Source organism: Amblyomma americanum, chromosome 1 (assembly GCF_052857255.1).
Source record: "Amblyomma americanum isolate KBUSLIRL-KWMA chromosome 1, ASM5285725v1, whole genome shotgun sequence".
Taxonomy (NCBI): domain Eukaryota; kingdom Metazoa; phylum Arthropoda; class Arachnida; order Ixodida; family Ixodidae; genus Amblyomma; species Amblyomma americanum.
Window position 1 is genome coordinate 458,721,855 of NC_135497.1, and position 144,179 is coordinate 458,866,033.

The 144,179-nt window shown below is 49.8% G+C and overlaps 1 protein-coding gene and 2 pseudogenes across 1 annotated transcript; 1 reads left to right on the forward strand and 2 right to left on the reverse strand.

Annotated features, from left to right (window-relative positions):
* Positions 1-53,875: 53,875 nt before the first annotated feature.
* LOC144125955 (uncharacterized) lies at positions 53,876-70,744 on the reverse strand (annotated as a pseudogene).
* Positions 70,745-95,262: 24,518 nt separating this feature from the next.
* LOC144125962 (uncharacterized) lies at positions 95,263-100,869 on the forward strand. Its single transcript, XM_077659809.1, has 3 exons — positions 95,263-95,294; positions 97,945-99,182; positions 100,862-100,869. Exons 1-3 carry the CDS (start codon positions 95,263-95,265, stop codon positions 100,867-100,869), a joined length of 1,278 nt encoding a protein of 425 aa, XP_077515935.1.
* A 9,989-nt stretch (positions 100,870-110,858) lies between these two features.
* Positions 110,859-111,978, reverse strand: LOC144125968 (uncharacterized; annotated as a pseudogene).
* Between the last annotated feature and the right edge of the window lie 32,201 nt (positions 111,979-144,179).

Genomic DNA, 144,179 nt, shown 5'->3' on the forward strand with positions numbered 1-144,179 from the left:
TGGGCACCTCCAGGCCTCCCACCACCACTTTAATTTCTACGCCTCTCTTGTTCCTGCTGTCGCTATTGTAAACGAAGAGCTCCGACTTCTGCGGTGAGCACGCCAGGCCTCTTTCGGCCGCGTACTTCACCACTACGTCTGCTGCCCTTTGCAGACTCCACTCAATTTCCGCGTCGCTTCCGTTATTCATCCACATGTTTATGTCGTCCGCGTACATGCTGAATTTTAGATCAGGGATCTTGTTCAGCATGGCCGGGAGACCTCTCATTGCTATGTTGAATAAGAAGCGGGACAGTACGGCGCCTTGCGGGGTACCTTTGCTGCCCAGCCTTATGCTGGGGGACTCTGCGTCGTGGAATTTAATCACCGCCTTCCTCCCTTGGAGAAAGTCCTTGATGTACTCGTATGTTCTCTTGCCCACGTTTACCTCCTCCAGACCTCTGAGCACCGCCTCGTGTCGGACGTTGTCGAAGGCCTTCGTGAGGTCAAGACCTAGGATCACCTTGGCATCTAATCCTTTCCTGTCTACAATGTCATGTTTGAGTCTGAGCATTACATCCTGCGTGCTGAGCTTAGGTCTAAAGCCCACCATCTCGTGCGGCCATAGGTTTCCATCTTCCATGTATCTCGTTAACCTCGTTTGCACTACGTGCTCCATGAGTTTCCCCACGCACGACGTTAGCGAGATCGGTCTTAGGGTTTCCAATTTTGGTTCTTTTCCCGGCTTGGGGATGAGAACAACCTCTGCCTTCTTCCATTCCTCTGGCAATTTACCTTCCGTCCATACTTTGTTCATGTACCGCGCAATTGCATCTATCGAGTCGTCGTCTAGATTCCTGAGCATGACATTGGATATTTTATCCGGGCCTGGGGCCGAGCGAGTTTTTAGCTCAGCGATAGCTGCTCTGATCTCCGCTACCATAATGTCCGCGTCTAGATCTTCATTTTCCGCTCCTCCATATTCTGCCTGTCGTACTTCTGTCGCGTCCCCTATGTAAATGTCCCTGAGCCTGTCCATCAGCTGTTTGTCCGTCCCCTGGAAAGCGTGTCTCGCTTTCACTTGGTTAGCGCTCGCTGCCTGTTTAGATTTTCCCGGGTCGAGGAGATGCCTCAATATATTCCTCGTCTTTGCTAGGCTCATGCCCCTTTCCATTTCGTCGCACCTGCCGTACCAATTTTGCTGGTTTAGTTTAATAGCATACGTTTCCATTTCCTTGGTGTGTCTGGCTAACGAACGCCTTAAATTTCTGTTCCATTTTTGAGACTTAAGTCTCTTCTCAAGCCTTTCCTTCTCCTTCCACATGCTCATTAGCTTGCTATCCATTATCTCCGGTGCATCCTCCCCTTCGGCTACTGCTTCCGCGTCCCTGGCATCTTCCCTCAGCTGTTTTGTCCAGTCTCCTATGTCTCCAATTTCCTTAGCTTTGTGGCTTCTGCGAATCTCCCGGAATTTGTCCCACTCCACTATTTTCGCCTGTTTGAGTTTCCGTAGCTTGACTCCTTCTCCCAGCTTCGTAGCTACGATGAAGTGGTCACTACCCAGATTTTCTCTGGTGTTTGCCCATTCTACCCTGCCTGCATTTTTACTGAAGGTGAGGTCCGGCGCGGTGTCTCTACTTACACTGCTACCTACTCTAGTGGGCGCACATGGGTCGGTATGCAAGGTAAGTCCGAGATTTTGGGACTCCTCAAGGAGATGTCTGCCCTTCGGATCTTGCCTCGCGTACCCCCATTCCTGGTGTGCCGCGTTAAAATCCCCCACGATCACCAACGGGCTCTGGCTGGCCAGTTTGATGGCTTTTCTAAACATCGTTCCGAATTTCATTTTCTTCTGCTTCGGGTTGCTATAGATGTTAAGCAGAAATATGCTTTTTGCTCTCTTGCGTCCCGTAATCATTTCTAGCATTACCGCTTCTATGTCCCCCGTTCTCACTTCGTGCTCTAGGGTTGCTATATTCCTTTTCACCAGCGTGGCCACTCTGCATTTTTCACCCCTATCGCTATAGAAACTTTGGTATCCGGCCAGTTTTACCTGATTTCCCCCAGTTTCCTGCAGCGCTATAGCAATTGGTTTGTCTTCTACATGTTGCACGTGCTGCTGTAATAGCGCTCGCTTCCGTCGGTACCCTCGGCAATTCCATTGCCAAATGGTGGCGTTCTCTTTCTTACTTTGATTCCTGTCCATTGTTGGCAAAAACTACACTCTCAATATTCGCCATCCTCTCAGTGAGGCCGTTTAATGCCGCTAGGATCTTGTCCATTGAACCCTTAATGTCCCATAGAGCATTTAACCTACATTCACTTCCTACATCTGCGTTTCCAGCGTATCTATTTTCCTTCCAAATTTACTAGTTAGCTTCCTCTCCAGCGTCACAAGGGGGTCGGTCTCGGCAGCCTTTCGCTTTATCGAAGTGGGTCTAACCACCTCCGTATCCATTTTCTCGTCTTCTTCTTCTATCTCCGGTTTCGCATCCGGCAATTTTTGCGCTGCCGCTTGCGTGGGAGGCGCCACCGACGTCGGCTTATTGTTTACTAATTCTGCTATCATTTTCCTCAGCTCCGCAATTTCCGTTCCTCGCCTCTTTAATTCTGCCTCTTGTTTCCCTATCTTCGCTTTCAACTCTGCATTTTCCTTCCTCAGCGCTACTGTTTCTGGGTTAACCTGGGTGATGGCAGGCTCGGGAACTCCTTCTTGACCGTGAGTCTCGCCCCGGACTCGGATCTCGAGGGCGTCCCGGATCTGGACCTTCCCTTGGGCCCGTCCTTGGCCTGCGCTGCTCCGTCTTTCCCATCTTCTCGTCTAGTTGCGTCTTTCGTCGCCACGAACGGCTTCCTATACATCTTCCTACACTTGCTGTCGCCCAGCATGTGGGCTCCCCCGCACAGCTGGCATACGGGGATGCACGTGTGTCCCTGCTCCGGATTCTTCTTGCCGCAGCCTCGGCACTTCAGTTTTTTCGGGTCTGGGCATACATCAGCTCTTTGTCCTAGTAGGCCGCATGTCACGCAAACTTCTAGCTTCTTCTTGTACAACCAGCATTTCTTGAAAGATCCCAGACACTTCACCCGCCAAGGCACCTCGCTTCCCTCGAAGAGAATCAGCAGGAAGCCGCAGTCCCCGAGTCTCCGTACGCCCAATATCGGCGGGTTCGCGTCACAGTCCGATGTTTCCCTGATTAGCTCCATACTCATGCTCATAGGAATTCCGTGTATGACTCCCTTGCCCGCGCCGTCCGGCATCGGTGCATGGTTGTTTACTTCCACCGTCTTCCCTCTGATTGTCAGTTTCTTGGCGTCTTGGTACTTCACAGCCCTGTCCTCGCTTGCTGGCGCAGCGAAGATGGTTTGTTGTGTCATGTTTATCCAGACCACGTCTTCCTTCATAAGCACCTTCGGATCCACCCCTGCTTCTTGCGCTAGTGCGTTCGCAACGTCAAATTCTTGCACGTTCCCCCACGTCGGCGTTATGCCGCCGCTCCGTCTGAGGAGCAGCTTTATATCGCCTTTTGGGAGGTCTATTATTTTCATTTCCACCGCTTTCTCCGCCAGCTTCTTCCCTAGTTTGGGCTTGAATTTTCCTAGGCTAGGTTGCTGCTGCGCATTTCTGTTGCCGCCATCTTCATCCGGCATATACCTTTTGCCTTCTCGTTTAAACCAGCCGGTTTGAAAACCTGACTTTTCCGCTTCATCTTCTGGCGCCGTCACCTCGACGCAATCCTCCTCTCGTTCCTTCTCATCAATTGCCACCTCGGCCAGCTCCGGTATCTTGCGTGCGTCGGGGAGTCCCCGACCACGGTGCGATGGTTGGTCGAACGCTAGGCTTAGCGCTCGGCTCCTACGAGGCCGCACAGAAATGGCGATAAAAGCATGAAAACGGGCCTACCATCAAAAACTTGTATCCCTTCGAAGCTCCGTTGCTCCGGCAAACGGCTCTTGAAGTCTCAGAGTCCTCCGCCTTCAATATCTTCCGTTGTCGATCAAGTTCGCGGGAGCTCATGCGGAGCACAAACCACCCGCGTTCAAAGTCCCCGTCGCTCTCCCGCGGCTCGCCGCCGCCGCCATTTGGTATGACGTCACACCGCGTTCCTCGTCGTAGCGCTCGCCTGCGCTCGCTTCGCCAGCTGCGTCGCATGCCTGATAACATGTCCGAGGATTGAAAAGGAGAGCTCACGTGCGCCGCAACCACAGTTGTGTCGTCTTTAATGCGACAACATAGCTAGACAACCAGACTAACCTGGACTTGCAATCAAGATTAACCAAGGCTAACCATGCTATGCCTTAGCTTTCGCTACGTATATCCTGGAATAGCCGAGCTAAGCAACTGCAAATTTTTTCCCTCCCTCTCGCTCCCTAATCACTACTGCGCATGCGCCACTAGTAGCACCGAGCCACATGTGTTCCGGCGCTGCGCAGCGCCGCGCCTTTCCTCAAAATCTAACATTCAATTTTCAATTTTCTCTTTCCTCTTTCTCTCCCTCTTTTATCCCTTTCTTTAAGGCATGGTTCGGGTGTCCACCGAGATATGTGAGATGGTTACTGTGCAATTTCCTTTCCTCAAAAACCAAGCAAAACAAGTGAGCGCATAGAGTTCCATAGAGTTCAATGGCGTTGACAACTTTGCTAAGACCGTTCATTTTCACGAAAAGAAAGGAGCACAGCCGGCTCCGGTGGGCCTCGATAAGCTCACCTATCGTGTTGTGTAGGTGTAGCTGGAGTTTTTTGGCTGAGGTATTTAGGGGTAAGTGTAGTGCTGTCTTAAATGCTGTTCGGATCATGGCATCCAGGGTGGAGATTTCTCTGCCCTGGAGTTTCAGGTAGGGTAGTGTGAAGAGAAATCGGCTGAGGACAAAGGCATGAAGACATGCTCCATCATGCCCTGGTAGTATCTAGAAACTCGGCGGATTAGGGGGGACAACGACTCCGCCGTCTGCTTGATTTTGTGGATGGTGAGTGTTTTTCCCGTTGTTCTGGATATGGAGGCCCAGTACCCGGAGAGTGTGTACCTCCGGGATGTACCGGTTTTCCATTGTCACGGTTATGGGGGCTATGGGGCAGTTTCGGGTTGTGGGGCGGAGTATGAGGAGCTCCGTCTTCTCCGGATACCATGACAGTCCGATACTCTATGCATGTGTTTGGGTGAGGGTAGCTGCCGACTGCAGAGTAATCTCTATGTCTCCATCACTGCCATGGGTGGTCTATAGAGTGATATCAGCATAAAGTGTATGCCGAAGGTGAGGGATGGTTTGTAGTTTGCGGGCAATGGGATGAGAGTGACATTGAAGAGAAAAGGGTAGAGGACAGATCCCCGGGGGTGCCAACCCCACAAAGGGTGTATGGGCTGGATGTGTGGAGACCTAAGTGAATTTCGGCCCTGCGGTTAGTAAGGAATACTTGAATACAGGTGTACATACGTTGACCTATGTTCAAGGGAGAGAGCGCCGCCATGATCGCTTGACGCCTAGGCGATTAAAGGCCTTGTATAGATCTAAGGGGAGGACAGCTTTTGTGTGGCCTGTTATGAGGCGGTCGAAAATATCCTATGTGAGCTGAAGCATGGCGTCCTGTGCATACAGGTGTGGACGGAAGACCACCATGCTTTGCGGGTAGAGGTCTTGCTCCACCATGTGTTCGGTGAGTTGGCCGAGTGCGACTTGCTCCAATAGCTTGCCCAGGCATGACTTTAGTGAGATGGGACGAAGCTTTACAGGTGTAAGGGGTTTATGGGGCTTGGGTATGAATAAGATTTTGGTGTGACGCCAGGATTGCGGAAGGGTGCCCTCCTGCCAGCAAGTGTTGGGGAGGAGGAGTTGATGGAGTTGGAGGAGTTAGAAGTGTGGGGGGAGGAGTTGGATGGGTGAGCGCTTGCGCCGGAAGCGGCGGCAGTTCCATCGCAGAATTGATAAGGAATTAGGTGGTCGCCCCGCCATACTGTAGCTTGGGGAGCCTAGAGGCCCGCATGGACGCTAAACTCGCCGAAATAGACGCGCGTCTAGAGGAAAAATACAATCACCTCATCGACCACCTGTCCCAAAGCTTCGAGCAACAATTTGAAGCGGCATTTGAGCGCATGGTGCACACCATTGAGATGAGCCTTGCACGGTACGAAACCCGCCTCCAAACACTAGAGCAGGCCCTTCCTTCGCTCCACATACCTAATCCCCCATCAATCCCGCCCACCCACCCCAAAGAACGCCCTACCCAACTCACCTACCCTCACCCCACCCAAGCACCGAGGATCTTTTGCAGCGTTCATTTCGCGCGCGTGACAAGCAGCCGCTGGCGACTGCAACGCCAAATGGCCCAATGAAGTGCTAAATTATAAACTTGGAAATAAATAAAGCAACATATAAAAACCATAAACAAACTTCATCTGGTATTTTCATGCCAAAATAAGCCCTCACAACTTGCATAAAGTTCATTTTTGCTTGATATGGTTAAGACTGTTGACATATACATTAGACTCTATCGCCACCGTGCGCAGCGAAATTTGAAAAGAAAATTGGTTGTTGGGGAAAGGAAATGGCGTAGTATCTGTCTCTCATCTCGGCAGACACCTGAACCGCTTCGTAAAGGAAGGGATAAAGGAGGGACTTTGCGAAGAAAGGAAGGAAGAAGTGCCGTAGTGGAGGGCTCCGGAATAAATCCGACCACCTGGGGATCTTTAACGTGCAGTGAAATCGCACAGCACACGGGCGCCTGAGCGTTTCGCCTCCATCGAAACGCAGCCGCCGCAGTTGGATTCGAACCCAGGTACTCCGGATCAGTAGCCGAGTGCGCTAACCACTGAGCCACCGCGGCGGGTGCGCAGCGACCGCAAGCACCAAGCTGCGGAGTGCAGGACAGGAGGATGATTGTGTGCGAGCGGGCTGATCATGGGCTAGGCCCCTCCATGACACTCACGGAGACGCGCAATGGAGGTGCTTTTGGTGCAGGCGGCAATGACAGCATACGCTGTTCCGGTCCAACCTGGCGCTGCCGCCGGCAAGCTGAGTCGGAACGAAGAGGCGTTTGCAATATGAAGCAATTTTTATCGCTCGCACAACTATAGCGTCGGCTTTCAGGGCCAGTATGTATTACCTAAATGCAGCCTTAAGAGTGGTGGGTCGCCTGCACTCGATTTGGAGCTTGATAATAGCGTGATTTCGGGATCATTACAAGAAAACGGGCTTTCAGAGTTTTAGTACAATGTATAACGAGTGGATTTTCGAGTGTCAGGATTTCCGCGCCATCTTTCGCCTTTTCTTTGCTACACGAAAATTCAGTTTTATGATGACCTAGGCTCATCGTCATTCCACCGCTTCTCCTAATTGCGCTCGGAAGACAAGAACCAGATAAGAACAGGGTGTTTTATGCACGAACTCCTTTGCCGCGGCAGGGTGAGACCTGCATGCCTGTTTTCATCGGTTCCTCTGAAGACACAGGGTTCCCCAAACAATGCTCACATTCCTCGCGTTGAGCTGGCTTATCCCTCAGATATTGCAGTATATTACACGAAAAAAACGCGAATAACAGAGCACGGAAGGGAGAAAGATGCGACATTTTGCACTGAAATACACAGTGGAGATCAGTGGGTCAAACTTGCAGCACCGCTGACGGCTCGAAAAGCTGGCGTAGTGAAGCTTTTCGCTTCAAAACTAGTTTTCATTTTATATTTTAACTACAACTAACTCAGCGTCCACAAAAGTTGATGTTAGTGGTTATTGATTAATAAAATAACAATGAAAGAAAAATATGTTGCTAGTCGCAGCATCGGCCATCGAAACCTGAGCTGCGACTAGCGAGAATAAAAGGACAGGGAGAGGACAGGGAGAGAGAGGGGGCGCGATAGTAAGAAAATTTAGGGGTAGGAAATAATATACAATCTGTGCAAATACAGAATATGGAAATAAATGAGGAATGCTGCGCACAACAAAGGCGGGACAAAGGCAAGACAAGCGCTGACTAGCAACTAAGTTTATTTAAGAACGAGAAATGTTAATATATAGTAAACGCAAACAATAAAATATAAAAACAGAAAACAACTGCAAAAGGGTAAACAACCTATGACACGTGCAAGTCAAGATATTGAATTTCGTTGGCACCTAAAGTGAGAGAAGGATTGCTGATGCACTTTTCTCCAAGATTATGGATGTGATATGATTCCACAATTTCGCACGTCACCTTGTTCTTATGATAGAACAGCACTGCTGTATTCTTGCACAGCGGTTCGCATTTGCATTTTTTGCACTGAAGAATAAGGAGGATAAACTTTATTGCCGTTGACCAAGGTAGCAGTTGGGGTGGGGTTATAGCGCCATCAGGTGGCCATGAGACCGTGGCGTTCGGCGACTTCCAGAGCTCTTGTCCCAACCCGGACCTGTGTATCCGAGTCGGAACTTAGCATTGCGGCCTCCCACTGGTCTGTATTCGAGAGCTGCAAACCTCGCAGAGGCGAGAAACTTTGTCCCAGGAGCGGGGTCATCTTTTTCTGGTTTTCTTTCATGTTCTTTTTCTTGTTTGCACTTGCACCTAGCGCAATGAGCGGCAACATGGCAGAGAGGGTCATTTTTTCTTGCGCATTAAGGCTCCATTAACCTCTTATTCAGGCATCTACCTGTTTTCCCAACATAGGCAGCACCGCACGTGAAGGGTATCTGGTTTACCACATTTTCTTTGCAGTCAACGGAGGGCGACACATGTCGTACCTGCAATCGACCTTCTTTGTTGGTTATGCCTGTGAAACTTGTCCGCATAAAGCACTCAATTGCTAGTCAGCGCTTGTCTTGACTTTGTCCCGCCTTTGTCGCGCTGTTCACCCACCATGAATGCTTACCAACTCGCCCATATCTCAGCTTTACTAAGTGGGATGATGCGCCGCGCATGATAGGAGTACGTGACAGGAGTCGGTGCACTTCCGCAAAACGCATTTGAAAAATTTCTCCTGGAGGATATTTGTGTAGCGACGTCCTTTATGGACTCAGACATACCGCAACTTTATTGAGAGTGCCTTTCAGAGCTCTTTAAGTGAATGACTGGTCGCTCGGGAAGAGCAACCGGGGCCGCTCAAGGCCCACCGCTGAGAGCACCTACGAATGCCGGGCAGTAACGCATCACTCAGTACTGGTATGGGGACTCCCAGGTATCTGTGAATGTTAAGTAGGGAATGACCTTCTGCGTGTATTGAAGCTAACCCGTTACGCTATCGCGTCATACCCTCGAGGCGGTGTTTGTGTCGCCTCCAATTTTTTTTCCACTCCATCCTCCATCCTTGTGCCAGCCGTTCAGATTGAGACTGTCGCGGCGCCTTTCCTCCCCTCTTTATGTTTTGAACGACTCCGGCGATGGCGCGACGTTGGCACACTTGATAACGGAGTTCGACAGCCACCTATTCGCCTAACCGGCTACCACACAAACCAAACCTCCCCTAACGCCTTCCATTACTTCGTTCATCAATAAATTTTTTACTTACCTACCTCTACGCAGCAGAAAGGTGACCAATCTACAAAGGTATAGCGGTTCTGGGGCACGCCCGCCAAACCGCTGACAACACTGACGCTGTCTTCAGCGGAGAGTTGTTATGTCGGTCGCAGGTCTCCAATATTACTTCTCTTATTAAAGGTTGTAGTAATACAGATGTATGAAAAAGGTATCAGATTGGCGCTCTGTATTTTAGGACTGCAGTGCAGTATACCTCAAGTGTAATGCATGTAACAGGCATACTCTGGCTCCTGTAGCACTCCCATATATATGTGGCAGAAACGTGGAAGTTATCGGAAAGGTTTGAAATAAAATCCAGGGCAGTGCAGCGAGCTATGCAAAGGAAGGTGACAGAGGTAACGTTAAGAAAAGGAAGACAGTAGAGGACGTCAGAGAACGTAGACGAGGTAGCGACATCCTACAAGAAATCAAGAATAAATTGTCGTGGGCATATAACAACACAGTGGGGAGATAACTGATGGTCGCATTCCAGTGTAAGACAAACGTGCAGACGGAGGTGGAGGGGCGGATATTATTAAGTTTGTCGGGCACGGTAGCCACCGCTGGCTCAGGATAGTCGGCATCAGTCGGAGAGTCATTTGTTCTGCAGTAGACACATTTGGGGTGGTGAGGAAGACAGCGATGATTTAGATCATTGCACTTGGTCTCAACCTTAGGTCTAGGTCTCGTACATGAAGAGTACGATATCACTAAGCAGTTCTTACCGGTTAGCTGTTCATTTGATCCTTTCTATTGATTAGATCATACCAATGGCCTTTGTTGCACCGATTTGCGCGCTTCAACTTGATAGCCTCAGCTGAAAAGAGTGCCGGTTGTCAAGAGGAGAGCGTAATTGGGGTTCTCGCCTGTAACAAGGACACAGACTCGAAGAAGTTCAGCAGTCGTTTCCTCAGGGGGCCCGTCTCACACTTTAAGCAGACACACGCTTGGCGACGCAGGTAACGAGGTGTCGGATCCTAACCACTCCTTCTATAGTCAGAACCACAGCGTGAATTCTTCGACGATTTCTCTTTGCGTAGCAGCGACGGCGATTTCATTTTTTTTGCCCAAGGGCAACTAAGGCCAAACAGCTGGCGGAGCCACGGGGTTAAAAAGGCCTACTCTATCAAGCGGTATCCGATATCGGGTATGAGGTATGTCATAGCGAGAATGTACAGGGACCTCTTAAGTAAAGTCCAAAGGTTTCGGTTAACTCAACACTTGCTGAAAGCGGTAAGAGTTGTTTTAACATCTGCGCAATCGTTACGGGGAACCAAGATGCCACGCTGTACATAGTTCATAGTGCAGCAAAGAACTGTGACGCTCCGGATGGAGAGGATAAGACCCAGTTTTCTCCTCTAGACTTGAAAGAGGCTGCGTCACGGACGGGAAATTACCCCTTGTGAAAATGTATAGAACCCGTCAACACGTGCGAAGCTGGGTTGGTTCATAATTCGAGAACGTCATAAAAATGCAGCTCGTAAAGAAACAAGTGACCGCCCGGGGTGACGAGAGGTGTCGCCATTTGTGTCCCGTTTCTACACACTGTTTTACAACGCAGGCTGTAATAGCGTTGTACAAGCCATTTAGGGGAATCAATTTAGGGCATACACACAACAGCAGCCGGGTAATGGGTTACGCGTAACACGTTAGTTGAACACTATACGCCATCTTCCTCAAAGTGATACCGATATGTTCTCCGACCCAGGGAGCCAGTTCTGAGCCTTTCCATTCCTGCAAAACAACGGTGTAAATCCTTCGTCGGTTCTGAGAGTAGGAAAGGCACATAACTGGCGGACACCACCGCCACCTCACATCGCGATTGAGGCGTCTTTCCACTGAGCCAGTGATGCGCCTTTCCCCAGTGCCAACGAAAGGCCTAAATTGCAAATAAGACAACACTGGGAACTCGACTGTTTGCTTCGTGCAAGCGGGCCCTGGCGCCTGTGCAGTGCGCCGGGAACGCGTTAAACGCGAGGAACGCGAGGGTCGCGAGTGGAAGAAGGCCAGGTATGCACGTGAGCGTATAGACGTCCAACCAGGCATTCGACTGTGAAGCGTGAAAACGGGCCTTCCAATCCATACCTCTCAATCGCTAAATCCAATCAGCTTTCGGTGATTAATACGTCAAGCCTTTAAGCTTAAAGTTACAGTTAAATTTGAAATTGGTTTTTGAGGAAAAGAAATAGCGCAGTATCTGTTTCACATCTCGGTGGACACCTGAACCACGCCGTGAGGGACGGAATAGAGGAGGAAGTGCGAGAAGAAAGCAAGAGGTGCCGTAGTAGGGGCTACCACCACGGGCTGCGGCACCTGCATATGGCAATATGTTCTGCCCTTCCTTCATGGACACACTGCCGAACTCCTCCTTGGGGATAGAGAGAGAAAGAAACACTTCATTGTAGAAGAGGAATTTGGGGCACACCCTTGAGTTCCCGCACGCCCCACTTCACTGAAGTGTTTATCTCCCTAAGGTCGACAACACTGGCAGCCCGGCCAGTGGCGATGGTCTGCACGGCCAGGTACTCCGAGCGCAGCCGGGTCTCCCAGTCCTCCCAGGTCTTGCGGTCATCTAGGCCATGCGAGAGAGGATGCGCCAGGCAGAGGGAGAGTATGTAGCTTAAGAGGTTCCTCAGTTAGGAAGAAGGAAAGGCTGGGAGGCAATATCCCTAAAGTACGCAAAACTACAGAACTTGGGGATATCGCCTTCCAGCCTTTCTCCCTGCCTAACCGGGGAATCCCGCAAGGGGCGGTCCTATCACCTTTACTTTAACATTGCCCTAGCGCCACTGGCCAAAGCCCTTGCTGCTATCCCAGGCCTCCACACAGCCATATACGCAGATGATATAACCCTCTGGACAACGGGAGGATCCCTTGGAACAGCCTAGGATATCTTGCAATCTGCCATAGACATCACCACCGCCCATTTAGCAAACACAGGCTTCCATCGCTGTCCAACTAAAACGGAACTATTGCAGCTGAAACCCCTCCCCAGTAGCTCCCCCCCATTGAGCTGGACATGTACGGGAATCCAGTGCCCATTGTGTCTCGGGTGATGATTCTCGGCATTCTCATTAACAATACACTCGATGCAACCGCCACCCTTCACATCTTGCAAAGACAGACCAAACAGGTCGCTGCACTAATAAGGCGCGTGACCGCACGCAATCATGGGTTGTCTGAACGCGAGAGCCCCAATGTGAACAATGCAATAATATCCGCATTAGACACCACCTCCCACACCACACGCTCACTCAGCGCCAAACACAACAGGCAGACATCCTAATACGCACGACTGTCACCTCCACCCTACGTCTTCCACGGACGGTTAGCACGAAACGTCTCCTGGCCACTGGTACCAACAATGCCGTGATCGAATTAGTAGAGGCTCAACGCACCAACCAATTAGACCGCCTGAGTCGCACGGAAACAGGACAACGCCTACTGCGGCAGCTCCGTCTCATTCCAGCCATTCTCATGCCAACCAGCCCTACATATTACATAATTTCTCGGTGCCTGAAACAATGTTCTCGGCTAAGGCGATGCTAGCTGTCCAGAAGAACTTTGTTCCGACCCAGGATAAATCGGAGCAAAAAAAAACTCGACCCTGCGTTTAATTGAAGAACCGAACCTTGACCGACTCAGAGCAGGAGTGAAAAGAGCGAAAGGCATTTGTTTAAGTCTTTTTCTCAGTCATTACTCATAAGGCTGACTTGTCATCTCGCGCGATTGTGACGGAGAAGGGTACTTGGCAATGTGAAGTCTCCGGATACCTACCGAAGCATTTGGCTTCGCTGGTTATTACTGACACTTTTAGGGCTCACAGCTCTGAGAGCATCGTAAAATTTCTTCAGCATAATAATCCAGGGCCCTGTAATGTATTTAGTGCAGACGTGGATGATTTCTTTTACTCTCTCCCTCCCAATGAAATGATGAGTGCGGTGGAAAGATGCATCACAGCAGACAACGATGAAGAATCTATAAGGGCTTGTGGCATATCAGTAGCTAGCTTCCATGAATTACTATCATTTTATGTAAAGGCTACATTCATTGAATGGGAAGGTAAGCTTTTCACGCAAAAAGCGGGTGTTTGCATTGGTTCCAGGGTGGCACCGGTGTTAAGTGACATCTTTTTATCTTTCGTAGATCGGAGTATTCAAGCAAACTTGGCCGGGATGGCGTCGCGGATTTTCCGTTACGTTGACATTTTCTTAATCTTTGTTGATAAAACTAATTTTCCTAGACAGTTGAGTGATGTTCTGAAAGCGTTTAAAGAAAATGCTCATGGTCTGCAATTCACCACAGAGGTTACGGCCGATAACAAGCTGCAGTTTTTAGATTTGAGCCTGGAAGTTCATACAAGACATATTTGCTGGGAATACTTGCCAAGGGCCGGCAAGCCGTTGTTGAACTACATGTCACATCATTCTAAAATAGTAAAAACAGGAATTGTTGTCTCGTCGTTGTTTTCTGCTTTGTCCAAATCTTGTGACCATTTGACTGATCAGAGCTTTTACGAACAGGCTAAAAGATTAAGAGAAGCAGGTTACCCGAATGATGCCATCTTGTTGGGCTGCAGCAAGATAGCCAAAAACTCAAGACTTAAGAAAAAGTGGTAGGATCGTGTCCGCGAAGGTCGTGGGTTCACGTCCCGTTTTTGAAAAATATTGCGTATACAAATAAAGAAGTTTATCGGCAAGTACAAGATTATAAGCCCTATTCTGCAAGGGTTTACACAGAATGGATGAACAGGATTCGCCGCTCTTGTGCTAATCCGAACTATAAACAGAACCTTCCACGACAACAAGATTGCTATAGTTGTGTACTCAGACGTAAAAACGGCATTTGATACAGTTAATCATACAATTCTTGTATGTGAACGCTTTAAGTATGAATTTAGAGGGAAAATATCAAAATTTTTCAATAGTTACCTTTCAAACCACATTCAGCATGTGGTGAGGAATGACGTGATCTCTGAGGCACAGGTCGTGTTAACTGGGGGCCCGCAGGGATCAGTTCAAGGATCAATGTTGTTTTTGTTATCCGTGAATGATTTTCCAACCATATTAAAGTATTGACACAGGTGATAGAAGAGGAGGACGAAGGGAACTCAGGCGATAGAAGTAGAGGACGAAGAAAATCTTCTTCCTGCTCGTGCTCGCTCTACCGGCTGTGTAGCTCCTTGGTCCCCGAGTGTTTTTGGTGTACTATTCGTTACAAATCTGGTGGAGGCAGTGCTGGGTACGCTTCCAGACCCGCGCAGCCCACCTGTGATCACGGATCTCACCCCGGTCCACCAGCGCCGCGGCCACCGCCTGCGAGGAGAGTCCCCAGAGTTCGGACCCCTTCCGGCAGCCACCAGGACGACACAGCCTCGGACGTCGGAGGAGCCAGCTGCCATGTCAACTGAGAGTAGGCTCCCAGCTCACATCCTGTGCCAGCAGCCACGAACACCCCCGTCTTTTCATGGCGACGTGTTCGAGGACGCCGAGGACTGGCTCGAGACATTCGAGCGTGTCGCGCGTTACAACGGGTGGAGCAATGAGCGGAAGCTCCACAACGTGTATTTCGCTCTCGAAGAGGCGGCGCGGACATGGTTCGAAAACCATGAGGCTTCGTTTCCATCCTGGGAGGCCTTCTGCCACAACCTGCTCGCCACTTTTCCAAACGCCGACCGTCGGGAGCAAGCTGAAGCTGCGCTACACTCGCGCAACCAGCGCCCGAACGAGAGCGTCCGCATGTTCTTTGAGGACATGACCCGCCTTTTCAAGTGCGCGGACCCCTCTATGTCGGAAGACAAGAAGCTTCGCCATTTAATGCGTGGTGTCAAGCAGGAGCTATTCGCGGGACTCGTGCGCAGCCCACCGCGCACTGTGGCCGAGTTTCTCAGCGAGGCGGCCACCATGGAGAAGACTCTACAGCAACGAGCCCGCCAATACAATCGTGACGTCAACGCCTTCGGGCCAGACACCTGTTCTATGCATCTCGGAAGCGCCCCGGACGACTTACGCGAACTCATCCGTTCCGTCGTCCGGGAGGAACTCCAAGCCCTTCGGACGCCTTGTAACATGCCATCCTTCGCGTCGCTGACTGACGTCGTCCGCGACGAGGTGCGCCTCGCAGCCCAACAAGAAGCATCTGAGGTACCCCTCCAGCTTGACGCAAGACCCACGTACGCGTCTGTACTCCGTCAAGCTCCGACGTCGGGGTACACCATCAATGCCGCGGCTCCATCAGTGCAGCCACCGGGTCCCCCTCGTGACCCCGCTCTGCCAGCTTACGAGCGGACGCGTAAGAGTCAAGTGTGGCGGGCCCCAGACCGTCGGCCCCTCTGTTATCAATGTGGCGAGGCGGGTCACCTTTAGAGGGCGTGCCCGTACCGCCGCGTGGGCCTGCGGGGTTTCGCCCCGGACGACCCCTGCCCTCGCAATGGCGAAAGGCCACTTGAGATAGCCTCTCACACATTGGAGCGGCAGAATCTGGTCACATTCGGTCGCCGCGGGTCTCGATCACCGTCCCCAATGCGCTACCGTTCTCCAAGTCCACGCGGAGCGCAAACCTATTCCGGACGCCGTTCGCCCAGCCCACGCCGGGAAAACTAATGCCGGCGGCCTCCGCCATCATCACGCCGATACGCCGTTTCGCCGGGGGCAGGTAGCGACAGCATCCGACACGCTACCTCCGATTTGTACGTAACAATTGATGGAGTCGACGTCTCCGCCTTACTCGACACCGGTGCCGATTACTCCGTAATGAGCCGTGCCCTCACCCAAGAATAAAAGAAAGTTTTGACGCGATGGTCTGGGCCGAGCATTTGTACTGCTGGGAGTCACCTGATTACCCCTGCTGGCAAGTGTACTGCAAGGGTCGGCATCCGTGGTTTTCTGTACGTCTGTGAATTCGTGGTACTGTCCGAGTGTTTGAGGGACTTGATCCTGGGCCTCGACTTTCTGCAGACGAACGGCGCTGTTATTGATCTGAACGAAGCCCGGATCACGTTCTCGACGAAACAGGCCGTGGCGCATACCGACAGAGATCCGGGAATCAACGCTCTGCGTATAGTCGACGATGACGTGATGGTGCCACCACGGTCTAGCGTCCTGGTTCTCGTGAGACATGACTTGTTCCACGATTACGAGGGTATCGCGGATAGCCACCTCCCGCTGTTGCTCGCGAAGGGAATAGCCGTCGCTCGAGGCCTCGTCCAGTTGCATAACGGTTGTACTAGTGTCCTACTCACGAACTTCGCCAACCAGGTTCAGCACCTCGCCAGGGACACGGCTGTTGCCTTACTTCACGAAGTTACTGTGTTGCCTGAGTTATGCGCCGTCGGGGCCAGCCCTCAAGACGAGGCCGTACCATGCCACGCCCTGCAGACCGTGAAAATCAATCCGAACTTGGCACCTGAGCAGAAGAATCTTCTGTCTGCTCTTCTAGCAGATTTTGCAGATTGCTTCGCCACCAGGTCCAGGGTCGGTCGTACACCTGTCGCCAAGCATCGCATCATCACAGACGAGGCCACGCCGCCTGTATGCCAGCGCCCATACCGTGTTTCTCCGAAGGAACGCGAAGCCATTAAAACGCAAGCCGATGAAATGCTTGCAGACGATGTTATTCAGCCGTCAACAAGCCCATGGGCGTCGCCCGTGGTCCTCGTCAAAAAGAAAGACGGCACCTTGAGATTCTGTGTTCATTACCGGAAACTAAACAACGTGACCAAAAAGGACGTTTATCCGCTTCCCAGGATTGACGATGCCCTCGACCGATTACTTGACGCCAGGTTCTTCTCCTCATTAGATCTCAAAAGCGGATACTGGCAGATAGAGGTGGACCAGAGAGACCGAGAGAAGACGGCTTTCGTGACTCCAGACGGTTTATACGAGTTCAAGGTGCTCCCGTTTGGTCTTTGCTCGGCGCCGGCCACGTTCCAGCGTATGATGGACACCGTTTTATCCGGTCTGAAGTGGCAGTCTTGCTTGGTGTACTTGGACGACGTCGTCATTTTCTCGCCTACCTTCGATCAACACTTGGACCGGCTGCGCATCGTGCTTCGAGGCCTGCAATGCGCGCAACTAACGATCAAGCCCGAGAAATGTCATTTTGGTTTCACGGAACTTCGCTTCCTTGGCCATGTTGTCAGCGCACAAGGCGTTCTCCCGGACCCCGACAAGACTGCTGCCGTCTCCAGTTTTCCGCGCCCAACCGACAAGAAGGCACTTCGGCGTTTTCTGGGCCTCTGTTCTTACTACCGACGCTTTGTGCCCGATTTCTCCAGATTAGCTGACCCGTTGACAGCACTGACTAGAGACGAAATACCCTTTCTGTGGGGAAGCGACCAAGAAGAAGCTTTTCAGGAGCTCCGCAACCGCCTACACAGCCCCCCGATACTCGCCCATTTCGATGAAGACGCCGCCACCGACATACACACCGATGCCAGCAATGTTGGCCTTGGGGCGGTACTTATCCAGTGGCAGGACGGCGTGGAAGGCGTTATCGCTTACGCGAGCCGAACACTTTCTCGATCGGAGGCGAACTATTCGACGACAGAGAAAGAATGCCTTGCGGTGATCTGGGCCATCAGCAAGTTTCGTCCATACCTGTACGGACGACCCTTCCGTGTTGTCAGCGACCATCACTCGTTATGCTGGCTGGCAAACCTTAAAGATCCGTCCGGCCGGTTGGCTAGGTAGAGCCTCCGTTTGCAAGAGTACGACGTGACTGTCGTTTACATGTCGGGCCGGCAGCACCAAGATGCGGATTGCTTATCACGCGCGCCCGTGCACCACGCTCCGCAAGAAATCACCGAAGATCTTCCTTTCATTTGTGCCCTTAGCCCATCCCATGTGGCTCAGCTTCAACGAACGGACCCGGAGCTAGCGCCGCTCATCGAGCACCTGGAAGGTCACAGTGGTCGGGTTCCGCGTGTTTTTCGGCGTGGCCTGCACTCCTTCACCATGCGAAATGGCGTTCTCTACAAGCGCAACTTTGGAAAGTCCACCGAAACATTTTTACTCGTGGTGCCCACGCGGTTACGGCCTGACATCTTGAGCGCTTGTCACGACGAGCCGTCCGCCGGCCACTTGGGAGTCAGTCGCACGCTGTCAAGGATTCGAGAGAAGTACTATTGGCCCAAATTACTTCCATCAGTGCAGACCTACGTGCGAACCTGCCACGACTGCCAACGCCGGAAGTCTCCACCCATGAAACCAGCCGGATTTCTTCAGCGAATAGCGCCACCGAAGATCCCTTTTCAACAAGTTGGAATGGATCTCCTTGGCCCCTTCCCGAAGTCATCCACTGGAAAACGGTGGATCGCTGTTGCAACCGACGACTTGACACGTTATGCTGAGACCACGTCGCTTGCGAGCGGAACTGCTGCCGAAGTAGCCGAGTTTTTTGTCCACAGCATCGTCCTGCGTCATGGCGCCCCTGCGGTCACTATTTCTAACCCAGGCTGTGCTGAAACTGACGCATACCAGCCATAGACGTGCGACGGCGTACCACCCGCAGACCAATGGCTTGGTGGAACGGCTCAACAGAACTCTGGCCGACATGCTTTCCATGTACGTGGATATAGAGCATAAAACCTGGGACCAAATTCTGCCATACGCTACATTCGCTTACAATACGGCACTGCAGGAGACAACGCGGCTCACTCCCTTCGAGCTTGTCTTCGGCCGGCGAGTTACTACTACGCTGGATGCTATGCTGCCTGTTGACCCCCACTGCGAGAGTGTCCCTGACCTCGACATCGCCACTTTTGTGCAGCGTGCGGAAGAAGCGCGGCAACTGGCAAGGCAGCGCATACACCGTCAACAGCAACTAGACGCTGGCCGCTGCAACCAGGGACGGCGCTTCGTTGCCTACGAGCCAGGCGACTATGTGTGGATTTGGACGCCCGTTCGTCACCGCGGGCTGTCTGAAAAATTACTCCGTCGATACTTCGGCCCATACCGTGTCCTCCGCCGCATTAGCGACGTCACCTACGAAGTTCAACCCGCCACCCAAGCCAGCTCATCCCACAGACGCAAGCTTACCGACGTTGTGCACGTCGTTCGTATGAAGCCGTACCACGACCGACCACCCGATTGAACTTGAGGCTGACCGCTGTGCCCTGTTCTATGTTGTGATCCTCGTGCCTCACCCTATCACGCTCGCTTTCTGCTCGTCACTCTAGCGCACGATGGCCGCATCGGGGCGATGCTGCAGGGGAGGGAGCAATGACACAGGTGATAGAAGAGGAGGACGAAGGGAACTCAGGCGATAGAAGCAGAGGACGAAGAAAATCTTCTTCCTGCTCGTGCTCGCTCTAACGGCTGTGTAGCTCCTTGGTCCCCGAGTGTTTTTGGTGTACTATTCGTTACAGTATTCCCAAACAATAATGCACGCCAATGACACTGCTTAGTTTTTTATAGGGGACACAATAAACTAGCTTAACAATAAAATAAACGAAGAATTAGAAATTATTCTTAAATAGTCCAGTAACAATGATCTCGCCGTCAGCATTCAGAAAACTAAATACGCTGTATGTAGTTCAAGGAAAAAAAAGTTAAACTACAAGGATATTGCATTGTATTTAAATAGCGTGCCACTACAAGAAGCAAATAACTCCAAATATTTTTGTATACATTTTGATTATGACTGGAAAAATCAAGTAAACAGGTTTGCACAAAGCCAGCTTATGGATGCCATATTTGATGCAAGCACGAGAATGTTTCAATTTTTGCAATGCTTCGCATACGGTACACTGCTTTTATGCAGAGCCAACTAATCTATTGCATAGAGTCATTGGGTAACACGTATTCAATATATGCCGAACCTGTGATCCGGTTGCCGAAGAGAGCGGTAAAAATTATTACTTATTCAAAATTATCTGAGTCTAGAAAATCACTCTTTAAATCAACCCGTATTCCGCATTTTCACTCAATATACACTTTAAAGGTAGCGCAGACAATTCACCAAATCTTACAAAACAACGACGACCCACTTGCCCATAGCATATTTATATGGCCTAAAAGGGAAACGAGAGCGGCTAGTGCCAAACATTTCAACATACGAGTGTGTCGCAATAGTTACTGGCAAAGATTAATTGAGTTTATTGGATTTTTGGTTTAGAATAGTTTACCTGATGATATTAAAGTGAAAAAAACGCGCAATCTATCAAAATGTTCCTGATGAATATGTGAAATTACGGTGTGTTATTTTTTGAGTGTGTGCGTGTGTGAGGATGTGTGTATTGTGTACGCTTATTTTGTTTATCCCTAAACTCTTGAGAATCTTACTTTTTTTATGAACGCAATGTGTCGTCTTCGCGTGTCGCATTTATAATGTACAGTAGTGTGATGGAACCGTAACTAGCCTTTGGCTACGGGTCCAATATCATTGTGCGTATAGTATCCTTGTACATTCATTTTTTAATGAAAAAATAAAAGGCCGGGCGTTGGAGCTTTGTGAAGGCCTTCAGTTCGAGTCCCGCGAATGTCATTCGCACGTCATGATAGTCAAGGACGTCGGCATAGTTTGCCAGTCCCGGAAACTGATGTCACAGTAGCCATGGACGTCGGCATAGTTAAGCCTACTCCCCATAACACAAAAATAAAAAAGAAACCGAGCTAGATTGGAAACGAAAAGGATTTCGCATTCCCGCTCTTAAGCAGATTTCAATGCAATCCTGTAATTTTTTTCCTTGTGAGTTCCGCGATTGTTGTCCAAGAGCCATTCACGATCAAGATTAGCAGCAGCAGCAGGACAAATGCCTCTCGCATGCATATTCAATTCACGCTGTGCTTTGCCAGCTGCGACAATCTTATCATTGCAAACTTCTTTAACTCATCCACCCACCTAACTTTCTGCCGGCCCCAGCTACACTTTCCTTCTCTTCGTATCAGTCCGTTACCCTTAACGCTTACGCTTAGCGTTACGCTTAGCTTTCTTTCGCATTACACGCCCAGCCAAAACCCATTCCTTCTCACTCCGCCCGCAAGTGGCGCTAGGCCAGTTCCGGCAGCCGCGTTTTATAGCAGAAAGTGATGAAACTGACCTCCTCAAGTTCGTGTTCCCGTCCATGCTTTCGCAGTACGTTAACCTTACTGTTATGACTTGGCCTGCAAGAGACCATGAGACGCCATTCACCGGCGGAGCCACTGGCTACATAAGGAACGGAAGTAATCTGGCGTCGCAATGTAGGACGCCCAAAGGTCTCACATGGTACACGCTTCAGTTGGAACCTGCCGGCGATGCGGGGCGCGTGCCGGGCATTGCTGAACGCTCGCCACGGAGAGGGCACCTTCGTCATCCTCAAGGTGGCTGCCTCGCAAACATGTGGCCACCAATGAGGACAAGAGCGTGACCTTGTATGTGATAGAATTCATTCCTACACGCCTATTGGCCACGTGCCCTGCTGCAGCCTAGGGACACTGGGGAGCCTTACTGGTTCAAAAGGCCTGCACCAGAGGCAGTGTGTGTGGACTCGTGGTGACGCTTGGTGTATAATCCCTTTGAAGACGCATCTCTGAGCTCTCTTGGATCCTCTTGTAAATAAAGAATATAACCGTCTCATTTTTTTGCGTCATTCATAGAAGACCTTGGAGTATGTGTTCTTTCCAGGCAGAGGCCGGGTGTTGGTTTCGACGATCACTGAGACCCACATCAGTACATTCACCTTCGCGTCTTTTGTAGCGGGAGCTGCACTAGGCTACCAGTCGAGCATTTCGCGGTACAGGCGAGACGCCAGTTGTGCGCATGCGCTAACATGGTACATGCGGGAGGGCAGTTGTGCGCATGCGCCGTTACCATGGCAACCGACGAGGAGAAGGGGGTGCGCCGCGCGATTTGTCGTTTCCCTCCCTCCTTTATCCTTTCCTTTATGGCACGGTTCGGGTGTCCACTGAGATATGCGAGAAGGTTACCGTGCTTTGCGCGCTCGCGGTGCTATCTGGCATGACGTCACACCGCGCGGCTCGCCGCCGTTTGGTATGAAGTCACACCGTTTTCATCACCCGAACCGCGCGTCGTCGCATGCGCAGCATTGCGTATAAAAAGCGGAGATGTAATCGGCGGCTGTATCGCAACGCTAAACAAGAGAAAATTAACTCTTCCGATCCCGAGGTTGTCGCCTGGCAGTTGGCTACTTATCAAAAAGAGAATGAGCGTCAGAAGGCAAAGAGAGCAGCGGAGACGCCCGAACAGGCAGAGGAACGCCTTGCAAAGCGTAGACGCCCGACTGCCGAGCGTAATAGACACTGCATAGCCGCTGAGATGGAGCCTGTATGGAAGGCGTCAGTCAACGGCAACCAACCGAAGAGGATGTGAAGGCCCGTCGTGTGACTGATCACGCTATTCGAGTTTCCGAAGGTTCATCTTCGACCTGGACATTTCAAGCGGACATGTATCTGATTGCTAAACATGCAGTGCCAACAACAAGCTCAGCAAGGGAAACGTGCCTTCCGCTACGTATATCCTTGCATAGCGGAGCTAAGCCACTGCCAATTTTTTTTTAAAGCGAAAGTTTTACTGGTCGCGAACTTGCAATTTCGCCTTGGCGGAGCTTCGAGGAGGCGCATGACGTCACAACGCGTACCTCGCCGGGGAGCCGAACCGGTCTTGCCGGGCCGGTGGCGGCTGGCGCACTCGGCGCGAAATAGAGACAAGCTCCAAGTCACCGCCAGTGCGGTCAGAGTGCGCCGATGCCGCCGAACGCGTTGGCGGTCAAGCGCAATGTCTCGCTTTGCCGACTTTAGGTCGCCATGCAGCACGCGCGCGCGCCTTACGCCGGAGTATAAACGCGCTTTAGCAGAGCCTGCGCTTAACTGCTAACCATCGTATTAGGTGGCGGCATCTATGGGAGCCACTGAAACCCCCCGCACACTCACTGAATAAAAAAGAACCTGTCCGTGGCTGGGAATCGAATATAGGGCCTATGGCGTTTGAGGCGAAGACGCTGCCACTCCGCCACGGCAGCTCAAGTTTATCTGTGAATAAAGGCGCATCTAGGGAATGCACTCTTTCGATGCAGATCTCGCCGCGCTTTCGCTACATATATCCTGGCCTAACAGTGCTAGGTCATAATAATAATAATTATTAATTGGTTTTTTTGGGAAAGGAAATGGCGCAGTATCTGTCTCATATATCGTTGGACACCTGAACCGCGCCTTAAGAGAAGGGACAAGGGAGGGAGTGAAAGAAGAAGGGTAGGAGGTGCCGTAGTGGAGGGCTTCGGAATAATTTCGACCACCTGGGGATCTTTAACGTGCACTGACATCGCACAGCACACGGGCGCCTTAGCGTTTTTCCTCCATAAAAGCGCAGCCGCCGCGTTCGGGTTCGAACCCGGGCAGCTAGGCCATAAGCAATTTCCATAAGCATAAGCATGGAAGGTCCAGGGCGCTTTTCCCGCGTCCTGAGATGCACTGGTCGATGCCCCCTTTCTCAGTCTGATAGCCTTCATCTTCGTCTCCACCGACGCTCTCGGCTCGCTGAGGTGAGCGCTCTCAGACGCCTTTGCGCCCTGCCGTGTACGTCGATGAGGCGCGCCGAGGGTACAACCTGAATCACTGCTCCAACATATTACCTCTTTACAGCCCGCCTTACCTACAATATTGTGCGCAGCCGCCGCTGTGGCTGACTGGTTATGGCACTCGGCTGCTGGCCCGAAAGATGCGGGCTCGATCTAGGCCGCGGCGGTCGAATTTCGATAGAGGCGAAATTCTAGAGGCCCTTCTACTGTACGATGTCAGTGCACGTTAAAGAACCCCAGGTGGTCGAAATTCCCCGAGTCTTTCACTACGGCGTCTCTCATAGCCTGAGTCGCTTTAGGACGTTAAACCCCCATAAACCATAAACAATATTGTGCGTCGTTTGGTCGCCTGCATTGCTGCCATTCCGATGGGTTCCCTGACACTCCTCACCTTCTGTAGCACTCTCCGGGCTATGCATACCTGCGGAGCTTTATGTTATACCACACCTCTGCCTCCTATTTTTCCTTAAGGGTGTGGCTGACGGGCACGTCAGCTCCGGCGCCCAACATGCGCCCCCGTCTTTAGATCTAGTTAGGCACCTCGGGTGAGAACTTCCACTATCTATTTCTTCAACTGTGGCTCGGTTTGGGGGCATCAATTCAATTCTTTTGCCCTTAATCTTAATAAGACAACTATAGTGGGACGGTTGACTTATGGAATCACGGAACCATCTAGTGGACATTTAATTACCGCATGTTTTCTTAACCAGCGCGGTAAGATATAGCGGCTTATTTAGCACACCTTACAGCATTATTCACAGCATCCAATAAGAATTATTTTTTTATTTCTTTATTTAAGGTCTTCCAAAGCGTTCCACCAAACTGTTCATTAAAATGAACTTGTTAGCAGCTCAAACCGTTAAACTATGGAGATACCTATGCAATTATGACGTCTAAATGCGAGAGCAAGTATAACTTGGTCACGGTGTCAGTGGACACCTGAATCGCGCTATAAGTATGCAGTGGCGTTCGCCTATAGAACTAGAGACAGTCATGCGCCTTTCCTATTCTGACAACCAGTGGAAGGTTAATACTCCGCACATTTTGATCATTTTGATTTTGATCAGATCGACATGCCCATGCACATGAGATCACACATCACGACTTACCCAGTATCAAAGCGCATGGATGAGGAATACAATAGAGTACGCAGACTAGCCAGAGCTAGACCCCTCTCTAAGCGTTGGGATAGAAGCAAGGACACGACCTACGTCCATGAGGCTGGACCCGTTATCGGGGTCGCGGTAATTGCCGGAGTTTCACCCCGAGGGGATATAATTGCAAGCTGCCTTATCCAAGCGGGGGATACCACATAATCTGAAGAAGCAGCTATCGCACTAGCGATATCAAAGAACAGCGAGGCAACTGTTATGTCCGACTCACAAGCAGCGGCGTGCAATTACCTTAGAGGTCGCGTTCGCGCTCCGTGTTGGGAAATTTTGGAAACGTCTTATCCTTCCAATCCTTTCGAAGTCCAGATTTTCTGGACGCCAGGGCACCTCTCAACGACGGGCGATGAGGCGGCCAACACAGCTGCTCGAGCTCTACTCCTCCGAGCATCCGGCACGCAGCCTCTCTCTGACACAGTTAACAACCCCTCACCGTTACTAAGCTACGCATAAATTACGGAGTATTATAAGATCATAAGAAGGAAATATCGTCTTCCTCGCAAAACTGTTAGCAAATTTGAAGAGCACATAATCAGTCGACTATAAACTAATACTCTGCCCAATCCCTAATTGATGAGTAAATGGTATCCAGACACCTACGATTCGTCCTGCCCTTCGGTGGAGCAGTTGGCACACTCTTTGACAGAGTTTGGGAATGTCAAGAAAACTCAGTCTTGGACAGCAATCCCGATCCGACATATGAGCGCTGGGAGGCAACCCTTTATAGCCACAGTCCCCTCGACCAGAAATCGCCGGTTGAGAGGAGCAGGATCATGATGGCGACCAATGGGTTCCCCTACTGAACCCACCCAGTATTTATGCTCTCAATAAATGTTTTCCTCCTCCGTCTCGTGAGTTAAGGAAATGCGCACACTGTCAGTGGAGTTTTTTTAATTGGTTTTGGGGAAAGGAGATAGCGCAGTACCTGTCTCATATATCGTTGGACACTGAACCGCGCCGGAAGGGAAGAGATAAAGGAGGGAGTGAAAGATGAAAGGAAGAGAGAGGTGCCGTATTGGAGGGCTCCGAAATAATTTCGACCGCCTGGGGATCTTTAACGTGCACTGACATCGCACAGCACACGGGCGACTTAGCGTTTTTTTTTCCTTCAGTGGAGTGCTAAATCGCGATTTTGAGGTACGGGGCTTGCCCGCCGCGGTGGCTCATTGGTTAGGGCGCTCGGCTACTGATCCGGAGTGCCCGTGTTCGAACCAGACCGCGGCGGCTGCGTCTTTATGGAGGCAAAACTCTAAGGCACCTGTGTGCTATGCGAAGTCAGTGCACGTTAAAGATCCCCAGGTGGTCGAAATTATTCCAGAGCCCCCCACAACGGCACCTCTTTCTTCCTTTCTTCTTTCACTACCACATTTATTCCTTCTCTTACGGCGTGTATAAGGTGTCCAACGATATATGAGACAGGTACTGCGCCATTCCTTTCCCCAAAAAACCAACCAATTACGTGGCTTAGGGGACGCTGGCGGATATTGCTTCATGATGCCCTCAAAGGGTCGCCCACGGGTGGTCGAATGTGGCTCTCGGGCCACATTATGTTTATCTGCCGACAACTGCAACCACCGGCCCAAGGGGCCCTCGCGGACTTGGAGGGGTGGGAGGTCGTGGTCTATAGCTCCGATCCGGCGTTGCTCCTGAGGCTGGTGCAATGGACGGAGGATGTCACCGTCAGGCACGGGCTGAAGGCCACCTCCCACGACCAGGAGCCAGCTCATATCTTAAAGTTTGAACTATAAGGGCTCCGCCAGTAATAATGTTTTCAACATCATCATCACCCTCACCCACGTGTTTCCAGTGTAACTGGCTCGCGGGGTGAGTGGAGGCCTCAATCGCGCTCTAAGTAAGCGGTGGCATACACCTACTATGACGCTCTTATGCGCCTTTCCTTTTCTGAAAACGAGTGGAAGGTGTTCTTTTGGCACAAGGGCACCTATGGCCAATGAACGCCATGGCACAATTAAGGTATTTTCGACTTCTCAAGGTGCAGTCAAAGATCGATTTCCTAATCATTTCACCTTTATTAAGCCGAGCACCAGACCAGGCGAAAGCTTGTACCCATTGCGTCACCGGTGGGTACCCGGCGGCACTGGGATCGAACCCCGCACCTCCCGCATGCGAGGCGGATGTTTTACCATTTGGCCACCGCTGCGCTACGATGATGATTATAGGGTTATGTAATGATGATGATGAAAGTAATGATGATGATAGCGAGAGAGAAAAAAATGGCACTGCGTTGTTCAGCTAGGCCAGGATATGCGTAGCGAGAGCTATGTTGTGAGAGCGTTGCTGGGGCGAGATGACTGAAGTGAAGGCTTGAGGAGTTTACTGACAGCTTTTATTGCTGTCGACCCATGAAACCACTTGGCTACAGCGCGACAGCACGGCTCGAAAAAGTTTCCACAAGTTCACGGCATGTCGGACAGGCTGACAGCTGCTCCGTCGACCCACTGGCTAAAAGCGGGAACGGAGGGAACCATGAGGGAGGCGATGCTGGAAAGGTGTCGGCATCTGTCGTGCGGCTGGTGAAATGAAACTGGGCACATCCGGCCCCACTTTTTTGATCAAAGCCCTTTTTGATGAGCGCAAAAGGCAAGGAAACTCTAGGCATGGGTAATAGGCAAGGTGGCAAATGGCAATGGCAACTAGCAACAGGCTTGGCAGATTCACAAAAGCACTACATAAATTAAAGGCAAAGACAGACATGAACAACTCTAAACAAAGCGAAAAAGGAACAAACACAGCACTTTCACAGGTCAATTTCCTACTTCTGGAGATAGGTGGGCCGTGTGCACTGCCTGACGAGACGCTGCAAGTGATTAACCGCTTGCCTGTGGCAATGCTCTTCTGCTGTTCCGTAGCCGAGGTTGCCAACACAGCTTGTCTTGAAGCGGCTTGTCGCTGACCATTGCAGTTTGGCAGCGGCAGTGTTCTACGAGGAGTCTTAACGGGAGTCTTTGTATTTGCGGCTGCTTTGGCTGTCGGCGGCTGCAGCTGAGACTTGAGTCGGTGGATCTCTTGGTCCTTCTTTTTCAGCTGAAAGCTCAGGCGGCGATTCTCCTGGACGAGACGTTCGAGCTGCTTACAACGTTTCGGAAACTCCGCACTGGAACCACTGGGCTGACTGCTGGTCAGTCGGGACTTAGAAGGATGAAGCTTTACTGATGTGGCAATATCTGATGGTTGCCTCTGGGCGGCCTTGATTTTCTTAGTTTTGTCTTCTTTTTCCTTCAGCTGCATTTCAAGTCTGACACACTTTTGCTTCAAGCCACCCTCTCCTCTCTTACGCTCTTCAACGACTACTGCCTTGTCCTTGGCTGCTTTAGTGAACTTGTCACGCTGTCTTGACTTGCGAGTAGTATTCCTCAAGGTGATTTACCTTTGCCTTGAAACACTGGTTTTCCGCACGGAACTGTACGTTCCACCCTCTTCTGCAGAGGTGTCGCTTCTTGGCAGCGTTTCTCTGTGACCATCCGAGCCGACCGTAGGAAACAAAAAATAAACCATAGCGAAATTTATTGCTCGTATGTAAATTAGTATTGGTGGTATAATTTCTCTGTGGATTGTGTCTGCATTTGTACTAGACCAATACAGAAACCGATACACCTTATTGATCGATACATATATGTCTTATTGGATATGGTATTGACTGTATCGGTCTATGATGGGCTGTAACGAAAAGTATTAGACCAATAGAGAATCGAGTACACCTTATCGACTCATACATATTTGCCACATAGACCAATACCCATTTGTCCATGGGACTGACAGACTGATATGCATCATTCAAGGGTCCTACGAGACCAGTCGGTTTGTGGTTCTAGTTGTTTTTCATTGCTTCGTTCTCCAGCTCAGGCTCTGATCTCAAAATCAACACATGCCGATCCCATGGCGCTCATTAAGCATTGCAGTAACGTAAATTATTTGCCACCTTAAGGATAAGGTACGCTGAGGCAAACAGAAAAAATGCCGCCTCACGTCCCAGAGGATCCGGCGCGCAACGCTTTTGAACAAACTATGTTCTAGTTTGTAGAAAGCCGCGGACAACGCGGTGCCCGCAGCGGAGAGACGGTCGCACGGCGCTCACATCGGGTAAGGTTACGAGAGGAATACATTTTTCCCGTCTCTCCCAAACAAGAAATAAAGCAAACAAGAAAGAAAAATGATCAGCTATCGTGGTTTCCCGCATGCCGACACTCCAGTGTAGGACGGTAAGACCGTATGATAACAGTGAGTAAAACTTTTTTCTATTTTGCGTTTTATAGGCAAATATGCAAAAACCCACGCTGAGACCACACTGAGTCTTGTTTTATGTTAATAACAATTTTTTTCCAGTTATTGGCTGAGTTTTATCCACAGTCTAGCGAAACGGTAGCGAAAACGCAGTCGAAGGAGGGCAACATTGGGTAGCTGTTTTGGTATTTTTTAGTTTTCCTGTGCGCACGTCAGTAGCGTAAGTTTGTCGCGGTGTGCGCTGAATATAATAATAATTGGTTTTGGGGGAAAACAAATGACCCCGCCGCGGTGGCTCAGTGGTTGGGGCGCTCGGCTACCGATCCGGAGTTCCTGTGTTCGAACCCTACCGCGGCGGATGCGTTTTTACGGAGGAAAAACGCTAAGGCGCCCGTGTGCTGTGCGCTATGCGATGTCAGTGCACGTAAAAGATCCCTAGGTGGTCGAAATTAATCCGGGGCCCTCCTCTACGGCAACTCTTTCTTTTTTCTTCTTTCACTCCCTCCTTTATCCCTTCCCCTACGGCGCGGTTCAGGTGTCCAATGGTATATGAGACAGATACCGTGCCATTTCCTTTCCCCCAAAACCAATTATTATTATTATTAAAGGTGGATGTGCGTGTGCGTGTGCGTGCGTGCGTGCGTGCGTGCGTGTGTGTGTGTGTGTGTGTGTGTGTGCGTGCGCGCGCGCGCGTGTGTGTGTGTGTGTGTGTGTGTGTGCGTGTGTGTGTGTGTGTGTGTGTGTGTGTGTGTGTGTGTCAAGAAGATTTATAAACAATGCAGTATCGTTTAACACGACAATTACAATAAGTGCTAAGCACAAAATAGACAAAGAACAAGGAAATTTTACAGCTCACTGAATTACCACAGCTCGATGACATTTTACAGCACTGGGTATTCTGAATTTAACTGCTTCTAATCTCCCTCCATTCCGCGCGGTTTGCTGAATGCTCGTTTGATGACGCTTCCACGAGCACAGATGAAAGACCACGAAGACCATGCCTTCAAACTACAGCATTAGAGACTGACAGTTTAATACCCCTGTCACATGGGCACCGCAAAGGCCCTTGAGAATCGGGTCCTAATATCCAAAGGCTTAAGGACTGCAGCTACACGGCACAAATGTTGCGCATTTGCCGCAAAGGGCCTTGGAGGCGAAGGCTCCCGTCCGAGACCTTTGGAGCCCAAAGGCGCGGCCTTCGAGAACCTGCGACGGCAGTGCCATCCACATCAAAAAGTAAAAGAAATGAAAAAAAAATTAGTTGAAGCCAAGAATGTTTGAAAACATCTTTTAAAAATACAAAAGGTTGGTCTAGCTTTGCTTTTTGTACGGTGTTTATATTTTATGCCCAGATGTTACCCCACAAACACAAAACCTCCTCACAATCTCCCAGAAATATCCCATCAGGACATTTGGAATGTCTCCAGGAGGTCCTCATTTTTCCCGAAGGCATCCAAAAAACGTCCCCACAAGTAGCCGTGTCCAAAAAGTTGGGCGTCCCAGGGACGGCCCCAAAAGATTAATTCTAGATTTCTCGGCTCTGGCTCAATAAAATTATTTCTTTTTCATGCACACTTCAGGCATCTAAGCGCACATATGTGCCAAATTTCAGGCACATGCTTACGTTACGTTACGGTGGTGTAATAAATCAGTCCACTCGCGTGAATGCTTGCTGGCTAGGCCATTCAGACTTACGTGTTTACGTGAAATGAGCTTTAACAAGGTGAAATTCTGGGCTGGCTGGTGCGTGATCTTGTGACGGGGGCAGCGCAGCACGAAACAAAAATGAGAGAGGCGGGACACGACGCTGAATAACAACCGTATTTTTAATGCACGTTCGTCGAATATATACGTCTCGCTCGTATAAGAAGGAAAAGAAAAAGAATGAAAAACGCACAAGATGTACACGTGGTGAAATATTAAGACATCGCACGCAGATAATCAATTTCTCTGTCACGAAGCGCTATTGAAGGTACACAGACACATACGTCGCTCTTAGTCGGATGTTGAAGGCTTCTTCAATCTCCCTGATTCGTTGATCAAAATATGACGGTGACCATTGTGTTGATAAGCTGCGGAGCGCATTCATGCTCTCTACAATGTTTTGCTAATTCACTGCTGATGGCGCCCTTTAAGGATCTTTTGTGCTCTCGAAGCCGTTTATTCAAACAGCGCCCTGTTTGACCAATGTAGGTGCGTCCGCATCACAGAGGTATTTCATAAACCCCGCTTTTCACACATTTCGCATGTTTTTTCCGGTGTTTTTTCTTGCATTGATTTTTTCCTTTGCTCGTTGTTGACTTTGGCGCACAGGCTTCTAAACTTGTTGGGTGCTGACATAAGCACTTTTACACCAGCTCTTGCTCCTACCCTTTTGAGCCTGTATTAAATGCCATTAATGCAAGGAATGACCGCGTACGGCTTCCTTTATTCTGATGAGGTTGTGACATATTTTCTGCCTCTAAGTGCTTGCAGAATCCCTTCTGCAACACTAGATAGCAATGTCGTCGGGTAACCTGCTGCTTTAAGCCGACGGTTTTGGGTGTCAAAACTGCCTTGAGCTTCATAATGACAGGATCTCGTCAATGCGGCTCTCACTTCTGCTTTTTTCTACCCCCGCTTGATGATCTTGGAGTGCGCAGGTGTGTAGTGGAGCAGTCCCTTCTAGCTTCGTGGTCCGTACCGCCAGCATATGTGAGCGCCTAGAAAGGCTAGCGTAAAGCAAAGAAGTCGCATAACGTTGTTTTCTGGGAGTTCACTTGTTATTTCTAGTCTTAGTTCTTCTAGTTCTTAGCAAAAGTAGCAATGAGAGCCGCATTGACGAGATCCTCTCATCATGAAGTTCAAGGCAGTTTTGACGTGCAGAACAGTCGGTTGAAAGCAGCAGGTTACCCGACGAGACTGCTATCCAGTGTCGCAGAAGGGGTTCTGCAAGCACTTAGAGGCAGAAAATATTTCACAACCACATCAGAAGAAAGGAAGCCGTACGCGGTCATTCGTTACATTAATGACATTTCCCTCAGTCTCAAAAAGGTAGGTGCAAGAGCTGGTGTAAAAGTGCTCATGTCCGCACCCAACCAGTTAAGACATGAGCGCCAAAGTCAACAGCGAGCACTGTTTGAATGAACGGCTTCGAGAGCACACAAGATCCCTAAACGGCGCCACCAGCAGTGAATTAGCAAAACATTGCAGAGAGCGTGAATGTGACCTGCATCTTAGCAACACAATGGCCATCACGCCATATTTTGATCAATTGACCAGGGAGATTGAAGAAGCCTTCAACAATCGACAAAACATCGACGTATATGCGTCAGCATACTTTCGATAGCGTTTCGTGACAGTGAAATTGATTATCTGCGTGCGTTGTCCTAATCTTTTACCACGTGTACATCTTATGCTTTTGTCATGCTTCTGTTCTTTCCTTATTGCACGAGCAAGATGTATATAATCGATCGAACGTGGATCAAAAATCTGGTTGTTAGTCAGCGTTGATTCCTGCCTCTCTATTCTTTGTTTCGGGCTGCACTGCTCCCGCCACAAGAACATGAAATGTGCCAAAATTTTACACACAAAGGAAATGTGAATTCAAAAAGTCGCCCGATCCCGCCCATATAACAGGAAATAGTAACGCAATACAGATGTAATTTGAGTTTGTTAGATGTGACCTGTGCATTTAATTGAATACAAATAGGACACGCATATGTATGCACCATTTAACACGCAATGTACGGAACACTACGGCGCCAGCATATAATAATGGCCAAATTTTTCTCTAGCTCTGAGAAATCTGAAAAATAAAGCAATAAAAACATAATACAGGCTGAAAGTTGATGCACCTTAAGTAAACATTCTAAAGGGTACAAAAGCATATATGCACACGCAAAAGCAAACGCATGTAAAGGACAACCTGGGTGCCAAAATAAAAGACGATATGGGCGTACGATATAGATACGCGGTTTCAGGTCACGGATATTATGCAGGGTGAAACCTCCCTCTTGCTTTTCCTCTCGCATGAGCCTCGGAGTAAGCTTGAGCGTGTTCTCAAAAGAGTAAAAAAATTAATTCTACGAGGTGAAAATAAAAAACGAGCATAAACCAACATACCTTGACGACGTTGCCAACGGAAACCCGGGGACGAAATAAAATGCTGCAACTATATACATGAATTCAACGCAGCCTTCTCTCCTGCGCTTTCTCATGACACAGCGAACGCTCAAACATACGCCTTACAACCTCGTTACACGCCCGTTTTATTTTCTTGTGACTAAGTGTGGAGATAAGACTGCTTGGAGCCGGATGGAAAGGGGGGACGTCTTGTGGTAGGAGCCCTGGCACGCCGCACCCATGGTATAGCAGACCGCGCGTGCGGCACAATACGGCGTGGGAGGCGAGATGAAGGGGATCAAGGCACAAGTATTCCGGTGGGGGTGGGTTTAAAGTCAGCGACGCGAACACAACTCAAACTATACCGCTGCGATAGGACAGCAATGTAGGTAGAGCAGGTTAATCCATGGGCACTCATAGCAAGAGTCTGGAGGGCTTCCGAAGATGTCTCCCGCCAATGACCGCAGTGGAAGGCCACGCACCCACCAACAACACGCCACAGTCGTCGAATGCGCTGAGGGATGCAGAGTGCGCGCTAGGAGTCGCTCATTGCCTTGAAATCCGCTGAAGCGAACGACGCCTGTAAGAGCGCCATTGTGGTGTAGGGCCGTGAAACTGCGCAAAAGACTTGCGATGCGCCGCTCGCTGCTGCATCAGTTCCAAAAGAAATTATGTGGGCACGCCGAGATGCGTGGGAAAGCTGCCATGAATCCGTAGCTACGAAGTTCACGATAGGCCAGTGATGAGAGCAAGAGCTGCCGCGCGCTGGCGCTTGCGCGCGAGCGGCTAGGGGCTGCGCGAATGCGTGTGCGCAAGATAGCTTCCGTCCAGCGAGGAAGCCGGGCGAGCGCAGCGAGCAAGCCGGACGAGCGATGGGGGGCCATTACTGCGCCTCTGCTCGACAGCGGCGCAACGAGGACTACAGGTAGTTGGAGATGCCTGCAGGAACTGCGGCACCGTGTTGAAGTTGGAAACACTATAGAAGACTGGGACGTTGGTGACCGCTGCTCCTGGCGGTGCGATAAAAAGGCAGACCGCCGTCGCCTGCCTGCCTGCAGCATGGAGCCGACGGCCCACAGAAGAGATGCGGGGTGAAATGCGCTTCCTTCAGCTGTTCGAACAAAACTGCTTGTTCTCTTAAAACGGCGAGTGCAAGAGCAAAACCTTCTCTCCCCGTAGTTTTTTGTGCGAGGGAGAGAGAAAAAGGAGCGAGGAGTCAATTTCCAATTTTTGTTGAAAAGCATTGGTCCCAAAATCGTGCTCCCAGTTATCTTTCTGGGACTAAAATGCTATGATTTGTTTTTGTGTCTGCTTAACACCCTCGAAAAAACGTTTCTAGTACATTAGTGGGCGCACTTCCCTTTTGCTTGTGTTTCTGTGTCCTGCTTCTACATTCTGGAAATGTTCGATAAATGTTTTACTGGGACTGGGACATTCCATCCTTTCTGGGCGCACCTGGGGACGTACGTTGTTTGCTGGGAAGGCAGTAAAGTGTTGCCGCAACACCGAGTGCCCTTGTGGCAAAGGCAATACACAAAAGCTGCTGCTGCTGACGACAGCAGCTGTTCCAGTCCACTCAAGCAAGCAATTAGAATGAAAAAAATTGTCTGATCTCCCCGAATGAACAGAATTTCCCACTTTATTTTGAAACACTCACTTCAGCCGGCTAGTGCACAGCAGCGAGTGCTAAGCCTCGACGACTGTTTCACCTTTGGGCTGCACCGTGTAGCAGATTCGCTGCACATTTAAGCTTTCGCTCCTTTTGTGAAAAAAGTGCCTTTGCTGGAAAAACCTTCGAGGAATGTCGTGTGACAGGGGTATAACACGCGTCAACGCGGGTACGTGACGCCGACGACGACATTACAAGCACAGCTCGAGAGCTCGACAGTTCGTTCAGGCAGGATGTAAAGATTTCTCCCAACTGATTGTTCATCTGAAGGAAGTGCATGAACCGACCGACTTCAAAATGGAGTGGCACTCCCTCTTGATGTGCGCAGCCATACCTTGTTCTGTCTTTTAGAGCGTATATCTCTACTCGCGTTTCGCGTCTCAGCGTTATGCGTTATAACGCAAGCCGTAACCCAGTGGTTGTCATAGTAACCGAGGCGGTTACATAACAGAATAATATAATAACACGCGGCAGCGTGATGCCTGATCACCACAACTCAATAGGGGTGTGCGAATAGTACTTTTTCCAAAGCGCCGCCGCGGTGGCTGAGTGGTTATGGCGCTCGGCTGCTGCCCGAAAGTCGCGGGTTCGATCCCGGCCGCGGCGGTCGAGTTTCGATGGAGGCGAAATTCTACAGGCCCGTGTTATTTGCGATGTCAGTGCACGTTAAAGAACCCCAGGTGGTCGAAATTCCCGGAGCCCTTCACTACGGCGTCTCTCGTAGCCTGAGTCGCTTTGGGACTTAGAACCCCCATAAACCAATTAACCAAGATTTTTCCAAACCGAATAGAATACGAGTAGTGTAGCGTTGCTACCGAATTTAATACGCATAGTTTGGCTGAAAACCAAATCGAATACGAATCGAATAATGGGGAACCAAATCGAATACGAATATTTTGTCGAATATTCGCTACTCGTGCGAATATTCAATGAGCAATAGTGAGGAATTACGACGCGCTGCCTTCGCAGTTATAGCTTGTCTTTTAAAAGAAGCATCACTGATCTCAATCTGGGGGTACGCAACACAAAGTGTATTAACTTTGTCACTGACATGTTATGCGCATAGGAAAAGTGGCTTTTGCTCTTGATAACAGCAGATAATAAACTAGCACTACATCGTAGTGCATGAGATGGGCGAGGTCTTACGTATGAGGCATGGTCTCCGTGGTCAGGCATTAAGGCTGGATTTGCTGAACCTTCCTGGGCCCTGCTGCGTCGTCTAATCTCAGAAGTCATGTATGAGGATTACGAACACCGCCACGCGAATTCACCGCACCGTGGAGCTGAACGCTCCATCCCGAGCATACCGATCGCGGCAGCATGGTAATGCGGCATGTATGGTCCCTGTTTTTGGAAAACTCATGGAATAAAAATACAGCTGGCCTTATTCGAACTTCACGGCAATTATTTGAAATGTATTCGAAAATTTGAGGACGTATTCTGTTAGTTTCGAATAATTTTGAACATACACTGTTTGATTCGTTCGAATAATCAAATACGAGGATATTCGAGTCGGTATTCGAAATTTCCGAATATTCGTACACCCCTCCAACTCAAAACTTAACTATGTCGATCCGGTATATGTACCCCGTTCGTCTTTTTCTTCGTCCTTCGTGCCGTCTTTGTTGCGCTGTGAGCAATATGAATATGCTATGCGTCAGATCGGGCCACTTGGTCTCGACATTCGTGTAAAATTTGCGAGCCAACCACTTGCCGCAGAATGTTCCGGGTGGCGTCATACGATTCAGCGTTTGTACAAAATAAACTGACTAGTTAAGTTAGAGCTTAGCTAGCGGCAGGGATTCGAACCGGCGACCTGGGTACACCTAATTCCACGTCTTTACGAATCTTCATATGACCATTGCGGCTCAACCGTTTGTCGCAGAATATTTGGGGTGGTGGCATACGATGTCGCGCTTCGCGCAGCATAAATTTACCAGTTAAGGCAGGGTATAACTGTCGGCAGGGATTCGAATCGGCGACCTATGTTCGGTGTGTCAAGACACGATATTTTATCGCTGCCTCAGCATCGGATCATTTTTTGCGATGTGTTTCGTGTACTTTCCTAAAATCTTTGTAAATAATTTAGTTAATGTGAACAGAATATATTTTCAGCGTAATAAATACCATGCTTTAAAAAAAACTGGCGATGACATAGTGGTAAGAAGCAGAGGTCAGCGGAACTCATTTTTAGCGCCGCTCACTCAGCTATGAAGATTATTTCTTTAGTGTCTTCCCCCAGTGCGATGCCGGCTTTCCCATGCAGTCAAACTTCAGGCCACTTGAAAATCAAACGGGTCGCTAAAATGCAGAATTTGGGCTGAATAACGGCAATCACTAACTCCTCGAGTCTGGAGTAAATGATTCCTGGTTCTGCCATTGTAGTGCCGTAGCGCTTCCACTCCGTCGAAAAGCAGTTGTCTGTCTGTCAGAAGCCTGCTTCTTCTACGTGGGCTACCTTGGTCACGTGATGTTGTGACATCATCACAAGCTGCCCTCCGGATTGTGAGCAAGATGCCCGCCGTGGCTGTTCAATTGATGATTAGTCGTGAGAGATTCCTCAGGGTCAACATGGGTCTCACAAGCCCCACCAATGGCAGCACCTGCCATCGCACGGCAGTGGCGCGTAGCACCCCAGCTCAGGAGCGGAATCAGCTCTCCCAGAGATCTGTGAATGTAGATAATGCCCAATTCTACCTCAGTACATGTCTAAAATGATGCAATAACACGCAAACTTACATCATATTATATATCAACAAAAGTAAGCCAGTTCAGGTCAAGCAAAAACATAGAAAGTGAACGATAAACCATGAACAAACAGGGCTAATAGTGCTAGCGCACGATAATTCGTGGTTAACCCCAGGCTAAACTGCCCGTGGTTTTTTTGCTTGCACGTCTACGCATTACCCAAACGGTGAGTGTCAATTCCCTACCATGCCTGCAGGAAATTTGCTTCATAAAATCAGGAGCGCGATTATGTGGTCACACGTCTCACGTGGGACAGAAATAAACCAAGAGATGTTCAAGGTATTTGGAGAGCAGTACAACTTTTTCTTTTTTGGTATCTTGTTAATTCAAGACGAAGCGAGCGATTATTGAGATCAAGGTGGTTAAAGGGGCCGCGAAAGACCGCTTGAACGGATGCCGGTTACGCTTCAGATGGGTTCTTTATGTCACACAGATGCTGACTCAAAAAGATTTACGAGAATCGATGCATAGGAACGGGAGTTATTCAATGAAGAAATTTCAAAATACAGGCAAACAAAATGCTGCCCTCAAATCGATTTTCGGCCAGCTTCCCATTCCCATTTCACTCTCCCAATGACGACACTCAGGGCGACCAATCAAAACAGCCTTAGCACGTGGCGGAAGCTTGCACTCCATGGTTGTCTGTTCTCTGTAACTCGTTCATGCCAAGGCTGGCAGCGCCGTTTGCATGGTTGCAACAAGCATGTGAACGCCCAGCTTACCCAGCGATGCTTCACCATCACGTCGACGGCGCAGAAGGAAACACTGATCAGTGACGTTCCCTTACTTATGGATCCGAACTCGAGCGCGAGATACTGGGACGGTGTGACAGCCTGCGCAAGATATTAGACACATTTAGCATAGCGCGTACCCCTACTATTACCGCCAACCATCGCCCGTCGCTCCTAGCGCGCTAGTTGGCCACGGCGAGCAAGGAGCGCGCGCTGTTGACGGGAACGTGGCGCCGTCTGGCGCCACCGCTCGGTGATTATCTACAAAGTGACGATGCGCACTGCCTGCTAAAAGTGAAACGAACGCATCCTTCCTTGGGACCGAAACGAACGCTTATAGTGTGCAATGGCTCGATCGGATCGATTCCGCAAAGCCGCTCTCAGATACATAAAGAGTAGCCATAAGTGTTTATTGCTAGGTCGTAGGATGTTTACAGAGAGGCGCAAAGTCCTTCGATGCAAAAAGTAGCCAGTGCCTCTGGTGGCGTTTTTTTGTATTACTTGATTTACAGCGCTTTTATCTAGGGAAAACAAGCTGGATTTGTTAATATAATATAAAACACAAAAACTTGACAAAACATATCTCTAGCTATTAACCCAATTTGCAGTATATTTACTCTTTGTCCAATCATCAAGCTCGCACAAAGTGATGTCATATCGGCTGCTAAAAACCGCAACTCTATGGTGACACCGTTAGCGCCACGAATTTGTTTTTTCGAGCTAATTAAAATATTAAAAACCACAGTATACATGGTACGGCCGATGCTAATAGCATCACTATAACATTCTATGCAAACAATAGGCAAAACAATGCACTGAAAATGTGTTTCTGGGCCCCTTTAATGTACTGCTATACTTATATGGTAAGGCTACAGTGGTTGGCTTTGCCCATCACATTGCGATACTGCTGTCCTATACCGCAATTCCACCGAAAATAGAAAGAAGATACGACTCTACTGAACTACTCACAATGTGAATGAACAAATTTCACACCAACGCAGCCAACTGGCTTTGATTTTACAGTGTAATTTCGTAGAAGCATTTTTTGCGCTGAAGCCAATTCCTTGAAACCTCATTGAGCTGAAATCGGACTTCGTTCCGGGAAACAAGGCCTAGAACTTGGGTATTAAACAGCCTTACTAGGTATAATTTTTACGTTTTACTCTATACTCTGGTCATCTGACAGACTCGGGGTAGATAATGAAAATGTTGACTTAAGTACCACGGTTCCCATTGGACCGGCAGCCACCCGCACGGCCCGGCCAGTGCCCCCTTGTTAGCGCACTATGAATGGTGTTTCACTTAAGTATTTATTCAGTTTCTAAAAAAGAAAGCTTTTTGAGTTAGAAGAGCGCTTTTTTCGTCATAGCATTCAGAGCGGTGCAGTACATCGCGGCGAGGGAGACGGCGTGTTCGCCTCGTGTACCTCCAGACTGCAGAAACTAAGTCTTCCCCAGTAACCGACACGCTAAGAAATAGCGTTTTAAAACGGGAATTCATAACGGGGCGCACAGAAAAAAAATGAGCCCGGGGGACGGCGCGGGCCGCCACCCTCGCCCTCAGAGAGCGTATCTTGCCCTCCCTCACCCTTAAATCATCATATCTTCCCTCCCTCGCCCTCATCTCACTATGTCTTTCCTCTCTCACGAATTTTCTCCCTCGCCCTCACGAATTTTCATGCGCCCATCCTCCATCACCTCACCGAGTGAAATCCTCATGAGGTTGATGAGGACGTCCTCGTGAGGATGCCTATCTGCATGATTGGAGCTGAGAGCAGAGTGGACGGCGATTTTTCCAGGCTCATTTGCATGCCAGAGCTTTCGAGCAGTTCTCCAAACATACCGTGCCATCACCAAGGGAGACCAGCTGTGCGTTGACCTGGTATTGGAGATGTTTCTTCTTTTTAATGGACCAAAGAATTTATATGCATGCGTCAGTGGCATGTCCCTTCTGTACAGTGGAAAGTACAAATTTTTTGAACAAGTGATGCGGTGTCTTGCCCTTTAAATATTTTTTTTATTTTTCAAACTGCAATGTGCTTTTTTATTTTTCAGGTGCCCTAGGTTTGCAGAGACTGCACCAATGGGTCGGAACTAACAATCTTGCAATCCACCTCTACTTGCAGTCAAAGTTTTGCTTATGTTCCATTATGAGTTGCTGCTCTCATTGTGTATTAAATTGTGTATACATGAAACTGCTGCCTAACCCTCTACTCCTGGAACTTCTGATCTCTGGAGGGACCAGAAAGATTGCTCTCTGTACCCTCCAGAAATCTGCACCAGTAGATACAATGAGACCCATGCACCATTAAAACTACAAAACAGTTAGGGAACCAATAGCCTATAAGATTATTGACAGCTATGGGTGGGTCAGCGTACTGGTCTTATAGGCCTGTTGGTATATACCAAAGACCAATATTCCAGCAAGCCTATATGACCAGTGCACTGACACACCCATAGCTGTCAATAATCTGATAGGCTATTGGTTTACTATGGGTTCTTTTTTTCAAGAGGAGCCATTCGAAGAACTTGCACTTTATGGAGCAGCAGTGGCTAGCTCTTGCCGGGTTTTGCACAAAGGTTTCCGAAGGGGCTCCATCCCTGGAAGAGGCCCGTCCTGGAGAGCTAGTGAAGATGACACTTTAGTGCATTGAGCCAGGAAGGACTGACGAAGAATAACTGATCTTGAGGCACGCGGATAGGTCTACTGTTGCGCCTATATGATAGTACCAGAGGCAGGATGGCGAACTTCAGCTGTATTGGGGCTCGAAACCACTCCTGTGTTGCTGGCTCGAAACCCATCTTCACCCAGTATCACAGGTAACACATTATTGCTGATGACAGCGGCTTCCACAAGAGCTGTGATGGGGTCCACTGTAATCTTCAGGCAGACTGTGCCTTCGTGACACAGATTTGATCCACCACTACTGCTAAGGGCTCGTGTGTGTCCAAGGCATCAGTGGAAGATCTTTGATTGAAGACTTGGTAACTATAGTTATCTTAGACCCTGTACCCAGAAGAGCATCGTAGGAGCCCAAGAGTGCGATGCAAGCTGTGAAGAATGAACATTCCAAAGGGGAGACATAGATGTCTTCGTTACAGCTAGCGTGCAATTCAGGACCTGCTGCATGAAGTGATGTGACAGCTGTGGCTGGCTGTTCTGTCACAGTCTTCTCTTTTACTGGGCTCTTTGATGCTAGGTGGCCTTTTTCACGACAGTTGAAGCAAACAGCTTCACTCAATGCCTGTAGTGTACGAAAGGCAGGAACACCGTAACGCTGCGACAGAGTTTAGTACCGAGCTTCCTTTTCAGTAGGCGACAGATCCGCTATGCAAGTACGATGTGGAGGGCCGGAAACGCGCAACGAAGGCGCACTGCTGGGCTTGGAATAGGACACAGTTGGAGGTGCCACTTCAGATATAAATGGCGCCGAATAGCTTGTCTGGAAGGCGGACTGCCGTTAATGTGACCATGAAGGGTCTGCTCGACACGATGAGCAGGGCTGTTTGCGGTCCCCATTTGTTGCATTGCCCGGTCTAGTTGTGTGCATATGTCAATGAAGTTTGATACTGACGACGGACGTTGCGCTGCTATGCTTGTCGCTGTGCCTGGACACAAAATGCCTTGCAAGAGATGTTCAATTTTTTGGGACTCAGTCAGCGGCACTGGATATTTCTCGATCACGCGAAGCTTTGCGTAGGCGTAGTCGCGGAGAGTCTGAGGGCTGGTCTGCACCAGGGACATAACTTGCTGCTGCCATTGGTGTAGCGTCAGCTCGTCGGCAAATGCGTCAAGCATTACGACATGTATCCGAAGTCGGGAAATGCGTGCCAAGAGTCAGGTGCCAGTTATTTGCAGTGCCTCTCGACTTACTTGCGGCGATGAGGCGGGTTGTTTCTGGCGACCGTGAAGCTAGCTGCTGCGTTCGTTGAATTTCTTAAATCCACATACGGGCATTTTAATAATAATAATAATAATTGGTTTTTTGGGGAAAGGAAATGGCGCAGTATCTGTCTCATATATGTTTGGACACCTGAACCGCACCGTAAGGGAAGGGATAAAGGAGGGAGTGAAAGAAAAAAGGAAGAATAGGTGCCGTAGTGGAGGGCTCCGGAATAATTTCGACCACCTAGGGATCTTTAACGTGCACTGACATCGCACAGCACACGGGCGCCTTTAGCGTATTTCCTCCATAAAAACGCAGCCACCGCGGTCGGGTTGGAACCCGGGAACTCCGGATCAGTAGTCGAACGCCCTAACCACTGAGCCACCGCGGCGGTGGTACGCGCATTTTGCCTGTGGCAGTTCTCGAACAATGACAAGCTAGACGATACGTCAAGCATGGTTGTCACGTGTATCTGCGGCATGTAAGGGACTTTGAACTGCGGTGTCGACGTTGGAGACAATGGCACTCCAAACAGCGTGGGGGAGTACTGTGGCTCCTTTACAGGGCCAAGTTTTGTTACAAAAGGCTGCGGTTGCCGTGGCGGTGAAAAAAGTTCGTGCGCTGGCATGGCTGCGGCGTCGCGAAAGAGCGGCTGCGCGAGAAACAGCAATGGCGCAGGTTGGACGCAGGAGGCCACATCTGGGGCTGCTTGAACCTTCGAAGTAGGAGGCGAGGCACAGAACTGCACTTCAGTCGAAGCGCACATCAAATGTTCAGAAGTCAAACTGTTCGAAGCGACTGGCGCCGTCTGGGTGATTGCATGGGCAACGATGCACGGGCGTCTTCTAGGCACGTTGTGAAGCATTGAATTAATTCGTCCCTTGACCCGGTAGCGTCCATTCCGAGGCGAATGAGCTCTGTCTGAATGAACTCTGAGCTGAAGCACGCGACGGTGGCAGCGTCGACTTCGGCCCAATTGATTCCCGCCATTGCGCTTACTTGGTTGTAATAAATAAGTAGACAAACACAGCGGCTAGACAGGTAGTGACTCCGGAACTATTTTTTTAGTGGGGGACAAGACTTGGGGCTTATTTGATAATTATTTTTAATAGTCATTTACATAATACGTTTTATATTTTTATTATTTTTCAATGTTCAAAGGCTGATCCAAATTGCCACGTTGTGGTGACGACACTCCAGCAGTCAGGAAGACAACCAAAAGGTTTCCAAAAGAAACTGTTTAAGGGGCTGGCTCGCGCCCACTAAGAACTGAATGACTCGGCGGCGGCGATAGCCACAAGCGTGCTCGGCGGTGATCGAACTGAATGCCTGCAGTTATTGGCCACGCTCAATTTAAATCTAGCAAGGAACTTTTGATAAAGAACCAATAGAAACTGCAACAATCTCGAAAAATGTGAAAGCATTTGCACACGGCCACGATCAAGGGAGGAGTAAAGATGTACTGGTCTCTTGCTGTCGTACTTGGTTCTTTATATTCGCACCAGGGGTGCCCACCGCCAGGTGCGGGGCGTTAATTTGGCTGACTGAAGGCTTCTTCGCACCAGGGGTGCTCCGTCAGAGGCCCGTTTCACATGTTGCGACTGGACCGAAAATATCCGGTGTAGTTGGTGAGGCCGCAGTGGGATTTTCGATCAGTGCTTTCACATGCAACACCGACACAACGAATTCGGTCGGAGGAACAGGCAAGGTTGCTTGATGTTTGCATAGCCAACCCATTATTAAACGCGACCGAAATGTCACAATGAATGTGTTGATGATTTTATGACCAGCGTATATTTAGATGCAAGGCATTATTCCGTATGTTTTCATTAGAATAAACAGTTTAGTTTCCACCGCGGTAACAGCTCCAACGTGAACGCACGTCTCATGCCGTCTCGGCGCTCCCCAATGGTCAGTCGCAGAGCGAACACACCGACTGAATACCAACCTAACGGAACTCGATTACAAGCCGTCTGCGACTAGACCGAGGGCTCTCCCCAGTCGCAGACCGACAGAGTTCGCAGTGTCGCAGACGAAAATCGCATGCATGTGAAACGGGCCAGAGACGGTCTTGCGACGAATTAGGATGCAGGTGTTAAGGAAGTAAGATTTGAGGTTTTATGTACAAAAATTTACATTATACAAGTTGATGTACCGGAGACAACTTAAAGCTGCAAAAAGGGTTAAACAAAAAAAGGTGGAACTGGCTAACACTAGGGGAGACCCCTACTCGGTATAGCCGAAGACGCATTACATTTGTCCGTAGCCCAGAACGATTTTCCAAGCTCCGGGGCCCGGTTGTAGAGACCTCAGATCTCAGCCCACATTTTGCTGCACATAATCAAAACATACTAACACATGATTGGTTAACAAACTTCATGGCACGCCTGCCAGTTTCTGCAACGTTCAAAACCCTTTCCCTGAAATACACAACACAAAAAGAACATAAAAATTGCTCTAAAAAATGGCTTTGCAGGAATGGGCCTTCAAAATGATTGGCCCACTAGGTTTACATGCCACGCCCCATACTTCCACAGTATGTCTCAGACTCTCTCCCTTAAAAAGTGAAGCTGACGACCTCGCGACCGCTGCACACCAACTACCTGCCAGCGATCTGCCCCTTGCGCTGGAGGACGTGCGTGCGGCCATTCACGACCATCTCCGAAAGCAGCACCCCGACCTACGCATCGCGGGAGGTGAGCGCATCGACAGTGTCACCGGCTGTCGCGCACTTACACGGTCGCAACGTGCAATGATCCTCCGCGCGCGCATTGGCTGCGTGTGGCCCGGGGAACGACGGGTGCGTCACGGAATCGCGACGAGTGAGGTGTGTGACGGATGCGGTGCAGTGGAAACACTAGAACATCTGCTCCTTCGCTGCTCCGCGTTCGCCGATGCTCGTCGCGATATGCTCGCGGCCTATAGGGCGCAGGGCATACTACCAGACTCCATCAAGACGCTATTGTGGCCGCAGGGCAGTGCGCGCACTCGTGAGCGAACTTTGGTGAGCCTCTGTGCATTCCTCGAACACACGGGCTTGACGTCCCGTCTGTTCTCCGTCAGGTAGTTACACGCAGTGACCGAACGCTCCGCGAGTTCTACCTTGAACGATTAATAACTGGACGCCCCACTCCAGTTGTAACCTACACAGTGCTGTGCGCGTGTGTGATTTAATTCCTCTTAAATGAACTAATCACGCGCACAACCTGGACGCATTACTTATTGTGTAAATAGTTTTACATATTACTTCTCCCCCTGTCCTCTATTCCTCTCCCCTCACCTCTTTCATTTCATTTCTCCATTCTGCCTGCTGTCCTTTATTTCCGCTGCCCCAGCTCAGGTGCTTCAGTATGGATGGCAGATGCCGGGGCTAGCAAAAATCTTTTCCTTCCTTTTTACTATTATTTTTAATAAAACCACTACCACCAGAAACACGAAAATACTTCAAAAACACATTCACGTGTCGTAGGCTCCCTGGGAACCCGTGACCCTGGTGGCTATCAGCGTTAGGGCAATTATCGATTTCACCCGAGCCCGCCCCACCGAGGGTAACAAACTATAGTCGTCTTCGCGACGACTGTTGACAGGCGTCCCCAAAAATCTGCAAAGTGGCGCCAAACCTGTCATTTCTGCCTTCGCGGCGGCATTACTTTTATCCGGCTACGTTTCGTTAAGCCGGCCCGTTTCCCCAGAGCATACAACGTCCTTGCGCGTCGGAGTCGCCGCGGCGCCGGCAAGTCGCGTCCTCACCTGACCGTACGCTATGCATAATTACTCCCTGTCAAGCGGGAGCGTTCAGACCCATCTCGCACGGCGGTTTTGGCCCTTCAAAAAAAAACCTATGCCCTTCAAAAAAACCTATGCCCTTCAAAAAAAAACCTAAAGGTGCACAGCCGGCTCCGGTGAGCCTCGATAAGCTCACCTATCGTGTTGTGTAGGTCTAGCTGGAGTTTTTTGGCTAAGGTATTTAGGGGTAGGTGTAGTGCTGCCTTAAATGCTGTTCGGGTCATGGCATCCAGGGTTGAGATTTCTCTGCCCTGGAGTTTCAGGTAGGGGAATGTGAAGAGAAAGCGGCTGAGGACAAAGGCATGAAGACATGCTCCCTCATGCCCTGGTAGTATCTAGAAACTCGGCGGATTAGGGGGGACATCGACTCCTCCGTCTGCTTGATTTTGTGGATGGTGAGTGTTTTTCTCCTTTGTTCTGGATATGGAGGCCCAGTACCCGAAGAGTGCGTACCTTCGGGATGTACCGGTTTTCCATTGTCACGGATATGGGGGCTATAATAATAATAATATTTGGTTTTGGGGGGAAAGGAAATGGCGCAGTATCTGTCTCATATATCGTTGGACACCTGAACCGCGCCTTAAGGGTAGGGTAAATGAGGAAGTGAAAGAAGAAAGGAAGAGAGATGTGCCGTAGTGGAGGGCTCCGGAATAATTTCGGCCACCTGGGGATCTTTAACGTGCACTGACATCGCACAGCACACGGGCGCCTTAGCGTTTTTCCTCCATAAAAGCGCAGCCGCCGCGGTCGGGCGGGGGGGCTATGGGGCAGTTTCGGGTTGTGGGGCGGAGTATGAGGAGCTCCGTCTTCTCCGGAGACCAAGACAGTCCGATACTCTATGCATGTGTTTGGGTGAGGGTAGCTGCCGACTGCAGAGTAATCTCTATGTCTCCATCACTGCCATGGGTGGTCCATAGAGTGATATCAGCATAGAGTGTATGCCGAAGGTGAGGGATGGTTTGTAGTTTGCGGGCAATGGGATGAGAGTGACATTGAAGAGAAAAGGGGAGAGGACAGATCCCCGGGGGTACGTGCCAACCCAACTAAAGGAGTATGGGTTGGATGCGTGGGGACCTAAGTGAATTTCGGCCCTGCGGTTAGTAATGAATACTTGAATACCGGTGTACATACGTTGACCTATGTTCAAGGGGGAGAGCGCCGCCATGATCGCTTGACGCCTAGGCGATCAAAGACCTTGTATCGATCTAAGGGGAGGACAGCTTTTGTGTGGCCTGGTATGAGGCGGTCGAAAATATCCTATGTGAGCTGAAGCATGGCGTTCTGTGCATAGAGGTGTGGACGGAAGACCACCATGCTTTGCGGGTAGAGGTCTTGCTCCACCATGTGTTCGGTCAGTTGGCCGAGTGCGACTTGCTCCAAAAGCTTGCCCAGGCATGACTTTAGTGAGATGGGACGAAGCTTTACAAGTGTAAGGGGTTTATGAGGCTTGGGTATGAATAAGATTTTGGTGTGACGCCAGGATTGTGGAAGGGTGCCCTCCTGCCAGCAGGTGTTGGGGAGGAGGAGTTGGATGGAGTTGGAGGAGTTAGAAGTGTGGGGGGAGGAGTTGGATGGGTGAGCGCTTGCCCCAGAAGCGGCGGCAGTTGCATCGCAGAATTGATAAGGAATTAGGTGGTCGCCCCGCCATACTGTAGCTTGGGGAGGCTAGAGGCCCGCATGAACGCTTAACTGGCCGGAATAGACGCGCGTGTTGAGGAAAAATACAATCACCTCATCGACCACCTGTCCCAACGCTTCGAGCAACAATTTGAAGCTGCATTTGAGCGCATGGTGCACACCCTTGAGACGAGCCTTGCACGGTACGATACCCGCCTCCAAACACTAGAGCAGGCCCTTCCTTCGCTCCACCTACCTAATCCTCCATCAATCCCGCCCACCCTTCCCAAAGAACGCCCTACCCAACTCACCTACCCTCACCCCACCCAAGCACCGAGGATCGTTCGCAGCGTTCAATTCGCGCGCGTGACAAGCAGCCGCTGGCGACTGCAACGCCAAATGGCCCAATGAAGTGCTAAATTATAAACTTGGAAATAAACAAAGCAACATATAAAAACAATAAACAAACTTCATCTGGTATTTTCATGTCAAAATAAGCCCTTACAACTTGCATAAAGTTCATTTTTGCTTGATATGGTTAAAATTGTTGACATATACAGTAGACTCTATCGCCACCGTGCGCAGCGAAATTGGAAAAGAAAATTGGTTGTTGGGGAAAGGAAATGGCGTAGTATCTGTCTCTCATCTCGGCAGACACCTGAACCGCTTCGTAAAGGAAGGGATAAAGGAGGGACTTTGCGAAGAAAGGAAGGAAGAAGTGCCGTAGTGGAGGGCTCCGGAATAATTCCGACCACCTGGGGATCTTTAACGTGGAGTGAAATCGCACAGCACACGGGCGCCTGAGCGTTTCGCCTCCATCGAAACGCAGCCGCCGCAGTCGGGTTCCAACCCGGGTACTCCGGATCCGTAGCCGAGTGCTCTAACCACTGAGCCACCGCGGCGGGTGCGCAGCGACAGCAAGCAGCAAGCTGCGGAGTGCAGGACAGGAGGAAGATTGCGTGCGAGCGGGCTGGGCATGGGCTAGGCCCCACCATGACACTCACAGAGACGCGCTATGGAGGGGCTTTTGGTGCAGGCGGCAATGACAGCATGCGCTGTTCCGGTCCAACCGGGCGCTGCCGCCGGCAAGCTGAGTCGGAACGAAGAGGCGTTTGCAATATGAAGCAATTTTTATCGCTCGCACAACTATAGCGTCGGCTTTCAGGGCTAGTATGTATTTCCTGAATGCAGCCTTAAGAGTGGTGGGTCGCCCGCACTCGATTTGGAGCTTGATAATAGCGTGATTTCGGGATCATTAGAAGGAAACGGGGTTTCAGAGTTTTATTACAAAGTAAAACGAGTGGATTTTCGAGTGTCAGGATTTCCGCGCCATCTTTCGCCTTTTCTCTGCTACACGAAAATTCAGTTTTAAGATCACCTAGGCTCATCGTCATTCCACCGCTTCTCCTAATTGCGCTCGGAAGACAAGAACCAGATAAGAACAGGGTGTTTTATGCACGAACTCCTTTGCCGCGGCAGGGTGAGACCTGCATGCCTGTTTTCATCGGTTCCTCTGAAGTCACAGGGTTCCCCAAACAATGCTCACATTCCTCGCGTTCAGCTGGCTTATCCCTCAGATATTGCAGTAAATTACACGAAAAAAACGCGAATAACAGAGGACGGAAGGGAGAAAGATGCGACATTTTGCACTGAAATACACAGTGGAGATCAGTGGGTCAAACTTGCAGCACCGCTGACGGCTCGAAAAGCTGGCGTAGTGAAGCTTTTCGCTTCAAAACTAGTTTTCATTTCATATTTTAACTACAACTAACTCAGCGTCCACAAAAGTTGATGTTAGTGGTTATTGATTAATAAAATAACAATGAAAGAAAAATATGTTGCTAATCGCAGCATCGACCATCGAAACCTGAGCTGCGACTAGCGAGAATAAAAGGACAGGGAGAGGACAGGGAGAGAGAAAGAGAGGGGGCGCGATAGTAAGAAAATTTAGGGGTAGGAAATAATATACAATCTGTGCAAATACAGAATATGGAAATAAATGAGGAATGCTGCGCACAACAAAGGCGGGACAAAGGCAAGACAAGCGCTGACTAGCAACTAAGTTTATTTAAGAACGAGAAATGTTAATATATAGTGAACGCAAACAATAAAATATAAAAACAGAAAACTGCAAAAGGGTAAACAACCTATGACACGTGCAAGTCAAGATATTGAATTTCGTTGGCACTTAAAGTGAGAGAAGGATTGCTGATGCACTTTTCTCCAAGATTATGGATGTGATATGATTCCACAATTTCGCGCGTCACCTTGTTCTTATGATAGAACAGCACTGCTGTATTCTTGCACAGCGGTTCGCATTTGCATTTTTTGCACTGAAGAATAAGGAGGATAAACTTTATTGCCGTCGACCAAGGTAGCAGTTGGGGTGGGGTTATAGCGCCATCAGGTGGCCATGAGACCGTGGCGTTCGGCAACTTCCAGAGCTCTTGTCCCAACCCGGACCTGTGTGTCCGAGTCGGAACTTAGCATTGCGGCTTCCCACTGGTCTGTATTCGAGAGCTGCAAACCTCGCAGAGGCGAGAAACTTTGTCCCAGGAGCCGGGTCATCTTTTTCTGGTTTTCTTTCATGTTCTTTTTCTTGTTTGCACTTGCATCTAGCGCAAGGAGCGGCAACATGGCAGAGAGGGTCATTTTTTCTTGCGCATTAAGGCTCCATTAACCTCTTATTCAGGCATCTACCTGTTTTCCCAACATAGGCAGCACTGCACTTGAAGGGTATCTGGTTTACAACATCTTCTTTGCAGTCAACGGAGGGCGACACATGTCGTACCTGCAATCGACCTTCTTTGTTGGTTGTGCCTGTGAAACTTGTCCGCATAAAGCACTCAATTGCTAGTCAGCGCTTGTCTTGACTTTGTCCCGTCTTTGTCGCGCTGTTCACCCACCATGAATGCTTACCAACTCGCCCAAATCTCAGCTTTACTCAGTGGGATGATGCGCCGCGCATGATAGGAGTACGTGACAGGAGTCGGTGCACTTCCGCAAAACGCATTTGAAAAATTCCTCCTGGAGGATATTTGTGAAGCGGCGTCCTTTATCAACTCAGACATACCGCAACTTTATTGAGAGCGCCTTTCAGAGCTCTTTAAGTGAATGACTGGTCGCTCGGGAAGAGCAACCGGGGCCGCTCAAGGCCCACCGCTGAGAGCACCTACGAATGCCGGGCAGTAACGCATCACTCAGTACTGGTATGAGGACTCCCAGGTATCTGTGAATGTTAAGTAGGGAATGACCTTCTGCGTGTATTGAAGCTAACCCGTTACGCTATCGCGTCATACCCTCGAGGCGGTGTTTGTGTCGCCTCCACTTTTTTTTCCACTCCATCCTCCATCCTTGTGCCAGCCGTTCAGATTGAGACTGTCGCGGCGCCTTTCCTCCCCTCTTTTATGTTTTGAACGACCCCGGCGATGGCGCGACGTTGGCACACTTGATAACGGAGTTCGACAGCCACCTTTTCGCCTAACCGGCTACCACACCAACCAAACCTCCCCTAACGCCTTCCATTACTTCGTTCATCAATAAATTTTTTACTTACCCACCTCTACGCAGCAAAAGGTGACCAATCTACAAAGGTATAGCGGTTCTGGGGCACGCCCGCCAAACCGCTGACAACACTGACGCTGTCTTCAGCGGAGAGCTGTTATGTCGGTCGCAGATCTCCAATATTACTTCTATTATTAAAGGTTGTAGTAATACAGATGTATGAAAAAGGTATCAGATTGGCGCTCTGTATTTTAGGACTGCAGTGCAGTATCCCTCAATTGTAATGCACGTAACAGGCATACTCTGGCTCCTGTAGCACTAACATATATATGTGGCAGAAACGTGGAAGTTATCGGAAAGGTTTGAAATAAAATCCAGGGCAGTGCAGCGAGCTATGCAAAGGAAGGTGACAGAGGTAACGTTAAGAGAAAGGAAGACAGTAGAGGACGTCAGAGAACGTAGACGAGGTAGCGACATCCTACAAGAAATCAAGAATAAATTGTCGTGGGCATATAACAACACAGTGGGGAGATAACTGATGGTCGCATTCCAGTGTAAGACAACCGTGCAGACGGAGGTGGAGGGGCGGATATTATTAAGTTTGACGGGCACGGTAGCCGCCGCTAGCTCAGGATAGTCGGCATCAGTCGGAGAGTCATTTGTTCTGCAGTGGACACATTTGGGGTGGTGAGGAAGACAGCGATGATTTAGATCATTGCACTTGGTCTCAACCTTAGGTCTAGGTCTCGTACATGAAGAGTACGATATCACTAAGCAGTTTTTACCGGTTAGCTGTTCATTGGATCCTTTCTATTGATTAGATCATACCAATGGCCTTTGTTGCACCGATTTGCGCGCTTCAACTTGATAGCCTCAGCTGAAAAGAGTGCCGGTTGTCAAGAGGAGAGCGTAATTGGGGTTCTCGCCTGTAACAAGGACAGAGACTCGAAGGAGTTCAGCAGTCGTTTCCTCAGGGGGCCCGTCTCACACTTTAAGCAGACACACGCTTGGCGACGCAGGTAACGAGGTGTCGGATCCTAACCACTCCTTCTATAGTCAGAATCACTACGTGAATTCTTCGACGATTTCTCTTTGCGTAGCAGCGACGGCGATTTCATTTTTTTTTGCCCAAGGACAACTAAGGCCAAACAGCTGGCGGACCCACGGGGTTAAAAAGGCCTACTGTATCAAGCGGCATCCGATATCGGGTATGAGGTATGTCACAGCGAGAATGTACAGGGACCTCTTAAGTAAAGTACAAAGGTTTCGGTTAACTCAACACTTGCTGAAAGCGGTAAGAGTTGTTTTAACATCTGCGCAATCGTTACGGGGAACCAAGATGCCACGCTGTACATAGTTCATAGTGCAGCAAAGAACTGTGACGCTCCGGATGGAGAGGATAAGACCCAGTTTTCTCCTCTAGACTTGAAAGAGGCTGCGTCACGGACGGGAAATTACCCCTTGTGAAAATGTATAGAACCCGTCAACACGTGCGAAGCTGGGTTGGTTCATGATTCGAGAACGTCATGAAAATGCAGCTCGTAAAGAAACAAGTGACCGCCCGGGGTGATGAGAGGTGTCGCCACTGGTGTCCCGTTTCTACACAGTGTTTTACAACGCAGGCTGTAATAGCGTTGTACAAGCCATTTAGGGGAATCAATTTAGGGCGTACACACAACAGCAGCCGGGTAATGGGTTACGCGTAAGACGTTAGTTGAACACTATACGCCATCTTCCTCAAAGTGATACCGATATGTTCTCCGAGCCAGGGAGCCAGTTCTGAGCCTTTCCATTCCTGCAAAACAACGGTGTAAATCCTTCGTCGGTTCTGAGAGTAGGAAAGGCACATAACTGGCGGACACCACCGCCACGTCACATCGCGATTGAGGCGTCTTTCCACTGAGCCAGTGATGCGCCTTTCCCCAGTGCCAACGAAAGGCCTAAATTGCAAATAAGACAACACTGGGAACTCGACTGTTTGCTTCGTGCAAGCGGGCCCTGGCGCCTGTGCAGTGCGCCGGGAACGCGTTAAACGCGAGGGCCGCGAGTGGAAGAAGGCCAGGTATGCACGTGAGCGTATAGACGTCCAACCAGGCATTCGACTGTGAAGCGTGAAAACGGGCCTTCCAATCCATACCTCTCAATCGCTAAATCCAATCAGCTTTCGGTGATTAATACGTCAAGCCTTTAAGCTTAAAGTTACAGTTAAATTTGAAATTGGTTTTTGAGGAAAAGAAATAGCGCAGTATCTGTTTCACATCTCGGTGGACACCTGAACCACGCCGTGAGGAACGGAATAGAGGAGGAAATGCGAGAAGAAAGCAAGAGGTGCCGTAGTAGGGGCTACCACCTCAGGCTGCGGCACCTGCATATGGCAATATGTTCTGCCCTTCCTTCATGGACACACTGCCGAACTCCTCCTTGGGGATAGAGAGAGAAAGAAACACTTCATTGTAGAAGAGGAATTTGGGGCACACCCTTGAGTTCCCGCACGCCCCACTTCACTGAAGTGTTTATCTCCCTAAGGTCGACAACACTGGCAGCCCGGCCAGTGGCGATGGTCTGTACGGCCAGGTACTCCGAGCGCAGCAGGGTCTCCCAGTCCTCCCAGGTCTTGCGGTCATCTAGGCCATGCGGGAGAGGATGCGCCAGGCAGAGGGAGAGTATGTAGCTTAAGAGGTTCCTCAGTTAGGAAGAAGGAAAGGCTGGGAGGCAATATCCCTAAAGTACGCAAAACTACAGAACTTGGGGATATCGCCTTCCAGCCTTTCTCCCTGCCTAAACGGGGAATCCCGCAAGGGGCGGTCCTATCACCTTTACTTTAACATTGCCCTAGCGCCACTGGCCAAAGCCCTTGCTGCTATCCCAGGGCTCCACACAGCCATATACGCAGATGATATAACCCTCTGGACAACGGGAGGATCCCTTGGGACAGCCTAGGATATCTTGCAATCTGCCATAGACATCACCACCGCCCATTTAGCAAACACAGGCTTCCATCGCTGTCCAACGAAAACGGAACTATTGCAGCTGAAACCCCTCCCCAGTAGCTCCCCCCCCCCCATTGAGCAGGACATGTACGGGAATCCAGTGCCCATTGTGTCTCGGGTGATGATTCTCGGCATTCTCATTAACAATACACTCGATGCAACCGCCACCCTTCACATCTTGCAAAGACAGACCAAACAGGTCGCTGCACTAATAAGGCGCGTGGCCGCACGCAATCATCGGTTGTCTGAACGTGAGAGCCCCAATGTGAACAATGCATTAATATCCGCATTAGACACCACCTCCCACACCACATACTCACTCAGCGCCAAACACATCAGGCAGACATCCTAATACGCACGACTGTCACCTCCACCCTACGTCTTCCACGGACGGTTAGCACGAAACGTCTCCTGGCCACTTGTACCCACAATGCCGTGATCGAATTAGTAGAGGCTCAACGCACCAACCAATTAGACCGCCTGAGTCGCACGGAAACAGGACAACGCCTACTGCGGCAGCTCCGTCTCATTCCAGCCATTCTCATGCCAACGAGCCCTACATATTACATGATTTCTCGGTGCCTGAAACAATGTTCTCGGCTAAGGCGATGCTAGCTGTCCAGAAGAACTTTGTTCCGACCCAGGATAAATCGGAGCAAAAAAAAACTCGGCCCTGCGTTTAATTGAAGAACCCAACCTTGACCGACTCAGAGCAGGAGTGAAAAGAGCGAAAGGCATTTGTTTAAGTCTTTTTCTCAGTCAATACTGATAAGGCTGACTTGTCATCTCGCGCGATTGTGACGGAGAAGGGTACTTGGCAATGTGAAGTCTCCGGATACCTACCGAAGCATTTGGCTTCGCTGGTTATTACTGACACTTTTAGGGCTCACAGCTCTGAGAGCATCGTAAAATTTCTTCAGCATGATAATCCAGGGCCCTGTAATGTATTTAGTGTAGACGTGGATGATTTCTTTTACTCTCTCCCTCCCAATGAAATGATGAGTGCGGTGGAAAGATGCATCACAGCAGACAACGATGAAGAATATATAAGGGCTTGTGGCATATCAGTAGCTAGCTTCCATGAATTACTATCATTTTATGTAAAGGCTATATTCATTGAATGGGAAGGTAAGCTTCTCACGCAAAAAGCGGGTGTTTGCATTGGTTCCAGGGTGGCACCGGTGTTAAGTGATATCTTTTTATCTTTCGTAGATCGGAGTATTCAAGCAAACTTGGCCGGGATGGCGTCGCGGATTTTTCGTTACGTTGACATTTTCTTAATCTTTGTTGATAAAACTAATTTTCCTAGACAGTTGAGTGATGTTCTGAAAGCGCTTAAAGAAAATGCTCATGGTCTGCAATTCACCACAGAGGTTACGACCGATAACAAGCTGCAGTTTTTAGATTTAAGCCTGGAAGTTCATACAAGACATATTTGCTGGGAATACTTGCCAAGGGCCGGCAAGCCGTTGTTGAACTACATGTCACATCATTCTAAAATAGTAAAAACAGGAATTGTTGTCTCGTCGTTGTTTTCTGCTTTGTCCAAATCTTGTGACCATTTGACTGATCAGAGCTTCAACGAACAGGCTAAAAGATTAAGAGAAGCAGGTTACCCGAATGATGCCATCTTGTTGGGCTGCAGCAAGATAGCCAAAAACTCAAGACCTAAGAAAAAGTGGTGGGTTCGTGTCCGCGAAGGTCGTGGGTTCACGTCCCGTTTTTGAAAAATATTGCGTATACAAATAAAGAAGTTTATCGGCAAGTACAAGATTATAAGCCCTATTCTGCAAGGGTTTACACAGAATGGATGAACAGGATTCGCCGCTCTTGTGCTAATCCGAACTATAAACAGAACCTTTACGACAAAAAGATTGCTATAGTTGTGTACTTAGACGTAAAAACGGCATTTGATACAGTTAATCATACAATTCTTGTAGGTGAACGCTTTAAGTATGAATTTAGAGGGAAAATATCAAAATTTTTCAATAGTTACCTTTAAACCACATTCAGCATGTGGTGATGAATGACGTGATCTCTGAGGCACAGGTCGTGTTAACTGGGGGCCCAAAGGGGTCAGTTCAAGGATCAATTTTGTTTTTGTTATCCGTGAATGATTTTCCAACCACATTAAAGTATTGACACAGGTGATAGAAGAGAACGACGAAGGGAACTCAGGCGATAGAAGCAGAGGACGAAGAAAATCTTCCTGCTCGTACTCGCTCTTCCGGCTGTGTAGCTCCTTGGTCCCCGAGTGTTTTTGGTGTACTATTCGTTACAAATCTGGTGGAGGCAGTGCTGGGTACGCTTCCAGACCCGCGCAGCCCACCTGTGATCACGGATCTCACCCCGGTCCACCAGCGCTGCGGCCGCCGCCTGCGAGGAGAGTCCCCAGAGTTCGGACCCCTTCCGGCAGCCACCAGGACGACACAGCCTCGGACGTCGGAGGAGCCAGCTGCCATGTCAACTGAGAGTAGGCTTCCAGCTCACATCCTGTGCCAGCAGCCACGAACACCCCCGTCTTTTCATGGCGACGTGTTCGAGGACGCCGAGGACTGGCTCGAGACATTCGAGCGTGTCGCCCGTTACAACGGGTGGAGCGATGAGCGGAAGCTCCACAACGTGTATTTCGCTCTCGAAGAGTCGGCGCGGACATGGTTCGAAAACCATGAGGCTTCGTTTCCATCCTGGGAGGCCTTCTGCCGCAACCTGCTCGCCACTTTTCCAAACGCCGACCGTCGGGAGCAAGCTGAAGCTGCGCTACACTCGCGCAACCAGCGCCCGAACGAGAGTGTCCGCATGTTCTTTGAGGACATGACCCGCCTTTTCAAGCGCGCGGACCCCTTTATGTCGGAAGACAAGAAGATTCGCCATTTAATGCGTGGTGTCAAGCAGGAGCTATTCGCGGGACTCGTGCGCAGCCCACCGCGCACTGTGGCCGAGTTTCTCAGCGAGGCGGCCACCATGGAGAAGACTCTACAGCAACGAGCCCGCCAATACAATCGTGACGTCAACGCCTTCGGGCCAGACACCTGTTCTATGCATCTCGGAAGCGCCCCGGACGACTTACGCGAACTCATCCGTTCCGTCGTCCGGGAGGAACTCCAAGCCCTTCGGACGCCTTCTAACATGCCATCCTTCGCGTCGCTGACTGACGTCATCCGCGACGAGGTGCGCCTCGCAGCCCAACAACAAGCATCTGAGGTACCCCTCCAGCTTGACGCAAGACCCACGTACGCGTCTGTACTCCGTCAAGCTCCGACGTCAGGCTACACCATCAATGCCGCGGCTCCATCAGTGCGGCCACCGGGTCCCCCTCGTGACCCCGCTCTGCCAGCTTACGAGCGGACGCGTAAGAGTCAAGTGTGGCGGGCTCCAGACCGTCGGCCCCTCTGTTATCATTGTGGCGAGGCGGGTCACCTTTATAGGGCGTGCCCGTTCCGCCGCGTGGGCCTGCGGGGTTTCGCCCCGGACGACCCCTGCCCTCGCAATAGCGAAAGGCCACTTGAGATAGCCTCTCACCTATTGGAGCGGCAGAATCTCGTCACAACCGGTCGCCGCGGGTCTCGATCATCCTTCCCCAATGCGCTACCGTTCTCCAAGTCCCCGCGGAGCGCAAAGCTATTCCGGACGCCGTTCGCCCAGCCCACGCCGGGAAAACTAATGCCGGGAGGCTCCGGAGGCAAGGCCGCTCCTGTAGGGAAATGTGAAGATCCTCCGCCACCATCACGCCGATGCGCCATTTCGCCGGGGGAGGTAGCGACAGCATCCGACACGCTACCTCCGATTTGTACGTAACAATTGATGGAGTCGACGTCTCCGCCTTACTCGACACCGGTGCCGATTACTCCGTAATGAGCCGTGCCCTCGCCCAAGAATTAAAGAAAGTTTTGACGCGATGGTCTGGGCCGAGCATTCGTACTGCTGGGAGTCACCTGATTACCCCTGCTGGCAAGTGTACTGCAAGGGTCGGCATCCGTGGTTTTCTGTACGTCTGTGAATTCGTGGTACTGTCCGAGTGTTCGAGGGACTTGATCCTGGGCCTCGACTTTCTGCAGACGAACGGCGCTGTCATTGATCTGAACGAAGGCCGGATCACGTTCTCGACGAAACAGGCCGTGGCGCATACCGACAGAGATCCGGGAATCAACGCTCTGCGTATAGTCGACGATGACGTGATGGTGCCACCACGGTCTAGCGTCCTGGTTCTCGTGAGACATGACTTGTTCCACGATTACGAGGGTATCGCGGATAGCCACCTCCCGCTGTTGCTCGCGAAGGGAATAGCCGTCGCTCGAGGCCTCGTCCAGTTGCATAACGGTTGTACTAGTGTCCTACTCACGAACTTCGCCAACGAGGTTCAGCACCTCGCCAGGGACACGGCTGTTGCCTTACTTCACGAAGTTATTGTGTTTCCTGATTTATGCGCCGTCGGAGCCAGCCCTAAAGACGAGGCCGCACCATGCCACGCCCTGCAGACCGTGAAAATCAACCCGGACTTGGCACCTGAGCAGAAGAATCTTCTGTCTGCTCTTCTAGCAGATTTTGCAGATTGCTTCGCCACCAGCTCCAGGGTCGGTCGTACACCTGACGCCAAGCATCGCATCATCACAGACGAGGCCACGCCGCCTGTATGCCAGCGCCCATACCGCGTTTCTCCTAAGGAACGCGAAGCCTTTAAAACGCAAGTCGATGAAATGCTTGCAGACGATGTTATTCAGCCGTCAACAAGCCCATGGGCGTCGCCCGTGGTCCTCGTCAAAAAGAAAGACGGCACCTTGAGATTCTGTGTTAATTACCGGAAACTAAACAACGTGACCAAAAAGGACGTTTATCCGCTTCCCAGGATTGATGATGCCCTCGACCGATTACGTGACGCCAGGTTCTTCTCCTCATTAGATCTCAAAAGCGGATACTGGCAGATAGAGGTGGACCAGAGAGACCGAGAGAAGACGGCTTTCGTGACTCCGGACGGTTTATACGAGTTCAAGGTGCTAGCGTTTGGTCTTTGCTCGGCGCCGGCCACGTTCCAGCGTATGATGGACACCGTTTTATCCGGTCTGAAGTGGCAGTCTTGCTTGGTGTACTTGGACGACGTCGTCATTTTCTCGCCTACCTTCGGTCAACACTTGGACCGGCTGCGCATCGTGCTTCGAGCCCTGAAATGCGCGCAACTAACGATCAAGCCCGAGAAATGTCATTTTGGTTTCACGGAACTTCGCTTCCTTGGCCATGTTGTCAGCTCACAAGGCGTTCTCCCGGACCCCGACAAGACTGCTGCCGTCTCCAGTTTTCCCCGTCCAACCGACAAGAAGGCACTTCGACGTTTTCTGGGCCTCTGTTCTTACTACCGACGCTTTGTGCCCGATTTCTCCAGAATAGCTGACCCGTTGACAGCACTGACTAGAGACGAAATACCCTTTCTGTGGGGAAGCGACCAAGAAGAAGCTTTTCAGGAGCTCCGCAACCGCCTATACAGCCCCCCGATACTCGACCATTTCGATGAAGACGCCGCCACCGACATACACACCGATGCCAGTAATGTTGGCCTTGGGGCGGTACTTATCCAGTGGCAGGACGGCGTGGAACGCGTTATCGCTTACGCGAGCCGAACACTTTTGCGATCGGAGGCGAACTATTTGACGACAGAGAAAGAATGCCTTGCGGTGATCTGGGCCATCAGCAAGTTTCGTCCATACCTGTACGGACGACCCTTCCGTGTTGTCAGCGACCATCACTCGTTATGCTGGCTGGCAAACCTTAAAGATCCGTCCGGCCGGTTGGCTAGGTAGAGATTCCGTTTGCAAGAGTACGACGTGACTGTCGTTTACAAGTCGGGCCGGCAGCACCAAGATGCGGATTGCTTATCACGAGCGCCCGTGCACCACGCTCCGCAAGAAATCACCGAAGATCTTCCTCTCATTTGTGCCCTTAGCCCATCCCATGTGGCTCAGCTTCAACGAACGGACCCGGAGCTAGCGCCGCTCATCGAGCACCTGGAAGGTCACAGTGGTCGGGTTCCGCGTGTTTTTCGTCGTGGCCTGCAATCCTTCACCATGCGAAATGGCGTTCTCTACAAGCGCAACTTTGGAAAGTCCACCGAAACATTTCTACTCGTGGTGCCCACCCGGTTACGACCTGACATCTTGAGCGCTTGTCACGACGAGCCGTCCGCCGGCCACTTGGGAGTCAGTCGCACGCTGTCAGGGATTCGGGAGAAGTACTATTGGCCGAAATTACTTCCATCAGTGCAGACCTACGTGCGAACCTGCCGCGACTGCCAACGCCGGAAGTCTCCACCCATGAAACCAGCCGGATTTCTTCAGCCAATAGCGCCACCGAAGATCCCTTTTCAACAAGTTGGAATGGATCTCCTTGGCCCCTTCCCGAAGTCATCCACTGGAAAACGGTGGATCGCTGTTGCGACGGACGACTTGACACGTTATGCTGAGACCACGTCGCTTGCGAGCGGAACTGCTGCCGAAGTAGCCGAGTTTTTTGTCCACAGCATCGTCCTGCGCCATGGCGCCCCTGCGGTCATTATTTCTGACCGTGGGGCAGCTTTCACAGCCCGCCTAACCCAGGCTGTGCTGAAACTGACGCATACCAGCCATAGACGTGCGATGGCGTACCACCCGCAGACCAATGGCTTGGTGGAACGGGTCAACAGAACTCTGGCCGACATGCTTTCCATGTACGTGGATATAGAGCATAAAACCTGGGACCAAATTCTGCCATACGCTACATTCGCTTACAATACGGCACTGCAGGAGACAACGCGGCTCACTCCCTTCCAGCTTGTCTTCGGCCGTCGAGTTACTACTACGCTGGATGCTATGCTGCCTGTTGACCCCCACTGCGAGAGTGACCCTGACCTCGACATCGCCACTTTTGTGCAGCGTGCGGAAGAAGCGCGGCAACTGGCAAGGCAGCGCATACACCGTCAACAGCAACTAGACGCTGGCCGCTGCAACCAGGGACGGCGCTTCGTTGCCTACGAGCCAGGCGACTATGTGTGGATTTGGACGCCCGTTCGTCACCGCGGGCTGTCTGAAAAATTACTCCGTCGATACTTCGGCCCATACCGTGTCCTCCGCCGCATTAGCGACGTCACCTACGACGTTCAACCCGCCACCCAAGCCAGCTCATGCCACAGACGCAAGCTTACCGACGTTGTGCACGTCGTTCGTATGAAGCCGTACCACGACCGACCACCCGATTGAACTTGAGGCTGACCGCTGTGCCCTGTTCTATGTTGTGATCCTCGTGCCTCACCCTAGCACGCTCGCTTTCTGCTCGTCACTCTAGCGCACGATGACCGCATCGGGGCGATGCTGCAGGGGAGGGAGCAATGACACAGGTGATAGAAGAGGAGGACGAAGGGAACTCAGGCGATAGAAGCAGAGGACGAAGAAAATCTTCTTCCTGCTCGTGCTCGCTCTACCGGCTGTGTAGCTCCTTGGTCCCCGAGTGTTTTTGGTGTACTATTCGTTACAGTATTCCCAAACAATAATGCACGCCAATGACACTGCTTAGTTTTTATAGGGGACACAATAAACTAGCTTAACAATAAAATAAACGAAGAATTAGAAATTATTCTTAATTAGTCCAGTAACAATGATCTCTCCGTCAGCATTCAGAAAACTAAATACGCTGTATGTAGTTCAAGGAAAAAAAAGTTAAACTACAAGGATGTTGCATTGTATTTAAATAGCGTGCCACTACAAGAAGCAAATAACTCCAAATATCTTTGTATACATTTTGGTTATGACTGGAAAAATCAAGTAAACAGGTTTGCACAAAGTCAGCTTATGGATGCCATATTTGATGCAAGCACGAGAATGTTTCAATTTTTGCAATGCTTCGCATACAGTACACTGCTTTTATGCAGAGCCAACTAATCTATTGCATAGTCATTGGGTAACACGTATCCAATATATGCCGAACCTGTGATCCGGTTGACGAAGAGAGCGGTAAAAATTATTACTTATTCAAAATTATCTGAGTCTAGAAAACCACTCTTTATATCAACCCGTATTCCGCATTTTCACTCAATATACACTTTAAAGGTAGCGCAGACATTTCACCAAATCTTACAAATCAACGACGACCCACTTGCCCATAGCATATTTATATGGCCTAAAAGGGAAACGAGAGCGGCTAGTGCCAACCATTTCAACTTACGAGTGTGTCGCAATAGTTACTGGCAAAGATTAATTGAGTTTATTACTGGATTTTTGGTTTAGAATAGTTTACCTAATGATATTAAAGTGAAAAAAAACGTGCAATCTATCAAAATGTTCCTGATGAATATGTGAAATTACGGTGTGTTATTTTTTGAGTGTGTGCGTGTGTGAGGATGTGTGTATTGTGTACGCTTATTTTGTTTATCCCTAAACTCTTGAGAATCTTACTTTTTTTATGAACGCAATGTGTCGTCTTCGCATGTCGCATTTATAATGTACAGTAGTGTGATGGAACCGTAACTAGCCTTTGGCTACGGGTAGAATATCATTGTGCGTATAGTATCCTTGTACATTCATTTTTTAATGAAAAAATAAAAGGCCGGGCGTTGGAGCTTTGTGAAGGCCTTCAGTTCGAGTCCCGCGAATGTCATTCGCACGTCATGATAGTCAAGGACGCCGGCATAGTTTGCCACTCCCGGAAACTGATGTCACAGTAGCCATGGACGTCGACATAGTTAAGCCTACTCCCCATAACACAAAAATAAAAAAGGAACCGAGCTAGATTGGAAACGAAAAGGATTTCGCATTTCCGCTCTTAAGCAGATTTCAATGCAATCCTGTAATTTTTTTCCTTGTGAGTTCCGCGATTGTTGTCCAAGAGCCATTCACGATCAAGATTAGCAGCAGCAGCAGGACAAATGCCTCTCGCATGCATATTCAATTCACGCTGTGCTTTGCCAGCTGCGACAACCTTATCATTGCAAACTTCTTTAACTCATCCACCCACCTAACTTTCTGCCGGCCCCAGCTACACTTGCCTTCTCTTCGTATCAGTCCGTTACCCTTAACGCTTACGCTTAGCGTTACGCTTAGCTTTCTTTCGCATTACACGCCCAGCCAAAACCCATTCCTTCTCACTCCGCCCGCAAGTGGCGCTAGGCCAGTTCCGGCAGCCGCGTTTTATAGCAGAAAGTGATGAAACTGACCTCCTCAATTTCGTGTTCCCGGCCATGCTTTCGCAGTACGTTAACCTTACTGTTATGACTTGGCCTGCAAGAGACCATGAGACGCCATTCACCGGCGGAGCCACTGGCTACATAAGGAACGGAAGTAATCTGGCGTCGCAATGTAGGACGCAATGCGGGGCGCGTGCCGGGCATTGCTGAACGCTCGCCACGGAGAGGGCACCTTCGTCATCCTCAAGGTGGCTGCCTCGCAACCATGTGGCCACCAATGAGGACAAGAGCGTGACCGTGTATGTGATGGAATTCATCCCTACACGCCTATTGGCCACGTGCCCTGCTGCGGCCTAGGGACACTGGGGAGCATTACTGGTTCAAAAGGCCTGCACCAGAGGCAGTGTGTGTGGACTCGTGGTGACTCGTGGTGTATAATCCCTTTGAAGACGCATCTCTGAGCTCTCTTTGATCCTCTTGTAAATAAAGAATATAACCGTCTCATTTTTTGCGTCATTCATAGAAGACCTCGGAGTATGTATTCTTTCCATGCAGAGGCCGGGTGTTGGCTTCGACGATCACTGAGACCCACATCAGTACATTCACCTTCGCGTCTTTTGTAGCGGGAGCTGCACTAGGCTACCAGTCGAGCATTTCACGGTACAGGCGAGACGCCAGTTGTGCGCATGCGCTACCATGGTACATGCGGGAGGGCAGTTGTGCGCATGCGCCGTTACCATGGCAACCGACGAGAAGGAGGGGGTGCGCCGCGCGATTTGTCGTTTCCCTCCCTCCTTTATCCTTTCCTTTATGGCACGGTTCGGGTGTCCACTGAGATATGCGTGAAGGTTACCGTGCTTTGCGCGCTCGCGGTGCTATCTGGCATGACGTCACACCGCGCGGCTCGCCGCCGTTTGGTATGAAGTCACACCGTTTTCATCACCCGAACCGCGCGTCGTCGCATGCGCAGCATTGCGTATAAAAAGCGGAGATGTAATCGGCGGCTGTATCGCAACGCTTCATATGGATGCACAAAAGGAGAGTCCAGCCGCTGCTAAACGGCGGTATAAACAAGAGAAAACTAACTCTTCCGATCCCGAGGTTGTCGCCTGGCAGTTGGCTACTGATCAAAAAGAGAATGAGCGTCAGAAGGCAAAGAGAGCAGCGGAGACGCCCGAACAGGCAGAGGAACGCCTTGCAAAGCGGAGGCGCCCGACTGCCGAGCGTAATAGACACTGCATAGCCGCTGAGATGGAGCCTGTATGGAAGGCGTCAGTCAACGGCAACCAACCGAAGAGGATGTGAAGGCCCGTCGTGTGACTGATCACGCTATTCGAGTTTCCGAAGGTTCATCTTCGACCTGGACATTTCAAGCGGACATGTATCTGATTGCTAAACATACAGTGCCAACAACAAGCTCAGCAAGGGAAACGTGCCTTCCGCTACGTATATCCTTGCATAGCGCAGCTAAGCCACTGCCAATTTTTTTTTAAAGCGAAAGTTTTACTGTTCGCGAACTTGCAATTTCGCCTTGGCGGAGCTTCGAGGAGGCGCATGACGTCACAACGCGTACCTCGCCGGGGAGCCGAACCGGTCTTGTCGGGCCGGTGGCGGCTGGCGTACTCGGCGCGAAATAGAGACAAGCTCCAAGTCACCGCTAGTGCGGTCAGAGTGCGCCGATGCCGCCGAACGCGTCGGCGGTCAAGCGCAATGTCTCGCTTTGCCGACTTTAGGTCGCCATGCAGCACGCGCGCGCGCCTTACGCCGGAGTATAAACGAGCCTTAGCAGAGCCTGCGCTTAACCGCTAACCATCGTATTAGGTGGCGGCATCTATGGGAGTCACTGAAACCCCCGCACACTCAGTGAATAAAAAAGAACCTGTCCGTGGCTGGGAATCGAATATAGGGCCTATGGCGTTTGAGGCGAAGACGCTGCCACTCCGCCACGGCAGCTCAAGTTTATCTGTGAATAAAGGCGCATCTAGTGAATGCACTCTTTCGATGCAGATCTCGCCGCGCTTTCGCTACATATATCCTGGCCTAATAGTGCTAGGCCATAATAATAATAATTAATAATTGGTTTTTTTTGGGAAAGGAAATGGCGCAGTATCTGTCTCATTTATCGTTGGACACCTGAACCGCGCCTTAAGGGAAGGGACAAGGGAGGGAGTGAAAGAAGAAGGGAAGGAGGTGCCGTAGTGGAGGGCTTCGGAATAATTTCGACCACCTGGGGATCTTTAACGTGCACTGACATCGCACAGCACACGGGCGCCTTAGCGTTTTTCCTCCATAAAAGCGCAGCCGCCGCGGTCGGGTTCGAACCCGGGAAGCTAGGCCATAAGCAATTTCCATAAGCATAAGCATGGAAGCTCCAGGGCGCTTTTCCCGTGTCCTGAAATGCACTGGTCGATGCCCCCTTTCTCAGTCTGATAGCCTTCATCTTCGTCTCCACCGACGCTCTCGGCTCGCTGAGGTGAGCGCTCTCAGACGCCTTTGCGCCCTGCCGTGTACGTCGATGAGGCGCGCCGAGGGTACAACCTGAATCGCTGCTCCAACATATTGCCTCCTTACAGCCCGCCTTACCCACAATATTGTGCGCAGCCGCCGCTGTGGCTGACTGGTTATGGCACTCGGCTGCTGGCCCGAAAGATGCGGGCTCGATCTGGGCCGCAGCGGTCGAATTTCGATAGAGGCGAAATTCTAGAGGCCCTTGTACTGTACGATGTCAGTGCACGTTAAAGAACCCCAGGTGGTCGAAATTCCCCGAGCCTTTCACTACGGCGTCTCTCACAGCCTGAGTCGCTTTAGGACGTTAAACCCCCATAAACCATAAACAATATTGTGCGTCGTTTGGGTCGCCTGCATTGCTGCCATTCCGATGGGTACCCTGGCACTCCTCACCTTCTGTAGCACTCTCCGGGCTATGCATACCTGCGGAGCTTTATGTTATACCACACCTCTGCCTCCTATTTTTCCTTAAGGGTGTGGCTGACGGGCACGTCAGCTCCGGCGCCCAAAATGCGCCCCCGTCTTCAGATCTGGTTAGGCACCTCGGGTGAGAACTTCCACTATCTATTTCTTCAACTGTGGCTCGGTTTGGGGGCATCTATTCAATTCTTTTGCCCTTAATCTTAATAAGACAACTATAGTGGGACGGTTGACTTATGGAATCACGGAACCATCTAGTGGACATTTAATTTCCGCATGTTTTCTTATCCAGCGCGTTAAGATATAGCGGCTTATTTAGCACACCTTACAGCATTATTCACAGCATCCAATCAGAATTTTTTTTATTCCTTTATTTCAGCTCTTCCAAAGCGTTCCAGCAAACTGTTAATTAAAATGAACTTGTTAGCAGCTCAAACCGTTAAACTATGGAGATACCTATGCAATTATGACGTCTAAATGCGAGAGCAAGTATAACTTGGTCACGGTGTCAGTGGACACCTGAATCGCGCTATAAGTATGCAGTGGCGTTCGCCTATAGAACTGGAGACAGTCATGCGCCTTTCCTATTCTGACAACCAGCGGAAGGTTAATACTCCGCACATTTTGATCATTTTGATTTTGATCAGATCGACATGCCCATGCACATGAGATCACACATCACGACTTACGCAGTATCAAAGCGCATGGATGAGGAATACAATAGAGTACGCAGACTAGCCAGAGCTAGACCCCTCTCTAAGCGTTGGGATAGAAGCAAGGACACGACCTACGTCCATGAGGCTGGACCCGTTATCGGGGTCGCGATAATTGCGGGAGTTTCACCCCGAGGGGATATAATTGCAAGCAGCCTTATCCAAGCGGGGGATACCACATAATCTGAAGAAGCAGCTATCGCACTAGCGATATCAAAGAACAGCGAGGCAACTGTTATGTCCGACTCACAAGCAGCGGCGCGAAATTACCTCAGAGGTCGCGTTCGCGCTCCGTGTTGGGAAATTTTGGAAACGTCTTATCCTTCCAATCCTTTCGAAGTCCAGATTTTCTGGACGCCAGGGCACCTCTCAACGACGGGCGATGAGGCGGCCAACACAGCTGCTCGAGCTCTACTCCTCCGAGCATCCGGCACGCAGCCTCTCTCTGACACAGTTAACAACCCCTCACCGTTACTAAGCTACGCATAAATTACGGAGTATTATAAGATCATAAGAAGGAAATATCCTCTTCCTCACAAAACTGTTAGCAAATTTGAAGAGCACATAATCAGTCGACTATAAACTAATACTCTGCCCAATCCCTAATTGATGAGTAAATGGTATCCAGACACCTACGATTCGTCCTGCCCTTCGGTGGAGCAGTTGGCACACTCTTTGACAGAGTTTGGGAATGTCAAGAAAACTCAGTCTTGGACAGCAATCCCGATCCGACATATGAGCGCTGGGAGGCAACCCTTTATAGCCACAGTCCCCTCGACCAGAAATCGCCGGTTGAGAGGAGCCGGATCATGATGGCGACCAATGGGTTCCCCTACTGAACCCACCCAGTATTTATGCTCTCAATAAATGTTTTCCTCCTCCGTCTCGTGAGTTAAGGAAATGCGCACACTGTCAGTGGAGTTTTTTTTTAATTGGTTTTGGGGAAAGGAGATAGCGCAGTACCTGTCTCATATATCGTTGGACACCTGAACCGCGCCGTAAGGGAAGGGATAAAGGAGGGAGTGAAAGATGAAAGGAAGAGAGAGGTGCCGTATTGGAGGGCTCCGGAATAATTTCGACCGCCTGGGGATCTTTAACGTGCACTGACATCGCACAGCACACGGGCGACTTAGCGTTTTTTTTTCCTTCAGTGGGGTGCTAAATCGCGATTTTGAGGTACGGGGCTTGCCCGCCGCGGTGGCTCATTGGTTAGGGCGCTCGGCTACTGATCCGGAGTGCCCGTGTTCGAACCAGACCGCGGCGGCTACGTCTTTATGGAGGCAAAACTCTAAGGCACCTGTGTGCTATGCGAAGTCAGTGCACGTTAAAGATCCCCAGGTGGTAGAAATTATTCCAGAGCCCCCCACAACGGCACCTCTTTCTTCCTTTCTTCTTTCACTACCTCATTTATTCCTTCTCTTACGGCGTGTATAAGGTGTCCAACGATATATGAGACAGGTACTGCGCCATTCCTTTCCGCACAAAACCAACCAATTACGTGGCTTAGGGGACGCTGGCGGATATTGCTTCATGATGCCCTCAAATGACCCTCGTCATTTGAGGGCCGCGCTTCGCCCACGGGTGGTCGAATGTGGCTCTCGGGCCACATTATGTTTATCTGCCGACAACTGCAACCACCGACCCAAGGGGCCCTCGCGGACTTGGAGGGGTGGGAGGTCGTGGTCTATAGCTCCGATCCGGCGTGTCTCCTGAGGCTGGTGCAATGGACGGAGAATGCGACCGTCAGGCACGGGCTGAAGGCCACCTCCCACGACCAGGAGCAAGCTCATATCTTAAAGTTTGAACTATAAGGGCTCCGCCAGTAATAATGTTCTCAACATCGTCATCACCATCACCCACAGGTTTCCAGTGTAACTGGCTCGCGGGGTGAGTGGAGGCCTCAATCGCGCTCTAAGTAAGCGGTGGCATACACCTACTATGACGCTCTTATGCGCCTTTCCTTTTCTGAAAACGAGCGGAAGGTGTTCTTTTGGCACAAGGGCACCTATGGCCAATGAGCGCCATGGCACAATTAAGGTATTTTCGACTTCTCAAGGTGGAGTCAAAGATCGATTTCCTAATCATTTCACCTTTAATAAGCCGAGCACCAGACTAGGGAAAGCTTGTACCCATTGCGTCACCGGTGGGTACCCGGCGGCACTGGGATCGAACCCCGCACGTCCCGCATGCGAGGCGGATGTTTTACCATTTGGCCACCGCTGCGCTACGATGATGATTATAGGGTTATGTAATGATGATGATGAAAGTAATGATGATGATAGCGAGAGAGAAAAAAATGGCACTGCGTTGTTCAGCTAGGCCAGGATATGCGTAGCGAGAGCTATGTTGTGAGAGCGTTGCTGGGGCGAGATGACTGAAGTGAAGGCTTGAGGAGTTTACTGACAGCTTTTATTGCTGTCGACCCATGAAACCACTTGGCTACAGCGCGACAGCACGGCTCGAAAAAGTTTCCACAAGTTCACGGCATGTCGGACAGGCTGACAGCTGCTCCGTCGACCCACTGGCTAAAAGCGGGAACGGAGGGAACCATGAGGGAGGCGATGCTGGAAAGGTGTCGCCATCTGTCGTGCGGCTGGTGAAATGAAACTGGGCACATCCGGCCCCACTTTTTTGATCAAAGCCCTTTTTGATGAGCGCAAAAGGCAAGGAAACTCTAGGCATGGGCAATAGGCAAGGTGGCAAATGGCAATGGCAACTAGCAACAGGCTTGGCAGATTCACAAAAGCACTACATAAATTAAAGGCAAAGACAGACATGAACAACTCTAAACAAAGCGAAAAACGAACAAACACAGCACTTTCACAGGTCAATTTCCTAGTTCTGGAGATAGGTGGGCCGTGTGCACTGCCTGACGAGACGCTGCAAGTGATTAACCGCTTGCCTGTGGCAATGCTCTTCTGCTGTTCCGTAGCCGAGGTTGCCAACACAGCTTGTCTTGTAGCGGCTTGTCGCTGACCATTGCAGTTTGGCAGCGGCAGTGTTCTACGAGGAGTCTTAACGGGAGCCTTTGTATTTGCGGCTGCTTTGGCTGTCGGCGGCTGCAGCTGAGACTTGAGTCGGTGGATCTCTTGGTCCTTCTTTTTCAGCTGAAAGCTCAGGCGGCGATTCTCCTGGACGAGACGTTCGAGCTGCTTACAACGTTTCGGAAACTCCGCACTGGAACCACTGGGCTGACTGCTGGTCAGTCGGGACTTAGAAGGATGAAGCTTTACTGATGTGGCAATATCTGATGGCTGCCTTTGGGCGGCCTTGATTTTCTTAATTTTGTCTTCTTTTTCCTTCAGCTGCATTTCAAGTCTGACACACTTTTGCTTCAAGCCACCCTCTCCTCTCTTACGCTCTTCAACGACTACTGCCTTGTCCTTGGCTGCTTTAGTGAACTTGTCACGCTGTCTTGACTTGCGAGTAGTATTCCTCAAGGTGATTTACCTTTGCCTTGAAACACTGGTTTTCCGCACGGAACTGCACGTTCCACCCTCTTCTGCAGAGCTGTCGCTTCTTGGCAGCGTTTCTCAGTGACCATCCGAGTGACCGTAGGAAACAAAAAATAAACCATAGCGAAATTTATTGGTCGTATGTAAATTAGTATTGGTGGTATAATTTCTCTGTGGATTGTGACTGCATTTGTACTAGACCAATACAGAAACCGATACACCTTATTGATCGATACATATATGTCTTATAGGATATGGTATTGACTGTATCGGTCTATGATGGGCTGTAACGAAAAGTACTAGACCAATAGAGAATCGAGTACACCTTATCGACTCATACATATTTGCCACATAGACCAATACCCATTTGTCCATGGGACTGACAGACTGATATGCATCATTCAAGGGTCCTACGAGACCAGTCGGTTTGTGGTTCTAGTTGTTTTTCATTGCTTCGTTCTCCAGCTCAGGCTCTGATCTCAAAATCAACACATGCCGATCCCATGGCGCTCATTAAGCATTGCAGTAACGTAAATTATTTGCCACCTTAAGGATAAGGTACGCTGAGGCAAACAGAAAAAATGCCGCCTCACGTCCCAGAGGATCCGGCGCGCAACGCTTTTGAACAAACTATGTTCTAGTTTGTAGAAAGCCGCGGACAACGCGGTGCCCGCAGCGGAGAGACGGTCGCAAGGCGCTCACATCGGGTAAGGTTACGAGAGGAATACATTTTTCCCGTCTCTCCCAAACAAGAAATAAAGCAAACAACAAAGAAAAATGATCAGCTATCATGGTTTCCCGCATGCCGACACTCCAGTGTAGGACGGTAGGACCGTATGATAACAGTGAGTAAAACTTTTTTTCTATTTTGCGTTTTATAGGCAAATATGCAAAAACCCACGCTGCGACCACACTGAGTCTTGTTTTATGTTAATAACAATTTTTTCCAGTTATTGGCTGAGTTTTATCCACACTCTAGCGAAACGGTAGCGAAAACGCAGTCGAAGGAGGGCAACATTGGGTAGCTGTTTTGGTATTTTTTAGTTTTCCTGTGCGCACGTCAGTAGCGTAAGTTTGTCGCGGTGTGCGCTGAATATAATAATAATTGGTTTTGGGGGAAAACAAATGACCCCGCCTCGGTGGCTCAGTGGTTGGGGCACTCGGCTTCCGATCCGGAGTTCCTGTGTTAGAACCCGACCGCGGCGGATGCGTTTTTACGGAGGAAAAACGCTAAGGCGCCCGTGTGCTGTGCGCTATGCGATGGCAGTGCACGTAAAAGATCCCTAGATGGTCGAAATTAATCCGGAGCCCTCCTCTATGGCAACTCTTTCTTTTTTCTTCTTTCACTCCCTCCTTTATCCCTTCCCCTACGGCGCGGTTCAGGTGTCCAATGGTATATGAGACAGATACCGTGCCATTTCCTTTCCCCCAAAACCAATTATTATTATTATTAAACGTGAATGTGCGTGTGCGTGTGCGTGCGTGCGTGCGTGCGTGTGTGCGTGTGTGTGTGTGCGTGTGTGTGTGTGTGTGTGTGTGTCAAGAAGATTTATAAACAATGCAGTATCGTTTAACACGACAATTACAATAAGTGCTAAGCACAAAATAGACAAAGAACAAGGAAATTTTACAGCTCACTGAATTACCACAGCTCGATGACATTTTACAGCACTGGGTATTCTGAATTTGACTGCTTCTAATCTCCCGCCATTCCGCGCGGTTTGCTGAATGCTCGTTTGATGACGCTTCCACGAGTACAGATGAAAGACCACGAAGACCATGAATTCAAACTACAGCATTAGAGACTGACAGTTTAATACCCCTGTCACACGGGCACGGCAAAGGCCCTTGAGAATCGGGTCCTAATATCCAAAGGCTTAAGGACTGCAGCTACACGGCACAAATGTTGCGCCTTTGCCGCAAAGGGCCTTGGAGGCGAAGGCTTCCGTCCGAGACCTTTGGAGCCCAAAGGCGCGGCCTTCGAGAACCTGCGACGGCAGTGCCATCCACATCAAAAAGTAAAAGAAATGAAAAAAAAATTAGATGAAGCCAAGAATGTTTGAAAACCTCTTTTAAAAATACAAAAGGTTGGTCTAGCTTTGCTTTTTGTACGGTGTTTATATTTTATGCCCAGATTTTACCCCACAAACACAAAACCTTCTCAAAATCTCCCAGAAATATCCCATCAGGACATTTGGAATGTCTCCAGGAGGTCCTCATTTTTCCCGAAGGCATCCAAAAAACGTCCCCACAAGTAGCCGTGTCCAAAAAGTTGGGCGTCCCAGGGACGGCCCCAAAAGATTAATTCTAGATTTCTCGGCTCTGGCTCAATAAAATTATTTCTTTTTCATGCACACTTCAGGCATCTAAGCGCACATATGTGCCAAATTTCAGGCACATGCTTACGTTACAGGTGGTGTAATACATTAGTCCACTCGCGTGAATGCTTGCTGGCTAGGCCATTCAGACTTACGTGTTTACGTGAAATGAGCTTTAACAAGGTGAAAATCTGTGCTGGCTGGTGCGTGATCTTGTGACGGGGGCAGCGCAGCACGAAACAAAAATGAGAGAGGCGGGACACGACGCTGAATAACAACCATATTTTTAATGCACGTTCGTCGAATATATACGTCTCGCTCGTATAAGAAGGAAAAGAAAAAGAATGAAAACCGCACAAGATGTACACGTGGTGAAATATTAAGACATCGCACGCAGATAATCAATTTCTCTGTCACGAAGCGCTATTGAAGGTATGCAGACACATACTTCGCTCTTAGTCGGATGTTGAAGGCTTCTTCAATCTCCCTGATTCGTTGATTAAAATATGACGGTGACCATTGTGTTGATAAGCTGCGGAGCGCATTCATGCTCTCTACAATCTTTTGCTAATTCACTGCTGATGGCGCCCTTTAAGGATCTTTTGTGCTCTCGAAGCCGTTTATTCAAACAGCGCCCTGTTTGACCAATGTAGGTGCGTCCGCATCACAGAGGTATTTCATAAACCCCGCTTTTCACATATTTCGCATGTTTTTTTCCGGTGTTTTTTCTTGCATTGATTTTTTCCTTTGCTCGTTGTTGACTTTGGCGCACAGGCTTCTAAACTTGTTGGGTGCTGACATAAGCACTTTTACACCAGCTCTTGCTCCTACCCTTTTGAGCCTGTATTAAATGCCATTAATGCAAGGAATGACCGCGTACGGCTTCCTTTATTCTGATGTGGTTGTGACATATTTTCTGCCTCTAAGTGCTTGCAGAATCCCTTCTGCAACACTAGATAGCAGTGTCGTCGGGTAACCTGCTGCTTTAAGCCGACGGTTTTGGGTGTCAAAAGTGCCTTGAACTTCATAATGACAGGATCTCGTCAATGCGGCTCTCACTTCTGCTTTTTTCTACCCCCGCTTGATGATCTTGGAGTGCGCAGGTGTGTAGGGGAGCAGTCCCTTCTAGCTTCGTGGTCCGTACCGCCAGCATATGTGAGCGCCTAGAAAGGCTAGCGTCAAGCAAAGAAGTCGCATAACGTTGTTTTCTGGGAGTTCACTTGTTATTTCTAGTCTTAGTTCTTCTAGTTCTTAGCAAAAGTAGCAATGAGAGCCGCATTGACGAGATCCTCTCATCATGAAGTTCAATGCAGTTTTGACGTCCAGAACAGTCGGTTGAAAGCAGCAGGTTACCCGCCGAGGCTGCTATCCAGTGTCGCAGAAGGGGTTCTGCAAGCACTTAGAGGCAGAAAATATGTCACAACCACATCAGAAGAAAGGAAGCCGTACGCGGTCATTCGTTACATTAATGACATTTCCCTCAGTCTCAAAAAGTTAGGTGCAAGAGCTGGTGTAAAAGTGCTCATGTCCGCACCCAACCAGTTAAGACATGAGCGCCAAAGTCAACAGCGAGCACTGTTTGAATGAACGGCTTCGAGAGCACACAAGATCCCTAAAAGGCGCCACCAGCAGTGAATTAGCAAAACATTGCAGAGAGCGTGAATGTGACCTGCATCTTAGCAACACAATGGTCATCACGCCATATTTTGATAAAGTGACCAGGGAGATTGAAGAAGCCTTCCACAATCGACAAAACATCGACGTATATGCGTCAGCATACTTTCGATAGCGTTTCGTGACAGTGAAATTGATTATCTGCGTGCGTTGTCCTAATCTTTTACCACGTGTACATCTTATGCTTTTGTCATGCTTCTGTTCTTTCCTTATTGCACGAGCAAGATGTTTATAATCGATCGAACGTGGATCAAAAATCTGGTTGTTAGTCAGCGTTGATTCCTGCCTCTCTATTCTTTGTTTCGGGCTGCACTGCTCCCGCCACAAGAACATGAAATGTGCCAAAATTTTACACACAAAGGAAATGTGAATTCAAAAAGTCGCCCGATCCCGCTCATATAACAGGAAATAGTAACGCAATACAGATGTAATTTGAGTTTGTTAGATGTGACCTTTGCATTTAATTGAATACAAATAGGACACGCATATGTATGCACCATTTAACACGCAATGTACGGAACACTACGGCACCAGCATATAATAATGGCCAAATGTTTCTCTAGCTCTGAGAAATTTGAAAAATAAAGCAATAAAAACATAATACAGGCTGAAAGTTGATGCACCTTAAGTAAACATTCTAAAGGGTACAAAAGCATATATGCACACGCAAAAGCAAACGCATGTAAAGAACAACCTGGGTGCCAAAATAAACGACGATATGGGCGTACGATACAGATACGCGGTTTCAGGTCACGGATATTATGCAGGGTGAAACCTTCCTCTGGCTTTTCCTCTCGCATGAGCCTCGGAGTAAGCTTGAGCGTGTTCTCAAAAGAGTAAAAAAATTAATTCTACGAGGTGAAAATAAAAAACGAGCATAAACCAACATACCTTGACGACGTTGCCAACGGAAACCCGGGGACGAAATAAAATGCTGCAACTATTTACATGAATTCAGCGCAGCCTTCTCTCCTGCGCTTTCTCATGACACAGCGAACGCTCAAACATACGCCTTACAACCTCGTTACACGGCCGTTTTATTTTCTTGTGACTAAGTGTGGAGATAAGACTGCTTGGAGCCGGATGGAAAGGGGGGACGTTTTGTGGTAGGAGCCCTGGCACGCCGCATCCATGGTATAGCAGACCGCGCGTGCGGCACAATACGGCGTGGGAGGCGAGATCAAGGGTATCAAGGCAAACGTATTCCGGTGGGGGTGGGTTGAAAGTCAGCGACGCGAACACAACTCAAACTATACCGCTGCGATAGGACGGCAATGTAGGTAGAGCAGGTTAATCCATGGGCACTCATAGCAAGAGTCTGGAGGGCTTCCGAAGATCTCTCCCGCCAATGAACGCAGTGGACGGCCACGCACCCACCTACAACACGCCACAGTCATCGAATGCGCTGAGGGATGCAGAGTGCGCGCTAGGAGTCGCTCATTGGCTTGAAATCCGCTGCCGCGAACGACGCCTGTAAGAGCGCCATTGTGGTGTAGGGCCGTGAAACTGCGCAAAAGACTTGCGATGCGCCGCTCGCTGCTGCATCAGTTCCAAAAGAAATTATGTGGGCACGCCGAGGTGCGTGGGAAAGCTGCCATGAATCCGTAGCTACGAAGTTCACGATAGGCCAGTGATGAGAGCAAGAGCTGCCGCGCGCTGGCGCGTGCGCGCGAGCGGCTAGGGGTTGCGCGAATACGTGTGCGCAAGATAGCTTCCGTCCAGCGAGGAAGCCGGGCGAGCGCAGCGAGCAAGCCGGACGAGCGATGGGGGGCCATTACTGCGCCTCTGCTCGACAGCGGCGCAACGAGGACTACAGGTAGTTGGAGATGCCTGCAGGAACTGCCGCACCGTGTTGAAGTTGGAAACACTATAGAAGACTGGGACGTTGGTGACCGCTGCTCCTGGCGGTGCGATAAAAAGGCAGACCGCCGTCGCCTGCCTGCCTGCAGCATGGAGCCGACGGCCCACAGAAGAGATGCGGGGTGAAATGCGCTTCCTTCAACTGTTCGAACAAAACTGCTTGTTCTCTTAAATCGGCGAGTGCAAGAGCAAAACCTTCTCTCCCCGTAGCTTTTGGTGCGAGGGAGAGAGAAAAAGGAGCGAGGAGTCAATTTGCAATTTTTGTTGAAAAGCATTGGTCCCAAAAACGTGCTCCCAGTTATCTTTCTGGGACTAAAATGCTATGATTTGTTTTTGTGTCTGCTTAACACCCTCGAAAAAACGTTTATAGTACATTAGTGGGCGCACTTCCCTTTTGCTTGTGTTTCTGTGTCCTGCCTCTACATTCTGGAAATGTTCGATAAATGTTTTACTGGGACTGGGACATTCCATCCTTTCTGGGCGCACCTGGGGACGTACGTTGTTTGCTGGGAAGGCAGTAAAGTGTAGCAGCAACACCGAGTGCCCTTGTGGCAAAGGCAATACACATAAGCTGCTGCTGCTGACGACAGCAGCTGTTCCAGTCCTTTCAAGCAAGCAATTAGAATGAAAAAAATTGTCTGATCTCCACGAATGAACAGAATTCCCCACTTTATTTTGAAACACTCACTTCAGCCGGCTAGTGCACAGCAGCGAGTGCTAAGCCTCGACGACTGTTTCACCTTTGGGCTGCACCGTGTAGCAGATTCGCTGCACATTTAAGCTTTCGCTCCTTTTGTGAAAAAAATGCCTTTGCTGGAAAAGCCTTCGAGGAATGTCGTGTGACAGGGGTATAACACGCGTCAACGCGGGTACGTGATGCCGACGACGACATTACAAGCACAGCTCGAGAGCTCGACAGTTCGTTCAGGCAGGATGTAAAGATTTCTCCCAACTGATTGTTCATCTGAAGGAAGTGCATGAACCGACCGACTTCAAAATGGAGTGGCACTCCCTCTTGATGTGCGCAGCCATACCTTGTTCTGTCTTTTAGAGCGTATATCTCTACTCGCGTTTCGCGTCTCAGCGTTATGCGTTATAACGCAAGCCGCAACCCAGTGGTTGTCATAGTAACCGAGGCGGTTACATAACAGAATAATATAATAACACGCGGCAGCGTGATGCCTGATCACCACAACTCAATACGGGTGTGCGAATAGTACTTTTTCCAAAGCGCCGCCGCGGTGGCTGAATGGGTATGGCGCTCGGCTGCTGCCCGAAAGTCGCGGGTTCGATCCCGACCGCGGCGGTCGAGTTTCGATGGAGGCGAAATTCTACAGGCCCGTGTTATGTGCGATGTCAGTGCACGTTAAAGAACCCCAGGTGGTCGAAATTCCCGGAGCCCTTCACTACGGCGTCTCTCGTAGCCTGAGTCGCTTTGGGACTTAGAACCCCCATAAACCAATTAACCAAAATTTTTCCAAACCGAATAGAATACGATTAGTGTAGCGTTGCTACCGAATTTAATACGCATAGTTTGGCTGAAAACCAAATCGAATACGAATCGAATAATTTGGAACCAAATCGAATACGAATATTTTGTCGAATATTCGCTACTCGTGCGAATATTCAATGAGCAATAGTGAGGAATAGCGACGCGCTGCCTTCGCAGTTATAGCTTGTCTTTTAAAAGAAGCATCACTGATCTCAATCTGGGGGTTCGCAACACAAAGTGTATTAACTTTGTCACTGACATGTTATGCGCATAGGAAAAGTGGATTTTGCTCTTGATAACGGAAGATAATAAACTAGCACTACATCGTAGTGCATGAGATGGGCGAGGTCTTACGTATGAGGCATGGCCTCCGTGGTCAGGCATTAAGGCTGGATTTGCTGAACCTTCCTGGGCCCTGCTGCGTCGTCTAATCTCAGAGGTCATGTATGAGGATTACGAACACCGCCACGCGAATTCACCGCACCGTGGAGCTGAACGCTCCATCCCGAGCATACCGATCGCGGCAGCATGGTAATGCGGCATGTATGGTCCCTGTTTTTGGAAAACTCATGGAATAAAAATACAGCTGGCCTTATTCGAACTTCACGGCAAATATTTGAAATGTATTCGAAAATTTGAGAACGTATTCTGTTAGTTTCGAATAATTTTGAACATACACTGTTTGATTCGTTCGAATAATCAAATACGGGGATATTCGAGTCGGTATTCGAAATTTCCGAATATTCGTACACCCCTCCAACTCAAAACTTAACTATGTCGATCCGGTATATGTACCCCGTTCGTCTTTTTCTTCGTCCTTCGTGCCGTCTTTGTTGCGCTGTGAGCAATATGAATATGCTATGCGTCAGATCGGGCCACTTGGTCTCGACATTCGTGTAAAATTTGCGAGCCAACCATTTGCCGCAGAATGTTCCGGGTGGCGTCATACGATTCAGCGTTTGTACAAAATAAACTGACTAGTTAAGTTAGAGCTTAGCTAGCGGCAGGGATTCGAACCGGCGACCTGGGTACACCTAATTCCACGTCTTTAAGAATCTTCATATGACCATTGCGGCTCAACCGTTCGTCGCAGAATGTTTAGGGTGGTGGCATACGATGTCGCGCTTCGCGCAGCATAAATTTACCAGTTAAGGCAGGGTATAACTGTCGGCAGGGATTCGAACCGGCGACCTATGTTCGGTGTGTCAAGACACGATATTTTATCGCTGCCTCAGCATCGGATCATTTTTTGCGATGTGTTTCGTGTACTTTCCTAAAATCTTTGTAAATAATTTAGTTAATGTGAACAGAATATATTTTCAGCGTAATAAATACCATGCTTTAAAAACAACTGGCGATGACATAGTGGTCAGAAGCAGAGGTCAGCGCCACTAATTTTTAGCGCCGCTCACTCAGCTATGAAGTTTATTTCTTTAGTGTCTTCCCCCAGTGCGATGCCGGCTTTCCCATGCAGTCAAACTTCAGGCCACTTGGAAATCAAACGTGTCGCTAAAATGCAGAATTTGGTCTGAATAACGGCAATCACTAACTCCTCGATTCTGGAGTAAATGATTCCTGATTCTGCCATTGTAGTGCCCTAGCGCTTCCACTCCGTCGAAAAGCGGTTGTCTGTCTGTCAGAAGCCTGCTTCTGCTACGTGGGCTACCTTGGTCACGTGATGTTGTGACACCATCACAAGCTGCCCTCCGGATTGTGAGCAAGATGCCCGCCGTGGCTGCTCAATTGATGATTAGTCGTGAGAGATTCCTCAGGGTCAACATGGGTCTCACAAGCCCCACCAATGGCAGCACCTGCCATCGCACGGCAGTGGCGCGTAGCACCCCAGCTCAGGAGCGGAATCAGCTCTCCCAGAGATCTGTGAATGTAGAGAATGCCCAATTCTACCTCAGTACATGTCTAAAATGATGCAATAACACGCAAACTTACATCATATCATATATCAACAAAAGTAAGCCAGTTCAGGTCAAGCAAAAACATAGAAAGTGAACGATAAACCATGAACAAACAGGGCTAATAGTGCTAGCGCACGATAATTCGTGGTTAACCCCAGGCTAATCTGCCCGTGGATTTTTTGCTTGCACGTCTACGCATTACCCAAACGGTGAGTGTAAATTCCCTACCATGCCTGCAGGAAATTTGCTTCATAAAATCAGGAGCGCGATTACGTGGTCACACGTCTCACGTGGGACAGAAATAAACCAAGAGATGTTCAAGGTATTTGGAGAGCAGTACAACTTTTTCTTTTTTGGTATCCCGTTAATTCAAGGCGAAGCGAGCGATTATTGAGATCAAGGTGGTTAAAGGGGCCGCGAAAGACCGCTTGAACGGATGCCGGTTACGCTTCAGATGGATTCTTTATGTCACACAGATGCTGACTCAAAAAGAATTACGAGAATCGATGCATAGGAACGGGAGTTATTCAATGAAGAAATTTCAAAATACAGGCAAACAAAATGCTGCCCTCAAATCGATTTTCGGCCAGCTTGCCATTCCCATTTCACTCTCCAAATGACGACACTCAGGTCGACCAATCAAAACAGCCTATCTTAGCACGTGGCGGAAGCTTGCACTCCATGGTTGTCTGTTCTCTGTAACTCGTTCATGCCAAGGCTGGCGGCGCCGTTTGCATGGTTGCAACAAGCATGTGAACGCCCAGCTTACCCAGCGATGCTTCACCATCACGTCGACGGCGTAGAAGGAAACACTGATCAGTGACGTTCCCTTACTTATGGATCCGAACTCGAGCTCGAGATACTGGGACGGTGTGACAGCCTGCGCAAGATATTAGGCACAATTAGCATAGCGCGTACCGCTACTATTACCGCCAACCATCGCCCGTCGCTCCTAGCGCGCTAGTTGGCCACGGCGAGCAAGGAGCGCGCGCTGTTGACGGGAACGTGGCGCCGTCTGGCGCCACCGCTCGGTGATTATCTACAAAGTGACGATGCGCACTGCCTGCTAAAAGTGAAACGAACGCATCCTTCCTTGGGACCGAAACGAACGCTTATAGTGTGCAATGGCTCGATCGGATCGATTCCGCAAAGCCGCTCTCAGATACATAAAGAGTAGCCATAAGTGTTTATTGCTAGGTCGTAGGATGTTTACAGAGAGGCGCAAAGTCCTTCGATGCAAAAAGTAGCCAGTGCCTCTGGTGGCGTTTTTTTGTATTACTTGATTTACAGCGCTTTTATCTAGGGAAAACAAGCTGGATTTGTTAATATAATATAAAACACAAAAACGTGACAAAACATATCTCTAGCTATTAACCCAATTTGCAGTATATTTACTCTTTGTCCAATCATCAAGCTCGCACAAAGTGATGTCATATCCGCTGCTAAAAACCGCCACTCTATGGTGACACCGTTAGCGCCACGAATTTGTTTTTTCGAGCTAATTAAAATATTAAAAACCACAGTATACATGGTACGGCCGATGCTAATAGCATCACTATAACATTCTATGCAAACAATAGGCAAAACAATGCACTGAAAATGTGTTTCTGGGCCCCTTTAATGTACTGCTATACTTATATGGTAAGGCTACAGTGGTTGTCTTTGCCCATCACATTGCGATACTGCTGTCCTATACCGCAATACCACCGAAAATAGAAAGAAGATACGACTCTACTGAACTACTCACAATGTGAATGAACAAATTTCACACCAACGCAGCCAACTGGCTTTGATTTTACAGTGTAATTTCGTAGAAGCATTTTTTGCGCTGAAGCCAATTCCTTGAAACCTCATTGAGCTGAAATCGGACTTCGTTCCGGGAAACAAGGCTTAGAACTTGGGTATAAAACAGCCTTACTAGGTATAATTTTTACGTTTTACTCTATACTCTGGTCATCTGACAGACTCGGGGTAGATAATGAAAATGTTGACTTAAGTACCGCGGTTCCCATTGGACCGGCAGCCACCCGCACGGCCAGGCCAGTGCCCCCTTGTTAGCGCACTATGAATGGTGTTTCACTTAAGTATTTTTCAGTTTCTAAAAAAGAAAGCTTTTTGAGTTAGAAGAGCGCTTTTTTCGTCATAGCATTCAGAGCGGTGCAGTACATCGCGGCGAGGGAGACGGCGTGTTCGCCTCGTGTACCTCCAGACTGCAAAAACTAAGTCTTCCCCAGTAACCGTCACGCTAAGAAATAGCGTTTTAAAACGGGAATTCATAACGGGCTGCACAGAAAAAAGATGAGCCCGGGGGACGGTGTGGGCCGCCACCCTCGCCCTCAGAGAGCGTATCTTGCCCTCCCTCACCCTTAAATCGTCATATCTTCCCTCCCTCGCCCTCACCTCACTATGTCTTTCCTCTCTCACGAATTTTCTCCCTCGCCCTCACGAATTTTCATGCGCCCATCCTCCATCACCTCACCGAGTGAAATCCTCATGAGGTTGATGAGGACGCCCTCGTGAGGATGCCTATCTGCATGATTGGAGCTGAGAGCAGAGTGGACGGCGATTTTTCCAGGCTCATTTGCATGCCAGAGCTTTCGAGCAGTTCTCCAAACATACCGTGCCATCACCAAGGGAGACCAGCTGTGCGTTGACCTGGTATTGGAGATGTTTCTTCTTTTTAATGGACCAAAGAATTTATATGCATGCGTCAGTGGCATGTCCCTTCTGTACAGTGGAAAGTACAAATTTTTTGAACAAGTGATGCGGTGTCTTGCCCTTTAAATATTTTTTTTATTTTGCAAACTGCAATGTGCTTTTTTATTTTTCAGGTGCCCTAGGTTTGGAGAGACTGCACCAATGGGTCGGAACTAACAATCTTGCAATCCACCTCTACTTGCAGTCAAAGTTTTGCTTATGTTCCATTATGAGTTGCTGCTCTCATTGTGCACTAAATTGTGTATACATGAAACTGCTGCCTAACTCTCTATTCCTGGAACTTCTGATCTATGGACGGACAAGAAAGATTGCTGTCTGTACCCTCCAGAAATCTGCACCAGTAGATACAATGAGACCCATGCACAATTAATACTACAAAACAGTTAGGGAACCAATAGCCTATAAGATTATTGACAGCTATGGGTGGGTCAGCGTACTGGTCTTATAGGCCTGTTGGTATATACCAAAGACCAATATTCCAGCAAGCCTATATGACCAGTGCACTGACACACCCATAGCTGTCAATAATCTGGTAGGCTATTGGTTTCCTATGGGTTATTTTTTTCAAGAGGAGCCATTCGAAGAACTTGCACTTTATAGAGCAGCAGTGGCTAGTTCTTGCCGGGTTTTGCACAAAGGTTTCCGAAGGGGCTCCATCCCTGGAAGAGGCCCGTCCTGGAGAGCCAGTGAAGATGACACTTTAGTGCATTGAGCCAGGAAGGACTGACGAAGAATAACTGATCTTGAGGCACGCGGATAGGCCTACTGTTGCGCCTGTATGATAGTACCAGAGGCAGGATGGCGAACTTCAGCTGTATTGGGGCTCGAAACCTCTCCTGTGTTGCTGGCTCGAAACCCATCTTCACCCAGTATCACAGGTAACACATTATTGCTGATGACAGCGGCTTCCACAAGAGCTGTGATGGGGTCCACTGTAATCTTCAGGCAGACTGTGCCTTCGGGACACAGATTTGATCCACCACTACTGCTAAGGGCTCGTGTGTGTCCAAGGCATCAGTGGAAGATCTTTGATTGAAGACTTGGTAACTATAGTTATCTTAGACCCTGTATCCAGAAGAGCATCGTAGGAGCCCAAGAGTGCGATGCTAGCTGTGAAGAATGAACATTCCAAAGGGGAGACATAGATGTCTTCGTTACAGCTAGCGTGCAATTCAGGACCTGCTGCATGAAGTGATGTGACAGCTGTGGCTGGCTGTTCTGTCACAGTCTTCTCTTTTACTGGGCTCTTTGATGCTAGGTGGCCTTTTTCACGACACTTGAAGCAAATAGCTTCACTCAATGCCTGTAGTGTACGAAAGGCAGGAACACCGTGACGCTGCGACAAAGTTTAATACCGAGCTTCCTTTTCAGAAGGCGACAGATCCGCTATGCAAGTACGATGTGGAGGGCCGGAAACGCGCAACGAAGGCGGACTGCTTGGCTTGGAATAGGACACAGTTGGAGGTGCCACTTCAGATATAAATGGCGCCGAATAGCTTGTCTGGAAGGCGGACTGCCGTTAATGTGACCATGAAGGGTCTGCTCGACACGATGAGCAGGGCTGTTTGCGGTCCCCATATGTTGCATTGCCCGGTCTAGTTGTGTGCATATGTCAATGAAGTTTGATACTGACGACGGATGTTGCGCTGCTATGCTTGTCGCTGTGCCTGGACACAAAATGCCTTGCAAGAGATGTTCAATTTTTTGGGACTCAGTCAGCGGCACTGGACATTTCTCGATCACGCGAAGCTTTGCGTAGGCATAGTCGCGGAGAGTCTGAGGGCTGGTCTGCACCAGGGACATAACTTGCTGCTGCCATTGGTGTAGCGTCAGCTCGTCGGCAAATGCGTCAAGCATTACGACACGTATCCGAAGTCGGGAAATGCGTGCCAAGAGTCAGGTGCCAGTTATTTGCAGTGCCTCTCGACTTACTTGCGGCGATGAGGCGGGTTGTTTCTGGCGACCGTGAAGCTAGCTGCTGCATTCGTTGAATTTCTTAAATCCACATACGGACATTTTAATAATAATAATAATTGGTTTTTTGGGGAAAGGAAATGGCGCAGTATCTGTCTCATATATGTTTGGACACCTGAACCGCGCCGTAAGGGAAGGGATAAAGGAGGGAGTGAAAGAAAAAAAGGAAGAATAGGTGCCGTAGTGGAGGGCTCCGGAATAATTTCGACCACCTAGGGATCTTTAACGTGCACTGACATCGCACAGCACACGGGCGCCTTTAGCGTATTTCCTCCATAAAAACGCAGCCACCGCGGTCGGGTTGGAACCCGGGAACTCCGGATCAGTAGTCGAGCGCCCTAACCACTGCGCCACCGCGGCGGTGGTACGCGCATTTTGCCTGTGGCAGTTCTCGAACAATGACAAGCTAGACGATACGTCAAGCATGGTTGTCACGTGTATCTGCGGCATGTAAGGGACTTTGAACTGCGGTGTCGACGTTGGAGACAATGGCACTCCAAACAGCGTGGGGGAGTACTGTGGCTCCTTTACAAGGCCAAGTGTTGTTACAAAAGGCTGCGGTTGCCGTGGCGGCGAAAAAAGTTCGTGCGCTGGCATGGCTGCGGCGTCGCGAAATAGCGGCTGCGCGAGAAACAGCAATGGCGCAGGTTGGACGCAGGAGGCCACATCTGGGGCTGCTTGAACCTTCGAAGTAGGAGGCGAGGCACAGAACTGCACTTCAGTCGAAGCGCACATCAAATGTTCAGAAGTCAAACTGTTCGAAGCGACTGGCGCCGTCTGGGTGATTGCATGGGCAAGGATGCACGGGCGTCTTCTAGGCACGTTGTGAAGCACTGAATTAATTCGTCTCTTGACCCGGTAGCGTCCATTCCGAGGCGAATGAGCTCTGTCTGAATGAACTCTGAGCTGAAGCACGCGACGGTGGCAGCGTCGACTTCGGCCCAATTGATTCCCGCCATTGCGCTTACTTCGTTGGAGTAAATAAGTAGACAAACACAGCGGCTACACAGGTAGTGACTCCGGAACTATTTTTTTTAGTGGGGGACAAGACCTGGGGCTTATTTGATAATTTTTTTTAATGGTCATTTACATATTACTTTTTATATTTTTATTATTTTTCAATGTTCAAAGGCTGATCCAAATTGCCACGTTGAGGTGACGACACTCCAGCAGTCAGGAAGACAACCAAAAGGTTTCCAAAAGAAACTGTTTAAGGGGCTGGCTCGCGCCCACTAAGAACTGAATGACTCGGCGGCGGCGATAGCCACAAGCGTGCTCGGCGGTGATCGAACTGAATGCCTGCAGTTATTGGCCACGCTCAATTTAAATCTAGCAAGGAACTTTTGATAAAGAACCAATAGAAACTGCAACAATCTCGAAAAATGTGAAAGCATTTGCACACGGCCACGTTCAAGGGAGGAGTAAAGATGTACAGGTCTCTTGCTGACGTACTTGGTTCTTTATCTTCGCACCAGGGGTGCCCACCGCCAGGTACGGGTCGTTAATTTGGCTGACTGAAGGCTTCTTCGCACCAGGGGTGCTCCGTCAGAGGCCCGTTTCACATGTTGCGACTGGACCGAAAATATCCGGTGTAGTTGGTGAGGCCGCAGTGCGATTTTCGATCAGTGGTTTCACATGCAACACCGACACAACGAATTCGGTCGGAGGAACAGGCAAGGTTGCTTGATGTTTGCATAGCCAACCCATTATTAAACACGACCGAAATGTCACAATAAATGTGTTGATGATTTTATGACCAGCGTATATTTAGATGCAAGGCATTATTCCGTATGTTTTCATTAGAATAAACAGTTTAGTTTCAACCGCGGTAACAGCTCCAACGTGAACGCATGTCGCATGCCGTCTCGGTGCTCCCCAATGGTCAGTCGCAGAGCGAACACACCGACTGAATACCAACCTAACGGAACTCGATTACATGCCGTCTGCGACTAGACCGAGGGCTCTCCCCAGTCGCAGACCGACAGAGTTCGCAGTGTCGCAGACGAAAATCGCATGAATGTGAAACGGGCCAGAGGCGGTCTTGCGACGAATTAGGATGCAGGTGTTAAGGGAGTAAGACTTGAGGTTTTATGTACAAAAATTTACATTATACAAGTTGATGTACCGGAGACAACTTAAAGCGGCAAAAAGGATTAAACAAAAAAAGGTGGAACTGGCTAACACTAGGGGAGACCCCTACTCGGCATAGCCGAAGATGCATTACATTTGTCCGTAGCCCAGAATGATTTTCCAAGCTCCGGGGCCCGGTTGTAGAGACCTCAGATCTCAGCCCACATTTTGCACCACCGAATCAAAACATACTAACACATGATTGGTTAACAAACTTCATGGCACGCCTGCCAGTTTCTGCAACGTTCAAAACCCTTTCCCTGAAATACACAACACAAAAAGAACATCAAAATTGCTCTAAAAAATGGCTTTGCAGGAATGGGCCTTCAAAATGATTGGCCCACTAGGTTCACATGCCACGCCCCATACTTCCACAGTATTTCTCAGACTCTCTCCCTTAAAAAGTGAAAGGAGAAACACGAAAATACTTCAAAAACACATTCACGTGTCGTAGGCTCCCTGGGAACCCGTGACCCTGGTGGTTCCCAGCATTAGGGCAATTATCGATTTCACCCGAGCCGCCGCCACCGAGGGTAACAAACTATAGTCGTCTTCGCGACGACTGTTGACAGGCGTCCCCAAAAATCTGCAAAGTGGCGCCAAACCTGTCATTGCTGCCTTCGCGGCGGCATTACTTTTATCCGGCTACGTTTCGTTAAGCCGGCCCGTTCCCCCAGAGCATACAACGTCCTTGCGCGTCGGAGTCGCCGCGGCGCCGGCAAGTCGCGTCCTCACCTGACCGTACGCTATGCATAATTACTCCCTGTCAAGCGCGAGCGTTCGGACCCATCTCGCACGGCGGTTTTAGCCCTTCAAAAAAAAACCTATGCCCTTCAAAAAAACCTATGCCCTTCAAAAAAAAAACCTAAAGGAGCACAGCCGGCTCCGGTGAGCCTCGATAAGCTCACCTATCGTGTTGTGTAGGTCTAGCTGGAGTTTTTTGGCTAAGGTATTTAGGGGTAGGTGTAGTGCTGCCTTAAATGCTGTTCGGATCATGGCATCCAGGGTTGAGATTTCTCTGCCCTGGAGTTTCAGGTAGGGGAATGTGAAGAGAAAGCGGCTGAGGACAAAGGCATGAAGACATGCTCCCTCATGCCCTGGTAGTGTCTAGAAACTCGGCGGATTAGGGGGGACATCGACTCCTCCGTCTGCTTGATTTTGTGGATGGTGAGTGTTTTTCTCCTTTGTTCTGGATATGGAGGTCCAGTACCCGAAGAGTGTGTAGCTTCAGGAGGTACCGGTTTGCCATTGTCACGGTTATGGGGGCTATAATAATAATAATAATTGGTTTTGGGGGGAAAGGAAATGGCGCAGTATCTGTCTCATATATCGTTGGACACCTGAACCGCGCCTTAAGGGTAGGGTAAAAGAGGAAGTGAAAGAAGAAAGGAAGAGAGATGTGCCGTAGTGGAGGGCTCCGGAATAATTTCGGCCACCTGGGGATCTTTAACGTGCACTGACATCGCACAGCACACGAGCGCCTTAGCGTTTTTCCTCCATAAAAACGCAGCCGCCGCGGTCGTGCGGGGGGCTATGGGGCAGTTTCGGGTTGTGGGGCGGAGTATGAGGAGCTCCGTCTTCTCCGGAGACCAAGACAGTCCGATACTCTATGCATTTGTTTGGGTGAGGGTAGCTGCCGACTGCAGAGTAATCTCTATGTCTCCATCACTGCCATGGGTGGTCCATAGAGTGATATCAGCATAGAGTGTATGCCGAAGGTGAGGGATGGTTTGTAGTTTGCGGGCAATGGGATGAGAGTGACATTGAAGAGAAAAGGGGAGAGGACAGATCCCCGGGGGTACGTGCCAACCCAACTAAAGGAGTATGGGTTGGATGCGTGGGGACCTAAGTGAATTTCGGCCCTGCGGTTAGTAATGAATACTTGAATTCCGGTGTACATACGTTGACCTATGTTCAAGGGGGAGAGCGCCGCCATGATCGCTTGACGCCTAGGCGATCAAAGACCTTGTATCGATCTAAGGGGAGGACAGCTTTTGTGTGGCCTGGTATGAGGCGGTCGAAAATATCCTATGTGAGCTGAAGCATGGCGTTCTGTGCATAGAGGTGTGGACGGAAGACCACCATGCTTTGCGGGTAGAGGTCTTGCTCCACCATGTGTTCGGTGAGTTGGCCGAGTGCGACTTGCTCCAAAAGCTTGCCCAGGCATGACTTTAGTGACATGGGACGAAGCTTTACAGGTGTAAGGGGTTTATGAGGCTTGGGTATGAATAAGATTTTGGTGTGACGCCAGGATTGTGGAAGGGTGCCCTCCTGCCAGCAGGTGTTGGGGAGGAGGAGTTGGATGGAGTTGGAGGAGTTAGAAGTGTGGGGGGAGGAGTTGGATGGGTGAGCGCTTGCCCCAGAAGCGGCGGCAGTTGCATCGCAGAATTGATAAGGAATTAGGTGGTCGCCCCGCCATACTGTAGCTTGGGGAGGCTAGAGGCCCGCATGAACGCTTAACTGGCCGAAATAGACGCGCGTCTAGAGGAAAAATACAATCACCTCATCGACCACCTGTCCCAACGCTTCGAGCAACAATTTGAAGCGGCATTTGAGCGCATGGTGCACACCCTTGAGACGAGCCTTGCACGGTACGATACCCGCCTCCAAACACTAGAGCAGGCCCTTCCTTCGCTCCACCTACCTAATCCCCCATCAATCCCGCCCACCCACCCCAAAGAACGCCCTACCCAACTCACCTACCCTCACCCCACCCAAGCACCGAGGATCGTTCGCAGCGTTCATTTCGCGCGCGTGACAAGCAGCCACTGGCGACTGCAACGCCAAATGGCCCAATGAAGTGCTAAATTATAAACTTGGAAATAAACAAAGCAACATAAAAAAACAATAAACAAACTTCATCTGGTATTTTCATGTAAAAATAAGCCCTTACAACTTGCATAAAGTTCATTTTTGCTTGATATGGTTAAAATTGTTGACATATACAGTAGACTCTATCGCCACCGTGCGCAGCGAAATTGGAAAAGAAAATTGGTTGTTGGGGAAAGGAAATGGCGTAGTATCTGTCTCTCATCTCGGTGACACCTGAACCGCTTCGTAAAGGAAGGGATAAAGGAGGGACATTGCGAAGAAAGGAAGGAAGAAGTGCCGTAGTGGAGGGCTCCGGAATAATTCCGACCACCTGGGGATCTTTAACGTGCAGTGAAATCGCACAGCACACGGGCGCCTGAGCGTTTCGCCTCCATCGAAACGCAGCCGCCGCAGTCGGGTTCCAACCCGGGTACTCCGGATCCGTAGCCGAGTGCTCTAACCACTGAGCCACCGCGGCGGGTGCACAGCGACAGCAAGCAGCAAGCTGAGGAGTGCAGGACAGGAGGAAGATTGCGTGCGAGCGGGCTGGGCATGGGCTAGGCCCCTCCATGACACTCACAGAGACGCGCTATGGAGGGGCTTTTGGTGCAGGCGGCAATGACAGCATACGCTGTTCCGGTCCAACCGGGCGCTGCCGCCGGCAAGCTGAGTCGGAACAAAGAGGCGTTTGCAATATGAAGCAATTTTTATCGCTCGCACAACTATGGCGTCGATTTCAGGGTTAGTATGTATTTCCTGAATGCAGCCTTAAGAGTGGTGGGTCGCCCGCACTCGATTTGGAGCTTGATAATAGCGTGATTTCGGGATCATTAGAAGGGAACGGGCTTTCAGAGTTTTAGTACAAAGTAAAACGAGTGGATTTTCGAGAGTCAGGATTTCCGCGCCATCTTTCGCCTTTTATTTGCTACACGAAAATTCAGTTTTAAATTCAGGCTCATCGTCATTCCACCGCTTCTCCTAATTGCGCTCGGAAGACAAGAACCAGATAAGAACAGGGTGTTTTATGCACGAACTCCTTTGCCGCGGCAGGGTGAGACCTGCATGCCTGTTTTCATCGGTTCCTCTGAAGTCACAGGGTTCCCCAAACAATGCTCACATTCCTCGCGTTGAGCTGGCTTATCCCTCAGATATTGCAGTAAATTACACGAAAAAAACGCGAATAACAGAGGACGGAAGGGAGAAAGATGCGACATTTTGCACTGAAATACACAGTGGAGATCAGTGGGTCAAACTTGCAGCACCGCTGACGGCTCGAAAAGCTGGCGTAGTGAAGCTTTTCGCTTCAAAACTAGTTTTCATTTCATATTTTAACTACAACTAACTCAGCGTCCACAAAAGTTGATGTTAGTGGTTATTGATTAATAAAATAACAATGAAAGAAAAATATGTTGCTAGTCGCAGCATCGGCCATCGAAACCTGAGCTGCGACTAGCGAGAATAAAAGGACAGGGAGAGGACAGGGAGAGAGAAAGAGAGGGGGCGCGATAGTAAGAAAATTTAGGGGTAGGAAATAATATACAATCTGTGCAAATACAGAATAAGGAAATAAATGAGGAATGCTGCGCACAACAAAGGCGGGACAAAGGCAAGACAAGCGCTGACTAGCAACTAAGTTTATTTAAGGACGAGAAATGTTAATATATAGTGAACGCAAACAATAAAATATAAAAACAGAAAACAACTGCAAAAGGGTAAACAACCTATGACACGTGCAAGTCAAGATATTGAATTTCGTTGGCACTTAAAGTGAGAGAAGGCTTGCTGATGTACTTTTCTCCAAGATTATGGATGTGATATGATTCCACAATTTCGCGCGTCACCTTGTTCTTATGATAGAACAGCACTGCTGTATTCTTGCACAGCGGTTCGCATTTGCATTTTTTGCACTGAAGAATAAGGAGGATAAACTTTATTGCCGTCGACCAAGGTAGCAGTTGGGGTGGGGTTATAGCGCCATCAGGTGGCCATGAGACCGTGGCGTTCGGCGACTTCCAGAGCTCTTGTCCCAACCCGGACCTGTGTGTCCGAGTCGGAACTTAGCATTGCGGCCTCCCACTGGTCTGTATTCGAGAGCTGCAAACCTCGCAGAGGCGAGAAACTTTGTCCCAGGTGCCGGGTCATCTTTTTCTGGTTTTCTTTCATGTTCTTTTTCTTGTTTGCACTTGCACCTAGCGCAATGAGCGGCAACATGGCAGAGAGGGTCATTTTGTCTTGCGCATTAAGGCTCCATTAACCTCTTATTCAGGCATCTACCTGTTTTCCTAACATAGGCAGCACCGCACTTGAAGGGTATCTGGTTTACAACATTTTCTTTGCAGTCAACGGAGGGCGACTCATGTCGTACCTGCAATCGATCTTCTTTGTTGGTTGTGCCTGTGAAACTTGTCCGCATAAAGCACTCAATTGCTAATCAGCGCTTGTCCTGACTTTGTCCCGCCTTTGTCGCGCTGTTCACCCACCATGAATGCTTACCAACTCGCCCAAATCTCAGCTTTACTCAGTGGGATGATGCGCCGCGTATGATAGGAGTACGTGACAGGAGTCGGTGCACTTCCGCAAAACGCATTTGAAAAATTTCTCCTGGAGGATATTTGTGAAGCGGCGTCCTTTATCGACTCAGACATACCGCAACTTTATTGAGAGCGCCTTTCAGAGCTCTTTAAGTGAATGACTGGTCGCTCGGGAAGAGCAACCGGGGCCGCTGAAGGCCCACCGCTGAGAGCACCTACGAATGCCGGGCAGTAACGCATCACTCAGGACTGATATGAGGACTCCCAGGTATCTGTGAATGTTAAGTAGGGAATGACCTTCTGCGTGTATTGAAGCTAACCCGTTACGCTATCGCGTCATACCCTCGAGGCTGTGTTTGTGTCGCCTCCAATTTTTTTCCACTCCATCCTCCATCCTTGTGCCAGCCGTTCAGATTGAGACTGTCGCGGCGCCTTTCCTCCCCTCTTTATATTTTGAACGACCCTGGCGATGGCGCGACGTTGGCACACTTGATAACGGAGTTCGACAGCCACCTTTTCGCCTAACCGGCTACCACACCAACCAAACCTCCCCTAACGCCTTCCACTACTTCGTTCATCAAAAAATTTTTTACTTACCTACCTCTACGCAGCAGAAAGGTGACCAATCTACAAAGGTATAGCGGTTCTGGGGCACGCCCGCCAAACCGCTGACAACACTGACGCTGTCTTCAGCGGAGAGTTGTTATGTCGGTCGCAGGTCTCCAACATTACTTCTATTATTAAAGGTTGTAGTAATACAGATGTATGAAAAAGGTATCAGATTGGCGCTCTGTATTTTAGGACTGCAGTGCAGTATCCCTCAAGTGTAATGCATGTAACAGGCATACTCTGGCTCCTGTAGCACTCCCATATATATGTGGCAGAAACGTGGAAGTTATCGGAAAGGTTTGAAATAAAATCCAGGGCAGTGCAGCGAGCTATGCAAAGGAAGGTGACAGAGGTAACGTTAAGAAAAAGGAAGACAGTAGAGGACGTCAGAGAACGTAGACGAGGTAGCGACATCCTACAAGAAATCAAGAATAAATTGTCGTGGGCATATAACAACATAGTGGTGAGATAACTGATGGTCGCATTCCAGTGTAAGACAAACGTGCAGACGGAGGTGGAGGGGCGGATATTATTAAGTTTGACGGGCACGGTAGCCGCCGCTAGCTCAGGATTGTCGGCATCAGTCGGAGAGTCATTTGTTCTGCAGTGGACACATTTGGGGTGGTGAGGAAGACAGCGATGATTTAGATCATTGCACTTGGTCTCAACCTTAGGTCTAGGTCTCGTACATGAAGAGTACGATATCACTAAGCAGTTTTTACCGGTTAGATGTTCATTTGATCCTTTCTATTGATTAGATCATACCAATGGCCTTTGTTGCACCGATTTGCGCGCTTCAACTTGATAGCCTCAGCTGAAAAGAGTTCCGGTTGTCAAGAGGAGAGCGTAATTGGGGTTCTCGCCTGTAACAAGGACAGAGACTCGAAGGAGTTCAGCAGTCGTTTCCTCAGGGGGCCCGTCTCACACTTTAAGCAGACACACGCTTGGCGACGCAGGTAACGAGGTGTCGGATCCTAACCACTCCTTCTATAGTCAGAATCACTGCGTGAATTCTTCGACGATTTCTCTTTGCGCACCAGCGACGGCGATTTCATTTTTTTTGCCCAAGGGCAACTAAGGCCAAACAGCTGGCGGAGCCACGGGGTTAAAAAGGCCTACTCTATCAAGCGGCATCCGATATCGGGTATGAGGTATGTCACAGCGAGAATGTACAGGGACCTCTTAAGTAAAGTACAAAGGTTTCGGTTAACTCAACACTTGCTGAAAGCGGTAAGAGTTGTTTTAACATCTGCGCAATCGTTACGGGGAACCAAGATGCCACGCTGTACATAGTTCATAGTGCAGCAAAGAACTGTGACGCTCCGGATGGAGAGGATAAGACCCAGTTTTCTCCTCTAGACTTGAAAGAGGCTGCGTCACTGACGGGAAATTACCCCTTGTGAAAATGTATAGAACCCGTCAACACGTGCGAAGCTGGGTTGGTTCATGATTCGAGAACGTCATGAAAATGCAGCTCGTAAAGAAACAAGTGACCGCCCGGGGTGACGAGAGGTGTCGCCACTTGTGTCCCGTTTCTACACAGTGTTTTACAACGCAGGCTGTAATAGCGTTGTACAAGCCATTTAGGGGAATCAATTTAGGGCGTACACACAACAGCAGCCGGGTAATGGGTTACGCGTAACACGTTAGTTGAACACTATACGCCATCTTCCTCAAAGTGATACCGATATGTTCTCCGACCCAGGGAGCCAGTTCTGAGCCTTTCCATTCCTGCAAAACAACGGTGTAAATCCTTCGTCGGTTCTGAGAGTAGGAAAGGCACACAACTGGCGGACACCACCGCCACGTCACATCGCGATTGAGGCGTCTTTTCACTGAGCCAGTGATGCGCCTTTCCCCAGTGCCAACGAAAGGCCTAAATTGCATATAAGACAACACTGGGAACTCGACTGTTTGCTTCGTGCAAGCGGGCCCTGGCGCCTGTGCAGTGGGCCGGGAACGCGTTAAACGCGAGGAACGCGAGGGCCGCGAGTGGAAGAAGGCCAGGTATGCACGTGAGCGTATAGACGTCTAACCAGGCATTCGACTGTGAAGCGTGAAAACGGGCCTTCCAATCCATACCTCTCAATCGCTAAATCCAATCAGCTTTCGGTGATTAATACATCAAGCCTTTAAGCTTAAAGTTACAGTTAAATTTGAAATTAGTTTTTTGAGGAAAAGAAATAGCGCAGTATCTGTTTCACATCTCGGTGGACACCTGAACCACGCCGTGAGGGACGGAATAGAGGAGGAAGTGCGAGAAGAAAGCAAGAGGTGCCGTAGTAGGGGCTACCACCACGGGCTGCGGCACCTGCATATGGCAATATGTTCTGCCCTTCCTTCATGGACACACTGCCGAACTCCTCCTTGGGGATAGAGAGAGAAAGAAACACTTCATTGTAGATGAGGAATTTGGGGCACGCCCTTGAGTTCCCGCACGCCCCACTTCACTGAAGTGTTTATCTCCCTAAGGTCGACAACACTGGCAGCCCGGCCAGTGGCGATGGTCTGCACGGCCAGGTACTCCGAGCGCAGCAGGGTCTCCCAGTCCTCCCAGGTCTTGCGGTCATCTAGGCCATGCGGGAGAGGATGCACCAGGCAGAGGGAGAGTATGTAGCTTAGGAGGTTCCTCAGTTAGGAAGAAGGAAAGGCTGGGATGCAATATCCCTAAAGTACGCAAAACTACAGAACTTGGGGATATCGCCTTCCAGCCTTTCTCCCTGCCTAAACGGGGAATCCCGCAAGGGGCGGTCCTATCACCTTTACTTTAACATTGCCCTAGCGCCACTGGCCAAAGCCCTTGCTGCTATCCCAGTGCTCCACACAGCCATATACGCAGATGATATAACCCTCTGGACAACGGGAGGATCCCTTGGAACAGCCTAGGATATCTTGCAATCTGCCATAGACATCACCACCGCCCATTTAGCAAACACAGGCTTCCATCGCTGTCCAACTAAAACGGAACTATTGCAGCTGAAACCCCTCCCCAGTAGCTCCCCCCCCATTGAGCTGGACATGTACGGGAATCCAGTGGCCATTGTGTCTCGGGTGATGATTCTCGGCATTCTCATTAACAATACACTCGATGCAACCGCCACCCTTCACATCTTGCAAAGACAGACCAAGCAGGTCGCTGCACTAATAAGGCGCGTGGCCGCACGCAATCATGGGTTGTCTGAACGCGAGAGCCCCAATGTGAACAATGCATTATTATCCGCATTAGACACCACCTCCCACACCACATACTCACTCAGTGCCAAACACATCAGGCAGACATCCTAATACGCACGACTGTCACCTCCACCCTAGTCTTCCACGGACGGTTAGCACGAAACGTCTCCTGGCCACTGGTACCCAAAATGCCGTGATCGAATTAGTAGAAGCTCAACGCACCAACCAATTAGACCGCCTGAGTCGCACGGAAACAGGACAACGCCTACTGCAGCAGCTCCGTCTCATTCCAGCCATTCTCCTGCCAACGAGCCCTACATATTACATGATTTCTCGGTGCCTGAAATAATGTTCTAGGCTAAGGCGATGCTAGCTGTCCAGAAGAACTTTGTTCCGACACAGGATAAATCGGAGCGAAAAAAAACTCGGCCCTGCGTTTAATTGAAGAACCGAACCTTGACCGACTCAGAGCAGGAGTGAAAAGAGCGAAAGGCATTTGTTTAAGTCTTTTTCTCAGTCAATACTCATAAGGCTGACTTGTCATCTCGCGCGATTGTGACGGAGAAGGGTACTTGGCAATGTGAAGTCTCCGGATACCTACCGAAGCATTTGGCTTCGCTGGTTATTACTGACATTTTTAGGGCTCACAGCTCTGAGAGCATCGTAAAATTTCTTCAGCATGATAATCCAGGGCCCTGTAATGTGTTTAGTGTAGACGTGGATGATTTCTTTTACTCTCTCCCTCCCAATGAAATGATGAGTACGGTGGAAAGATGCATCACAGCAGACAACGATGAAGAATCTATAAGGGCTTGTGGCATATCAGTAGCTAGCTTCCATGAATTACTATCATTTTATGTAAAGGCTACATTCATTGAATGGGAAGGTAAGCTTTTCACGCAAAAAGCGGGTGTTTGCATTGGTTCCAGGGTGGCACCGGTGTTAAGTGACATCTTTTTATCTTTCGTAGATCGGAGTATTCAAGCAAACTTGGCCGGGATGGCGTCGCGGATTTTCCGTTACGTTGACATTTTCTTAATCTTTGTTGATAAAACTAATTTTCCTAGACAGTTGAGTGATGTTCTGAAAGCGTTTAAAGAAAATGCTCATGGTCTGCAATTCACCACAGAGGTTACGGCCGATAACAAGCTGCAGTTTTTAGATTTGAGCCTGGAAGTTCATACAAGACATATTTGCTGGGAATACTTGCCAAGGGCCGGCAAGCCGTTGTTGAACTACATGTCACATCATTCTAAAATAGTAAAAACAGGAATTGTTGTCTCATCGTTGTTTTCTGCTTGTCCAAATCTTGTGACCATTTCACTGATCACAGCTTCAACGAACAGGCTAAAAGATTAAGAGAAGCAGGTTACCCGAATGATGCCATCTTGTTGGGCTGCAGCAAGATAGCCAAAAACTCAAGACTTAAGAAAAAGTGGTGGGTTCGTTTCCGCGAAGGTCGTGGGTTCACGTCGCGTTTTTGAAAAATATTGCGTATACAAATAAAGAAGTTTATCGGCAAGTACAAGATTATAAGCCCTATTCTGCAAGGGTTTACACAGAATGGATGAACAAGATTCGCCGCTCTTGTGCTAATCCGAACTATACACAGAACCTTCCACGACAACAAGATTGCTATAGTTGTGTACTTAGACGTAAAAACGGCATTTGATACAGTTAATCATACAATTCTTGTAGGTGAACACTTAAATATGAATTTAGAGGGAAAATATCAAAATTTTTCAATACTTACCTTTCAAACCACATTCAGCATGTGGTGATGAATGACGTGATCTCTGAGGCACAGGTCGTGTTAACTGGGGGCCCGCAGGGATCAGTTCAAGGATCAATTTTGTTTTTGTTATCCGTGAATGATTTTCCAACCATATTAAAGTATTGACACAGGTGATAGAAGAGGAGGACGAAGGGAACTCAGGCGATAGAAGCAGAGGACGAAGAAAATCTTCTTCCTGCTCGTGCTCGCTCTACCGGCTGTGTAGCTCCTTGGTCCCCGAGTGTTTTTGGTGTACTATTCGTTACAAATCTGGTGGAGGCAGTGCTGGGTACGCTTCCAGACCCGCGCAGCCCACCTGTGATCACGGATCTCACCCCGGTCCACCAGCGCCGCAGCCGCCGCCTGCGAGGAGAGTCCCCAGAGTTCGGACCCCTTCCGGCAGCCACCAGGACGACACAGCCTCGGACGTCGGAGGAGCCAGCTGCCATGTCAACTGAAAGTAGGCTCCCAGCTCACATCCTGTGCCAGCAGCCACGAACACCCCCGTCTTTTCATGGCGACGTGTTCGAGGACGCCGAGGACTGGCTCGAGACATTCGAGCGTGTCGCCCGTTACAACGGGTGGAGCGATGAGCGGAAGCTCCACAACGTGTATTTCGCTCTCGAAGAGTCGGCGCGGACATGGTTCGAAAACCATGAGGCTTCGTTTCCATCCTGGGAGGCCTTCTGCCGCAACCTGCTCGCCACTTTTCCAAACGCCGACCGTCGGGAGCAAGCTGAAGCTGCGCTACACTCGCGCAACCAGCGCCCGAACGAGAGTGTCTGCATGTTCTTTGAGGACATGACCCGCCTTTTCAAGCGCGCGTACCCCTCTATGTCGGAAGACAAGAAGCTTCGCCATTTAATGCGTGGTGTCAAGCAGGAGCTATTCGCGGGACTCGTGCGCAGCCCACCGCGCACTGTGGCCGAGTTTCTCAGCGAGGCGGCCACCATGGAGAAGACTCTACAGCAACGAGCCCGCCAATACAATCGTGACGTCAACGCCTTCGGGCCAGACACCTGTTCTATGCATCTCGGATGCGCCCCGGACGACTTACGCGAACTCATCCGTTCCGTCGTCCGGGAGGAACTCCAAGCCCTTCGGACGCCTTCTAACATGCCATCCTTCGCGTCGCTGACTGACGTCGTCCGCGACGAGGTGCGCCTCGCAGCCCAACAACAAGCATCTGAGGTACCCCTCCAGCTTGACGCAAGACCCACGTACGCGTCTGTACTCCGTCAAGCTCCGACGTCGGGCAACACCATCAATGCCGCGGCTCCATTAGTGCGGCCACCAAGTCCCTCTCGTGACCCCGCTCTGCCAGCTTACGAGCGGACGCGTAAGAGTCAAGTGTGGCGGGCCCCAGACCGTCGGCCCCTCTGTTATCATTGTGGCGAGGCGGGTCACCTTTATAGGGCGTGCCCGCACCGCCGCATGGGCCTGCGGCGTTTCGCCCCGGACGACCCCTGCCCTCGCAATGGCGAAAGGCCACTTGAGATAGCCTCTCACCTATTGGAGCGGCAGAATCTTGTCACATCCGTCGCCGCGGGTCTCGATCACCGTCCCCAATGCGCTACCGTTCTCCAAGTCCCCGCGGAGCGCAAAGCTATTCCGGACGCCGTTCGCCCAGCCCACGCCGGGAAAACTAATGCCGGGAGGCTCCGGAGGCAAGGCCGCTCCTGTAGGGAAATGTGAAGATCCTCCGCCACCATCACGCCGATACGCCATTTCGCCGGGGGCAGGTAGCGACAGCATCCGACACGCTACCTCCAATTTGTACGTAACAATTGATGGAGTCGACGTCTCCGCCTTACTCGACACCGGTGCCGATTACTCCGTAATGAGCCGTGCCCTCACCCAAGAATTAAAGAAAGTTTTGACGCGATGGTCTGGGCCGAGCATTCGTACTGCTGGGAGTCACCTGATTACCCCTGCTGGCAAGTGTACTGCAAGGGTCGGCATCCGTGGTTTTCTGTACGTCTGTGAATTCGTGGTACAGTCCGAGTGTTCGAAGGACTTGATCCTGGGCCTCGACTTTCTGCAGACGAACGGCGCTGTCATTGATCTGAACGAAGCCCGGATCACGTTCTCGACGAAACAGGCCGTGGCGCATACCGACAGAGATCCGGGAATCAACGCTCTGCGTATAGTCGACGATGACGTGATGGTGCCACCACGGTCTAGCGTCCTGGTTCTCGTGAGACATGACTTGTTCCACGATTACGAGGGTATCGCGGATAGCCACCTCCCGCTGTTGCTCGCGAAGGGAATAGCCGTCGCTCGAGGCCTCGTCCATTTGCATAACGGTTGTACTAGTGTCCTACTCACGAACTTCGCCAACGAGGTTCCGCACCTCGCCAGGGACACGGCTGTTGCCTTACTTCACGAAGTTACTGTGTTGCCTGATTTATGCGCCGTCGGGGCCAGCCCTCAAGACGAGGCCGCACCATGCCACGCCCTGCAGACCGTGAAAATCAACCCGGACTTGGCACCTGAGCAGAAGAATCTTCTGTCTGCTCTTCTAGCAGATTTTGCAGATTGCTTCGCCACCAGCTCCAGGGTCGGTCGTACACCTGTCGCCAAGCATCGCATCATCACAGACGAGGCCACGCCGCCTGTATGCCAGCGCCCATACCGCGTTTCTCCTAAGGAACGCGAAGCCATTAAAACGCAAGTCGATGAAATGCTTGCAGACGATGTTATTCAGCCGTCAACAAGCCCATGGGCGTCGCCCGTGGTCCTCATCAAAAAGAAAGACGGCACCTTGAGATTCTGTGTTGATTACCGGAAACTAAACAACGTGACCAAAAAGGACGTTTATCCGCTTCCCAGGATTGACGATGCCCTCGGCCGATTACGTGACGCCAGGTTCTTCTCCTCATTAGATCTCAAAAGCGGATACTGGCAGATAGAGGTGGACCAGAGAGACCGAGAGAAGACGTCTTTCGTGACTCCAGACGGTTTATACGAGTTCAAGGTGCTCCCGTTTGGTCTTTGCTCGGCGCCGGCCACGTTCCAGTGTATGATGGACACCGTTTTATCCGGTCTGAAGTGGCAGTCTTGCTTGGTGTACTTGGACGACGTCGTCATTTTCTCGCCTACCTTCGATCAACACTTGGACCGGCTGCGCATCGTGCTTCGAGCCCTGAAATGCGCGCAACTAACGATCAAGCCCGAGAAATGTCATTTTGGTTTCACGGAACTTCGCTTTTTTGGCCATGTTGTCAGCGCACTAGGCGTTCTACCGGACCCCGACAAGACTGCTGCCGTCTCCAGTTTTCTGCGCCCAACCGACAAGAAGGCACTTTGACGTTTTCTGGGCCCCTGTTCTTACTACCGACGCTTTGTGCCCGATTTCTCCAGAATAGCTGACCCGTTGACAGCACTGATTAGAGACGAAATACCCTTTCTGTGGGGAAGCGACCAAGAAGAAGTTTTCAGGAGCTCCGCAACCGCCTACACAGCCCCCCGATACTCGCCCATTTCGATGAAGACGCCGCCACCGACATACACACCGATGCCAGTAATGTTGGCCTTGGGGCGGTACTTATCCAGTGGCAGGACGGCGTGGAACGCGTTATCGCTTACGCGAGCCGAACACTTAAGCGATCGGAGGCGAACTATTCGACGACAGAGAAAGAATGCCTTGCGGTGATCTGGGCCATCAGCAAGTTTCGTCCATACCTGTACGGACGACCCTTCCGTGTTGTCAGCGACCATCACTCGTTATGCTGGCTGGCAAACCTTAAAGATCCGTCCGGCCGGTTGGCTAGGTAGAGCCTCCGTTTGCAAGAGTACGACGTGACTGTCGTTTACAAGTCGGGCCGGCAGCACCAAGATGCGGATTGCTTATCACGTGCGCCCGTGCACCACGCTCCGCAAGAAATCACCGAAGATCTTCCTCTCATTTGTGCCCTTAGCCCATCCCATGTGGCTCAGCTTCAACGAACAGACCCGGAGCTAGCGCCGCTCATCGAGCACCTGGAAGGTCACAGTGGTCGGGTTCTGCGTGCTTTTCGTCGTGGCCTGCAATCCTTCACCATGCGAAATGGCGTTCTCTACAAGCGCAACTTCGGAAAGTCCACCGAAACATTTTTACTCGTGGTGCCCACCCGGTTACGACCTGACATCTTGAGTGCTTGTCACGACGAGCCGTCCGCCGGCCACTTGGGAGTCAGTCGCACGCTGTAAAGGATTCGGGAGAAGTACTATTGGCCCAAATTACTTTCATCAGTGCAGACCTACGTGCGAACCTGCCGCGACTGCAAACGCCGGAAGTCTCCACCCATGAAACCAGCCGGATTTCTTCAGCCAATAGCGCCACCGAAGATCCCTTTTCAACAAGTTGGAATGGATCTCCTTGGCCCCTTCCCGAAGTCATCCACTGGAAAACAGTGGATCGCTGTTGCGACGGACGACTTGACACGTTATGCTGAGACCACGTCGCTTGCGAGCGGAACTGCTGCCGAAGTAGCCGAGTTTTTTGTCCACAGCATCGTCCTGCGTCATGGCGCCCCTGCGGTCATTATTTCTGACCGTGGGGCAGCTTTCACAGCCCGCCTAACCCAGGCTGTGCTGAAACTGACGCATACCAGCCATAGACGTGTGACGGCGTACCACCCGCAGACCAATGGCTTGGTGGAACGGCTCAACAGAACTCCGGCCGACATGCTTTCCATGTACGTGGATATAGAGCATAAAACCTGGGACCAAATTCTGCCATACGCTACATTCGCTTACAATACGGCACTGCAGGAGACAACGTGGCTCACTCCCTTCCAGCTTGTCTTCGGCCGTCGAGTTCCTACTACGCTGGATGCTATGCTGCCTGTTGACCCCCACTGCGAGAGTGACCCTGACCTCGACATCGCCACTTTTGTGCAGCGTGCGGAAGAAGCGCGGCTACTGGCAAGGCAGCGCATACACCGTCAACAGCAACTAGACGCTGGCCGCTGCAACCAGGGACGGCGCTTCGTTGCCTACGAGCCAGGCGACTATGTGTGGATTTGGACGCCCGTTCGTCACCGCGGGCTGTCTGAAAAATTACTCCGTCGATACTTCGGCCCATACCGTGTCCTCCGCCGCATTAGCGACGTCACCTACGAAGTTCAACCCGCCACCCAAGCCAGCTCATCCCACAGACGCAACCTTACCGACGTTGTGCACGTCGTTCGTATGAAGCCGTACCACGACCGACCACCCGATTGAACTTGAGGCTGACCGCTGTGCCCTGTTCTATGTTGCGATCCTCGTGCCTCACCCTAGCACGCTCGCTTTCTGCTCGTCACTCTAGCGCACGATGGCCGCATCAGGCCGATGCTGCAGGGGAGGGAGCAATGACACAGGTGATAGAAGAGGAGGACGAAGGGAACTCAGGCGATAGAAGCAGAGGACGACGAAAATCTTCTTCCTGCTCGTGCTCGCTCTACCGGTTGTGTAGCTCCTTGGTCCCCGAGTGTTTTTGGTGTACTATTCGTTACAGTATTCCCAACCAATAATGCACGCCAATGACACTGCTTAGTTTTTATAGAGGACACAATAAACTAGCTTAACAATAAAATAAACGGAGAATTAGAAATTATTCCTAATTAGTCCAGGAACAATGATCTCTCCGTCAGCATTCAGAAAACTAAATACGCTGTATGTAGTTCAAGGAAAAAAAAGTTAAACTACAAGGATGTTGCATAGTATTTAAATAGCGTGCCACTACAAGAAGCAAATAACTCCAAATATCTTTGTATACATTTTGGTTATGACTGGAAAAATCAAGTAAACAGGTTTGCACAAAGTCAGCTTATGGATGCCATATTTGATGCAAGCACGAGAATGTTTCAATTTTTGCAATGCTTCGCATACAGTACACTGCTTTTATGCAGAGCCAACTAATCTATTGCATAGAGTCATTGGGTAACACGTATCCAATATATGCCGAACCTGTGATCCGGTTGACGAAGAGAGCGGTAAAAATTATTACTTATTCAAAATTATCTGAGTCTAGAAAACCACTCTTTAAATCAACCCGCATTCCGCATTTTCACTCAATATACACTTTAAAGGTAGCGCAGACAATTCACCAAATCTTACAAATCAACGACGACCCAATTGCCCATAGCATATTTATATGGCCTAAAAGGGAAACGAGAGCGGCTAGTGCCAAACATTTCAACTTACGAGTGTGTCGCAATAGTTACTGGCAAAGATTAATTGAGTTTATTGGATTTTTGGTTTAGAATAGTTTACCTGATGATATTAAAGTGAAAAAAAACGTGCAATCTATCAAAATGTTCCTGATGAATATGTGAAATTACGGTGTGTTATTTTTTGAGTGTGTGCGTGTGTGAGGATGTGTGTATTGTGTACGCTTATTTTGTTTATCCCTAAACTCTTGAGAATCTTACTTTTTTTTATGAACGCAATGTGTCGTATTCGCATGTCGCATTTATAATGTACAGTAGTGTGATGGAACCGTAACTAGCCTTTGGCTACGGGTCCAATATCATTGTGCGTATAGTATCCTTGTACATTCATTTTTTAATGAAAAAATAAAAGGCCGGGTGTTGGAGCTTTGTGAAGGCCGTCAGTTCGAGTCCCGCGAATGTCATTCGCACGTCATGATAGTCAAGGACGTCGGCATAGTTTGCCACTCCCGGAAACTGATGTCACAGTAGCCATGGACGTCGACATAGTTAAGCCTACTCCCCATAACACAAAAATAAAAAAGGAACCGAGCTAGATTGGAAACGAAAAGGATTTCGCATTTCCGCTCTTAAGCAGATTTCAATGCAATCCTGTAATTTTTTTCCTTGTGAGTTCCGCGATTGTTGTCCAAGAGCCATTCACGATCAAGATTAGCAGCAGCAGCAGGGCAAATGCCTCTCGCATGCATATTCAATTCACGCTGTGCTTTGCCAGCTGCGACAATCTTATCATTGCAAACTTCTTTAACTCATCCACCCACCTAACTTTCTGCCGGCCCCAGCTACACTTGCCTTCTCATCGTATCAGTCCGTTACCCTTAACGCTTCCGCTTAGCGCTACGCTTAGCTTTCTTTCGCATTACACGCCCAGCCAAAACCCATTCCTTCTCACTCCGCCCGCAAGTGGCGCTAGGCCAGTTCCGGCAGCCGCGTTTTATAGCAGAAAGTGATGAAACTGACCTCCTCAAGTTCGTGTTCCCGGCCATGCTTTCGCAGTACGTTAACCTTACTGGTATGACTTGGCCTGCAAGAGACCATGAGACGCCATTCACCGGCGGAGCCACTGGCTACATAAGGAACGGAAGTAATCTGGCGTCGCAATGTAGGACGCCCAAAGGTCTCACATGGTACACGCTTCAGTTGGAACCTGCCGGCGATGCGGGGCGCGTGCCGGACATTGCTGAACGATCTCCACGGAGAGGGCACCTTCGTCATCCTCAAGGTGGCTGCCTCGCAACCATGTGGCCACCAATGAGGACAAGAGCGTGACCGTGTATGTGATGGAATTCATTCCTACACGCCTATTGGCCACGTGCCCTGCTGCGGCCTAGGGACACTGGGGAGCCTTACTGGTTCAAAAGGCCTGCACCAGAGGCAGTGTGTGTGGACTCGTGGTGACTCGTGGTGTATAATCCCTTTGAAGACGCATCTCTGAGCTCTCCTTGATCCTCTTGTAAATAAAGAATATAACCGTCTCATTTTTTGCGTCATTCATAGAAGACCTCGGAGTATGTGTTCTTTCCAGGCAGAGGCCGGGTGTTGGCTTCGACGATCACTGAGACCCACATCAGTACATTCACCTTCGCGTCTTTTGTAGCGGGAGCTGCACTAGGCTACCAGTCGAGCATTTCACGGTACAGGCGAGACGCCATTTGTGCGCATGCGCTACCATGGTACATACGGGAGGGTAGTTGTGCGCATGCGCCGTTACCAAGGCAACCGACGAGGGGGAGGGGGTGCGCCGCGCGATTTGTCGTTTCCCTCCCTCCTTTATCCTTTCCTTTATGGCACGGTTCGGGTGTCCACTGAGATATGCGAGAAGGTTACCGTGCTTTGCGCGCTCGCGGTGCTATCTGGCATGACGTCACACCGCGCGGCTCGCCGCCGTTTGGTATGAAGTCACACCGTTTTCATCACCCGAACCGCGCGTCGTCGCATGCGCAGCATTGCGTATAAAAAGCGGAGATGAAATCGGCCGCTGTTTCGCAACGCTTCATATGGATGCACAAAAGGAGAGTCCAGCCGCTGCTAAACGGCGGTATAAACAAGAGAAAATAACTCTTCCGATCCCGAGGTTGTCGCCTGGCAGTTGGCTGCTTATCAAAAAGAGAATGAGCGTCAGAAGGCAAAGAGAGCAGCGGAGACGCCCGAACAGGCAGAGGAACGCCTTGCAAAGCGGAGACGCCCGACTGCCGAGCGTAATAGACACTGCATAGCCGCTGAGATGGAGCCTGTATGGAAGGCGTCAGTCAACGGCAACCAACCGAAGAGGATGTGAAGGCCCGTCGTGTGACTGATCACGCTATTCGAGTTTCCGAAGGTTCATCTTCGACCTGGACATTTCAAGCGGACATGTATCTGATTGCTAAACATACAGTGCCAACAACAAGCTCAGCAAGGGAAACGTGCCTTCCGCTACGTATATCCTTGCATAGCGGAGCTAAGCCACTGCCAATTTTTTTTTTAAAGCGAAAGTTTTACTGGTCGCGAACTTGCAATTTCGCCTTGGCGGAGCTTCGAGGAGGCGCATGACGTCACAACGCGTACCTCGCCGGGGAGCCGAACCGGTCTTGCCGGGCCGGTGGCGGCTGGCGAACTCGGCGCGAAATAGAGACAAGCTGCAAGTCACCGCCAGTGCGGTCAGAGTGCGCCGATGCCGCCGAACGCGTCGGCGGTCAAGCGCAATGTCTCGCTTTGCCGACTTTAGGTCGCCATGCAGCAGGCGCGCGCGCTTTACGCCGGAGTATAAACGCGCCTTAGCAGAGCCTGCGCTTAACCGCTAACCATCGTATTGGGTGGCGGCATCTATGGGAGCCACTGAAACCCCCCGCACACTCGCTGAATAAAAAAGAACCTGTCCGTGGCTGGGAATCGAATATAGGGCCTATGGCGTTTGAGGCGAAGACGCTGCCACTCCGCCACGTCAGCTCAAGTTTATCTGTGAATAAAGGCGCATCTAGTGAATGCACTCTTTCGATGCAGATCTCGCCGCGCGTTCGCTACATATATCCTGGCCTAACAGTGCTAGGCCATAATATTAATAATTAATAATTGGTTTTTTTGGGAAAGGAAATGGCGCAGTATCTGTCTCATATATCGTTGGACACCTGAACCGCGCCTTAAGGGAAGGGACAAGGGAGGGAGTGAAAGAAGAAGGGAAGGAGGTGCCGTAGTGGAGGGCTTCGGAATAATTTCGACCACCTGGGGATCTTTAACGTGCACTGACATCGCACAGCACACGGGCGCCTTAGCGTTTTTCCTCCATAAAAGCGCAGCGGCCGCGGTCGGGTTCGAACCCGGGAAGCTAGGCCATAAGCAATTTCCATAAGCATAAGCATGGAAGCTCCAGGGCGCTTTTCCCGCGTCCTGAAATGCACTGGTCGAAGCCCCCTTTCTCAGTCTGATAGCCTTCATCCTCGTCTCCACCGACGCTCTCGGCTCGCTGAGGTGAGCGCTCTCAGACGCCTTTGCGCCCTGCCGTGTACGTCGATGAGGCGCGCCGAGGGTACAACCTGAATCACTGCTCCAACATATTGCCTCCTTACAGCCCGCCTTACCCACAATATTGTGCGCAGCCGCCGCTGTGGCTGACTGGTTATGGCACTCGGCTGCTGGCCCGAAAGATGCGGGCTCGATCTAGGCCGCGGCGGTCGAATTTCGATAGAGGCGAAATTCTAGAGGCCCTTGTACTGTACGATGTCAGTGCACGTTAAAGAACCCCAGGTGGTCGAAATTCCCCGAGTCTTTTACTACGGCGTCTCTCATAGCCTGAGTCGCTTTAGGACGTTAAACCCCCATAAACCATAAACAATATTGTGCGTCGTTTGGGTCGCCTGCATTGCTGCCATTCCGATGGGTTCCCTGACACTCCTCACCTTCTGTAGCACTCTCCGGGCTATGCATACCTGCGGAGCTTTATGTTATACCACACCTCTGTCTCCTATTTTTCCTTAAGGGTGTGGCTGACGGGCTCGTCAGCTCCGGCGCCCAACATGCGCCCCCGTCTTTAGACCTAGTTAGGCACCTCGGGTGAGAACTTCCACTATCTATTTCTTCAACTGTGGCTCGGTTTGGGGGCATCAATTCAATTCTTTTGCCCTTAATCTTAATAAGACAACTATAGTGGGACGGTTGACTTATGGTAGCACGGAACCATCTAGTGGACATTTAATTACTGCATGTTTTCTTATCCAGCGCGGTAAGATATAGCGGCTTATTTAGCACACCTTACAGCATTATTCACAGCATCCAATCAGAATTTTTTTTTATATCTTTATTTAAGCTCTTCCAAAGCCTTCCACCAAACTGTTAATTAAAATGAACTTGTTAGCAGCTCAAACCGTTAAACTATGGAGATACCTATGCAATTATGACGTCTAAATGCGAGAGCAAGTATAACTTGGTCACGGTGTCAGTGGACACTTGAATCGCGCTATAAGTATGCAGTGGCGTTCGCCTATAGAACTAGAGACAGTCATGCGCCTTTCCTATTCTGACAACCAGCGGAAGGTTAATACTCCGCACATTTTGATCATTTTGATTTTGATCAGATCGACATGCCCATGCACATGAGATCACACATCACGACTTACCCAGTATCAAAGCGCATGGATGAGGAATACAATAGAGTACGCAGACTAGCCAGAGCTAGACCCCTCTCTAAGCGTTGGGATAGAAGCAAGGACACGACCTACGTCCATGAGGCTGGACCCGTTATCGGGGTCGCGATAATTGCGGGAGTTTCACCCCGAGGGGATATAATTGCAAGCAGCCTTATCCAAGCGGGGGATACCACATAATCTGAAGAAGCAGCTATCGCACTAGCGATATCAAAGAACAGCGAGGCAACTGTTATGTCCGACTCACAAGCAGCGGCGCGCAATTACCTCAGAGGTCGCGTTCGCGCTCCGTGTTGGGAAATTTTGGAAACGTCTTATCCTTCCAATCCTTTCGAAGTCCAGATTTTCTGGACGCCAGGGCACCTCTCAACGACGGGCGATGAGGCGGCCAACACAGCTGCTCGAGCTCTACTCCTCCGAGCATCCGGCACGCAACCTCTCTCTGACACAGTTAACAACCCCTCACCGTTACTAAGCTACGCATAAATTACGGAGTATTATAAGATCATAAGAAGGAAATATCCTCTTCCTCACAAAACTGTTAGCAAATTTGAAGAGCACATAATAAGTCGACTATAAACTAATACTCTGCCCAATCCCTAATTGATGAGTAAATGGTATCCAGATACCTACGATTCGTCCTGCCCTTCGGTGGAGCAGTTGGCACACTCTTTGACAGAGTTTGGGAATGTCAAGAAAACTCAGTCTTGGACAGCAATCCCGATCCGACATATGAGCTCTGGGAGGCAACCCTTTATAGCCACAGTCCCCTCGACCAGAAATCGCCGGTTGAGAGGAGCCGGATCATGATGGCGACCAATGGGTTCCCCTACTGAACCCACCCAGTATTTATGCTCTCAATAAATGTTTTCCTCCTCCGTCTCGTGAGTTAAGGAAATGCGCACACTGTCAGTGGAGTTTTTTTAATTGGTTTTGGGGAAAGGAGATAGCGCAGTACCTGTCTCATATATCGTTGGACACCTGAACCGCGCCGGAAGGGAAGGGATAAAGCAGGGAGTGAAAGATGAAAGGAAGAGAGAGGTGCCGTATTGGAGGGCTCCGGAATAATTTCGACCGCCTGGGGATCTTTAACGTGCACTGACATCGCACAGCACACGGGCGACTTAGCGTTTTTTTTCCTTCAGTGGAGTGCTAAATCGCGATTTTGAGGTACGGGGCTTGCCCGCCGCTGTGGCTCATTGGTTAGGGCGCTCGGCTACTGATCCGGAGTGCCCGTGTTCGAACCAGACCGCGGCGGCTACGTCTTTATGGAGGCAAAACTCTAAGGCACCTGTTTGCTATGCGAAGTCAGTGCACGTTAAAGATCCCCAGGTGGTCGAAATTATTCCAGAGCCCCCCACAACGGCACCTCTTTCTTCCTTTCTTCTTTCACTACCTCATTTATTCCTTCTCTTACGGCGTGTATAAGGTGTCCAACGATATATGAGACAGGTACTGCGCCATTCCTTTCCCCAAAAAACCAACCAATTACGTGGCTTAGGGGACGCTGGCGGATATTGCTTCATGATGCCCTCAAATGACCCTCGTCATTTGAGGGCCGCGCTTCGCCCACGGGTGGTCGAATGTGGCTCTCGGGCCACATTATGTTTATCTGCCGACAACTGCAACCACCGACCCAAGGGGCCCTCGCGGACTTGGAGGGGTGGGAGGTCGTGGTGTATAGCTCCGATCCGGCGTTGCTCCTGAGGCTGGTGCAATGGACGGAGAATGTCACCGTCAGGCACGGGCTGAAGGCCACCTCCCACGACCAGGAGCCAGCTCATATCTTAAAGTTTGAACTATAAGGGCTCCGCCAGTAATAATGTTTTCAACGTCATCATCACCCTCACCCACGTGTTTCCAGTGTAACTGGCTCGCGGGGTGAGTGGAGGCCTCAATCGCGCTCTAAGTAAGCGGTGGCATACACCTACTATGACGCTCTTATGCGCCTTTCCTTTTCTGAAAACGAGCGGAAGGTGTTCTTTTGGCACAAGGGCACCTATGGCCAATGAGCGCCATGGCACAATTAAGGTATTTTCGACTTCTCAAGGTGGAGTCAAAGATCGATTTCCTAATCATTTCACCTTTAATAAGCCGAGCACCAGACCAGGCGAAAGCTTGTACCCATTGCGTCACCGGTGGGTACCCGGCGGCACTGGGATCGAACCCCGCACCTCCCGCATGCGAGGCGGATGTTTTACCATTTGGCCACCGCTGCGCTACGATGATGATGAAAGTAATGATGATGATAGCGAGAGAGAAAAAAATGGCACTGCGTTGTTCAGCTAGGCCAGGATATGCGTAGCGAGAGCTATGTTGTGAGAGCGTTGCTGGGGCGAGATGACTGAAGTGAAGGCTTGAGGAGTTTACTGACAGCTTTTATTGCTGTCGACCCATGAAACCACTTGGCTACAGCGCGACAGCACGGCTCGAAAAAGTTTCCACAAGTTCACGGCATGTCGGACAGGCTGACAGCTGCTCCGTCGACCCACTGGCTAAAAGCGGGAACGGAGGGAACCATGAGGGAGGCGATGCTGGAAAGGTGTCGGCATCTGTCGTGCGGCTGGTGAAATGAAACTGGGCACATCCGGCCCCACTTTTTTGATCAAAGCCCTTTTTGATGAGCGCAAAAGGCAAGGAAACTCTAGGCATGGGTAATAGGCAAGGTGGCAAATGGCAATGGCAACTAGCAACAGGCTTGGCAGATTCACAAAAGCACTACATAAATTAAAGGCAAAGACAGACATGAACAACTCTAAACAAAGCGAAAAAGGAACAAACACAGCACTTTCACAGGTCAATTTCCTACTTCTGGAGATAGGTGGGCCGTGTGCACTGCCTGACGAGACGCTGCAAGTGATTAACCGCTTGCCTGTGGCAATGCTCTTCTGCTGTTCCGTAGCCGAGGTTGCCAACACAGCTTGTCTTGAAGCGGCTTGTCGCTGACCATTGCAGTTTGGCAGCGGCAGTGTTCTACGAGGAGTCTTAACGGGAGTCTTTGTATTTGCGGCTGCTTTGGCTGTCGGCGGCTGCAGCTGAGACTTGAGTCGGTGGATCTCTTGGTCCTTCTTTTTCAGCTGAAAGCTCAGGCGGCGATTCTCCTGGACGAGACGTTCGAGCTGCTTACAACGTTTCGGAAACTCCGCACTGGAACCACTGGGCTGACTGCTGGTCAGTCGGGACTTAGAAGGATGAAGCTTTACTGATGTGGCAATATCTGATGGTTGCCTCTGGGCGGCCTTGATTTTCTTAGTTTTGTCTTCTTTTTCCTTCAGCTGCATTTCAAGTCTGACACACTTTTGCTTCAAGCCACCCTCTCCTCTCTTACGCTCTTCAACGACTACTGCCTTGTCCTTGGCTGCTTTAGTGAACTTGTCACGCTGTCTTGACTTGCGAGTAGTATTCCTCAAGGTGATTTACCTTTGCCTTGAAACACTGGTTTTCCGCACGGAACTGTACGTTCCACCCTCTTCTGCAGAGGTGTCGCTTCTTGGCAGCGTTTCTCTGTGACCATCCGAGCCGACCGTAGGAAACAAAAAATAAACCATAGCGAAATTTATTGCTCGTATGTAAATTAGTATTGGTGGTATAATTTCTCTGTGGATTGTGTCTGCATTTGTACTAGACCAATACAGAAACCGATACACCTTATTGATCGATACATATATGTCTTATTGGATATGGTATTGACTGTATCGGTCTATGATGGGCTGTAACGAAAAGTACTAGACCAATAGAGAATCGAGTACACCTTATCGACTCATACATATTTGCCACATAGACCAATACCTATTTGTCCATGGGACTGAGAGACTGATATGCATCATTCAAGGGTCCTACGAGACCAGTCGGTTTGTGGTTCTAGTTGTTTTTCATTGCTTCGTTCTCCAGCTCAGGCTCTGATCTCAAAATCAACACATGCCGATCCCATGGCGCTCATTAAGCATTGCAGTAACGTAAATTATTTGCCACCTTAAGGATAAGGTACGCTGAGGCAAACAGAAAAAATGCCGCCTCACGTCCCAGAGGATCCGGCGCGCAACGCTTTTGAACAAACTATGTTCTAGTTTGTAGAAAGCCGCGGACAACGCGGTGCCCGCAGCGGAGAGACGGTCGCACGGCGCTCACATCGGGTAAGGTTACGAGAGGAATACATTTTTCCCGTCTCTCCCAAACAAGAAATAAAGCAAACAAGAAAGAAAAATGATCAGCTATCGTGGTTTCCCGCATGCCGACACTCCAGTGTAGGACGGTAAGACCGTATGATAACAGTGAGTAAAACTTTTTTTCTATTTTGCGTTTTATAGGCAAATATGCAAAAACCCACGCTGAGACCACACTGAGTCTTGTTTTATGTTAATAACAATTTTTTCCAGTTATTGGCTGAGTTTTATCCACAGTCTAGCGAAACGGTAGCGAAAACGCAGTCGAAGGAGGGCAACATTGGGTAGCTGTTTTGGTATTTTTTAGTTTTCCTGTGCGCACGTCAGTAGCGTAAGTTTGTCGCGGTGTGCGCTGAATATAATAATAATTGGTTTTTGGGGAAAACAAATGACCCCGCCGCGGTGGCTCAGTGGTTGGGGCGCTCGGCTACCGATCCGGAGTTCCTGTGTTCGAACCCTACCGCGGCGGATGCGTTTTTACGGAGGAAAAACGCTAAGGCGCCCGTGTGCTGTGCGCTATGCGATGTCAGTGCACGTAAAAGATCCCTAGGTGGTCGAAATTAATCCGGGGCCCTCCTCTACGGCAACTCTTTCTTTTTTCTTCTTTCACTCCCTCCTTTATCCCTTCCCCTACGGCGCGGTTCAGGTGTCCAATGGTATATGAGACAGATACCGTGCCATTTCCTTTCCCCCAAAACCAATTATTATTATTATTAAAGGTGGATGTGCGTGTGCGTGTGCGTGCGTGCGTGCGTGCGTGCGTGCGTGCGTGTGTGTGTGTGTGTGTGTGTGCGTGCGCGCGCGCGTGTGTGTGTGTGTGTGTGTGTGTGCGTGTGTGTGTGTGTGTGTGTGTGTGTGTGTGTGTCAAGAAGATTTATAAACAATGCAGTATCGTTTAACACGACAATTACAATAAGTGCTAAGCACAAAATAGACAAAGAACAAGGAAATTTTACAGCTCACTGAATTACCACAGCTCGATGACATTTTACAGCACTGGGTATTCTGAATTTAACTGCTTCTAATCTCCCTCCATTCCGCGCGGTTTGCTGAATGCTCGTTTGATGACGCTTCCACGAGCACAGATGAAAGACCACGAAGACCATGCCTTCAAACTACAGCATTAGAGACTGACAGTTTAATACCCCTGTCACACGGGCACCGCAAAGGCCCTTGAGAATCGGGTCCTAATATCCAAAGGCTTAAGGACTGCAGCTACACGGCACAAATGTTGCGCATTTGCCGCAAAGGGCCTTGGAGGCGAAGGCTCCCGTCCGAGACCTTTGGAGCCCAAAGGCGCGGCCTTCGAGAACCTGCGACGGCAGTGCCATCCACATCAAAAAGTAAAAGAAATGAAAAAAAAATTAGGTGAAGCCAAGAATGTTTGAAAAGATCTTTTAAAAATACAAAAGGTTGGCCTAGCTTTGCTTTTTGTACGGTGTTTATATTTTATGCCCAGATGTTACCCCACAAACACAAAACCTCCTCACAATCTCCCAGAAATATCCCATCAGGACATTTGGAATGTCTCCAGGAGGTCCTCATTTTTCCCGAAGGCATCCAAAAAACGTCCCCACAAGTAGCCGTGTCCAAAAAGTTGGGCGTCCCAGGGACGGCCCTAAAAGATTAATTCTAGATTTCTCGGCTCTGGCTCAATAAAATTATTTCTTTTTCATGCACACTTCAGGCATCTAAGCGCACATATGTGCCAAATTTCAGGCACATGCTTACGTTACGTTACGGTGGTGTAATAAATCAGCCCACTCGCGTGAATGCTTGCTGGCTAGGCCATTCAGACTTACGTGTTTACGTGAAATGAGCTTTAACAAGGTGAAATTCTGGGCTGGCTGGTGCGTGATCTTGTGACGGGGGCAGCGCAGCACGAAACAAAAATGAGAGAGGCGGGACACGACGCTGAATAACAACCGTATTTTTAATGCACGTTCGTCGAATATATACGTCTCGCTCGTATAAGAAGGAAAAGAAAAAGAATGAAAAACGCACAAGATGTACACGTGGTGAAATATTAAGACATCGCACGCAGATAATCAATTTCTCTGTCACGAAGCGCTATTGAAGGTACACAGACACATACGTCGCTCTTAGTCGGATGTTGAAGGCTTCTTCAATCTCCCTGATTCGTTGATCAAAATATGACGGTGACCATTGTGTTGATAAGCTGCGGAGCGCATTCATGCTCTCTACAATGTTTTGCTAATTCACTGCTGATGGCGCCCTTTAAGGATCTTTTGTGCTCTCGAAGCCGTTTATTCAAACAGCGCCCTGTTTGACCAATGTAGGTGCGTCCGCATCACAGAGGTATTTCATAAACCCCGCTTTTCACACATTTCGCATGTTTTTTCCGGTGTTTTTTCTTGCATTGATTTTTTCCTTTGCTCGTTGTTGACTTTGGCGCACAGGCTTCTAAACTTGTTGGGTGCTGACATAAGCACTTTTACACCAGCTCTTGCTCCTACCCTTTTGAGCCTGTATTAAATGCCATTAATGCAAGGAATGACCGCGTACGGCTTCCTTTATTCTGATGAGGTTGTGACATATTTTCTGCCTCTAAGTGCTTGCAGAATCCCTTCTGCAACACTAGATAGCAATGTCGTCGGGTAACCTGCTGCTTTAAGCCGACGGTTTTGGGTGTCAAAACTGCCTTGAGCTTCATAATGACAGGATCTCGTCAATGCGGCTCTCACTTCTGCTTTTTTCTACCCCCGCTTGATGATCTTGGAGTGCGCAGGTGTGTAGGGGAGCAGTCCCTTCTAGCTTCGTGGTCCGTACCGCCAGCATATGTGAGCGCCTAGAAAGGCTAGCGTAAAGCAAAGAAGTCGCATAACGTTGTTTTCTGGGAGTTCACTTGTTATTTCTAGTCTTAGTTCTTCTAGTTCTTAGCAAAAGTAGCAATGAGAGCCGCATTGACGAGATCCTCTCATCATGAAGTTCAAGGCAGTTTTGACGTGCAGAACAGTCGGTTGAAAGCAGCAGGTTACCCGACGAGACTGCTATCCAGTGTCGCAGAAGGGGTTCTGCAAGCACTTAGAGGCAGAAAATATTTCACAACCACATCAGAAGAAAGGAAGCCGTACGCGGTCATTCGTTACATTAATGACATTTCCCTCAGTCTCAAAAAGGTAGGTGCAAGAGCTGGTGTAAAAGTGCTCATGTCCGCACCCAACCAGTTAAGACATGAGCGCCAAAGTCAACAGCGAGCACTGTTTGAATGAACGGCTTCGAGAGCACACAAGATCCCTAAACGGCGCCACCAGCAGTGAATTAGCAAAACATTGCAGAGAGCGTGAATGTGACCTGCATCTTAGCAACACAATGGTCATCACGCCATATTTTGATAAAGTGACCAGGGAGATTGAAGAAGCCTTCAACAATCGACAAAACATCGACGTATATGCGTCAGCATACTTTCGATAGCGTTTCGTGACAGTGAAATTGATTATCTGCGTGCGTTGTCCTAATCTTTTACCACGTGTACATCTTATGCTTTTGTCATGCTTCTGTTCTTTCCTTATTGCACGAGCAAGATGTATATAATCGATCGAACGTGGATCAAAAATCTGGTTGTTAGTCAGCGTTGATTCCTGCCTCTCTATTCTTTGTTTCGGGCTGCACTGCTCCCGCCACAAGAACATGAAATGTGCCAAAATTTTACACACAAAGGAAATGTGAATTCAAAAAGTCGCCCGATCCCGCCCATATAACAGGAAATAGTAACGCAATACAGATGTAATTTGAGTTTGTTAGATGTGACCTTTGCATTTAATTGAATACAAATAGGACACGCATATGTATGCACCATTTAACACGCAATGTACGGAACACTACGGCACCAGCATATAATAATGGCCAAATTTTTCTCTAGCTCTGAGAAATCTGAAAAATAAAGCAATAAAAACATAATACAGGCTGAAAGTTGATGCACCTTAAGTAAACATTCTAAAGGGTACAAAAGCATATATGCACACGCAAAAGCAAACGCATGTAAAGAACAACCTGGGTGCCAAAATAAAAGACGATATGGGCGTACGATATAGATACGCGGTTTCAGGTCACGGATATTATGCAGGGTGAAACCTCCCTCTTGCTTTTCCTCTCGCATGAGCCTCGGAGTAAGCTTGAGCGTGTTCTCAAAAGAGTAAAAAAATTAATTCTACGAGGTGAAAATAAAAAACGAGCATAAACCAACATACCTTGACGACGTTGCCAACGGAAACCCGGAGACGAAATAAAATGCTGCAACTATATACATGAATTCAACGCAGCCTTCTCTCCTGCGCTTTCTCATGACACAGCGAACGCTCAAACATACGCCTTACAACCTCGTTACACGCCCGTTTTATTTTCTTGTGACTAAGTGTGGAGATAAGACTGCTGGGAGCCGGATGGAAAGGGGGGACGTCTTGTGGTAGGAGCCCTGGCACGCCGCACCCATGGTATAGCAGACCGCGCGTGCGGCACAATACGGCGTGGGAGGCGAGATGAAGGGGATCAAGGCACAAGTATTCCGGTGGGGGTGGGTTTAAAGTCAGCGACGCGAACACAACTCAAACTATACCGCTGCGATAGGACAGCAATGTAGGTAGAGCAGGTTAATCCATGGGCACTCATAGCAAGAGTCTGGAGGGCTTCCGAAGATGTCTCCCGCCAATGACCGCAGTGGAAGGCCACGCACCCACCAACAACACGCCACAGTCGTCGAATGCGCTGAGGGATGCAGAGTGCGCGCTAGGAGTCGCTCATTGCCTTGAAATCCGCTGAAGCGAACGACGCCTGTAAGAGCGCCATTGTGGTGTAGGGCCGTGAAACTGCGCAAAAGACTTGCGATGCGCCGCTCGCTGCTGCATCAGTTCCAAAAGAAATTATGTGGGCACGCCGAGATGCGTGGGAAAGCTGCCATGAATCCGTAGCTACGAAGTTCACGATAGGCCAGTGATGAGAGCAAGAGCTGCCGCGCGCTGGCGCTTGCGCGCGAGCGGCTAGGGGCTGCGCGAATGCGTGTGCGCAAGATAGCTTCCGTCCAGCGAGGAAGCCGGGCGAGCGCAGCGAGCAAGCCGGACGAGCGATGGGGGGCCATTACTGCGCCTCTGCTCGACAGCGGCGCAACGAGGACTACAGGTAGTTGGAGATGCCTGCAGGAACTGCGGCACCGTGTTGAAGTTGGAAACACTATAGAAGACTGGGACGTTGGTGACCGCTGCTCCTGGCGGTGCGATAAAAAGGCAGACCGCCGTCGCCTGCCTGCCTGCAGCATGGAGCCGACGGCCCACAGAAGAGATGCGGGGTGAAATGCGCTTCCTTCAGCTGTTCGAACAAAACTGCTTGTTCTCTTAAAACGGCGAGTGCAAGAGCAAAACCTTCTCTCCCCGTAGTTTTTTGTGCGAGGGAGAGAGAAAAAGGAGCGAGGAGTCAATTTGCAATTTTTGTTGAAAAGCATTGGTCCCAAAATCGTGCTCCCAGTTATCTTTCTGGGACTAAAATGCTATGATTTGTTTTTGTGTCTGCTTAACACCCTCGAAAAAACGTTTCTAGTACATTAGTGGGCGCACTTCCCTTTTGCTTGTGTTTCTGTGTCCTGCTTCTACATTCTGGAAATGTTCGATAAATGATTTACTGGGACTGGGACATTCCATCCTTTCTGGGCGCACCTGGGGACGTACGTTGTTTGCTGGGAAGGCAGTAAAGTGTTGCAGCATCACCGAGTGCCCTTGTGGCAAAGGCAATACACAAAAGCTGCTGCTGCTGACGACAGCAGCTGTTCCAGTCCACTCAAGCAAGCAATTAGAATGAAAAAAATTGTCTGATCTCCCCGAATGAACAGAATTCCCCACTTTATTTTGAAACACTCACTTCAGCACAGCAGCGAGTGCTAAGCCTCGACGACTGTTTCACCTTTGGGCTGCACCGTGTAGCAGATTCGCTGCACATTTAAGCTTTCGCTCCTTTTGTGAAAAAAGTGCCTTTGCTGGAAAAACCTTCGAGGAATGTCGTGTGACAGGGGTATAACACGCGTCAACGCGGGTACGTGACGCCGACGACGACATTACAAGCACAGCTCGAGAGCTCGACAGTTCGTTCAGGCAGGATGTAAAGATTTCTCCCAACTGACTGTTCATCTGAAGGAAGTGCATGAACCGACCGACTTCAAAATGGAGTGGCACTCCCTCTTGATGTGCGCAGCCATACCTTGTTCTGTCTTTTAGAGCGTATATCTCTACTCGCGTTTCGCGTCTCAGCGTTATGCGTTATAACGCAAGCCGTAACCCAGTGGTTGTCATAGTAACCGAGGCGGTTACATAACAGAATAATATAATAACACGCGGCGGCGTGATGCCTGATCACCACAACTCAATAGGGGTGTGCGAATAGTACTTTTTCCAAAGCGCCGCCGCGGTGGCTGAGTGGTTATGGCGCTCGGCTGCTGCCCGAAAGTCGCGGGTTCGATCCCGGCCGCGGCGGTCGAGTTTCGATGGAGGCGAAATTCTACAGGCCCGTGTTATTTGCGATGTCAGTGCACGTTAAAGAACCCCAGGTGGTCGAAATTCCCGGAGCCCTTCACTACGGCGTCTCTCGTAGCCTGAGTCGCTTTGGGACTTAGAACCCCCATAAACCAATTAACCAAGATTTTTCCAAACCGAATAGAATACGAGTAGTGTAGCGTTGCTACCGAATTTAATACGCATAGTTTGGCTGAAAACCAAATCGAATACGAATCGAATAATGGGGAACCAAATCGAATACGAATATTTTGTCGAATATTCGCTACTCGTGCGAATATTCAATGAGCAATAGTGAGGAATTACGACGCGCTGCCTTCGCAGTTATAGCTTGTCTTTTAAAAGAAGCATCACTGATCTCAATCTGGGGGTACGCAACACAAAGTGTATTAACTTTGTCACTGACATGTTATGCGCATAGGAAAAGTGGCTTTTGCTCTTGATAACAGCAGATAATAAACTAGCACTACATCGTAATGCATGAGATGGGCGAGGTCTTACGTATGAGGCATGGTCTCCGTGGTCAGGCATTAAGGCTGGATTTGCTGAACCTTCCTGGGCCCTGCTGCGTCGTCTAATCTCAGAAGTCATGTATGAGGATTACGAACACCGCCACGCGAATTCACCGCACCGTGGAGCTGAACGCTCCATCCCGAGCATACCGATCGCGGCAGCATGGTAATGCGGCATGTATGGTCCCTGTTTTTGGAAAACTCATGGAATAAAAATACAGCTGGCCTTATTCGAACTTCACGGCAATTATTTGAAATGTATTCGAAAATTTGAGGACGTATTCTGTTAGTTTCGAATAATTTTGAACATACACTGTTTGATTCATTCGAATAATCAAATACGAGGATATTCGAGTCGGTATTCGAAATTTCCGAATATTCGTACACCCCTCCAACTCAAAACTGAACTATGTCGATCCGGTATATGTACCCCGTTCGTCTTTTTCTTCGTCCTTCGTGCCGTCTTTGTTGCGCTGTGAACAATATGAATATGCTATGCGTCAGATCGGGCCACATGGTCTCGACATTCGTGTAAAATTTGCGAGCCAACCATTTGCCGCAGAATGTTCCGGGTGGCGTCATACGATTCAGCGTTTGTACAAAATAAACTGACTAGTTAAGTTAGAGCTTAGCTAGCGGCAGGGATTCGAACCGGCGACCTGGGTACACCTAATTCCACGTCTTTACGAATCTTCATATGACCATTGCGGCTCAACCGTTTGTCGCAGAATGTTTGGGGTGGTGGCATACGATGTCGCGCTTCGCGCAGCATAAATTTACCAGTTAAGGCAGGGTATGACTGTCGGCAGGGATTCGAACCGGCGACCTATGTTCGGTGTGTCAAGACACGATATTTTATCGCTGCCTCAGCATCGGATCATTTTTTGCGATGTGTTTCGTGTACTTTCCTAAAATCTTTGTAAATAATTTAGTTAATGTGAACAGAATATATTTTCAGCGTAATAAATACCATGCTTTAAAAAAAACTGGCGATGACAGTGGTAAGAAGCAGAGGTCAGTGGAACTCATTTTTAGCGCCGCTCACTCAGCTATGAAGATTATTTCTTTAGTGTCTTCCCCCAGTGCGATCCCGGCTTTCCCATGCAGTCAAACTTCAGGCCACTTGAAAATCAAACTGGTCGCTAAAATGCAGAATTTGGGCTGAATAACGGCAATCACTAACTCCTCGAGTCTGGAGTAAATGATTCCTGGTTCTGCCATTGTAGTGCCTTAGCGCTTCCACTCCGTCGAAAAGCGGTTGTCTGTCTGTCAGAAGCCTGCTTCTACTACGTGGGCTACCTTGGTCACGTGATGTTGTGACATCATCACAAGCTGCCCTCCGGATTGTGAGCAAGATGCCCGCCGTGGCTGTTCAATTGATGATTAGTCGTGAGAGATTCCTCAGGGTCAACATGGGTCTCACAATCCCCACCAATGGCAGCACCTGCCATCGCACGGCAGTGGCGCGTAGTACCCCAGCTCAGGAGCGGAATCAGCTCTCCCAGAGATCTGTGAATGTAGATAATGCCCAATTCTACCTCAGTACATGTCTAAAATGATGCAATAACACGCAAACTTACATCATATTATATATCAACAAAAGTAAGCCAGTTCAGGTCAAGCAAAAACATAGAAAGTGAACGATAAACCATGAACAAACAGGGCTAATAGTGCTAGCGCACGATAATTCGTGGTTAACCCCAGGCTAAACTGCCCGTGGTTTTTTTGCTTGCACGTCTACGCATTACCCAAACGGTGAGTGTCAATTCCCTACCATGCCTGCAGGAAATTTGCTTCATAAAATCAGGAGCGCGATTACGTGGTCACACGTCTCACGTGGGACAGAAATAAACCAAGAGATGTTCAAGGTATTTGGAGAGCAGTACAACTTTTTCTTTTTTGGTATCTTGTTAATTCAAGACGAAGCGAGCGATTATTGAGATCAAGGTGGTTAAAGGGGCCGCGAAAGACCGCTTGAACGGATGCCGGTTACGCTTCAGATGGGTTCTTTATGTCACACAGATGCTGACTCAAAACGATTTACGAGAATCGATGCATAGGAACGGGAGTTATTCAATGAAGAAATTTCAAAATACAGGCAAACAAAATGCTGCCCTCAAATCGATTTTCGGCCAGCTTCCCATTCCCATTTCACTCTCCCAATGACGACACTCAGGGCGACCAATCAAAACAGCCTTAGCACGTGGCGGAAGCTTGCACTCCATGGTTGTCTGTTCTCTGTAACTCGTTCATGCCAAGGCTGGCAGCGCCGTTTGCATGGTTGCAACAAGCATGTGAACGCCCAGCTTACCCAGCGATGCTTCACCATCACGTCGACGGCGCAGAAGGAAACACTGATCAGTGACGTTCCCTTACTTATGGATCCGAACTCGAGCGCGAGATACTGGGACGGTGTGACAGCCTGCGCAAGATATTAGACACATTTACAATAGCGCGTACCCCTACTATTACCGCCAACCATCGCCCGTCGCTCCTAGCGCGCTAGTTGGCCACGGCGAGCAAGGAGCGCGCGCTGTTGACGGGAACGTGGCGCCGTCTGGCGCCACCGCTCGGTGATTATCTACAAAGTGACGATGCGCACTGCCTGCTAAAAGTGAAACGAACGCATCCTTCCTTGGGACCGAAACGAACGCTTATAGTGTGCAATGGCTCGATCGGATCGATTCCGCAAAGCCGCTCTCAGATACATAAAGAGTAGCCATAAGTGTTTATTGCTAGGTCGTAGGATGTTTACAGAGAGGCGCAAAGTCCTTCGATGCAAAAAGTAGCCAGTGCCTCTGGTGGCGTTTTTTTGTATTACTTGATTTACAGCGCTTTTATGTAGGGAAAACAAGCTGGATTTGTTAATATAATATAAAACACAAAAACTTGACAAAACATATCTCTAGCTATTAACCCAATTTGCAGTATATTTACTCTTTGTCCAATCATCAAGCTCGCACAAAGTGATGTCATATCCGCTGCTAAAAACCGCAACTCTATGGTGACACCGTTAGCGCCACGAATTTGTTTTTTCGAGCTAATTAAAATATTAAAAACCACAGTATACATGGTACGGCCGATGCTAATAGCATCACTATAACATTCTATGCAAACAATAGGCAAAACAATGCACTGAAAATGTGTTTCTGGGCCCCTTTAATGTACTGCTATACTTATATGGTAAGGCTACAGTGGTTGGCTTTGCCCATCACATTGCGATACTGCTGTCCTATACCGCAATTCCACCGAAAATAGAAAGAAGATACGACTCTACTGAACTACTCACAATGTGAATGAACAAATTTCACACCAACGCAGCCAACTGGCTTTGATTTTACAGTGTAATTTCGTAGAAGCATTTTTTGCGCTGAAGCCAATTCCTTGAAACCTCATTGAGCTGAAATCGGACTTCGTTCCGGGAAACAAGGCCTAGAACTTGGGTATTAAACAGCCTTACTAGGTATAATTTTTACGTTTTACTCTATACTCTGGTCATCTGACAGACTCGGGGTAGATAATGAAAATGTTGACTTAAGTACCACGGTTCCCATTGGACCGGCAGCCACCCGCACGGCCCGGCCAGTGCCCCCTTGTTAGCGCACTATGAATGGTGTTTCACTTAAGTATTTATTCAGTTTCTAAAAAAGAAAGCTTTTTGAGTTAGAAGAGCGCTTTTTTCGTCATAGCATTCAGAGCGGTGCAGTACATCGCGGCGAGGGAGACGGCGTGTTCGCCTCGTGTACCTCCAGACTGCAGAAACTAAGTCTTCCCCAGTAACCGTCACGCTAAGAAATAGCGTTTTAAAACGGGAATTCATAACGGGGTGCACAGAAAAAAAATGAGCCCGGGGGACGGCGCGGGCCGCCACCCTCGCCCTCAGAGAGCGTATCTTGCCCTCCCTCACCCTTAAATCACCATATCTTCCCTCCCTCGCCCTCATCTCACTATGTCTTTCCTCTCTCACGAATTTTCTCCCTCGCCCTCACGAATTTTCATGCACCCATCCTCCATCACCTCACCGAGTGAAATCCTCATGAGGTTGATGAGGACGTCCTCGTGAGGATGCCTATCTGCATGATTGGAGCTGAGAGCAGAGTGGACGGCGATTTTTCCAGGCTCATTTGCATGCCAGAGCTTTCGAGCAGTTCTCCAAACATACCGTGCCATCACCAAGGGAGACCAGCTGTGCGTTGACCTGGTATTGGAGATGTTTCTTCTTTTTAATGGACCAAAGAATTTATATGCATGCGTCAGTGGCATGTCCCTTCTGTACAGTGGAAAGTACAAATTTTTTGAACAAGTGATGCGGTGTCTTGCCCTTTAAATATTTTTTTTATTTTTCAAACTGCAATGTGCTTTTTTATTTTTCAGGTGCCCTAGGTTTGCAGAGACTGCACCAATGGGTCGGAACTAACAATCTTGCAATCCACCTCTACTTGCAGTCAAAGTTTTGCTTATGTTCCATTATGAGTTGCTGCTCTCATTGTGTATTAAATTGTGTATACATGAAACTGCTGCCTAACTCTCTACTCCTGGAACTTCTGATCTCTGGAGGGACCAGAAAGATTGCTCTCTGTACCCTCCAGAAATCTGCACCAGTAGATACAATGAGACCCATGCACCATTAAAACTACAAAACAGTTAGGGAACCAATAGCCTATAAGATTATTGACAGCTATGGGTGGGTCAGCGTACTGGTCTTATAGGCCTGTTGGTATATACCAAAGACCAATATTCCAGCAAGCCTATATGACCAGTGCACTGACACACCCATAGCTGTCAATAATCTGATAGGCTATTGGTTTACTATGGGTTCTTTTTTTCAAGAGGAGCCATTCGAAGAACTTGCACTTTATGGAGCAGCAGTGGCTAGCTCTTGCCGGGTTTTGCACAAAGGTTTCCGAAGGGGCTCCATCCCTGGAAGAGGCCCGTCCTGGAGAGCTAGTGAAGATGACACTTTAGTGCATTGAGCCAGGAAGGACTGACGAAGAATAACTGATCTTGAGGCACGCGGATAGGTCTACTGTTGCGCCTATATGATAGTACCAGAGGCAGGATGGCGAACTTCAGCTGTATTGGGGCTCGAAACCACTCCTGTGTTGCTGGCTCGAAACCCATCTTCACCCAGTATCACAGGTAACACATTATTGCTGATGACAGCGGCTTCCACAAGAGCTGTGATGGGGTCCACTGTAATCTTCAGGCAGACTGTGCCTTCGTGACACAGATTTGATCCACCACTACTGCTAAGGGCTCGTGTGTGTCCAAGGCATCAGTGGAAGATCTTTGATTGAAGACTTGGTAACTATAGTTATCTTAGACCCTGTACCCAGAAGAGCATCGTAGGAGCCCAAGAGTGCGATGCAAGCTGTGAAGAATGAACATTCCAAAGGGGAGACATAGATGTCTTCGTTACAGCTAGCGTGCAATTCAGGACCTGCTGCATGAAGTGATGTGACAGCTGTGGCTGGCTGTTCTGTCACAGTCTTCTCTTTTACTGGGCTCTTTGATGCTAGGTGGCCTTTTTCACGACAGTTGAAGCAAACAGCTTCACTCAATGCCTGTAGTGTACGAAAGGCAGGAACACCGTAACGCTGCGACAGAGTTTAGTACCGAGCTTCCTTTTCAGTAGGCGACAGATCCGCTATGCAAGTACGATGTGGAGGGCCGGAAACGCGCAACGAAGGCGCACTGCTGGGCTTGGAATAGGACACAGTTGGAGGTGCCACTTCAGATATAAATGGCGCCGAATAGCTTGTCTGGAAGGCGGACTGCCGTTAATGTGACCATGAAGGGTCTGCTCGACACGATGAGCAGGGCTGTTTGCGGTCCCCATTTGTTGCATTGCCCGGTCTAGTTGTGTGCATATGTCAATGAAGTTTGATACTGACGACGGACGTTGCGCTGCTATGCTTGTCGCTGTGCCTGGACACAAAATGCCTTGCAAGAGATGTCCAATTTTTTGGGACTCAGTCAGCGGCACTGGATATTTCTCGATCACGCGAAGCTTTGCGTAGGCGTAGTCGCGGAGAGTCTGAGGGCTGGTCTGCACCAGGGACATAACTTGCTGCTGCCATTGGTGTAGCGTCAGCTCGTCGGCAAATGCGTCAAGCATTACGACATGTATCCGAAGTCGGGAAATGCGTGCCAAGAGTCAGGTGCCAGTTATTTGCAGTGCCTCTCGACTTACTTGCGGCGATGAGGCGGGTTGTTTCTGGCGACCGTGAAGCTAGCTGCTGCGTTCGTTGAATTTCTTAAATCCACATACGGGCATTTTAATAATAATAATAATAATTGGTTTTTTGGGGAAAGGAAATGGCGCAGTATCTGTCTCATATATGTTTGGACACCTGAACCGCACCGTAAGGGAAGGGATAAAGGAGGGAGTGAAAGAAAAAAGGAAGAATAGGTGCCGTAGTGGAGGGCTCCGGAATAATTTCGACCACCTAGGGATCTTTAACGTGCACTGACATCGCACAGCACACGGGCGCCTTTAGCGTATTTCCTCCATAAAAACGCAGCCACCGCGGTCGGGTTGGAACCCGGGAACTCCGGATCAGTAGTCGAACGCCCTAACCACTGAGCCACCGCGGCGGTGGTACGCGCATTTTGCCTGTGGCAGTTCTCGAACAATGACAAGCTAGACGATACGTCAAGCATGGTTGTCACGTGTATCTGCGGCATGTAAGGGACTTTGAACTGCGGTGTCGACGTTGGAGACAATGGCACTCCAAACAGCGTGGGGGAGTACTGTGGCTCCTTTACAGGGCCAAGTTTTGTTACAAAAGGCTGCGGTTGCCGTGGCGGTGAAAAAAGTTCGTGCGCTGGCATGGCTGCGGCGTCGCGAAAGAGCGGCTGCGCGAGAAACAGCAATGGCGCAGGTTGGACGCAGGAGGCCACATCTGGGGCTGCTTGAACCTTCGAAGTAGGAGGCGAGGCACAGAACTGCACTTCAGTCGAAGCGCACATCAAATGTTCAGAAGTCAAACTGTTCGAAGCGACTGGCGCCGTCTGGGTGATTGCATGGGCAACGATGCACGGGCGTCTTCTAGGCACGTTGTGAAGCATTGAATTAATTCGTCTCTTGACCCGGTAGCGTCCATTCCGAGGCGAATGAGCTCTGTCTGAATGAACTCTGAGCTGAAGCACGCGACGGTGGCAGCGTCGACTTCGGCCCAATTGATTCCCGCCATTGCGCTTACTTGGTTGTAATAAATAAGTAGACAAACACAGCGGCTAGACAGGTAGTGACTCCGGAACTATTTTTTTAGTGGGGGACAAGACTTGGGGCTTATTTGATAATTATTTTTAATAGTCATTTACATAATACGTTTTATATTTTTATTATTTTTCAATGTTCAAAGGCTGATCCAAATTGCCACGTTGTGGTGACGACACTCCAGCAGTCAGGAAGACAACCAAAAGGTTTCCAAAAGAAACTGTTTAAGGGGCTGGCTCGCGCCCACTAAGAACTGAATGACTCGGCGGCGGCGATAGCCACAAGCGTGCTCGGCGGTGATCGAACTGAATGCCTGCAGTTATTGGCCACGCTCAATTTAAATCTAGCAAGGAACTTTTGATAAAGAACCAATAGAAACTGCAACAATCTCGAAAAATGTGAAAGCATTTGCACACGGCCACGATCAAGGGAGGAGTAAAGATGTACTGGTCTCTTGCTGACGTACTTGGTTCTTTATATTCGCACCAGGGGTGCCCACCGCCAGGTGCGGGGCGTTAATTTGGCTGACTGAAGGCTTCTTCGCACCAGGGGTGCTCCGTCAGAGGCCCGTTTCACATGTTGCGACTGGACCGAAAATATCCGGTGTAGTTGGTGAGGCCGCAGTGGGATTTTCGATCAGTGCTTTCACATGCAACACCGACACAACGAATTCGGTCGGAGGAACAGGCAAGGTTGCTTGATGTTTGCATAGCCAACCCATTATTAAACGCGACCGAAATGTCACAATGAATGTGTTGATGATTTTATGACCAGCGTATATTTAGATGCAAGGCATTATTCCGTATGTTTTCATTAGAATAAACAGTTTAGTTTCCACCGCGGTAACAGCTCCAACGTGAACGCACGTCTCATGCCGTCTCGGCGCTCCCCAATGGTCAGTCGCAGAGCGAACACACCGACTGAATACCAACCTAACGGAACTCGATTACAAGCCGTCTGCGACTAGACCGAGGGCTCTCCCCAGTCGCAGACCGACAGAGTTCGCAGTGTCGCAGACGAAAATCGCATGCATGTGAAACGGGCCAGAGACGGTCTTGCGACGAATTAGGATGCAGGTGTTAAGGGAGTAAGACTTGAGGTTTTATGTACAAAAATTTACATTATACAAGTTGATGTACCGGAGACAACTTAAAGCTGCAAAAAGGGTTAAACAAAAAAAGGTGGAACTGGCTAACACTAGGGGAGACCCCTACTCGGTATAGCCGAAGATGCATTACATTTGCCCGTAGCCCAGAACGATTTTCCAAGCTCCGGGGCCCGGTTGTAGAGACCTCAGATCTCAGCCCTCATTTTGCTACACATAATCAAAACATACTAACACATGATTGGTTAACAAACTTCATGGCACGCCTGCCAGTTTCTGCAACGTTCAAAACCCTTTCCCTGAAATACACAACACAAAAAGAACATGAAAATTGCTCTAAAAAATGGCTTTGCAGGAATGGGCCTTCAAAATGATTGGCCCACTAGGTTTACATGCCACGCCCCATACTTCCACAGTATGTCTCAGACTCTCTCCCTTAAAAAGTGAAGCTGACGACCTCGCGACCGCTGCACACCAACTACCTGCCAGCGATCTGCCCCTTGCGCTGGAGGACGTGCGTGCGGCCATTCACGACCATCTCCGAAAGCAGCACCCCGACCTACGCATCGCGGGAGGTGAGCGCATCGACAGTGTCACCGGCTGTCGCGCACTTACACGGTCGCAACGTGCAATGATCCTCCGCGCGCGCATTGGCTGCGTGTGGCCCGGGGAACGACGGGTGCGTCACGGAATCGCGACGAGTGAGGTGTGTGACGGATGCGGTGCAGTGGAAACACTAGAACATCTGCTCCTTCGCTGCTCCGCGTTCGCCGATGCTCGTCGCGATATGCTCGCGGCCTATAGGGCGCAGGGCATGCTACCAGACTCCATCAAGACGCTATTGTGGCCGCAGGGCAGTGCGCGCACTCGTGAGCGAACTTTGGTGAGCCTCTGTGCATTCCTCGAACACACGGGCTTGACGTCCCGTCTGTTCTCCGTCAGGTAGTTACACGCAGTGACCGAACGCTCCGCGAGTTCTACCTTGAACGATTAATAACTGGACGCCCCACTCCAGTTGTAACCTACACAGTGCTGTGCGCGTGTGTGATTTAATTCCTCTTAAATGAACTAATCACGCGCACAACCTGGACACATTACTTATTGTGTAAATAGTTTTACATATTACTTCTCCCCCTGTCCTCTATTCCTCTCCCCTCACCTCTTTCATTTCATTTCTCCATTCTGCCTGCTGTCCTTTATTTCCGCTGCCCCAGCTCAGGTGCTTCAGTATGGATGGCAGATGCCGGGGCTAGCAAAAATCTTTTCCTTCCTTTTTACTATTATTTTTAATAAAACCACTACCACCAGAAACACGAAAATACTTCAAAAACACATTCACGTGTCGTAGGCTCCCTGGGAACCCGTGACCCTGGTGGCTCCCAGCGTTAGGGCAATTATCGATTTCACCCGAGCCCGCCCCACCGAGGGTAACAAACTATAGTCGTCTTCGCGACGACTGTTGACAGGCGTCCCCAAAAATCTGCAAAGTGGCGCCAAACCTGTCATTTCTGCCTTCGCGGCGGCATTACTTTTATCCGGCTACGTTTCGTTAAGCCGGCCCGTTTCCCCAGAGCATACAACGTCCTTGCGCGTCGGAGTCGCCGCGGCGCCGGCAAGTCGCGTCCTCACCTGACCGTACGCTATGCATAATTACTCCCTGTCAAGCGGGAGCGTTCAGACCCATCTCGCACGGCGGTTTTGGCCCTTCAAAAAAAAACCTATGCCCTTCAAAAAAACCTATGCCCTTCAAAAAAAAACCTAAAGGTGCACAGCCGGCTCCGGTGAGCCTCGATAAGCTCACCTATCGTGTTGTGTAGGTCTAGCTGGAGTTTTTTGGCTAAGGTATTTAGGGGTAGGTGTAGTGCTGCCTTAAATGCTGTTCGGGTCATGGCATCCAGGGTTGAGATTTCTCTGCCCTGGAGTTTCAGGTAGGGGAATGTGAAGAGAAAGCGGCTGAGGACAAAGGCATGAAGACATGCTCCCTCATGCCCTGGTAGTATCTAGAAACTCGGCGGATTAGGGGGGACATCGACTCCTCCGTCTGCTTGATTTTGTGGATGGTGTGTGTTTTTCTCCTTTGTTCTGGATATGGAGGCCCAGTACCCGAAGAGTGTGTACCTTCGGGATGTACCGGTTTTCCATTGTCACGGTTATGGGGGCTATAATAATAATAATAATTGGTTTTGGGGGGAAAGGAAATGGCGCAGTATCTGTCTCATATATCGTTGGACACCTGAACCGCGCCTTAAGGGTAGGGTAAAAGAGGAAGTGAAAGAAGAAAGGAAGAGAGATGTGCCGTAGTGGAGGGCTCCGGAATAATTTCGGCCACCTGGGGATCTTTAACGTGCACTGACATCGCACAGCACACGGGCGCCTTAGCGTTTTTCCTCCATAAAAACGCAGCCGCCGCGGTCGGGCGGGGGGGCTATGGGGCAGTTTTGGGTTGTGGGGCGGAGTATGAGGAGCTCCGTCTTCTCCGGAGACCAAGACAGTCCGATACTCTATGCATGTGTTTGGGTGAGGGTAGCTGCCGACTGCAGAGTAATCTCTATGTCTCCATCACTGCCATGGGTGGCCCATAGAGTGATATCAGCATAGAGTGTATGCCGAAGGTGAGGGATGGTTTGTAGTTTGCGGGCAATGGGATGAGATTGACATTGAAGAGAAAAGGGGAGAGGACAGATCCCCGGGGGTACGTGCCAACCCAACTAAAGGAGTATGGGTTGGATGCGTGGGGACCTAAGTGAATTTCGGCCCTGCGGTTAGTAATGAATACTTGAATACCGGTGTACATACGTTGACCTATGTTCAAGGGGGAGAGCGCCGCCATGATCGCTTGACGCCTAGGCGATCAAAGACCTTGTATCGATCTAAGGGGAGGACAGCTTTTGTGTGGCCTGGTATGAGGCGGTCGAAAATATCCTATGTGAGCTGAAGCATGGCGTTCTGTGCATAGAGGTGTGGACGGAAGACCACCATGCTTTGCGGGTAGAGGTCTTGCTCCACCATGTGTTCGGTCAGTTGGCCGAGTGCGACTTGCTCCAAAAGCTTGCCCAGGCATGACTTTAGTGAGATGGGACGAAGCTTTACAAGTGTAAGGGGTTTATGAGGCTTGGGTATGAATAAGATTTTGGTGTGACGCCAGGATTGTGGACGGGTGCCCTCCTGCCAGCAGGTGTTGGGGAGGAGGAGTTGGATGGAGTTGGAGGAGTTAGAAGTGTGGGGGGAGGAGTTGGATGGGTGAGCGCTTGCCCAGAAGCGGCGGCAGTTGCATCGCAGAATTGATAAGGAATTAGGTGGTCGCCCCGCCATACTGTAGCTTGGGGAGGCTAGAGGCCCGCATGAACGCTTAACTGGCCGAAATAGACGCGCGTCTTGAGGAAAAATACAATCACCTCATCGACCACCTGTCCCAACGCTTCGAGCAACAATTTGAAGCTGCATTTGAGCGCATGGTGCACACCCTTGAGACGAGCCTTGCACGGTACGATACCCGCCTCCAAACACTAGAGCAGGCCCTTCCTTCGCTCCACCTACCTAATCCTCCATCAATCCCGCCCACCCTTCCCAAAGAACGCCCTACCCAACTCACCTACCCTCACCCCACCCAAGCACCGAGGATCGTTCGCAGCGTTCAATTCGCGCGCGTGACAAGCAGCCGCTGGCGACTGCAACGCCAAATGGCCCAATGAAGTGCTAAATTATAAACTTGGAAATAAACAAAGCAACATATAAAAACAATAAACAAACTTCATCTGGTATTTTCATGTCAAAATAAGCCCTTACAACTTGCATAAAGTTCATTTTTGCTTGATATGGTTAAAATTGTTGACATATACAGTAGACTCTATCGCCACCGTGCGCAGCGAAATTGGAAAAGAAAATTGGTTGTTGGGGAAAGGAAATGGCGTAGTATCTGTCTCTCATCTCGGCAGACACCTGAACCGCTTCGTAAAGGAAGGGATAAAGGAGGGACTTTGCGAAGAAAGGAAGGAAGAAGTGCCGTAGTGGAGGGCTCCGGAATAATTCCGACCACCTGGGGATCTTTAACGTGCAGTGAAATCGCACAGCACACGGGCGCCTGAGCGTTTCGCCTCCATCGAAACGCAGCCGCCGCAGTCGGGTTCCAACCCGGGTACTCCGGATCCGTAGCCGAGTGCTCTAACCACTGAGCCACCGCGGCGGGTGCGCAGCGACAGCAAGCAGCAAGCTGCGGAGTGCAGGACAGGAGGAAGATTGCGTGCGAGCGGGCTGGGCATGGGCTAGGCCCCACCATGACACTCACAGAGACGCGCTATGGAGGGGCTTTTGGTGCAGGCGGCAATGACAGCATGCGCTGTTCCGGTCCAACCGGGCGCTGCCGCCGGCAAGCTGAGTCGGAACGAAGAGGCGTTTGCAATATGAAGCAATTTTTATCGCTCGCACAACTATAGCGTCGGCTTTCAGGGCTAGTATGTATTTCCTGAATGCAGCCTTAAGAGTGGTGGGTCGCCCGCACTCGATTTGGAGCTTGATAATAGCGTGATTTCGGGATCATTAGAAGGAAACGGGCTTTCAGAGTTTTAGTACAAAGTAAAACGAGTGGATTTTCGAGTGTCAGGATTTCCGCGCCATCTTTCGCCTTTTCTCTGCGACACGAAAATTCAGTTTTAAGATCACCTAGGCTCATCGTCATTCCACCGCTTCTCCTAATTGCGCTCGGAAGACAAGAACCAGATAAGAACAGGGTGTTTTATGCACGAACTCCTTTGCCGCGGCAGGGTGAGACCTGCATGCCTGTTTTCATCGGTTCCTCTGAAGTCACAGGGTTCCCCAAACAATGCTCACATTCCTCGCGTTCAGCTGGCTTATCCCTCAGATATTGCAGTAAATTACACGAAAAAAACGCGAATAACAGAGGACGGAAGGGAGAAAGATGCGACATTTTGCACTGAAATACACAGTGGAGATCAGTGGGTCAAACTTGCAGCACCGCTGACGGCTCGAAAAGCTGGCGTAGTGAAGCTTTTCGCTTCAAAACTAGTTTTCATTTCATATTTTAACTACAACTAACTCAGCGTCCACAAAAGTTGATGTTAGTGGTTATTGATTAATAAAATAACAATGAAAGAAAAATATGTTGCTAATCGCAGCATCGACCATCGAAACCTGAGCTGCGACTAGCGAGAATAAAAGGACAGGGAGAGGACAGGGAGAGAGAAAGAGAGGGGGCGCGATAGTAAGAAAATTTAGGGGTAGGAAATAATATACAATCTGTGCAAATACAGAATATGGAAATAAATGAGGAATGCTGCGCACAACAAAGGCGGGACAAAGGCAAGACAAGCGCTGACTAGCAACTAAGTTTATTTAAGAACGAGAAATGTTAATATATAGTGAACGCAAACAATAAAATATAAAAACAGAAAACTGCAAAAGGGTAAACAACCTATGACACGTGCAAGTCAAGATATTGAATTTCGTTGGCACTTAAAGTGAGAGAAGGATTGCTGATGCACTTTTCTCCAAGATTATGGATGTGATATGATTCCACAATTTCGCGCGTCACCTTGTTCTTATGATAGAACAGCACTGCTGTATTCTTGCACAGCGGTTCGCATTTGCATTTTTTGCACTGAAGAATAAGGAGGATAAACTTTATTGCCGTCGACCAAGGTAGCAGTTGGGGTGGGGTTATAGCGCCATCAGGTGGCCATGAGACCGTGGCGTTCGGCGACTTCCAGAGCTCTTGTCCCAACCCGGACCTGTGTGTCCGAGTCGGAACTTAGCATTGCGGCTTCCCACTGGTCTGTATTCGAGAGCTGCAAACCTCGCAGAGGCGAGAAACTTTGTCCCAGGAGCCGGGTCATCTTTTTCTGGTTTTCTTTCATGTTCTTTTTCTTGTTTGCACTTGCATCTAGCGCAAGGAGCGGCAACATGGCAGAGAGGGTCATTTTTTCTTGCGCATTAAGGCTCCATTAACCTCTTATTCAGGCATCTACCTGTTTTCCCAACATAGGCAGCACCGCACTTGAAGGGTATCTGGTTTACAACATTTTCTTTGCAGTCAACGGAGGGCGACACATGTCGTACCTGCAATCGACCTTCTTTGTTGGTTGTGCCTGTGAAACTTGTCCGCATAAAGCTCTCAATTGCTAGTCAGCGCTTGTCTTGACTTTGTCCCGTCTTTGTCGCGCTGTTCACCCACCATGAATGCTTACCAACTCGCCCAAATCTCAGCTTTACTCAGTGGGGTGATGCGCCGCGCATGATAGGAGTACGTGACAGGAGTCGGTGCACTTCCGCAAAACGCATTTGAAAAATTCCTCCTGGAGGATATTTGTGAAGCGGCGTCCTTTATCAACTCAGACATACCGCAACTTTATTGAGAGCGCCTTTCAGAGCTCTTTAAGTGAATGACTGGTCGCTCGGGAAGAGCAACCGGGGCCGCTCAAGGCCCACCGCTGAGAGCACCTACGAATGCCGGGCAGTAACGCATCACTCAGTACTGGTATGAGGACTCCCAGGTATCTGTGAATGTTAAGTAGGGAATGACCTTCTGCGTGTATTGAAGCTAACCCGTTACGCTATCGCGTCATACCCTCGAGGCGGTGTTTGTGTCGCCTCCAATTTTTTTTCCACTCCATCCTCCATCCTTGTGCCAGCCGTTCAGATTGAGACTGTCGCGGCGCCTTTCCTCCCCTCTTTATGTTTTGAACGACCCCGGCGATGGCGCGACGTTGGCACACTTGATAACGGAGTTCGACAGCCACCTTTTCGCCTAACCGGCTACCACACCAACCAAACCTCCCCTAACGCCTTCCATTACTTCGTTCATCAATAAATTTTTTTACTTACCCACCTCTACGCAGCAAAAGGTGACCAATCTACAAAGGTATAGCGGTTCTGGGGCACGCCCGCCAAACCGCTGACAACACTGACGCTGTCTTCAGCGGAGAGCTGTTATGTCGGTCGCAGATCTCCAATATTACTTCTATTATTAAAGGTTGTAGTAATACAGATGTATGAAAAAGGTATCAGATTGGCGCTCTGTATTTTAGGACTGCAGTGCAGTATCCCTCAATTGTAATGCACGTAACAGGCATTCTCTGGCTCCTGTAGCACTAACATATATATGTGGCAGAAACGTGGAAGTTATCGGAAAGGTTTGAAATAAAATCCAGGGCAGTGCAGCGAGCTATGCAAAGGAAGGTGACAGAGGTAACGTTAAGAGAAAGGAAGACAGTAGAGGACGTCAGAGAACGTAGACGAGGTAGCGACATCCTACAAGAAATCAAGAATAAATTGTCGTGGGCATATAACAACACAGTGGGGAGATAACTGATGGTCGCATTCCAGTGTAAGACAAACGTGCAGACGGAGGTGGAGGGGCGGATATTATTAAGTTTGACGGGCACGGTAGCCGCCGCTAGCTCAGGATTGTCGGCATCAGTCGGAGAGTCATTTGTTCTGCAGTGGACACATTTGGGGTGGTGAGGAAGACAGCGATGATTTAGATCATTGCACTTGGTCTCAACCTTAGGTCTAGGTCTCGTACATGAAGAGTACGATATCACTAAGCAGTTTTTACCGGTTAGATGTTCATTTGATCCTTTCTATTGATTAGATCATACCAATGGCCTTTGTTGCACCGATTTGCGCGCTTCAACTTGATAGCCTCAGCTGAAAAGAGTTCCGGTTGTCAAGAGGAGAGCGTAATTGGGGTTCTCGCCTGTAACAAGGACAGAGACTCGAAGGAGTTCAGCAGTCGTTTCCTCAGGGGGCCCGTCTCACACTTTAAGCAGACACACGCTTGGCGACGCAGGTAACGAGGTGTCGGATCCTAACCACTCCTTCTATAGTCAGAATCACTACGTGAATTCTTCGACGATTTCTCTTTGCGTAGCAGCGACGGCGATTTCATTTTTTTTTGCCCAAGGACAACTAAGGCCAAACAGCTGGCGGACCCACGGGGTTAAAAAGGCCTACTGTATCAAGCGGCATCCGATATCGGGTATGAGGTATGTCACAGCGAGAATGTACAGGGACCTCTTAAGTAAAGTACAAAGGTTTCGGTTAACTCAACACTTGCTGAAAGCGGTAAGAGTTGTTTTAACATCTGCGCAATCGTTACGGGGAACCAAGATGCCACGCTGTACATAGTTCATAGTGCAGCAAAGAACTGTGACGCTCCGGATGGAGAGGATAAGACCCAGTTTTCTCCTCTAGACTTGAAAGAGGCTGCGTCACGGACGGGAAATTACCCCTTGTGAAAATGTATAGAACCCGTCAACACGTGCGAAGCTGGGTTGGTTCATGATTCGAGAACGTCATGAAAATGCAGCTCGTAAAGAAACAAGTGACCGCCCGGGGTGATGAGAGGTGTCGCCACTGGTGTCCCGTTTCTACACAGTGTTTTACAACGCAGGCTGTAATAGCGTTGTACAAGCCATTTAGGGGAATCAATTTAGGGCGTACACACAACAGCAGCCGGGTAATGGGTTACGCGTAAGACGTTAGTTGAACACTATACGCCATCTTCCTCAAAGTGATACCGATATGTTCTCCGAGCCAGGGAGCCAGTTCTGAGCCTTTCCATTCCTGCAAAACAACGGTGTAAATCCTTCGTCGGTTCTGAGAGTAGGAAAGGCACATAACTGGCGGACACCACCGCCACGTCACATCGCGATTGAGGCGTCTTTCCACTGAGCCAGTGATGCGCCTTTCCCCAGTGCCAACGAAAGGCCTAAATTGCAAATAAGACAACACTGGGAACTCGACTGTTTGCTTCGTGCAAGCGGGCCCTGGCGCCTGTGCAGTGCGCCGGGAACGCGTTAAACGCGAGGGCCGCGAGTGGAAGAAGGCCAGGTATGCACGTGAGCGTATAGACGTCCAACCAGGCATTCGACTGTGAAGCGTGAAAACGGGCCTTCCAATCCATACCTCTCAATCGCTAAATCCAATCAGCTTTCGGTGATTAATACGTCAAGCCTTTAAGCTTAAAGTTACAGTTAAATTTGAAATTGGTTTTTGAGGAAAATAAATAGCGCAGTATCTGTTTCACATCTCGGTGGACACCTGAACCACGCCGTGAGGAACGGAATAGAGGAGGAAATGCGAGAAGAAAGCAAGAGGTGCCGTAGTAGGGGCTACCACCTCAGGCTGCGGCACCTGCATATGGCAATATGTTCTGCCCTTCCTTCATGGACACACTGCCGAACTCCTCCTTGGGGATAGAGAGAGAAAGAAACACTTCATTGTAGAAGAGGAATTTGGGGCACACCCTTGAGTTCCCGCACGCCCCACTTCACTGAAGTGTTTATCTCCCTAAGGTCGACAACACTGGCAGCCCGGCCAGTGGCGATGGTCTGCACGGCCAGGTACTCCGAGCGCAGCAGGGTCTCCCAGTCCTCCCAGGTCTTGCGGTCATCTAGGCCATGCGGGAGAGGATGCGCCAGGCAGAGGGAGAGTATGTAGCTTAAGAAGTTCCTCAGTTAGGAAGAAGGAAAGGCTGGGAGGCAATATCCCTAAAGTACGCAAAACTACAGAACTTGGGGATATCGCCTTCCAGCCTTTCTCCCTGCCTAAACGGGGAATCCCGCAAGGGGCGGTCCTATCACCTTTACTTTAACATTGCCCTAGCACCACTGGCCAAAGCCCTTGCTGCTATCCCAGGGCTTCACACAGCCATATACGCAGATGATATAACCCTCTGGACAACGGGAGGATCCCTTGGGACAGCATAGGATATCTTGCAATCTGCCATAGACATCACCACCGCCCATTTAGCAAACACAGGCTTCCATCGCTGTCCAACGAAAACGGAACTATTGCAGCTGAAACCCCTCCCCAGTAGCTCCCCCCCCCATTGAGCAGGACATGTACGGGAATCCAGTGCCCATTGTGTCTCGGGTGATGATTCTCGGCATTCTCATTAACAATACACTCGATGCAACCGCCACCCTTCACATCTTGCAAAGACAGACCAAACAGGTCGCTGCACTAATAAGGCGCGTGGCCGCACGCAATCATCGGTTGTCTGAACGTGAGAGCCCCAATGTGAACAATGCATTAATATCCGCATTAGACACCACCTCCCACACCACATACTCACTCAGCGCCAAACACATCAGGCAGACATCCTAATACGCACGACTGTCACCTCCACCCTACGTCTTCCACGGACGGTTAGCACGAAACGTCTCCTGGCCACTTGTACCCACAATGCCGTGATCGAATTAGTAGAGGCTCAACGCACCAACCAATTAGACCGCCTGAGTCGCACGGAAACAGGACAACGCCTACTGCGGCAGCTCCGTCTCATTCCAGCCATTCTCATGCCAACGAGCCCTACATATTACATGATTTCTCGGTGCCTGAAACAATGTTCTCGGCTAAGGCGATGCTAGCTGTCCAGAAGAACTTTGTTCCGACCCAGGATAAATCGGAGCAAAAAAAAACTCGGCCCTGCGTTTAATTGAAGAACCGAACCTTGACCGACTCAGAGCAGGAGTGAAAAGAGCGAAAGGCATTTGTTTAAGTCTTTTTCTCAGTCAATACTGATAAGGCTGACTTGTCATCTCGCGCGATTGTGACGGAGAAGGGTACTTGGCAATGTGAAGTCTCCGGATACCTACCGAAGCATTTGGCTTCGCTGGTTATTACTGACACTTTTAGGGCTCACAGCTCTGAGAGCATCGTAAAATTTCTTCAGCATGATAATCCAGGGCCCTGTAATGTATTTAGTGTAGACGTGGATGATTTCTTTTACTCTCTCCCTCCCAATGAAATGATGAGTGCGGTGGAAAGATGCATCACAGCAGACAACGATGAAGAATATATAAGGGCTTGTGGCATATCAGTAGCTAGCTTCCATGAATTACTATCATTTTATGTAAAGGCTATATTCATTGAATGGGAAGGTAAGCTTTTCACGCAAAAAGCGGGTGTTTGCATTGGTTCCAGGGTGGCACCGGTGTTAAGTGATATCTTTTTATCTTTCGTAGATCGGAGTATTCAAGCAAACTTGGCCGGGATGGCGTCGCGGATTTTTCGTTACGTTGACATTTTCTTAATCTTTGTTGATAAAACTAATTTTCCTAGACAGTTGAGTGATGTTCTGAAAGCGCTTAAAGAAAATGCTCATGGTCTGCAATTCACCACAGAGGTTACGACCGATAACAAGCTGCAGTTTTTAGATTTAAGCCTGGAAGTTCATACAAGACATATTTGCTGGGAATACTTGCCAAGGGCCGGCAAGCCGTTGTTGAACTACATGTCACATCATTCTAAAATAGTAAAAACAGGAATTGTTGTCTCGTCGTTGTTTTCTGCTTTGTCCAAATCTTGTGACCATTTGACTGATCAGAGCTTCAACGAACAGGCTAAAAGATTAAGAGAAGCAGGTTACCCGAATGATGCCATCTTGTTGGGCTGCAGCAAGATAGCCAAAAACTCAAGACCTAAGAAAAATTGGTGGGTTCGTGTCCGCGAAGGTCGTGGGTTCACGTCCCGTTTTTGAAAAATATTGCGTATACAAATAAAGAAGTTTATCGGCAAGTACAAGATTATAAGCCCTATTCTGCAAGGGTTTACACAGAATGGATGAACAGGATTCGCCGCTCTTGTGCTAATCCGAACTATAAACAGAACCTTCCACGACAAAAAGATTGCTATAGTTGTGTACTTAGACGTAAAAACGGCATTTGATACAGTTAATCATACAATTCTTGTAGGTGAACGCTTTAAGTATGAATTTAGAGGGAAAATATCAAAATTTTTCAATAGTTACCTTTAAACCACATTCAGCATGTGGTGATGAATGACGTGATCTCTGAGGCACAGGTCGTGTTAACTGGGGGCCCAAAGGGGTCAGTTCAAGGATCAATTTTGTTTTTGTTATCCGTGAATGATTTTCCAACCACATTAAAGTATTGACACAGGTGATAGAAGAGGACGACGAAGGGAACTCAGGCGATAGAAGCAGAGGACGAAGAAAATCTTCCTGCTCGTACTCGCTCTTCCGGCTGTGTAGCTCCTTGGTCCCCGAGTGTTTTTGGTGTACTATTCGTTACAAATCTGGTGGAGGCAGTGCTGGGTACGCTTCCAGACCCGCGCAGCCCACCTGTGATCACGGATCTCACCCCGGTCCACCAGCGCTGCGGCCGCCGCCTGCAAGGAGAGTCCCCAGAGTTCGGACCCCTTCCGGCAGCCACCAGGACGACACAGCCTCGGACGTCGGAGGAGCCAGCTGCCATGTCAACTGAGAGTAGGCTTCCAGCTCACATCCTGTGCCAGCAGCCACGAACACCCCCGTCTTTTCATGGCGACGTGTTCGAGGACGCCGAGGACTGGCTCGAGACATTCGAGCGTGTCGCCCGTTACAACGGGTGGAGCGATGAGCGGAAGCTCCACAACGTGTATTTCGCTCTCGAAGAGTCGGCGCGGACATGGTTCGAAAACCATGAGGCTTCGTTTCCATCCTGGGAGGCCTTCTGCCGCAACCTGCTCGCCACTTTTCCAAACGCCGACCGTCGGGAGCAAGCTGAAGCTGCGCTACACTCGCGCAACCAGCGCCCGAACGAGAGTGTCCGCATGTTCTTTGAGGACATGACCCGCCTTTTCAAGCGCGCGGACCCCTCTATGTCGGAAGACAAGAAGATTCGCCATTTAATGCGTGGTGTCAAGCAGGAGCTATTCGCGGGACTCGTGCGCAGCCCACCGCGCACTGTGGCCGAGTTTCTCAGCGAGGCGGCCACCATGGAGAAGACTCTACAGCAACGAGCCCGCCAATACAATCGTGACGTCAACGCCTTCGGGCCAGACACCTGTTCTATGCATCTCGGAAGCGCCCCGGACGACTTACGCGAACTCATCCGTTCCGTCGTCCGGGAGGAACTCCAAGCCCTTCGGACGCCTTCTAACATGCCATCCTTCGCGTCGCTGACTGACGTCGTCCGCGACGAGGTGCGCCTCGCAGCCCAACAACAAGCATCTGAGGTACCCCTCCAGCTTGACGCAAGACCCACGTACGCGTCTGTACTCCGTCAAGCTCCGACGTCAGGCTACACCATCAATGCCGCGGCTCCATCAGTGCGGCCACCGGGTCCCCCTCGTGACCCCGCTCTGCCAGCTTACGAGCGGACGCGTAAGAGTCAAGTGTGGCGGGCTCCAGACCGTCGGCCCCTCTGTTATCATTGTGGCGAGGCGGGTCACCTTTATAGGGCGTGCCCGTTCCGCCGCGTGGGCCTGCGGGGTTTCGCCCCGGACGACCCCTGCCCTCGCAATAGCGAAAGGCCACTTGAGATAGCCTCTCACCTATTGGAGCGGCAGAATCTCGTCACATCCGGTCGCCGCGGGTCTCGATCATCCTTCCCCAATGCGCTACCGTTCTCCAAGTCCCCGCGGAGCGCAAAGCTATTCCGGACGCCGTTCGCCCAGCCCACGCCGGGAAAACTAATGCCGGGAGGCTCCGGAGGCACGGCCGCTCCTGTAGGGAAATGTGAAGATCCTCCGCCACCATCACGCCGATGCGCCATTTCGCCGGGGGAGGTAGCGACAGCATCCGACACGCTACCTCCGATTTGTACGTAACAATTGATGGAGTCGACGTCTCCGCCTTACTCGACACCGGTGCCGATTACTCCGTAATGAGCCGTGCCCTCGCCCAAGAATTAAAGAAAGTTTTGACGCGATGGTCTGGGCCGAGCATTCGTACTGCTGGGAGTCACCTGATTACCCCTGCTGGCAAGTGTACTGCAAGGGTCGGCATCCGTGGTTTTCTGTACGTCTGTGAATTCGTGGTACTGTCCGAGTGTTCGAGGGACTTGATCCTGGGCCTCGACTTTCTGCAGACGAACGGCGCTGTCATTGATCTGAACGAAGGCCGGATCACGTTCTCGACGAAACAGGCCGTGGCGCATACCGACAGAGATCCGGGAATCAACGCTCTGCGTATAGTCGACGATGACGTGATGGTGCCACCACGGTCTAGCGTCCTGGTTCTCGTGAGACATGACTTGTTCCACGATTACGAGGGTATCGCGGATAGCCACCTCCCGCTGTTGCTCGCGAAGGGAATAGCCGTCGCTCGAGGCCTCGTCCAGTTGCATAACGGTTGTACTAGTGTCCTACTCACGAACTTCGCCAACGAGGTTCAGCACCTCGCCAGGGACACGGCTGTTGCCTTACTTCACGAAGTTATTGTGTTTCCTGATTTATGCGCCGTCGGAGCCAGCCCTAAAGACGAGGCCGCACCATGCCACGCCCTGCAGACCGTGAAAATCAACCCGGACTTGGCACCTGAGCAGAAGAATCTTCTGTCTGCTCTTCTAGCAGATTTTGCAGATTGCTTCGCCACCAGCTCCAGGGTCGGTCGTACACCTGACGCCAAGCATCGCATCATCACAGACGAGGCCACGCCGCCTGTATGCCAGCGCCCATACCGCGTTTCTCCTAAGGAACGCGAAGCCATTAAAACGCAAGTCGATGAAATGCTTGCAGACGATGTTATTCAGCCGTCAACAAGCCCATGGGCGTCGCCCGTGGTCCTCGTCAAAAAGAAAGACGGCACCTTGAGATTCTGTGTTAATTACCGGAAACTAAACAACGTGACCAAAAAGGACGTTTATCCGCTTCCCAGGATTGACGATGCCCTCGACCGATTACGTGACGCCAGGTTCTTCTCCTCATTAGATCTCAAAAGCGGATACTGGCAGATAGAGGTGGACCAGAGAGACCGAGAGAAGACGGCTTTCGTGACTCCGGACGGTTTATACGAGTTCAAGGTGCTAGCGTTTGGTCTTTGCTCGGCGCCGGCCACGTTCCAGCGTATGATGGACACCGTTTTATCCGGTCTGAAGTGGCAGTCTTGCTTGGTGTACTTGGACGACGTCGTCATTTTCTCGCCTACCTTCGGTCAACACTTGGACCGGCTGCGCATCGTGCTTCGAGCCCTGAAATGCGCGCAACTAACGATCAAGCCCGAGAAATGTCATTTTGGTTTCACGGAACTTCGCTTCCTTGGCCATGTTGTCAGCTCACAAGGCGTTCTCCCGGACCCCGACAAGACTGCTGCCGTCTCCAGTTTTCCGCGTCCAACCGACAAGAAGGCACTTCGACGTTTTCTGGGCCTCTGTTCTTACTACCGACGCTTTGTGCCCGATTTCTCCAGAATAGCTGACCCGTTGACAGCACTGACTAGAGACGAAATACCCTTTCTGTGGGGAAGCGACCAAGAAGAAGCTTTTCAGGAGCTCCGCAACCGCCTATACAGCCCCCCGATACTCGACCATTTCGATGAAGACGCCGCCACCGACATACACACCGATGCCAGTAATGTTGGCCTTGGGGCGGTACTTATCCAGTGGCAGGATGGCGTGGAACGCGTTATCGCTTACGCGAGCCGAACACTTTTGCGATCGGAGGCGAACTATTTGACGACAGAGAAAGAATGCCTTGCGGTGATCTGGGCCATCAGCAAGTTTCGTCCATACCTGTACGGACGACCCTTCCGTGTTGTCAGCGACCATCACTCGTTATGCTGGCTGGCAAACCTTAAAGATCCGTCCGGCCGGTTGGCTAGGTAGAGATTCCGTTTGCAAGAGTACGACGTGACTTTCGTTTACAAGTCGGGCCGGCAGCACCAAGATGCGGATTGCTTATCACGTGCGCCCGTGCACCACGCTCCGCAAGAAATCACCGAAGATCTTCCTCTCATTTGTGCCCTTAGCCCATCCCATGTGGCTCAGCTTCAACGAACGGACCCGGAGCTAGCGCCGCTCATCGAGCACCTGGAAGGTCACAGTGGTCGGGTTCCGCGTGTTTTTCGTCGTGGCCTGCAATCCTTCACCATGCGAAATGGCGTTCTCTACAAGCGCAACTTTGGAAAGTCCACCGAAACATTTCTACTCGTGGTGCCCACCCGGTTACGACCTGACATCTTGAGCGCTTGTCACGACGAGCCGTCCGCCGGCCACTTGGGAGTCAGTCGCACGCTGTCAAGGATTCGGGAGAAGTACTATTGGCCGAAATTACTTCCATCAGTGCAGACCTACGTGCGAACCTGCCGCGACTGCCAACGCCGGAAGTCTCCACCCATGAAACCAGCCGGATTTCTTCAGCCAATAGCGCCACCGAAGATCCCTTTTCAACAAGTTGGAATGGATCTCCTTGGCCCCTTCCCGAAGTCATCCACTGGAAAACGGTGGATCGCTGTTCCGACGGACGACTTGAC

Excerpts from the sequence above, each read along its gene's own strand:
- LOC144125962 (XM_077659809.1), top strand. The coding sequence starts at position 95,263 with ATGCGGGAGAGGATGCACCAGGCAGAGGGAGA. Across the intron at positions 95,295-97,944 it reads ATGCACCAGGCAGAGGGAGA|CCCACCTGTGATCACGGATC; the intron begins GTATGTAGCTTA and ends AGACCCGCGCAG.